Genomic DNA, 144,179 nt, shown 5'->3' with positions numbered 1-144,179 from the left:
CTATGAACTTTAAATGAGATTAAAGCAGAGAATCTTTTCTGTTCACTTAATAAGGGCCTATTGTTAACCAAGCATTTTCAAGACCCAGGGGGAGAAAAAAGGGAAAAGGTAAGCAAAATTCTTGATACCAAAAATTTATACCATCACTAGAAAATGAATAATGCTTATGCTTTTGGGGGGCTGAACTGAAGTTTACTTTTCCCTTTTCTTACATGTCATATTTGTACTCAGCAAAACTCTAGGAAGAGTATTATTTATAAGCCTTGATTCTCTGGTGTCTCTTGCCAAGAGTGTGGCTTACTGGCCTTTGACTGATTCACTAAGTAATCACCAAATACCGATTTATACGGTTCCTGCTTCTCAAATGATCTAATCTGGATGGAATTACCCTGAACTATAAGATTGCTGATCCATGAGACATTTCCAAAAAATGTTTTTACTAAAAGCTGGAATCAGACACCTGCCCCAAAATATATTAATATACTAAGAAAGGCACTCAAGCAAAACCTTGAATTTCATAAAGCATATGCATAGCCTTCAGGAGATTTATACATATAAGTAATATATAAAATACTAAGTAAAGCACTATGTGAAATTTAACTATTTTATTAAATGGCCATTGCCAATGTAAATAAGAATAATAATGATGAACCATATCTCCAAACAGCTATTGTCATGAAGCTTCAAAAGGAAAAATAATATATTCAAGAAAAAAATAATAAATTCAAGAAATAAAATCCTTACCATTCAGTTACATATTATGAGGAAGAAATATTATCAGTTATTCAGAGAACCCAACTGGAGTCTATACAGAGCATTCAAAAGAGCTCTGATTTTGAAAGCAAGTACAGAAAAGAGGGATGCTAAAGAAAAATCGCACTGCACAAGATGAGCAGACAGAAATTTATTTTATTCCAATACGATTACCATAGGGGAGAGACTAGAGACCAAATCTCGCTGCCCAGCTCCTTTGAGCAAAAGGGCTGGAGAGTTTCAAGAGCTGGGGTGGAAAAAGCAGGCCATCTGTGTTTGCTAACCGGCCAAACCCAAAGGAAAAGTAAAATTTCTTGTACCTTCACGGCAGGAGGTAGTTTTACAATTGGAGCAAGGGGCCAGCTGAAGTTAGTCTCCTACTAGCCTCCAGCAGAGACTGGGAGATAGGGACCCTGTCTTCCTTGATAATTACATTTCAGAGATGATTCTCAAGTCCTTGACAAAGACAGCATTCTTGGGTTGTAAAATTAGCAATTGGCTTTTTAAAAGATTTACATCTCAAAAGAGTAGCGAAAGGATTTGGGATTACAGATTTTCTAAAGTAAATACTCCAAGAAAAGGGAGGTCTGGGGGCCTGGGCTCTGAAAGAAACCAAGTTTAGTCAAGCTGTGGATAGGCTCTCAGTCAGGAGCACTTCTTTTGCACCTTTGCAACCTCATGTCAGGAAACTGTGAGAATAGTGTCAAAAAGGCTAAATCCTAAACAGAAACAATACACATCCATTACAGAAAGGCAGCTAACATACTGGAAAACCTTTTTACAAGTTGCAACAGGAACAGGGGCAAGTTTTGCACTTAGATTTAAAACACGAACGCACATTTTCAAGAGTATAGACATTTTACCTAGCATCACTTCAGGTAAATAAACTTGGCTTCCTAAAATAAGCCCTCACTAAGTAAAAAGAGGTATAAAGTGAAACCTACTCTGAACTGCTATTGAATTATGTGGAGACACCTGAAGTGGCATCAGACCTTAGGTTTGCTCAAGTTCCTCAAATGGAATTGAAGCAGGAGGGAAGGGGCAAGGCACAACCTTTAAAAGAATGACACAGCCGTTGAGGATACAACATAATTTGTTAGAACTTATTAGGCCCAAGATGGTGGAAGATTTGACTTCCAGTAGACATTGAGCCTCAGTATATGCTCATTGTAATACATTAGCATGCTAAATGACACATCCACAGGTGCCAGGACAGTTCCGAGGTCGACTATAAAAGGCCAAAAAGTGGGCAATGGCCCAATTCCTGGAAATCCCCACCTCTTCCCCCTGAAATAGTTGGAATAATCCTCCTACTCATTAATCTATGAAATTACCCAGCCCATAAAAACTAGCCACCCCATATTTCAGGACCTCTCACCTTCTGAGATGGCCCACACTGTGTGTGTGGAGTGTGTTTCTCCCATGGCTGCTCTTGCCTTTTGAAACTGACTGCATTGTGTCTATGGAATGTGTATATCTATAAATAAATCAATTTGTTACTTATCACTTTGCCTCTTCCTGAATTCCTTCTGCGCCAAGACATAAAGAACCTCATTAAGTCCTGAGACCAGGTGTGAGATCTCAATTAAAAGACAGTGGGTTTGAGTCCCAATCTGGGTTTTGACTGGGTTCGAGTCCCATCTGAGTTGTGTGGTTTCAGAATGAGCAAAAACACAGAAAGTAAAGACTGTGTTTGGGGTCTCAAAAAAAACCTTTTAAATAATTGGTGCTTACATCTAACGACTCAATTTCTCCCATCTTCTGACTTTTAACATTCATTCAATAAATGATTGCCAAGTGCCTAGTATGTCCAGACACCCTTCTTGGGTATCTTCCTTTTATTTCCTCATGGTGCTTACATTTATTGGGGGATACAGACAATAAAACAAGTATATAAATATATATCAGATGGTTATAAGTGCTGAAAAAGAACATAATATTGTTTAAGGGAGAAGAGAAGGGCAGAGGTAGAAGTGATATGGAGGGGGTAGAACCCCACGAGGCCCCTTCCCCACAGAAGCGCTCCCAAGTTGGACTTCCCATGCTGCCTTCATCACCATGAACTTGTCCCATATCCATTTGTAGTCTCTGACAAATTTTTGCCATGATAATAGAAGGTGCACTAAGCATAACAGATCATTGATAACATAATTTAAATGATCCATAGTCTGCCGTTTAGCACTAAAATAGATGAAGGTTTAGCACATTTCAAAACAGGAACAGAGACTTTCACTCCTGCAATTCTGATTCCTATCAATTTATAACATAGAGTTTTAAATTTGAGTTAAATGCTGCCTGTTTTCTTTGGAAGTCAGCTCTTCTAAAAACTGAATTTCCTTGAATGAAAGTAAAAGCTCTACTTAGCACTTAAATTTATCTGGGTGTTTTTTTTTTTTGAATAACAGAAAACAATAATACTTATATTGCTTTTGTATATTAGTATATTTTACTTATATGAATAGATAGTACTTCACATTTTAAAACTACTTTTCTAACTATTCATTTATTTAATCCTCACAAAATCCTATAAAGAATTATTATCCCAATTTTACAAAGGAGATTAGTGAAGGTCACTGGTGGTAGTGCCTGAAGTCCTACACCTGGCAAATGTCAGCACTACCAAGAGAAAAACAGAAACAATCATTTATGGCTTTGCTTGGAAAGGCCTCAATCTCAACAGTGCTTTCTTTCCCAATTTAGAAATGAGGAGTTTAGACAAGGTGTGGTTTAGCTCCCTTTTAGCTCTAAGTTTGTGGTTTTGCTTTGGTGTTTTTTGTAATTACAACTTCAATTCCTAGTGTATATGGTACTTCATGTCTATTTGAATTATTAAAAGGCCTTCTGAAGGCACAGTTGTCTATCAAAGGAAAAACTCAACTCTTGAGTTCCCCTAGTGTTAATAGGCTAGATGAGAATATATCTAAGATATTTCCCAGTTCTATTATTCTACAAAGTGTTTTGTAGAACTGTAGTTTTGTAGAATTTTATGTTATACATTGTACAAAGTGTTTTTTGGTTTTCTCTTCTCTTTCTACTGTAAATATGCTTACCAATATTTGTGCATTTTTTCTGTAAATTCACAAGAAAATCTCTTTGCATTCCCTAAGCAAACATGCACAAATAACTTCAGAGTCGTGGAAGCAGCCAATCTGAGCCCACCAACCAGCAACAAACTGGAGATTTGCCTTTACTGGACTGAATAATTTAATATAGCTGATTCAAGAATATTAAAGTGTTCCTTTCCCAACCTCAATTGACATTTTATTCATCTCATTGAAAATTTATTTTCTAACCAAGGACTCAGATGAAACCACCAGAGCAGTTATGCTCTACGAAAAAGGTTATACCTATACTGAATGTATTCTGAACAACTTGGTAAAATTTCCAGGCCCTTCTGCACCAAAAATGCGATTGGTGGTGGCATTATAAAAGCACAGTGATTGCTCAAGATCCATACCCTTCCCTTATTTAAATGATGTGGCTACTCACTTCCAAATATAAAAATATAATTTATAGTATACAGCTAAAGGAACAAGCCAAAAAAGGAACCTCTGCAACTCAGCTGAATTTACATTCTCTTGATTAGCACCTGTGTGTATGAGGTCTGAAACAGAGGAGGAGAATGCCAAGTTTCACACACTCCCTTCATGACATGGGGTAAATCATGTCTGCTCTCTGAGGCCTCAGTTTCTCATCTGTAAAATGAGGGGATGGGCTAGCTTAGTGGTTCCTAAACCCAGCAGGGTGTCGGAGTGGGGAGGAGGGAGACTGACACCCACACACATGCACACACACACACATTCCCACACCTTATCACAGATCACTGGACCAGCCACAGGTGAAGGGGGTAAGCAGAAAGCTGTATTTTTAACCACTGTGAAAGAAGCATTTATGATCTGTAAAGGCTTCCTGCCTCCTGCAGTCCTAGCCCAATCCCAGCTGCCCGTTGCCCTCTAGTGTCTGCCTGACTGCCAATAAACAGCGTTTCCTCAACTTAACTTGTCTACAACCCTCCCACCTCAGACTCCCACCCCCTACATATTCAAGTAAGCATGCTGGTCTACCTTTCACTTTAGAGACGTCTTTTCCTTCCATAACTGCTCCATAATTATCTCCTTTTTCCTAATCCTAGGAACACTCCCATTCTGCTACTTAGGTAAGAATTTCTTGGCTGTAATGAATAGAGTATTTGATTCAACTAGCATAATGGTTAAAAGCCAGGTTTTGGAATCAGACAAACTACACTGCCACTTACTGTCTGACATTAAGTAAATCACTTGACCTCCCTAAGCCTACTTCTTTCATCTGTAAAATAAGGATACTATTACCTTTTCACTAGGTTTTTATGAGTACATAGTTTCTACCCAATGCATATAGCCATTGTTTTTGTTGTTATGACTTTAAAGAGAGAAAATCCTTTCAGAAGAACATAATTTGGAGGGGAAAACCCATTTTAAATTGGATGAACTCATGAGGTAATATATAAATTTTACATATATATATATTTATGGTGTAATATATATTTTTTACATGTAAAAAATATATGGTGCAATATATATATTTTACCCTGGATTGGGAATTGGAAGATCTGGGACCTGGTCCCATCTCCTCACTGTGTAAACTTAGGTAAGTACCTTAGCCTCCAAGATAGTAAAATAAGCTATCATATAGCTTTATGCTTTTTCCAGTTATCAATCTATTTCTTTTCAGGGCCAAATTCATGATTCATTTCCTGCTATGAAAATGGAGCTGGACCCTTTAACAGTTTTTCTTTGTCACAACGCACAGTGTTAAGCTTTGTCAGTAGAGGGCGCTGGAGAGACACTGCAGAAGGAAGAGGTTTTCCCTCCTGCTTATGCAGGGCTTTCTCAGCAGGGTTCTGCTGCACCCAGCTCCTGTAGTGAGTGTGGCTTCCCCAAAGGCTGTCTCCTGCAGTGAACAGTGGGCAACAGCTTCCCCAAGAATCCCCACACCCAGGCAGTTCTGCAATTCAAATAAGTCGACTTTTTGTAAATAACTTTCCCCACCCCCTAGAAGGTGGATTTCCTACAAGTTCAGAGGGCCCATCCCAGCAAGTTCCACTAGTGAGACACCACAACAATCTCTCTACCACCCAGTGAACCAGAGAAGAGCCTCCTCTAACAAGATCTGGATCTCAGCCCTGGGGCTGAGAGGTGGATCTCCCATTGGGTGCTCTATTTCAGCCCCAGAGGTGCTAACTCATTATATCTGCTATTCCTGTACTCTTTAGAACTCTCTTTACTTCTTCCTCACAAAGCCTCATTACTCCAATCCTGTTACAGTTGATAATTCTTTAAATTAAACTTTCCCTATTCAATATGGTGTAGTGTTTGTCTTCTGATTGAGCATTGACTGATAAACAACGCTAAGATTTTGAGACCCAGAAATGCTGATTTCAGAGATGATTTTTTAGGAAAGGGGTCTTCTGATTTCACTGCTAAGCCTCCCGGTGGGGCACTGTTTCTGATATGAGAGGTGAGTAGAAGGGAAAAAGGTTTTTGGAAAAGAACTGTATTTGAAGGACAGGTAAACCTTAATTTAGGATGTGAAAGAGATATGCCTTTTAGATTCCAAAATCATGTGGATAATCAAGAGGAGGTATTCAAAAGCTTTGATGTGGTTCTGTTTGGCCAGGACTTAGCCAGATTTTGAGATTAAGGGCACAACTTTTCAGACTGCCAAGGCTGCCCAAGATTTCTGACACCAACTACAAGTTTGATGGCTCCACCATTGGTTTTGATAAATCACTAGAGAGACTCACAGAACTCACTATGATACTTAAGGTTCACATTTATTACAGAGAAAAGAGGCAAATTAGAAAAAGCCAAAGGAAGGAATGCATAGGGCAAGGTCTAGGAGGAGTCCAGTCATGGAATTCCAGTCATCCTCTCCCTGTGGAGTCATAGACAGATAGTATTACCTCCTCCTGGTCATGAACTATGGCAATATGCACAACTATTTCTAACTAGGGCAGCTTACCTGAGCTTTGATGTCCAGAGCTTTCATTGGGGTTCATTAATTGGTTGAATGATTGGTTGAATCATTGCACATGTGGTTGAACTCAATCTCCAGTGCTCACTCCTTACCTGGTGGGACCATAGGCACCCACCATGAGCACCTTTGTAGCAGGTAGCAGAAATTATCAGGTGAGGTCCAAGGGGTCCACCTTGAATAACAAAGATATTCCTATCACTCAAGAAAACCCAAGGGCTTTTAGGTTACTTCCCAGGAATCTGGAACAAAGGCAGACCTCTCTTTGGGAAGGTCAAATTTCTTACCACACATGCACCTAACATATTGGAGAGCTGAAGTAACATGAGCTATACTAGTTATTACACTGAAGTTTGATTTTATTGGAAACAAAAGTATTTGCTTACATAAGTCAGTCTCATTGCAAGGATAATAGATAGCATGCAGAAAGAAGAGGCAGCAGCAGAATATTATCGGATTTGCTATCTCACCATTTTTTACCTGCTCTTTCAGGTTTGGGACCCAAGGTTTCATACAATGGCATGAAATGTTGATTTAGAAGTGAAGTTAGTCACATTAAATCCCCATTTCCTTCCTTTTATATAACAACATTTTCACCTATATACACTAGTGTGCTTCATCTCACTGTAGATTTGCTTCCGTAAGCATTCTGAAAGCACAAAGAAGTCATTCTATGCCTCCTTCATCTCTCCTCAACCTCAGGAAGGGCTAGTATGTTGAAGCGTCACTGCCCCATTAGATTCTGTGGTCATGTGATCTCTTCTGTCCTCTTTCCTCTTGTTTTAAGTGGTTTTATCTGCTAAATCACTGTTTTACATTTCTACGTATTCAATTACATCAGGAGTAGCTCCAGGGAATTTCAAAATGTTATTATATATAGTGAATGGGCAGAACACCATGCAGACTGTTTGAAATAGACATAAAATTTTATTTCCATCGTTGCCTTCTTATTACATTTGTTCCAGCTAAACTGTATGTGGTAAAAGGCAAAACAAAATAAAGGTGAGTTAGTCAAGGAAAACAGATGGGATACCCATAAATTCATGGTTACCAACCTTGATACATGCTCAACAATGCCAGAACATACTCTACATTTGTCTGGTCAACTCATTGTTCTTCCTTTACTCTGACTTTATACTCTAACCTCAAATCTTAACTCACCCTTCTCCTCAAAATTTAGCAGATGATGTCACCATTTAACAGAAAGTACAAGAATTATGTATATATATATACACACACACACAAATGCTCCCTTCACTTGCCATGAAATATTCTAATTTGCCATATATATGGAACTAAGCTAACAGTGTTTCTCTTTGGTTGAAATAGAAGTACAGCACCTTTGCCTATATGAGGTTAGTACCTCTGTCTATGCTTTCAATCTCATCTTCACTCTTCTCTGGAAAATGGCATTATTGATTATTCCCTTGATTCCTTTTCTTTCTTATATATTGCAACATCTCTCTAGATTGTTCTATTGGTGTTTAAACATCCTCAAGTCTCTCCGATTTAAAAATAGAAATCCTGGGAATTCCCTGGTGGTCCAGTGGTTAGGACTCTGTGCTTTCACTGCGGAGGGCAAAGGTTTGATCCCTGGTCCAGGAACTAAGCGCCCACAAGCCCCTTGGCACAGCCAAAAAATAAAAATAGAAATCTTTCTCTCCTTGCTACGTCCTATACCAGTTAGCAGCCTATCCCTCTTCTCACCTTTAAAGCCAAAATTCTATAAAGAAGTGTTTCAACTTAACTCCTACTCAGTCCTCTAAATACAGTAGTCTGGAGTTTTGCCTCTATCATTCTGCTAAAACAGGTCTCATGAAGTGCACTCAAGGCCTCCTGTTGCTAAATCCAATACTTCTCAGTATTGTTTGATTCTTCTGCGCACTCCTTGAAATACTTTCTTCCTCAGGATCCCAGGACACAATATTCTCTTGATTTGGTCATAGCTACAGTTGTTAACTTTGAACTCTTTTGCATCCTTTACTTAGATATATAATGTTGAAGCTCCCAAAAGTTCTATCAGAGACCCTATTATATTGTCATTCTGCATGTTTTCTCTTGGAACCATCATCTATGCTCATGTGTCCATTCCTCCCTAAACATAGATGACTCCCAAATCTTATCTCCAGCTCAGATCGGTTCTTTGTATTTCAAGTATGAATTTCCAATAGACATCTTGGCAAATTGTCTCAAAAGCTCTTCAAACACAGTACATCGAAACTACAATCATGACTCCCCTTCCTTCTCCAAAAGTCTTATCTTTCTTGTGATGGTACGTGTCTCATCCATTCAATTGAATATGACAGAAATCTGGGGTTATCCTTGATACTTTCCTCTCCCATCCATCACCATGTTGAGTCAATTTTTTGCCTTATATCTATTTTTTCTATCTCCATGCACACATTCCAGTCCCAGGCACCATAATAATACCTTCATCATGTTATAGCTAGAGTGATCAAATGGTGTCACTTCTGCTTAAAACACTTTAATAGCTGTCTATTTCTCTCTTAGGATGCAGATCAAAATCCTTGAGTAGTTTACAAGGCTCTGTTTGTCCTGGCACCTACTCATCCCATTCCTCCCCTGCCCCTTGCTTTCTTTGTTTTAGCCACAATGGCCATCTTCAATTAATTGAAGTGCCACACTCCTTCTTGCCCTGTGTTCTGCATGAAATACTCCTACTTCTTTGCTTTACCCAGGCCACTCCTAACATGTCTTTAGCTCTCACTTTATTCATCTCCCTTAAATAGGCTTCCTGATATTACTCTCTAGATTGAATCTCCCTATCATATGCTCTCATGGTAACACTGACCTCTCCTTCATTAATATGTCACCTTCATAATGTTATATCATTTATATTATCATTTCTTTAATCTTTATCTCCCCTATAGGACTATACACTTACAAGAACAGAGATCAACTTATTCTACCCCCAGAATGTACTGTAATGTCTGGTTATCATTTAAGTATTTGTTAAGCACATAAATAAATGGACTTGAGGACATGGGGAGGGGGAAGGGTAAGCTGGGACGAAGTGAGAGAGTGGCATGGACATATATACACTACCAAACATAAAATAGATAGCTAGTGGGAAGCAGCCACATAGCACAGGGAGATCAGTTCAGTGCTTTGTGTCCACCTAGAGGGGTGGGATAGGGAGGGTGGGAGGGAGACGCAAGAGGGAGGAGATATGGGGATATAAATTTATGTATAGCTGATTCACTTTGTTATACAGCAGAAACTAGCACACCATTGTAAAGCAATTATACTCCAATAAAGATGTTTTTTTAAAAAAGAAATATTACTGAAATACAAAAGAAACATTGTTTCTGAAATACAAAATCGGTTATAGAGAGCAGACTTACTGCATTTCAGGGTAACATTTACACAGGTATGGAAAGGAGGCATTTTGTGAATTTCCCTTCTGCTGCCCTTATTGGTCAAAGTGTGTCCCTCAAGCACTTAGGAAGCCTCAGAAGTGATCTAGAGATCAACTGGGAGGTAAACTAGTGGGAAGGTTAAATGGGGGGGGGAACCAAACACCTTCCATGCTCTCTGTTCCACTTGAACTGGGTTAACTTTGATTTTCTCTGCATTTTACATTAGACTTCCATGGAATATTTTGTTTTATAAGTGCCTACTCTTCCTCTTCCTCCTCAAAAATTTTGAAAATTACTGAACTAGGTAAATTTCAGTGTACAGAGAAGAAAACTGAAGCCCACATTAAATAAATGAAATAACCCAAAGCTGCAGAGGTGGTGAGTGTAGAATCTCTATATTAGATGGAAAAATGAAAAATCATGAAGAGGAAGTGAATCCCCTGGAAAGAATATGGTAGTCCTTTGACAGCAAAGAGACATTGCTCTTTTTTTTTTTTAAAGAACTTGAATATTTTATTATTAAACTGTTTCTTATTTTCCTGCAAGGCTGTTGCTTCACTGTATAAAAATAGCACCAGCAAACACAGTATATTGCAAAATTAAGATAGTAATGTTCTTCACTGGACACTATACAACTAACAAACTTTTCTCCACTGTCATTTATTTCCAGTGGCAAGTTCATTGAGTATTTTGACCCAAATCCAGGGATGGCTGTAAGCAAGTTACAATATTATATAAGGTTAAGATAACAATGTTATCCTTGAATTACATAATTTTTGTAACTAGTTTTACCACAGATAATTTCAGGAATTCTGAGTATTATAACTGGAGACTAGCCTAAAAATCACAGGGTGTTGTGAAAAAGATGCATAGTGTTTATGTGAAATCATTAGGAAGTTAAGGGGTAAAAATTTTCTTCAGGCAACATTGTTGCAAGTAGTTTCTTTTGCTAAAAGTTGCTTTTTAAAAATCTATCCACCACTAATTTAAGACAACTATACTAGATTAAGTTGTTTCAAACTTGTTTATTTAGGGGTTCCATTTTCACTCCTCAATAGATTTTATGTATTTCTCATATGCTTCTTCACTCATTAGTTCATCTAGTTCTGAAGGGTTACTGAGTGTCATCTTGATCAGCCAACCATCTTCATAACAAGATTTGTTGACAAGTCCTTCATTTTCTGCTAGAGCTTCATTAATTTCAGTTACTTCTCCTGATAGAGAATAGAGTTCACTAGCAGCTTTCACACTTTCCAAAGCACCAAATTCCTCGTTTGTTCAATTTTGTCCCAACTTCAGGCAGACTACAGTAAACAACAACTCCCAAAGCTTCCTGTGCAAAATTGCTGATTCCCACTGTTCCAACACCGTTTTCTGTTGTTACCCATTCATGTTTGTCTGTAAATTTACGACCCGACAGCAGAACGGGGCCGGTGCACAGCGCCCGGACGGCGCCCGCCCGCAGTCCCCAGGGCCGCGGCGGGCAGGACGCGTTGGGCGCAGAGATGGAGCGCAGGCTGCAGACCGCGGCCCGCACGCTCCGCGCCACTCGCAGCGCCATGTTCGCAGGGGTGCAGAGGGTCTCCGCGCAGCATCTAGAGCACCCTCGGCCGGAGGGGGCGGGGCGGGGAAGGGGCGGCCCCGGGCCGGAGCGAGCCGGAGCGAGCCGGAGCGAGCTGGCTGGACCGGCGCGCAGGGGCGGGGCCCCGGGAGGCGACATTGCTCTTTTTCCTCTCCTCCTTTCTTCCCCCTGGTAGTTCCCTTTCCCTCCTGCTGCTTTTATTCTTACAATATTTGCTACATTATCAAGTCAGTGGACTTCACAGACGGAATGTGAATATTTTGTTTTCTGACTTTGTAAAGGAGAGTCACTCTGATAACTAAGTTTCCCAGGCAATTTCATTCTGTCATTTGCCAGATGGAAATCCCAGATAATTTTTAATGCCAGAACTCTCCCCAAATAACTAGTTGTCTGTCACTCATTTTTGTTTCTGAAGTAAATGTGAAAATATTCAAGCATTAGCTCAATCTGTATCGATACAATTCATGCATACCAAGGAATCCTAATAAGCAGGAAACAAATTAGAGGTAAAATATATTGCCATCCCTTCTTTGCAAACACCAGAGGGCACTAAATGCTGAAAAAGAGGTCAAAAATTTTACAAATGGTACATAAGTAGATTTTCTCACTAAAGGGAGCAAGAAAAAGTTACATTAAAATAATATACTATATGCCCTCTTAAAAAAAAGTCTCTATAGAACACACACGTTGCTTTAAGAAAACGGGAACAGGTAATTATGTTAATCTAGAGAAACATATTACTATCAGAAGAATTATAATAAAAATCAACCAGAAAAAATGATCTCTTCCTCAGGAATCTTAAAATAATGAAAAATCTATATCTATACCATATATTTCATTGTTATCGTCCCTCTCTGTGTCTCTCTCCTTTCCTTCCTTCTTCCCTCCCTCTATACTTACGCCTCTATTTCTATTTTTTTTCCAGCTATAGGTCCAGCTTTATACCTTTAGCTATAGTATATTGGTATGTATCTCTCTGTCTTTCTAACTCTCTCTCTTTCTCTCTCTCTCTCTATATATATATATACACACACACATACATATATATATATATGTCACATAAATCAATGAAAAACTCTAACATCTCAACAAAAATGTGAGCAAAGCATGAAAACAATTCACAGAAGTAGCATGGCAAAAAAATTATAAGAAAAAAGTTTATCTATAATAGTAAAAAAGCAATATAATCTAAACAAAACCAAAATTAAAGCGTTAAATGCTAGTAAATATTATATACAGCAAAATAGATACTCTCATACACCGTTGGCAGGGGTATTAAACTGGTCAAACAAACAAAAACCAAAAACAAATTCCAGAAAACAATGTGAAGATGCATGTGTTTAGACAGATAGATTTTTTAACCTGAAAATTTACTTCTTTAAATCTACCTTAAGAAAATGAGAGATATGTAAAATATGAATGTACAGACATTTGCCAGAGCAATATAATAGTAACAAAGTGGAAATAAACTTAATACCTTACAGTAAAGAAAATGCTATAATGAACTTCTGTTATAGTCATAGACAGAATATGTTGTCATTAAAATTTAGGTATTCAAAAACTATTAAATGATATTTGATAACATTATGATATAATGTTAAATTTTTTTAATGGGAAATAAAATTATATACACAGTATGTTCCCAATATATTTTTTAATGTTCTTTTATTAATGGTGGTTAGATTTATTCAGTAGGGTTACAGATACATTTTATTTTCTTTAAAAATTTTTCATACTTTCTGAATTTTCTAAAATGGGCACATACCAATCTTATATTTAGAGAAAAGAAACATTTGTAAATTGTATTTTGAAAAAAATATCAAAGTTTCCCCAAAGATGCAAGAATAGTAAAAATAGCTCTTATTAGGATACATTTAAAAACTGAAAATGTTCAGGTTAAAAGATATATCACTATCTGTCTATTTACCTATCTATCTATCCATTCATCCACCCATCCAATCATACACCAAGACACATACTTATGAGTAGTATATCAGAGTACTTATTTTGTTATGTACTTAGCAACATTGAATAATATAATCTTTTTTTATATAGTATTGCTTAATTACTATTGAAGCTGAATATATGTTGTCTTATGATTTTTTGGCCACTAGTAATTCTATTACTGTGTTAAATTTTCTGCTATTATATAATGTACATTCCATATTCAAAATTTCACCTATATACCAGAAATTTCCATTTTAGAATTTTTTTCTTCCATCAAGAAACTAACTCAGGGTTACACAATACATTTGCTTTCAGTATTTCCTTAGTGTCTGGGACAGTTTTTTAGGCTTTCTTTGTCTCTGGCAACATTGACTTTTTCAAAGACTACAAGCTAGTTATTATGTGTAATGTCTCACAAGAATTTGTGGGGGTTTTTTCTTATAATTCAATTCAGAGCATACTTTTTTTTCTGGGATATTAATGAGGTAATGCATCACATCAGATGTCCCATTTTTGGTGACTAGTAAGTAATTTCTGGGAAGATATTTTGAGATAATGTATATATCCTATTTCTCATCAAAGTTTACATTATAGCTTTATCATCCTTTGATGATTCATGCCTGAATCAATTATTGCTATGATAATCACAAGATGGCGACTTTCTAATACCATCATTCCTTCTACTTTTAGTAGTTGGCATTCTTCTACTGTAAAATTTTTCCTTTCTCCCCAATTAACTTATCAGCAGTATAGGCACATGGATTCTTCTTTTAATCAATGGATTATAATTCATTACCATAATTCTTTATTTTGATATTCCAATTGTGCCAGATTTGGCCACTGGAAGCCTCTTCAGGCTAGGCCTTCATCATTTTGACATGTCTCCATCTTTTTTTTTTTTTTTTTTTGAGCACTTTCTTACTTTGTGGCACAAAATGTTCCAAGCTCATCTTGTACTTTTCCTGTTTCAATCATGGAAAATTCTAATCTAATACTATGGGGTTCCTTCTAGCTTTTCACTACTCTATGTTTGTATCTCCCTTCTCTAAGAGTAACAACCCTGGCTCCAAACATCATCAATGTCTTTCCTCATTAGCTCAATACTGCAATATGCAAAAAGTAGTTTCCGAATTGCTAGACTCATGCTACTGTGAAATACAAACCTACTGAGTAGAGTTCAAAACTAGTTTATATATTTTTTGTCTTTAGAATAAGGGTATAGTTCAAAAATTATTTGGTTTAAAAATATTTTTTAAATTAATTTGGTTAGTTCTTTTATTTCCTTTAGTTATGTTACTTGAAAAAATTATTTTTTACAAAGCTAATTATATTTGGTTAAATTTAGCTTATATGAAAAAGTTAATATGAAGGTTCTTCTGGACTTATTAATACATTTCAATTTGATGCCAAATTAGAAATATTTACTTCGTTTTTTACAATATTACTCAAAGTATAAAATAATTATCAATGAGTCCATACTGATACAAGTAAATAACTGAGTAAATAAATGGAGGACCAGAGACAAATCTCCTATGCAGAAAAATTCCAAATAATTTATGCCTTGATTTTGTCCCCAAGGAGATGGAGCATAACTCCTTACTCCTTAAGTGTGGGCTTCCTGTCAAAGCGGACAGTATGAAAAAGAGGTAAAAAGAGTAACAGCAATAAAGAAATCTACCAAACACTACCTCATCCAGGTAATCAAGGTTAACGTCAATAATGATAAGTCATTTTGATAGTACTTACCCTTGATATAATGGGATGAAAATGGCACTTTACCTCTGTGGTCTTCCCAAAATACTTTACCTCAATCTAATCATGAGACAAAGTTCAGACAAATCCCAACTGACTGATATTCTAGAAAATACCTGACCAATACTCCTCAGAACTGTTCAGGTCATCAAAAACAAGGAAAGAATGAGAAAATATCATAGCCAAAAGGATTCTATGGAGGTGTGACCTACTAGATGTAATGCGGCATTCTGAGTGGGATCTTGGAAGAGAAATGACATTAGGTAAAAAGTAGGGAAATTTGAACAGATATGAACTTTACTTAATGATAATATATCAATTTTGGTTCATAAATGTAACAAATGTACTACACTAATGTAAGATATTAATAATAAGTGAACCTGATTGAGGGGTATATGGGAACTCTCCCTACTATCTTTGCAATTTTTCTGAAAATCTAAAGCTATTCTAAAATGAAAAGTTTATTCTAAAAATCAGTGTAAAATATTTGGAAAAGACAAAATGTATGAAGAGGAATACCTAAATCATCTTTTCCACCATTCCTACATAAATACCTTTAATATTCTTAGCATATTTCTCTCATTCTTTGTCTCTTTCTCCCCTTTCCTTCCTCCCTTTTTTCTACCTCCCTATTTATCCTTGTCCCTCTATTTCTATCTGTATCTCTTTCAATACTTTTCATACTTCCCTTTCTCTCTCTCACAGTCACTGACTCTCTTTGGGTAAGTAAGTGTATGTGTGAATTGACCGGATCCCAAAATAAAAGAGATGAGATATTTTAACTGATTCTTGAAAGTAGCAACCAAATTAAGAATATGGAAGGATTGGAGAGTAGGCAGAAGAATTGGTGAAGAGATTTCCTTGGAGAAAGCTGTTTCTATACTGTGAGTCCTCCATCCACCCGACCCCAGACCTTGGCTAAACCTTTACTTGAAGCTTATCAGGCAGACAAGTACTCACAGGATCACTCACAAGACTTAAAATTTGTTACTGTAATTAAGAAAATGACAACCAGTAAATGATTTGTACCAATTCAGTCTATGGCAGCAAGGCAGAGAGAGTTACACTGGGATAGGCCTGAACTCTCAGGCTTTGTTGAAGCAAGGGGAATGAGAGAGTTTTCCCATTAACCAGTTGTAAACCATGCAGGAGCAAGAGGCAGTATTGGATTATCCTAGTTTCTTGACCAATGAAGCTGCCTAGAAGGGTAGAGGAGCCCTAGCTGCAAGAAGCTGGATATGGCCGACAGAATCTTGGGGGCTAAGGAAATGTGCTATAAGCAACCACGTGGAATAAGGAAGTGGCCACCCAGGTCAAGGGAATTGCTGTAGAGAGGTGCTCAACAATGGTAGTCATTAAGGATCCAATAACATTTGTCAGCAACTGAGATCATGAAGCCATCCAGCCTAGTCAGGATGCCTCTGTGCCTATTATGGGCTGAATATTTGTGTCCCCCAAAATTCATATGTTGAAGGGCTAACCCACAGTGTGACTATTTTGAGGCAAGGCCTTTAGGAGTTAATTAGATTTAGATTAGGTCATGATGGGATTAGTGCCCTGGTAAGAAGAGGATCTCTCTCTCCACCTACATACATTGAAGAAAGGCCATACAAGGACACATTGAGAAGGTGGTTTTCTACAAGCCAGGAAGAAAGCCCTCACCAAGAACTGAATTGATCTTGGACTTCCTTGTCTCCAGAACTGTGAGAAATAGATATCTGTTGTTTAAGACATCCAGTCTATGGTATTTGTTATAGCAGCACAAGCTGACTAAGACAATGTCTTTCCTCACTTCTACTTCCTTTCTTCTCAGCTTTGCCTCTAGAAACAAAAAACATCAGCTAGCAAGTGGATTAGGAGAAGGGCAGAGAGATGAAGGAGTCAATTATACAACCTCTTTCCTGAAGGCAGGCAGCTGCCATTTACAGATCTTAGCATAGAGGGAGGTAAGAAATCTTATTTTTCAATAACAATTGAATCACTTAATTGATATCTGGAAATGGGCACATTCTAATTACTGAATTGAAATAATATTTTGTAAAGTTAAGTGATATTTTAACTCTTTAAAAGCAGAAAAGTATTGGATTCTTTCTAAATACCATCCAGTGTTAGGAAATGTTTACTTCTACCAAACAAATATTTAGGGGACAGTGGAAGACTAACATGAATTAGTGTTTCAATTGTGCAAAAAATCGTGTTTGTTCATTATCCTGAATATGTATCTGTTATGGGTTGAATTGTGTTTGCCCCAAATTTCATATGTTGGAGGCTTAAGCCCCAATACTTCAGGACTTGACTGTATTCGGAGATAAGGCCTCTAAAGAATTAAAAAGTTAAAATGAGGTTGATAAGGTGGATCCTAATCCAATATGACTGGTATCCTTATAAGAAGAGGAAATCTGGATACACAAAGAGACACCAGGGGCAAGTGTGCACAGAGGGACAATGATGTAGGAACACAGAGAAACAATGGCCATCCGCAAGCCAAGGAGAAAGAGAAACTGAACCAAACTGAACTTGCTAACACCTTATCTTAGACTCCTACCCTCCAGAACTGTAAAAAAATAAATTTCTGTTAAGCCATCCAGTGGCAGCCCTAGCAAACTAATACAACATCACCTATATATATTTGACATATCACACTTATTTCCCCAACACCTTCCAGTTCTCTGTTTCTAACCCTGAATGCATTCCTCAAACTAATTCACTTTCCTTTTCCTCTGTTATTGTCCTTGGCTTCCTTCCTAGGCTGAAACTGGAATCCTTTCTCTTCCATTAGGCCTTCTTTTAGCCTCTATAGGTACAAAATGAGCAGATCTAAATGGATGCTGGCACTTTTCCTGAAGCCTCTTTTACAGGGCTAATGCAACCACCAGATGCTATTCTTTCCCTTCTCAACTCAAATCCTGTGGTTGAACTGAGCCAAAGTCTGCCAGCTATACCTTATAAATATCTCATCAACTAATATCCCACCAAGACTTGGAGAAGTGAACTTCCCCTAGGCATTGGAAATATATAGCAAGTCATACAAAAGCTGAACTACAAGTTCAAAATCTTTGATGGCTCCTCAGCATAAGAGGATCAGCCTCAGGAGAGGAGGTGTAATCACTGACAGCTGCAGATTTGCTTTATACCAATAATCGTCTCCTTTCCTTCTACTTTTTCCTTATGCAATGTGCATGTCACCTGGAGTGGAGGTATGTGTGTTTATGTGACTCTCCTCTCTCTTGCCAAAAGTCTCTTTGTCTGGAAGAACAAAGGGGTTTTTTTTGTTTGTTTGCTTTTTGTTTTTTGGGAAGAAGGAGGTGCTAAGACAATGGAAGAGATGGAAAGGGTAGAGGCAATGGGATCATGTTTGCTGCCCATCATACCTCTTGGGTCATATAAGAGGTCCTGGGTAAGAGAGGAATTAGAATCAGGGTACGATGGAGCCCCTGTCATGAGGGACTTAGCAAGAGCCAAGGAACTGGCACTGTCCCTGTGGGACTCGGTGGTTAGATAATTGAGCAGAGGATCATTCATTCCCCTCCCTTCCTTAAAATATCCTGCTTTGACCTCCAGGGACCACGGCAGCTTTAGTTTAACTACATGCATGTATTATCACAGGTCCCCTGAAGTCCCCTCAAGCAATTGTGAAATGCTGGATTTTGACAAGGGAGAGCTGAGTGAGATGTAGCAGGTGCTATATGCTGCTTGTGGCTGAGTGGAAAGACTGAGTTTTGAGAATGTTTGACAGGTGCTCTTTGAGGATCCCTGGAAATGGTAAGGGAAGATACTTTGCTGGGAGAGGGGGTATGCGGGTGCATTGGAAGTACTGACTGGGGATAAAATTAAGGTGGAAGTCTACTTCCTTTCTGCTTCATATTTCCGTGCAAAATGACCTCTAAATGCACAATGATCTCATCTCAAGATACTCAATTTAGTTATATCTACAAAGATTCTATTTCCAAATAAGGTCACATTCACAAGTACCAGGGGTTAGGACTTAAACATGTCTTTTGGTGGGGAACTATTCATCCCACTACACTGCTCTATGGAACTGTTCCTTCAGGTGAGAATCACTAGATTTTCTGTCCATCTCAACTAGGCAAGACAATTTCTGTAGTTTGTATTATCAAAATGTTAGTGTTTTTCATTTTCTAGAAAAAAATATATTTACTTGAATTTTATTTTTCAAAATACGTTGTCTTTACCCACCTCCCATGGGTAGGAAGCCTCACAGTGTCTGCCAGTTACACTGTGCTCCACTGATACCTACCAAGAAAGGCAACCTCAGGCAATTCACTACACAGACCATGGTTGATTGAACTATTTCCCTTTATTCCTGGGCACCGTGCAGACTGCATTTCCCACTCTCTTTTGCAGTTTGGTGTGGTCATATAGCTGAATTCTGCCCAACGGGATGCGAGCAGAAATGCCGTGCATCACTTCCAGCTGGCCCATAAAACCCTCTCATGAGGTCACCCGTTCACTTCTTTCCCCAAACTCCCTAATCCACCCCCAGTTTGGATATCTACATTCAGGGCAAAGTTGAAAGCCATGGGTTGATGATAGTGAATCTTCTATCAGTCTGAGTCCCTGAATGATTAAGTAAAATAGAGCTCCCCTACACCGATCAGGAACACCATTTTGGAATTTCATGGAGTAAGAAATATACTTCTGTTTCACTCAGTATTAGGTCACTGAGATTTCGAGGGTTATCTGTCAGAGGAGGAAACATTCTCTTAATTAATACAAGCCACAAAGGTGATCTGTTCAATTAGACCCTTCCTAATTAGGAAGGTGGAAATCCAAAGACACAGAATGCAGAGGATAATCCATGAAAAATGGAAGAGTAAAATTCATACATTTCAAAGTGACCACCTAGAGCCTAATAAAAGAACCGTTACTTGGCCCTCCTACCTCCTCTCCTATCATTCACACTGGTCTCCTTCCTGGACTTGAACCTACCACATGACCTTTGTGCATGCTACTTTCTCTACCTGGAATACTATTCCTTCTATTCTATGCAGTTAGTTTCTTCTCATCATTCAAGCCTCAGCTTAAAACAACATCTCTCCAAAGAAGCCTTCCTAGCTGTTCCTACATAAACTATATGCCCCCAACCCAATAATTCTCTAACATATCACTCTGTTGTTGTTCTTATAACCCTTTAAACATGATCATTTTAATTTTTTACCTGTTTATTTCTCTCTCCCCAGACACCAGAAGTTTCATTAGAATAGGGACCTTATTTGTATTGGCCACTGTTGTGTCCCCAGAGCCTTGCACAATGCTGATCAATGCCAAAGATGCTCAGTGATATTAGCTGAATGAATGAATGAGAGAAAAGGGGAAAAGAGAGAGAAAAATGGTATAACACCCAAGAAGATCACTTGTGATATAATAAACTTTCATTAGTTAAGTCTTGAAGATATCTCATCCTTGTTCTATGAAAGGACCTAATATATACTACACTATACTGAACTATGCTGTACTATATTATGCTATGTATACTCTTATAGAATAACATTATTTCAAATTACTTACCTATATTTTTCAACGTACCTACCTCATATAGTAATGGGCACATTTCAAAAAAGAAGAGAATATTTAATTCAGATCATAGGTACCAGAAAATGCTTGAGAGATTTCATAGTCTGAGGATAGAGAATGGACAATTAGCTGTTTTGGTTGCAGCAATAGAAGGGGCCTTAATGAAAGACTATTAGGGCTCAGAGATTCAACATTTCACAGGAGGACCAGGCTTAGGAAAGAGAATCAAAGGAATCAAAGGAATCAAAGCAGTTTTAAAGGGCCCAGGAACAGGAGGGATAATAACCATCCTATGGCAGGAATGGTCTAGCCAACATACCTGCCATCCTAGATATTGCTGCTGTCATCATGACATTTCTAAACATGGTCTCTCATGGTAGATTCCATTTACCACCATGATGGATGAATTCAGGTCTTTGTGTGTATATGTGTGTGTGCCATTTTCTTAGGTTACAAATAACTAAATGGGAGCATTTAATTGGCAAAGTCTATATCATGAGACTGGTCTTTAGCTGCTACTCCATCAGTTTCTATGTTAGGAGTTAGGAGGGAGAGGAGTGCCCTCAAATGAGAAACACATTCCAGAAAACAGTACTTACCAAGGCATGGGTCTGCATGGTAAGTAGTTGGATGTTCTCAGATGAGGTTAAAGTGAGGAGAAGGCAAGAGCTTTGAGGGCAGTGAGGAAGGTGGTGGTCCACTTGGGAAGAGCCTTGGTGCCAGGCTCAGAAACTTGGGCTTTATCTGGGAAAACATGTGCATATTATTTCTCTATCCAGATCATAAATTCATTGGTTTAGAGAAAAAAATATTTATCTCTCTGCAGACACACACAGCAGTAAGCATAGTACTTTGCACAACATGGTCAATCAATAAAGTCCTTTCAAGCAAAGCAGAATATAGGGGATAACAAGTTGACATGAATTCATGACAAAAGAATAGAAATAAAAAGTTGAAGAATAGGCCAAACTTAGAAACTTAGAAAGAGGTTTATTTTTCTCCAAACTCTTCTATTTCCCCCTTTGAGTCCCTAGATCACCTCTTCCCCTTTTTCTCCTCTTCCCTAGAAGGTACACAGGGTAATGGAGGAAATAGCAGTTGAATATGGGGTTAGTTAGACACAATTTCCAATCCATGCTGTGCTCCTTACCAGCTTTGTGACCATGGGCAAGTCCTTAAGCTCTCTGATGTTCAGTTTCCTTGTTCACAAACAGCAACTCAATTGACAATTTACCTAATAGGGAAGTTCCTTTCTGTCCACTCTTCCTTTCTCTTACTGAGGCACCAAATCCTGTCATGACCTCCAAGCAGTTTTCCAATGCTCCAGGATTCATTTCTCTCCTTCCTTGCCCCTGCCCAGCCTTTATACATCTTAAAGGGGGTAACTTGTGATGTAAATAAATGAAACTTTAATGGTGCAATTATAGGCAGTTAGAGAGTTATCTTTGTCAGGGCATCCCTCACAGTCATTTACATAATATTAATTGGTAATCAGTTTTGCTTAACACATCTGCTAGGCAGTAAGAGTTTTCAGCTGTAATGTGTAAAGTTTATAAACCATTAGGAGGCAGAATAGTGCAAAGAGGAAGAGCATGATCTCCTGAGCTTATCTACCTCCATGGAAATCCCGGCTTCACCTACCTGCTGTGACTGTGGGTGGGCAAGTTACTGAAAACCCTTTGCACCTCAGTTTCTTCATGAGAAGAAGTGGGAGAATAGTATATATTGTATGAGGTTGTTAGAAAGATTAAATGAGTTCATATATATAAAGACCTTAGAACAGTGCCAGAGTCAGAATTAAAACCTGTTGAATAAAATGATTGAAAGATCCCTAAATACAAAGAAAATGATATACGTTCTTGTACTATGAACCTTCTTTTATTCAAAACAGCTAACCCTATAGTGTGAGCAGACATGCAAACTGACTCAGAGATAAACACCTCATGTTCCTACTAAATGAAGGTTAGGCATGCAAAGATTTATGAAGTGTGACACATATTAGTCACTCATTCACGCACTGAGAAGAAAAATTAGGTGAACCAAGCCCAGACACAGAAAACTTTAGCCTCTCTCTCTCTCTCTCTCACACACACACAGATATACACACACATCCTTTTTTCTATGTCCTATACAAGCTCCGTATCTTATTGTATGCAGGACTGTTAATTTTTAAACAAGTTGAATTTAAAGCCATTAGGAGCTAATTTAAAATTATAGTGTAGTACTTATGAGTATGAACTCTGATTCATATTTAATTTCTTTATCCGTTTTGCCTGTTTTACAGATAAGCAGATTGAGGCGAGGAGATGTTACAATATTTGTGCAAGATGATTGGGGAGTGGAGCTAATTTTATTGGTCTGTAATGGGTTAGAGCTTTAAATTCTCCACTCACCTAATCTCTCCACAACATCCCTCCAAAAAAAGACACATGCTCATTTCACAACTGAGGAAACTGAGATCGAACAAGAATTGGAAGCTTGTGCAAGATCATGGAACTATTAAGTAGTGGAACTGTAATTTAGACTTCAGTTTGCCCACCCAAATGCTATGGGTTTTTTTCTGGATTTCTCAACCTTTGTCACTTTCCAGCAGCTAGGTTTCCTTTGTTTCTTTTGCTGGTAAGGAGCACAGCATGGATTGGAAATTGTGTCTAACTAACTCCATATTCAACTGCTATTTCCTCCATTACCCTGGGTACCTTCTAGGGAAGAGGAGAAAAAGGGGAAGAGGTGATCTAGGGACTCGAAGGGGGAAATAGAAGAGTTTGGAGAAAAATAAACCTCTTTCTAAGTTTCTAAGTTTGGCCTATTTCTCAACCTTTGTCACTTTCCAGCACCTTTACTTTCTCAAATTCACAGCTTAACATCCCATAGGGATTGACACTGATTTGAATGGAACATCATTGCAAAGGATCTTGGTAGAATATAAGATACGGACTTTGCTCTCACATGACTACAGTCTAGTTGGGAAGAAAAGACACTCACAAAAGAAACTATCAAAGAGCAAAACAATGAAGGAGAGATTCATTTGGATATCAATTCATCTGAATATTCATATGTCAAGCCCTGTGCTTGCCGATGGTGGGTGCAGCGATGAGTAAGAGACATGGTTTGAGTCCTCATGGAGTAATGGAGGAGAGATTAGTGAACAAATAGTTGAATAATCACAGATGTAAAATATGCTCAGAGTGCTTATCTGTTCTTTTTCCTTCTGGCTGAACACCCTACCTGGACAAGTCCTGGTCCTTCAGACCCTGCCCTGGGGTCCATCTGCAGGACCTTCTCTGACCTCCGTAGAGTGGATGTTGATCAGTAAACTTTTGAAGCAGCCTGTTTTTCTTTTACAGACTCCCATTTCTTCGTCTTTGAGGATGACTTTTCTGGCAATTCTGGGATAGAGCCAACCCCTTAATGTAAAGCAAGTATGTAATCAAGCAGGGTGGGCTCATTTTCTCTGTGAGTGACTCCTTGCAACTACAAATAAGTATCTAGCTTGGGGGAACTAAATAAAGAATGTGATTAAGAACTTTCTTCTTAAAACATGAAATTACAAACCACAGCAGGCTCAGTTACAAGTATGCTCATGATTTGTGAAGAGTCAAATATATTCTTGATGTTTCTTATGCTACTGGTTAAAACCATGTAGCCTTTGGGTGGAGTACTAGAAAGAGGATTTAATTAGGTAGATAAAATGCCAGATGTAACCACTGAGGCAGTGACACCCTTTAATTGCATTTTCTTTGTACTTATGGTTGAAATTGTAACCAAATTAGGTACTTTGAAAATAGACTAAATTTGCACAAACATATTTTATAAAAGGCTTGACAAATTTTAGTGTATGCTTTCACTAACTTGAAGCTCCTGTATTTCAGTAAAGTTTGGTTTTCTATTTAACCCAAGTTTTAAGGACTCCTTTAAAATTTCAATAGTGGGTATATTTTAGGGAACATGAATTGGATGACAGCATATTTAAATCCAAGCATTAAATCATCTTTTAATGGGAAATTACTGTTTCTCAGAGGCTTTTATTTCATTGCCACAGCACAAAAGATCATCTGAACGCTACATAATGGAGCACTTTAATCAATATGTGACTCTGCTGGGTCTTAAGAGTTCCTTCCATTACTTCAAGCAATATTTGTATCGATATGTTTATGCATGATGCAGTTGATTTCAAAATCCAAAAATATTTTGTTTGCTTCATAGATTACAAAAAGTTTTAGATGAATAAAAATAAATTCCTTCATAGAAATTAAAGGCATGGATATATATTTAACAATAAAAGGCTCCATCCTCTCAAAAACTTTACCACTTAAAGTCAACTCAACAACAATAACAAATAAAATAAAGTGAAAATGGCAACCCATGGTTTAATATTTGAACAAGTGAAAACATATGAGTTATTATATTCATTGCACCAAGCAACCCTGTGAGTTAGGAATTATTTTCTCCATATTATAAATAAAGAAACTGAGGCTCAGAGAGATTAAGAGTCTCACCAAATATCACATGGTTAAGAACTGAGAGAGCTAAGATTTAAGATCAGTTTCATCAAACCCCAAAGCCGACACACTTATCCATAAACAGTATTGCACGATGGGAAGGAAGAAAATCGACTATCAGGCTATCATAGTAATCAAAGACGGGGGCCATAAAGTGAAAGCAGTAGGAGATTACCCAGTGTGATTTCCAGCTGGATGAAATAATTTTCAATAACTGAAGAGTTATTGAAACACATTTCAAAAGAATAACAGAAAATTGGTAATTTAGATATACATTTTAAAAATATTGCACAAAATCAAAGCTGATTTTAGTTTCCACCTTGAAAAGCTACGTAGTGATGAAGAACACGAATTGTGGAATCAGGATATGATGGGTCCAAGCTCTCGCTCTTTTAATAGCTATGCAACTGTGGGCAGTTAACCTTTTTAAGCCTTAGTTTACTAAATCATTTTTTAAAATAGGGATAAAAATAATAATTTCGTCTTAGCCTGGATTTCCCCTAATAGCAGAGCCCGAGGTAAGACTTATATACAGGAAGATTATTTGGGGAAGTGATCTTAAGGAAGGTTTGGGGGTGGTTTGGGGGTGGGAAGAGTCAAACATGAACAAACATGAAAGGAAGACAAGCCAATCCAAGGGCTAAAGGGGGTAGATCCCTCTGATGAACGCGTGAAGAGCTGTGTTAAATGCATCTCAGAATTGCCCCTCCAAGAAATAAAAAATCCCTCATTCCCAGTTGGTCAGAGTAGCTTTATGTTGTGTTAACGTTCTCCTACTTAAAGGTGTGCATGTGTGACAGAACAGTGTGGAGTGGACAAGCACAGGAAACCCACTTCATGGTGATGGAAAAACCCTCGGTCAGAAAGTATGAGATACTCAGTAGGGTCAAAGCAAGATTCTTTCAAATTGCACATGTGCATAACTAATTGCAATAGGAAAAACTGGCATATAAAGGTGAGCCAAAAAGTTAGTGATAGAAAGAATATCAGCAATTGCCAGAGGCTAGTAGGTTGGATAAAGGGATTGACTACAAATGTGTGGAATAGTTTTGGGAAATGTTCTATATTGTGAATGTGGTGATTGTTACATAACTATGTACAAGTCACAAATATATCTAACTATACACTTACAATTAGTGATTTTAATTATTAATATAATTATAATTACTAATGTACATTATACCTCAATGAAGTTAATTTTAAAAGAGGGTGAGCCAAGATGTGTAGTACATACAGAGGTGTCTGATCATAAGTACCTACTTCACATCATCATGAGGAACAAATGTAGTAATATATGCAAAGCACATTAATACATATTTGAATAATAGTAGCTATTATAATTACTAATCACCAACTTGAGATAATCCTGGTGACTTTGAAATAAGTGGCACAGTTGAACTAGTTTGGAGGAAACTGATTTAGCCTTGTATCTGTTCAAATTAGAGTAATATTAAAACATATAAGTGACTTAAGACTTTAGAAATTTTCAATAAGCAGTTAGTGTGGAGCTGGATATTTGACTGGGTGCCTCAAAAAAGAGAGAGTTAATGAAAAAAAAAGAGTAAATGAGAATAACAAGGGAGATTTTGCTGAAAGAAGATGAAAGAGGCAAGGAAATCATTGAATGTACAAAAAAAAGATGAAAACTAGCATTTTTTTTTTTTTTTTTTTTTTTGCGGTATGCGGGCCTCTCTCTTCTGTGGCCTCTCCCGCTGTGGAGCACAGGCTCTGGACGCAGAGGCTCAGCAGCCATGGCTCACGGGCCCAGCCGCTCCGCAGCATGTGGGATCTTCCCGGACCAGGGCACGAACCCGTGTCCCCTGCATCGGCAGGCGGACTCTCAACCACTGCGCCACCAGGGAAGCCAGAAAACTAGCATTCTTTTAATGTATACTATGTGCCAAGGACTTAGCATTATTATTTAATTTTCATAACCACACTGTTTGGTGGATATGACTGTCTCCATTATACAGATTAGGAAATTAAGGTTTAGAGAGGTTAGCCCACTAGCTAAAGTTTATTCAGCCAGTTCGAACTTGGACAGGTCTGCTTGATCCAGAACCTCTGACTTTAACATGCATGCTCTTTCTTCCATATCATACTTCCCAAAGAGTGGGAGAGTCAGAATTATGGATGTAGACTCAGAATGGCACAGGCTCATTGTGAAGATCTGGAAAGAGGCACTGGATATAATGGCTGATACAAGGCAGTGAAGGATAACCTTTAAGGGAACAGCTGCTTTCAGTTGCATGACAAGGTTCAAAAAAGATACGATGGTAAAGAAAATCTAGACCCAGTGGGTGTAGTTTCCCTGATGGAAAACTTTATCTGTGAAAGATGAAAGGGAAATATAGTAATATAGGTATCTGCACTCAAGGCCCAAGATCCAGATTCTTATTTGATGCAGCCAGTGTAGACCATATGGGTTCATTCGTTTTTTTATCTCCTGTTTATATGTATGCCAAAGAAAAGTAACAATCCTAAGCATCTGGCATTTAAACAAGAGGATGTGATTGCTTTATACCAAAGGACACTTGTTATTACAAGAATATAGTAGCACTAAAGCAGAGATGGGTCTTTCTTACCTCTTCTTGTCATCTGCTGCCACTGCTTGCCAAAGGTCTAGAATATGTCTTCAAAGAGAAGCCAAGAGATTGGTGCTCAGATGGTGAGGCAAAGTCCTGATTTACTGTCTCTATCTCTGCTGATTCTAGTTGTTTCTTTAGGTAAATATTATTTTTTTTTCAGAATTAGAAAATTATTTCTCAGAATGGCACTGAGCCACAAGCTGCTGCAAGTATGTAATCCAATTATTCTCCCAGATTCAGGAAAGCAAGGGAGGAGTCAGCCACTGACTCAGGGAATAGGAAATGTGATGATAGACCTTTGACGTATCATTCATTCATCAAATATTTATGAGAACCTTTCTATGCCAGGCACCATTCTAAGTACCACAGGTACAACAGAGAAGAAAACTGAGAAAACCTCAGGCTCCATGGATCTTATACAGAAATAAATATGCATCAGCAATTAAATATGCAAAGTCAGAAAGAGATAGCAGCTATGAAGAAAAATGCCGGCTAAGAGGATAGTGATGTGAGGTTATTGTCTTAGGGTGGTCAGCAAAGTTCTTCCCAAGGAAGTGACATTTGCATAGAAAACTAAATGATGGAAGACAGTGAACCACAAGCATCCGTGTGAAGATCTTTATGGGGAGAACAGTCAGTGCAAAGTGCTCAGGAAATGATGGGAAAGTGCTCATTCGGTTTGAGGAACGGCAACAAGACAGCATGGCTAGAACGTTATGGGAGAGGTGGGAAGTGGACTTAGGTCACGTAAATATAGTGTGGCACTCCTACTGACAAGAAAGGTGTTTAGATTTTCCCTTATATGTGACAGAAAGTCATTGGCAGACTGCAGGAAGAAGGGCGTCATTTGTAATCTCAGTGGCTGTTGCAAACAGGCATGGGAGAGATGAAAACATTCTTGTTCCTGGCCTTCTGCTGAGACAGTCCCCCATCTCTCCAGTCTGGGAACCAACTGCATTTTTCTAGTTACAAGACATAGTAGACATGCCACCAAGTGCTCAGAATTGTACTGGCTTTTCTGATGACCACAATAGTTCCAGAGGCCAGCCTGTAAAGTGAGCATTTTTTTAGGAAAGGGAAGAATGTCAGATGGTAGGAGCGATGAAGTTCCTAGTAAACAGGACTAGGGCTTATTGTAAAAGTCCAGGGCCTAAATAAGTCAGTATTCAAAGAAATAAATATTGCAAATAAGGAGACTTGGCCCCCTCCTCTGAAACCAGTACGTAGTGAGTGAGGAATCTGTGTGGAGTGAGAAAATGCCTGCAAATCCCAGAGAAATGGTTGAAGCAGCATTTTGTGGCAGGGGAAACAATATCCCACAACTAGTATCCTTACCGACTGGTAAATCTATAACTGCTTCTGCTAGTCAATAAAACTGTCTCATGTTTGTTACATTTTTATTGTTTCCCAAGTCCTTTCATGCATATGATTTGTTTGACTTTCCCAACAACTTTGGGAGATGGGTGGAACAAGTTAAGAGCCTTAATATTCACAGATGAGGAAGGAGGGATGCAAAGTCATCTGCTCAATGTCATTGTGCCTTTTAGCTCATTAAGGGACAGAAACAAAGATAAAATGCAGGTCTTTTGACTCCTGATTCAAAGGTCCATACCCTAGAGCATGTTATTTTATATGGATTGTAATGATGTTGAAAATACATGAAATAAATGAAACTTTTACAGGTTAAAAAGTAAATGATTGCAAAGTAGCCCAAAAGGAGACACTTACTGTAGGAGATAAAGCCTTGGCATGTAGAGAAATCGAGAAAGCCGACTGATCCAAACGACAGACTGGAGCTGCCATACCAGCAGGGAGAAGGATTCATAAGATGACTTTCCAAAGTCTTTTCTGGCCTCCAGAGTGTAGCTCATGAACTTGTCCTCTTCAGAGTTAAATCCATCTATTTAATCAGGCTGCTAGAATAAAAAATGTTCACATGCAGGTGTTGCTCAATTTTATACACTTAACTTTCATGCAGTTCAGGCTTTCATGCATTATATACTGACACCCCTGAAGTGCTTTCCTACAGAGAATTCATACTTTTACTTACCAGTTGGCAAACAAGTATTTTAAGCAATCATTTGACAGTTTAGTTACCAAAGTATCACCATTTTTATATCTACAGCTGTGTTTCTATTGTCATTTAAACACTTTTGCATATCACCCTTAGTGTAGGACACAAGAGGCAAATTTTTTTTTAAAAAGGCACTACCAGATGACGCAATAACATTGAAACAAAGGCTGAATAATCTGGAAACAAAGGCTGAAATTATTTGGAGGGCTAAAAAAGATAACTTTTTGGTCTCAATACAAAACTGTGCGTTCAATTACATTAAAAGAACATGTATTCATTATTCATAACATAATTCTGGAAATGTATGGCTAAAGATTGTGTCTAAAGAGGCAGGGTGTAGCAATGGAGGAAATTGACAGATCCTAAAATGATGAATGGATAAGCAAAATAAAGTATTTCAGTGATAAGAATTCAGAGAAAATTTCTCAAGATCTCAAGAGTTATGGATGATACATACCTTTATCAAAAGAACACAAAGAGGAGCCAACTTTTTGTTAACAAAGTTTAGAAAAGTTGATAAAATATTAGCAAATTTGGCATCAAAATATTCCATTTAATTTTGCACAAAATCATCATTAAATGTCTTTTCATATATCACTTCAAATATGGTACAGAATCAAGAATAGAAAACATAATTATATAAAATTATAGAACAATAATTTTATTGTTTTTATTTTTATTTAATCTACATAAAGCAAAGATCGTACCATCTGTTAAATCACAGTATCTACAGCACCTGGCAGAGTACCTGGTATATGGGAAGAACATGAAACAAATCACATCGTAAACCTTTTATTAGACTCAAACAATAATTAATCAAGAAGTAAAAACCAAACACTTGTATCATAACTAGCAATTTATTATAATTACATGTAAGTCTATTGCTTGACTTATGTATATTCACATTTCAAACACAATTCCAGAATGCATCAAGTAAGGAATTGCCTATAGTCTGAAATCACTTGACCAGAACTGATATATTCCTAGAGGTTTAAATAGAGAACAGATAGCAATGTATAGGGGGAAAAAGGTGATTTCCAAACCAAAACACTTGTCTCAAGGCCTATTTTCTCGTCTGTAAAAGGTAATTCTTGGTTCTAAAACGTCAATAGAAGGGGGGAAAAATAGAGTAACATGAAAATTAAGAAAGGTCAAGTCTTCCTTGGTTATGTCCTTCTTATGCTTAAATCATCCCATGCCTGCCCCAAACTCAAAGTCATGCCCTCCTCAGCACTCTCAAGGCTCTCAGCTCAGACCTCTACCTCACCCTTAGTTCATCATCACTTATCTGTTTTTCCCTTGTTAGAGGGTAATTCTTCTTATGTCCCAATTATTGGGGAGGTGGCATTTGATAAGGTCTCAAAAACCTAGAACCAATTCAGAGGAGCCTGTGAAGAGCCTGTGACCATTGGCTCTGCCTGAGGTTGAAGTTCTCAAGGCACTAAGACACACTCTGAGGTGGAGCAGGGCTCAATGGAAAATGGGTTAGTCTTGATAGCAGCTAAATTTTTAACACATTATGCCTGCACTGTATAATGTGACCCTCAAAAGTCCCTTAGGTGGCTACTGTTAGGCTTACAGAAACTTGACCAATGCCATCTAACTTTTAAGGGGCAGAGACTGAATACGAATTCACGACAAACATGTTTGACTTTCCACCAACTGTGTTAGAAATCGCGTTTGAGTCCTGGAAGCGGACCCTGACAGCTGCGAAGTTAATACGCACGCGCAGGACTCGGGAGGAAGGGGGCTGCTAGAACCTTGGAGACCTGGCCACGCGCGGGCCACCCTTAAGGGGGGGGGGTCGCCTTAAGGAAGGAGGGCTTTTTCTCACCTGACAAAAAATAACTTCTCAACTGGGAAGGGGTTCTCTTCGAGTGCCGCCCATGCTAGGTGGAGTGCTGGGCAGATGGAAGAGGACCAGGCCAACTGGCTGAGGACGCAGCTGGCCCGTCGGCTGGCATCGGAGGATAGTTGAGAGAGAGGGGAGGCGGCAGCCCGGGAGAACCGGGAGAACCAGGAGCCCGGGACGAGGGCCAATCCGGTGGGATGGGACCAGCAAGGCCTGTTGAGAAGGGAGCTGGCCGGCCGAGGGGCCCGGGAGACAGCGGGCCCCAAAGCGGGACAGGAGGCGGCGGAGACGGGGCCGAGTGAGTCAGAGGGCGGGAGCGAAGAGGGGCGGGGTGGCCTGGGGCCCGGCAGGCCGGGGGGCGGGGAGATAGACGCCCCCGTGGAGGACTTGGGGAGGAGTAGGGAGAGGCGGGGAGAGAGCGCCCAGGCGGACTCAAAAGAAGAGCCGCCAGGGAGCCAGAGGAGACAGAGCTCGTGGAAGCCGGGAGACCAAGAGGCCGGCACGTTCCGGGAAACATACTGGGAGGTCCCAGGAGCGCTACAGGGAGAGCGCGGTGAAGCCGAGGGTCAAGGGCCAGGTCGAGTGGAAGTACCGGCTGGAGAAGAAGCCCAGCTGGCTGAAGCCCCCGACGCTGGTGGAACCCGAGGAGAATGAGGTTTATAAAGAGGATCTCTTGATCCCGGCGCAAGTGCGGCCGCCCACGATCAGATTCAGTCTCCAGGCCAGATCTCGCCTCCAGTCGCAGTGGTTGGCAGTCGGCTGTCCCTCGAGCAGTGTCATCAACGAGCTGGCGAAGATGGGCGACCCGGATGTCATGGAAATGGTGCAGGAGGAAGGTAGGAGCCGGCGGGGTGGCGAGAGGGAGAGGGTCGGGCTCCGTGAGTGGACCGCGCCACTCTAGGCGCGGGGACCCCGGGGGACGTTGGCGGCCGTGCGGCCCGGATCCCGGGGATGTTCGCGTAGCGGCGTGCCCTGCGCGAGACGGGGATTGCAGGCGAACGCTCCCTGCCCGGACCGGGGATTTTTTCGGGCTGCTCCCGAGAGGCCAGCACCTGTTCAGAGCCACCCGTGCGGTTCCGAGACCGCCCTCCTTGCTCCTCTGGACGCCGCGGAGCGGTCGCACAGTGCAGGGAGGCGAGGCGAGCACGCCGGGCGAGTGAACGAGGTGCTCAGGCCTCTGAACCCAGGCGGAGGAAAGGAGTCTCTCACCGTGAGAGTCTAAGCTTAGGGCGCATGACAGCAGTTCCCTGTGTGGGGAGCTGGCCCTCGAGTCTTGTTGCCCCTTTCTATTCGCCGATTATTGCTCAAGCTTTGAGATTATCGTTAATTATGGAAGGGCAGACCGAACCCTAAGGTCCATCAGTTTGAGATTCTTAGGTACTTGGGGAGGATGCTGTTTTTCGAGCTTTCATTGAATCTTTAGTTCCGTTGAAAAATGTTTGCCCATTGTTTGCTTCGGGGTTTCCCGTCTCCCAGTACCCATGATACTTGGACTTTCTTCCTGAGCCATGCCTGAGGCCCCAGGAACCGGCCAGAAGCTAAACAGGTGTGGGTCCAGGGAAATACCAAGCCCTCTGGGACAGGACGGAACAGAGAGAAGGCCAACCCCTGGAAACTCCCGTGTGGCCACCCCGGACCTGTATTCTGTGGGTCTATTTTAGTACACGCATTTTCCTGAAAATGCATGCATTTTTCTGGGTCTATCTCCAGGACCCTCAATGATACTCAGTTCTCTCAATGACACTCTACTTTCATTTCTTGTTTAGTGTTAGGTCTAAACATGGAAACAGTTTTTTTTAAGTAATGAATGATCTAAGAAGTCATACTACTTAGTCTTCAAAGACACCAAGAAATAAAGTGCATTATTGCATCCTCCTCCCCTTACTTAACAGCTTGAGATATACTTTATTTACATACAATTAAAGTCACCCATTTAACACGTACAATTCAAATGTTGGTATATTTACAATTTTGTGATCACCGTAATCTAATTTTAGAACATTCTCATCACCCCAAATAGAAACCTCTTAGTAGTCATTCCTCCTACCCCACCCCCACTTCCCCTACCCTCAGCTCTAGGCAGCCTCTAGTCTATTTATTGTCTCTCTAGACTTGCCTATTCTGGACACTTCATGTAAACAGACTCACACAATATGTGGTCTTTGTAACTGGCTTCTTTCTCTTAGCATAGCGTTTTTGAAGTTAATCCATGTTGTAACTTGTATCAGTGCATTATTCCTTTTTATTGCCAAATAATTTTCCATTGTATAGATATATCCACACTTTATCCATTCATCAATTGGTGCACATTTGGATTATTTCCGCTTTCTTGGCTACTGTGAATCATGCTGCTATGAAGATTTATTGCAAGATTTTGTATGAAAATATGTTTCTATCTTTCTTGGGTATATGCCTAGGAGTGGAATTGCTGAATCATATGGTAGCTCTATATAAAACATTTTGAGAAACTGCCAAACTGTTTTCCAAGCGTCTGCATCATTTTTCATATTTTCACCAGTAATATATAACAGTTTCAATTTCTCCACATCTTCACTAACATTTGTTATCGTCTGTCTTTTTTATTTATAGCAACCCTAGTGGTTGTGAAATGCTATCTCAACGTGGTTTTGACTTACTTTGTTTCAGTGACTAAATGTGTTAAGTACCTTTTTCAATGCGTATTGACCATTCATATATCTTCATTGGAGAAATGTCTTCAGATCCTTTGCCCATTTAAAAAATTGAGTTATTTGCCTTTTAATTATTGTGTTGTAAGTGTTCTTTATATATTCAGTGTATCTGATTTGCAAATACTTTCTTCCATTTGGTGGGTTCTCTTTCCATGTTCTTGATGGTGTCACTTGAAGCAGCTCCCCTTTTTTTAAACAAAAAATAATTTAAAGATAGAGGGGAAATGCAACTATTGAAAACTTTAAACTTTGACTAACGGCTGCTAAATAATGCAGTAAACTTGTTAGGGAAAATGATTGATGTTCAGTGTGCAAAAGAAGTCAAATGTCTTTTAGACAAATAAAATTAGAAGTCCTAGTCTGTACTTATTCAGTGGTTTCCTCCTTTGCAGAGAATTATTTCCTATTGTAATTTCAGTAATCTGAAGCTCTTAATAGATTTTTTTTTCATTTGAAGCATTCAGTATTTACTTATAATCAGTCCTTCTGAAGTAAAGCTATGAGAAATATATTCTTCATTGAAGGAAGAGTGGAGGGAAAAATGTGGAATATGTAACTTTATACATATAATGAAGGAAACAATATATCAATATGGCATTACAGAGATTGACCATTACTCTCTCTCAGATGTTAGAAGATCTAATTTAGCCTCAGGATAATTTTGCTTACTAGAATGTACACGTAAATCAGTGTTACTTGAGCTTGAGGTCATACTGAAGCTTCAGTCCATCCCAGAAAGGTTTTAGAACTTTTCCTGAAGTAATTTCAGTTCCCCTTTTCTTGGCAAAGACTTTTGTAATTGATTTATATTTCCTCTTGTTGTGATCAAAGCTTTGCCTCTGATTTGGGTGAAGGTAGGAGAAAAGGATATTAATGTGGAATACATGTATTTGATGGTTGGGTCTTATGAATGCATCCTGCCCAAATTCCTATAACCTGTTTTGTTCATAGATCCAGAATCCAAATAGCAAAGACAGTGGCATTGGTAAGAGCAGAGCCTAAGGAGCAGGGTGGTCCAGCCCACTCAGATGACTTATTTTTCTAAATGTCTTTCAATATGTTGATTAATTTGCTGAGTTGGTTTTCTTGCCCATTATTAGTATTTCTGTTTCTTCTAGGGTTATATGAAAAGTGCATTGCAATGAGGATGTATTTTTTAACATTGACAGTCACGTGGATTTTTGGAAACCCAGTTCTAAATATATGTTTCTTTCTGGAGTTTAATGACACAGTTATGAAAACAAAAGTGTTGTTTGCAGAAGGCTGAACAATACTGGGTTCCACAGCATGAATTTTTGAGCTACTTTTATTCCTATGTTTTAAAATATAAATGGATTTCTTAGAGTAAGCTCCCCAATATAGGTAAGCCTGGATCTGTGTATTATGTAGTTCCTAAATCACCTTTGAAGAGTAAATATGAGAAAGTTAAACAATTGATTAACATGTGATAAAATTTCTTCCCGGAGAGAGAATGTTAACATTGTGTCTTTCAGGCATAATAGATGTTTCTAGGATTTGTTATATTTTCTCAGTTTATTTTCTTAACAGTTGAACATTTAAGCAATCAGTGATCTCCAATTAGCTGTTTTCCCACAATCTAATAATTTTTAAAATGAAATTATAAGGGCAATGTGTAATAGACCATTTAAATAGTTATATAAAGAAACACTGCTAGTAAAATATCAATGTTGCTGAAATTGAACTATTGACTGGTTGACATTGTAAGGAAGTTCTGATTTGAAATATTCTTCCTTTGGCTGATTTATGACACATTCAGCATTGGAAAAGAAAGTTTAAGAGTTTAACATTGGAAAAGGCAGTTTTAAAATTGAATATAAAGTTGCTTGTGTCTTTACAACTACATCAAGCATTGTATTTAACCAAACCACCTATCCTTTAGTAATATGAATATTTGATTGCATATGATTGCATATATATTATTTTATGCTGCTGGAAGAAGTGTAAACTGAGAAGACCATTTGGTAAATGCAAGGGCTATTTTTGGGTTCTGGATTTGCTGCAGTGTGTATTCTTAGTAATGTGCTTTCAGTGAAAACTCCAAGCTGTCTTTGGGCTGGCTTAAATTTTAGCTCATATTTTATGATTCTCCATAGTGATTGATATTAAACCCTTCGTAGTTCTGGTTTCTAGCCCACAGGAAAAGTACAGTCAATTCTATTGACTTTAGAGGAAGGAGGAAGCAGGAATAATGAGAAGCCGATCTAGAGTTGTTGGCTTCAAATCTTGCCTCTTCAGAGAGGCCTCTGTTTTGACAGAGGTTTGAAGATTATGCACAGTTTCTTCATCTTTATACTCTGAGTGTGAAAGTGTATCTGAGTCTATGGCATGTGTGAACATATGTGTGTGAGAGAGACAGAGTGAGAGTGAGTTAGTGAGCACTATGTGTCAGAGGGAGCATGGTGTGTGAGGAAATACATATTCTTTAATCTTTCTGCTTTTCAGAAAGGGTTACGGTTTACAAAGTGTGCTCTACCTGGCTCTCAGGGAGCTTGCAGTCTTGTGGAGGGAGGTGTAATTGGGCTAGGTACCCACAAAGGGCTTAAGTTCAGGATGGTATGGGGGCAGGGAAGAGGCTAACTGTGGGGCAGATGAGGAGGTTTCAGGCAAGGCTTGAAAGGAGGATGTCAAAACCGATATAAAGTGAAAAATAAGCAAGAATTAGACAAAAAAGATACTGTTGGGGCTTCCCTGGTGGCGCAGTGGTTGAGAGTCCGCCTGCCGATGCAGGGGACGCGGGTTCGTGCCCTGGTCCGGGAGGATCCCCTATGCCGCAGAGTGGCTGGGCCCGTGAGCCATGGCCGCTGAGCCTGCGTGTCCGGAGCCTGTGCTCCAGCCACAACAGTGAGAGGCCCGCGAACCGAAAAAAAAAAAAAAAAAAAGGTACTGTTGTTAGATCCAGGGCGAGGAAGCAGCAAGTTGAAAGGTGAAAGCGTAAGAGAGAACTAGTACGGACAGGAGATAATCTGGAGGAACTGTATTGACCCCTTTCCACATTCTCAAATAAATGCATTGCATCAAGTTCTGATAGCAGTTTGAAAATATTTTTTAACTAGGTGTTTTATGTTAAATGCAGCAAAAATAATTAGAGGAAGGAGGGGTTAATGCTTCCAGTTTTTCTACTTTCTTTTCTAAAATACAGAATTATAAAATACTCTATAACTCTAGCTTAAGGTGTGCATTTGTTTGCTCTTTGCTTGGAACTATATTTAGTTCTATGCACAGTAGTGACTGTTTTTGCCCTCAAGAAAATAACAGCCTCCTTATGTCAGTGTGCAAGTACAATACGTTGAGAGACAAAGCATGTATTTCTTAGAATCCTGTTCCTTATCAACTCATTATAAGAGTTTGCTAGATTGGTTTCCTTTTTATTGGAAAGTCCAATGAGAGGTGGTCAAGACATTTTGGGATTTTGAGCTGTACATCTAGACAGTATTCATGGGTAAAACCCTTTGAAGATGGTACTGTATAATATTTTATATTTTTCAAATAATTTTTACTTATATTTTTAATCTTTTAGATGAGAAAACTTGTACTCAGAAAAGTTGTGATATGGCTGTAGCTACAGTTTTTTAGTTTTCAAGCTTTGCTTATGCTAGCTATTAACTTTTTAATAGATCTTGCAACAAAAAGACCTGAATACAAAAGATATTCTTTCATCTTTATTCTGACACTCTAAAACTCATCCCAAAGAATTTTAAACAGTTCTGAAAATTAATAAAAGAATAGAATATATCCTAATAATATAGTAATATCAACAAGAATAACTAATATCCATCGATCACTTCTGTGCCAATGACTGCATGAAGCAATTTACATGCATATTTTTCATTTAATGCTTGCACATATCTTAGGAGATAGACATTAATGCCATTTATGTGATATTTGGTAACTCTGAATTTATGTCACATTCTTAAGTTGCAAGGAGGCAAGGAAATGTGTTTTTTTGTTTTTTGTTCTTTTTTTGCTAGAGCTCTTTGCTGTACCATATAATTAGTATCTTGTTAGTAAAGAACAGGAAGAGAAAGGATATTTGTGGGGAGCCAGCAGCATCTGCTGTGTTAATTGCCCACCATTAATAATCTTCCCCATTTCATTAAATGAAATCTCGAATTGCTCAAACCTAGGAGTCTTTAATCTTCTTTGTCTCTCCACCTGCACATCTGAAATTTGATAGCAGTTTGTTTCCAATTTTTGCTCAAATATCTAAAATCCATTTATGTGCCTTCATTTGCACTGTTCCAACTCCAGGCCAGACTGCCATCATCTCTTGTGATTCATTGCAGCAACCTCATAATTTGTTTCCTTTCTCCATTCTTACTTTCTTTTAACCAATTCTCCAGTCAGCAACTAGTGCTTTTCATAAAATTTAAATGTAAATTCTATTTAAAAGCTTTTTTGTGGCTTACTGTTTCTCTTAGGAAAAAATACAGGAAAAAATACAAGGTCCTCCACAAACTGTCTCCCACTCCATGCCTGTCCAACATCTTCTCAGGCCTCTCTGCCATTTACCTACTCATCTCTAGCTTGACCTTCGTTTCTTTCAACACCTAAAACTGTTCCTGTCTTACAGCCTTTATGTGTTCTTATGTGACTTGTATCCTCTCAACTTTCACATCTCAGTATAAACATTACTCCCTCAGAGAGATTTTTTGAGTTTCTCATGTCTAACTTGCACCCCTCCCTGTTTCTCTCTCCCTCTCTCTTTGCTCTTTTTGTCTCTTTTATAGCATTTATCACAATTTTTGGTCTGTCTCTTCTACTGTACTGTAAATTTCTTAACAACAGAAAATCAATACATGTTAGCCATTATCACCGTCATTATCAGTATTATACTGATGATTAATGTCAAGAGCTGTGAAAAGTCTGAGGTTTTACTGCACATGGAAGTTAACCAAGTAGCCTGTTACAATTTCATGTTTACTGGTAGAAGATATGAGACACCTGGATCAGAGACAAAGGACAGTTTACTATTCACAGCATTAACGATAGGGTGAGTAGCAGCATGTTGCAGTTTCCTGAGCCCAACTTGCCACAGATCAATGCAGAGAGGACCTGCACATTCGATGGGTGGTTTGCAGTACAGGAGAGCAATCTGAGCTTAGGGAACTTGAGTCTTTTTTATTGGTCAGTAATTTGCCTTCCCTTTGCTCTGGAGGGAGACACTGATCCAGTCTTCCAAGACTGTAAGCAAATGTGTCCTTTGCTCCTGAAGGAGTCTCTATCTCTATCTCAACAAAGATCCTTGAAAAGATAATCCAGAAGGAAGGGAAGTCCGTGTCTCGTTTGCAAGATGTGCAGAAACTTGAAAGACCCAAGGAGAATTGTATCCCAACAACAACTACCCTTAACTGTTCATCCCTAAGTAACATACTTTGGTTTTGCATAGCTAACTTTATATAACTGAAATATTACTAAATATTTCTGCCTTTTTTGCTGAACTATTTTTGGGAGATTTATCTATGTTTTTGCATGTAATTAAAATTAATTCACTTTTGTTGCTAACTATAAAATGTGGTATGATTATACCACATTGTATTGATCCATTTTTCTATTTCTGGATATTTGAGGTGATGTTGATTTTCTAGTTAACCCCAATAATACTGTTATGAACATTCTTGTACGTTCCCATAGTGCATGTATTTCTACTGAGTTTATACCTAAGATAGCATTTTTAAACTTCTTGATATCAGAACCGCTTTATACTCTTAAGAATCATTAGGAACTTCAAAGAGCTTTTGTGTATATGAGTTAAGTTTACTGGTATTTACCAAGGATATACACTTTTCCACTTCTGTTCAACATAGTACTGGAAGTTCTACCCAGAAGAGCTAGGCAAGAAAAAGTAATAAAAGACATCCAAATTGGAAAGGAAGAATTAAAATTGCCTCTGTTCACAGATGATATGATCTTTTATTTAGCAAACCCTAAAGATTTCATAAAAAACCTGTTAGAACTATAAATGCAGTCAACATTGATAAAGTATCATAATATGAAGTCAACACACAAAAATCAATTGCATTTTTATATATAAACAATGAACAATCTCAAAAGGAAATTAAGAAAAATTTTTTACATTAGTATCAAAAAGAATTAGATACTTAAGAATAAATTAACCAAGAATGTGATGACTTGTACAAATAAGACTACAAAACTTTGCTGAGAGAAATTTTAAAAGTCATAAATACATGCAAACACATCTCTTGTTCATGGATTAGAAGACTTAATATTATTGAGATGTCAATACCACCAAAGTGATTTATAGATTCAGTGCTATCTCTATCAAAGTTTTAATTATGTTTTTTGTAGAAATAGGAAAATCCATCCTAAAATTCATATGGACTCTCAAGGGACCCCAAATAGCCAATCAATCTTGAAAAAGAAGAACAAAGCTGGATGACTCACTGATTTCAAAATTAACTACAAAGCTACAGTTATCAAAATAGTATGGTACTGGTGTAAAGACAGATATATAGACCAATGGACTAGACTAGAGAGCCCAGAAATAAACTCTTGTGTGTATATGGTCAAATTATTTTTTACAATGGGGAAAGGTAAGTCTTTTCAATAAATGGTGCTGGGAAATTTGGATATCCATGTGCAAAAAAGTGAAGTTGGGTCCTTACCTAACACCATATACAGAAATTAACTTAGAATGGATCAAAGACCTAAATGTGAGACATAAAACTATAAAACTCTTAGAAGAAAACATAGGACAAAAGTTTCATGACATTGGATTTGACAGTGGTTTCTTGGATATGACACCAAAGGCACAGGCAAGAAAAGAAAAATAGACAAATTGACCTCACAAATATGAAAAAAAATTGTGCCTCAAAACACACTGCAAGTAAAGTAAAAAGTCAAACCACAGAATGGGTTAAAATATGAGCAAATCATATATCTAATCCAGTTAGAGAACTCCTAAAACTCAACGATAAAAAACCAAACAACCTGATTTAAAAATGGACAAAGGACTTGAATAGGCATTTCTATAAAGAAGATAGAAAAATGGCCAAGAAGAACATGAAAAGATACTCAACATCGTAATCATTAGGGGAATGCAAATCAAAACTACAAAGAGGTACCACCTCAAATCCATTAGGGTGCCTACTATCAAAAAAAAATACAGAAGTTGGAGAGGATGTGGAGTAATTGGAAACCTGGTGCACTCTTGGTGGAAATGTAAAATGGTACAGTATGGTGGTTCCTTAAAAAATTTAAAAAAAGAATTACCATATGATCTAGCAATTCCACCTAGTGTATATACCCAAAAGAATTGAAAGCAGGATCTTGGAGATATTTGTACACCCATGTAGATAGCAGCATTATTCACAGCAGCTAAATGTGGAAGCAACAGAAGTGTCCATCAGTGGATGAATGAGTAAGCAAAATGTGGCATACATATACAATGGGATATTATTCAACCTTAAAAAGCAGGAAATTCTGACATATGCTACAGCATTGATGAAACTTGGGGACATGCTATGTGAAATAAACCACTCACACAATGAAAAATACTACATGATTCCACTTATATGTGGTACTTAGAGTAGTCAAAATCATAGAGACAGAAAGTAGAATGGTGGTTGCCTGGGGCTGGGAAAGGGGAGAATGAGGAGTTGGTAATGGGTATAGTGTTTCAGTTTTACAAGATGAAAAGAGTTCTGAGATGGATGTTGGTGATGGTTGCTCAATATTATGAATGAATTTAATACTGTTGAACTGTATGCTTGTTAATGGTTAACATGGTAAAATTTTATATTATGTGTATTGTATCACAATAAACAAAATTGGGAAAGAAAAGAAAATATACAAATGGTAGGTTTATATTTTCTGTATTTTCAGAATATATACTAACATTTCCTAAAATTAGAGTTACTGTGGATGGCTCTTAAGTGGTAGCAATATTTTATTCCATTCTCATTGTGATTTTCTCCTCCAAGTTTTTGACTTGTGAAATATTTCTCAGTGTTTTGCAAATTGGAGTCCATAGAGAATAAGAATCAGAATTCTATATTTAACAGTTTTTAGCATCAGAAACTTATTTGAAGATGTATTTCAGTCCAAATGACTCAGCACATAACTATCATGAAGATATCTGTGTCAGGAAAGTAATTTGGCCTATTTAAAACTGGTAGTCCTCTATTAGTCCTTTACTTGTAACCAGTGTGGTTCAGTTCCAGGAAAACACACTGATAGAATAATAAATCTCACATGGTGAGAACTAACAGATAGGGATGGACATCCCTACTGAATGTTTTCCTCTCAGCAGTTGTGTGGCTATGGAATTACAACTGTATTAATCACAGTTAAGTTTATTTCTTAGTGGGTGAGATTATAACCTACACATTAGTATTTGATGATTTTCCTCTATATTAAAGACAGTTTTTGGTGCTGAATTCTTTTGAGTTTGTTTTGAACAACTTAGCTCCAGGAAGATCTCGGATGTTTTCTTCCAACATTATTTTCTTTGGACTTCTTTTGTTTAAATTTTGAATTCTTATTTTCTCCTTATGCAGACTTTTAACATACTGTGATTGGTTGGCCGTTTTAACATGATTTTGTTGTTGTTGTTGTTTAATTTAGAGAGAAGAGCCAGTGGAGAAAAACGTTTTTTTGAAGTAAGTGAGGTAAGTTAAATATATGTGTTAGCCTCCTATAAGTCAGAACAAAAAATTGAACCAAGGTTAGAAATGCATTTCATATGAATACTTAGGTCTTTGTACTCCAGTTATTTACTCATACTACATTCTTAATGTTTTGTCCTCCAACATATTCATTTTTAAGTAAGTAAAGCAAGTTCCATGTTTCATGCAGATTTAATACTGAACCTTTCTGGATGTTATAAGGGAGCAACCATAAGTTAGGATTTGTTTTGAGGCTTTCTGTGAAATAAACTCAGAAATGCTGAGACTTGATGTGCAAGATAATAGTATTTGGCTTAATACTTTGCTTGCCTATAATGCAGGTATAATATTTGATAGCTTTTTTGTTAAAGTTATTAGTAGTATGTGATTAGTACATTTTTACTGAGGTATAATTGACATATATTAATTTCAAGTATACAACATAATGATTCATATCTGTATACACTGTGAAATATCACCACAGTAAGTCTAATTACCATCCATCATCATATAAAGTCACAGATTTTTTTTTCTTGTGATGACAGCTTTTTTTTTAAACAGCTTCAGTGAAGGCTCCTATATTTTTATAAAGTCTTTATTGAATTTGTTACAATATTGCTTCTGTTTTATGTTTTGGTTTTTTGGCCTCGAGGCATGTGGGATCTTAGCTTCCCCCCAGGGATCGAACCCGCAACCCCTGCATTGGAAGGTGAAGTCTTAGCCACTGGACCCCCAGGGAAGTCCCTTGTGATGATAGCTTTTAAGATTTATTCTCTTAGCAACTTTCAAATATGCAATACAATACTATTGACTATAGTCACTTTGCTATAAATTACATCCCCACGACTTATTTGTAACTGAAAGTTTGTGCCTCTTGACACCTTTCACCCATTTTGCCTACCTCCAGCCACCTCTCCTCTGGCAACCACCAGTCTGTTCTCTGTATCTGTAAGTTTTGTTCTATTTGTTCATTTGTTTTGTTTTTTAGACTCCACATATAAGTGAAATCATACAGTCTTTTGTCTTTCTCTGTCTGACTTATTTCACTTAGTGTAATACCCTCAAGGTCCATTGATGTAGCAATTGGCAAGATTTTATTCTTTTTTTTATGACTAAGAAGTATTCCATTGCACATATATACACATAAAAATATATATATAATATATATATATATATATACATCTTATTTATTAATCATCCATTCATGTATACTTAAGGTTGTTTCCATATTTTAGCTATTGTAAATAATGCTGAAGTGAACGTATGGGTGCATGTATCTTTTCAAATTAGTGTTTTCATATTCTTTGGATAAATAACCAGAAGTGGAATTGTCACATCCTGTGGTAGTTCTGTTTTTAATTTTTTGAAGAATCTCCATACTCTTTCCCATAGTATCTGTACCAATTTATATTCCCACCAGCAGTGGACAGGGGTTCCCTTTTCTTTACATCCTTGCAAACACTTGTTATTTCTTGTCTTTCTGATGATAGTGATTCTGACAAGTGTGAGGTCATATCTCATTGTGGTTTTGATTTGCATTTCTCTGATGATTAATGATGCCAAATGTCTTTTCATGTGCCTGTTGGCTATCTGTATTTCTTTGGAAAAATGTTTACTCAGATCCTCTGCTCATATTTTTTAAATTGTATTATTTATTTTTTTGCTGTTGAGTTGTATGAGTTCCTTATATATCTTGGATATTAACCTCTTATTACTTATATGATTTGCAAATATTTTCTCACATTCAGTAGGCTGCATTTTCATTTTGTTAATGATTTCCTTTGATATGCAGAAACTTTTTAGTTTGTTGTAATCCTGCTTGTTTATTTTTGCTTTTCTTGCATTTGCTTTTGGAGTCAGATCCAAAAATTATCTCTAAGACTGATGTCAAGGAGCTTACCACCTATATATTTTTTTCTAGGGTTTTATGCTTTAAGGTTTTACATTTAATTCTTTAATCCATTTTGCATTAATTTTTGTGTATGGTGTAAGATAGTGATCTAGTTACATTATTTTGCATGTGACTGTCCAGTGTCCCCAACAGCCCTTATTGAAGGAGACATTATCCTTTCCACATTGTATTTTCTTGGCTCCTTTGTCATAAATTAATTAACCATATACGTGGGTTTATTTTTGGGCTCTCTATTCTGTTCTATTCATCTATGTTTCTGTGTTTATATCAATACCATTATGTTTTGATTACTATATTTTTATAATATAGTTTGAAATCAGGAAGCATGATGCCTCCAGATTTGGTCTTCTTTCTCAAGATTAGTTTGTTATTCAGGGTCTTTTGTGGGTCCAGACAAATTTTAGGATTGTTTGTTCAGTTCTGTGAAAAATGCCATTGGAATTATGATGGATTGAATTAATCTGCAGATTGCTTTGGGTAATATGGACATTTTAACAATATTAATCTTCCAATCCATGAACATGGATATCTTTCTATTGTTTTGTGTTCTCTTCAGTTGCTTTCATCAGTGTGTTACAGGTCTTTCACCTCCTTGGTTAAATTTATTCCTAAGTATTTTATTTTTTTTGATGCAATTATAAATGGGATTACTTTCTTAATTTCTCTTTATGAGAACTCATTGTTAGTGTATAGAAATGCAACTAATATTTATGTATTGATTTTTTTAACATCTTTATTGAAGTATAATGGCTTTACAATGGTGTGTTAGTTTCTGCTTTATAACAAAGTGAATCAGCTATATATATACATATATCCCCATATCACTTCCCTCTTGCATCTCCCTCCCTCTGTCCCACCCTCCCTATCCCACCCCTCTAGGTGGTGACAAAGCACTGAGCTGATCTCCCTGTGTTATGTGGCTGCTTCCCACTAGCTATTGATTTTACATTTGGTAGTGTATATAAGTCCATGCCACTCTCTCATTTTGTCCCAGCTTACCCTCCCCCCTCCCCATGTCCTCAAGTCCATTCTCTAGTAGGTCTGCAGCTTTATTCCCGTCCTGACCCTAGGTTCTTCATAACCATTTTTTTTATGTTCCATGTATATGTGTTAGCATATGGTATTTGTTTTTCTCTTTCTGACTTACTTCACTCTGTATGACAGACTCTAGGTCCATCCACCTCACTAAAAATAACTCAATTTCGTTTCTTTTTATGGCTGAGTAATATTCCATTGTATATATGTGCCACATCTTCTTTATCCATTCATCCGATGATGGACACTTAGGTTGCTTCCATCTCCTGGCTATTGTAAATAGAGCTGCAGTGAACATTGTGGTACGTGAGTCATGTGTATTCATTTTATACCCTGCAATTTTACAAAATTTAATAATTAGTTCTAACAGTTCTTTGGTGGAGTCTTCAGGGTTTTGGTTATATAAACTCATGTCATCTGTGAATAGTGACAGTTTTACTTTTCCTTTCCAATTTGTAGGCCTTTTATTTATTTTTCTTGCCTAATTGATCTGGCTAGGACTTCCAATACTATGTTGGCTGAAAGTGGCAAGAGTGAACATCCTTTTCTTGTTCCTGATCTTACAGGAAAAGCTGAAAGCTGTTTAGTATGATGTTAGCTGAGGGCTTGTCATATATAGCCTTTATTATGGTGATATATGTTCCCTCTATACCCACTTTGTTGAGAGTTTTTAATCATAAATGGATGTTGAATTTTGTCAAATGGTTTTTCTATATCTTATTATTTTTATCTTTGATATGACCATATGACTTTTATCTTTCGTTTTGTCAATGTGCTGTATTATGTTGATTGATTTGCTGATGTTGAACCATCCTTGCATCCCTGGAATCAATTTCCACTTGATCATGGTATATGATCCTTTTAATGTATTTTTGAATTTTGCTTGCTAATATTTTGTTGAGGATATTTTCATCTGTGTTCAAGAGGTGTATTAGCCTGTAATTTTCTTTTTTTTCTTTGTGGTGTCCTTGTCTGGTTTTGTTATCAGGCTAATGCTGGCCTCATGAAATGAGTTTGGAAATGTTTCCTCTTCTTCAATTTTTTGGAAGAGTTTGAGAATGATAGATATTAAATTTTCTTTGAATGTTTGGTAGAATTCTCCAGTGAAGCCATCTGGTCCTGGAATTTTGTTTGTGGAGAAGTTTTTGATCACTTATTCAATTTCCTTATTAGTAATCAGTCTGTTCAGACTTTCTATTTCTTTCTGATTCAGTCTTGAAAGATTGTATGTTTCTAGGAATTTGTCCAACTCTTCTATGTTGTCCAATTTGTTGACATATAATTGTTCATAATAATCACTGAGTCTGCTTACATTTACATTAATTGTACTTATTGCCATTTTGTTCACTGTTTTCTGGTTGTTTTCCTCTCTGTTCCTTTCTTCATCTCTTGCTCTCTCCCCTTGTGGTTTGATGAGTTTCTGTAGTGGTATGGTTGGATTCCTTTCTCATTATCTTTTTTGTGTCTACTATAGATTTTTGCTTTGTGGTTACCATGAAACTCACATATATTAACCTGTGTGTGTGTGTGTGTACACACATACAGTTCATATTAAATTGATAGCTAGTTGTTTGAATGCATTTTAAGATTCCACATTTTTACTCCCTCACATGTTTTATGTTTTTGAGGTCACATTTTACATCTTTTTATTTTGTGTATCCCTTAACTAAATATTGTAGTTTTAGTTATTTTTACTAATTTTGTCTTTTATCCTTCATACTAGCTTTATAATCATCCACTACTTTTACTATATATTTATCTTCACCAGTGAGATTTTTGCTTACATATGTTTTCTTGTTATTAATTAGTGCTCATATTTTTTCAGCTTAAAGAAGTCCCTTTATGTGGGAAACGGTCAGCCTTGAGAGCAAGCTGCGGACATACCAGGCATGCTGCCGCTGTTCGAAGGGACTGTGCCTACTTGTTCCCCTCCTTGTTTCATTCCATGGGAGATAAGTCACCAGGGCCCAGAGATCAGAAAGAATTGTAAAATGAGACAAGCAAAGCTGTCTCCCCCCTGCACGTGCAGGTTATTTTGGATGATTCTGGGCTTATGGGTTTCCTCCCAGGGAAGTTAACCTTGAAGATGAGACAGTCTGTAGATGATGTAAACCACCATCTGGCAACCATCCTCCCTTTTTTCTATTCTATATAATCTGCAACTGTAGCATAATAAAATTTGCCTTGCAACCATCAGTTGACTTTGTCCTTCTGACCCCATTCATTGGTGCTACTTCAGTTCCTTACCCCTTCCCTTCTGACCCTGGGTGATGAAATCCTTTCTCCAGCTGGTCCATGGCACCTTTAATATTTTGTGTAAGTCCGGTTTAGTGGTAAGTCTTTAGAGGCAGCAGGAGAGCACAGGGCTGGGGCACACCCACTGCTTTTAGTGATGGAGCAGGAGAGTGCAGGGACGAGGCACTCACACTGGCTTTAGCTGGACAGTGGGAGAGTGTTATCACTGTGTGCACCCACTGGTGCTAGCAAGGTAGAGGGAGAGGGCAGAAATGGCCCCCACCAACACCTCTATCCCTAGAGAGAGTCCTAACAGGCCCTGCCCCTCTGCTAGATGCTTTAAGATTGGCAAATGAATCTTTTTTCACATATAGTTTACGTGCTTTTCAAACTGCTTCTTTTGTGGTGGGTGCCAGGGTGAGTGAGTCTATAGATGAGCCCTTTAAGAGTAGAATCTTAGTTCCCTATAGCCCTTTGGGTCTCCTGAACATAAGCCCTGTTGGTTTTCAAACCATTCATTTTGGGGGCTTGTCCCTCCAGTGCAGGTCCTAAGGGTTGAGGTGCCTGATGTGGGGCACAAACCCCTCATTTCTCAGGAAGAAGCTCCATATTTGTGAGATCCTTCCTGATTATGGGTGAGCCGCACCCAAGAGTGGGATTTTTGGTGGGATTGCATCTCTGTTTTTCCCACCCTCATCATTGTGGCTCTTTTATCCTTTGTTTTGGAGGTGCTAGTCAGATAGTTTTCATTTTTTAGAGGGAATTGTTCCATTTGTAGCTGGAGATCTGGTGTGTCCGTGGGAGGAGGTGAGTTCAGGATCTCCTTATACTGCCATTTTGAACCTGATAAGTGCTTATTGATGACTATGCCAGGGTTTAAGTTACTCAACATGAATTAAGTAAATATATTAAATAAAATTATAAATAATAAAGTTAAATACAATTTTCAAAAATATAGGACTCTCTTAAGCAAAGTCCTTATTTTATTTGTATAAACTTGCAAATAGATACTAACAACTTAATTTTTTTTCTTAATTTTTTTTTTTTTGTATACAGAGTGTAAGCATTCTAAAAGTATTTCAGATAAAATAATCTTTCTGTTAGGCTCTAGTTGACCCAGAGCCATACTCATACAGTTGGATGTCCTTGAATTGGGTTAGGGATGAACAGCCAAATAGAAAAAGTCTCTTTAAAAATAGCTTTTTAGGGGCTTCCCTGGTGGCGCAGTGGTTGAGAGTCCACCTGCCAATGCAGGGGACACGGGTTCGTGCCCCGGTCCGGGAAGATCCCACATGCCGTGGAGCAGCTGGGCCCGTGAGCCATGGCCGCTGAGCCTGTGCATCCGGAACCTGTGCTCTGCAACGGGAGAGGCCACGACAGTGAGAAGCCCGTGTACAGCAAAAAAAAAAAAAAAAAAAAAAAAAGCTTTTTAGGAGTGACTGAAATTCCCACCCTGGGAAACACAACTTACCAGAATAGGTTGGCTGTGTGCTGCTTAGTTGGAAAAACTGGCTCATTTAGCTGGTTGACTTAAGATTTCTAGAAGTTCTGGGATCCTTTAGAAGCTCACTGACCAAAATGCTGAGAAAAATAGAATATGAGAATTGAATAAACTATGAAAAGCATTTGGTCCAGTTATTTTTACAGTGTAATTTGTAGACCACCTGAATAAGGATTATATAAAGAATTTCTTAAAAATGCAGACTCCTGGGACCAACCTCAGACTACTAATCAATATTGTTGGGGATAAGGTTAGGGAGTCATGATTTAAAAAGAGCACCCCAGTTTATTCATATTGCCATTAAAGTTTGGAAACCACTGTCATAAAGCATAGACTCCACAACTAAAGTGATGTAATGTGGCACAGAGAACATATTTATTTATTTATTTATTTATTTAGTGATACACGGGCCTCTCACTGTTGTGGCCTCTCCCATTGTGGAGCACAGGCTCCAGATGCACAGGCTCAGCAGCCATGGTTCACGGGCCCAGCTGTTCCGCAGCATGTGGGATCTTCTCGGACCGGGGTACAAACCCGTGTCCCCTGCATCGGCAGGCGGACTCTCAACCACTGCGCCACCAGGGAAGCCCAAAGTTTTTTTTTGTTTTGTTTTGGTTTTGCGGTACGCGGGCTTCTCACTGTTATGGCCTCTCCCGTTGCGGAGCACAGGGTCAGGACGTGCAGGCTCAGCGGCCATGGCTCATGGGCCCAGCCGCTTCACGGCATGTGTGATCTTCCTGCACCGGGGCACGAACCTGTGTCCCCTGCATTGGCAAGCAGACTCTCAACCACTGCACCACCAGGGAAGCCCAGAACATATTTATTGAGTAAGTTAGTGAATTAAGACAATTATCTAGAAAATAAAGAACAACAAAAATTAAAGCTTACATGTCTTTGGAGAAGACTGAGGAAAGATTTATCTTATGAGATTGACTGATGCAACTTGAATGATAATAATAATATTGTCATTTTTATTTTGTTCATATTGACGTAGCAATAATATACTTCTTACAGATCTTTATATGTATTCCTCAAGTTAACTTCAAGTAGTTATGAATTACTTCATATTCTTTGCTTGTTTGTGTATCTTTCATATTTATATGTATATTCCAAACTTAAACTTCTGTAATAAAAAACATTCTCAAGTCATATTTATACTTTTCCTTACCTCTGCACATTTCAAGAGCAACCATAGTATTTTAGAAATAGCATATGTCATAATTTTTAGTTGTTTTTAGTGTTACTTTTATACGATGGCAGTAAGTGACAGGGGAATGTTCAACCCTATGAGAATAGCACTATCATACCAAACTCCCTTTAGACTCAACCTATAGTTAGGTCTAGCATATATATATATTTTTAATATAAAGTATGTTGGAATAAAAACAGCACTTCTCCAAAACAAAGATGAAGAATGGCTGATAAGGTTTAGAGTTATTAAATGGGTATATTATTGAATTAGCTCCAAACTGACTGTTGCTCTTACTTCCAGAAAGATGGAGTAGACAAAAATTTCTCTATTTCTTTTGCTAGGTATAGCTAAAAACTCTGCACATTTTATGTAAAACAAACATAATAAGACTGTGAATGTTAGAGAAGAAGACAAACTGGCTAGGAACTTTGGGACCCAAGGAACAACAGTGAAGTTAGTTCCCTGGATTTTCTCTTTGCTTCCTATGTTGCAGACTGGGTGCTTGAGAAGCCAGTAATACAGAAATGGTAACTGGCACAGACAAATAAAGCATCAAGAAAAACCTGTACCCCCTAGCCAATGGTCCAGGAACAGGGTGATGTAGGAGGACAGACAATTTTTGGTCAATAACTGCTCGTTGTAGCCAACCACCACGGGAAAAAAAATTGTTGTCCTGCCACCATCCCCTCCAAAAGAGCTCACGTGGGGAGACTAGACTTTCACCCCTGCCTGGTGTAACAAGGTGTCCCAACTTCCTATAGAGTTGGTGTCAGAGAAGGCTGAGTGGGGAGCCAAGACTTTCATCCCCCACTGGGTGATAACATGTCCCTCTCACACACTCCCCTGCATGGTGTCAGTGGAGACAAGGTGAATGGCCTGGACTTCCACTCTTATCAGTGGTAACAAGGTATCAACCCTTTTTTGCTGTGTTGGTGTCAGCGGTGGCCTGGTGGAGAGCCAGGAGTTTTACCACTGTTTAGCAGTAGAAAATCCACTTCCATACCACTCCCTGCCATGGTGACAATGAGGCCATGTGGGGAGCAGCAGGTGGCACCCTTGCCCTTTCCAGGTAGGTTGGGATCAGGAAAGACCTAATGATAAACTTGAACTCCCACCCCACACAGCAGTAATGGGAAACTGTCCGACCACCTCACCACCCGCTGGTGCCCACACAGGCTGAGGGGGGAACCTGGACTTCTACCCCCACCAGGTAGTGAGGCATCGTCCCACTGACCTGACCAGAGTGGGTCAGAGGAGACCTGGTAAAACAGAAGATTTATATAGAATCTAGAGTCTTATAATAGCCCCAAAGCCCAGATTTCTGTAGAAAATCACATACAATGCCAAGAACCAGAAGGATATCAACTCAAATGAGAAAAGACAATCTCGAGATACCAATGTTGAGGTGACACAAATGTTAGAATGAGCTGATTAGGGTTTTAAAGCAGCTGTCATAAAAATGCTTCAATGAGCAATTATAAACATTGTTGAAACAAATAAAAACTAAACATACTCAGCAAAAAAAAAAAAAGATGTTTTAAAGAAGAACATAGTGGAAATTTTAGAACTGAAGAATAGGATAACACAAAAAAACTCAACAGCAGAGGGGAACAGATAGAGGAATGAATCACTGAATTTGGAGATAGAATAGAAATTACCCAACCTAAACAGCAGAGAGAAAGAAACTGAAGAAAAATAATGAACCAAGCCTCCGGGACCTGTGGAACTATATCAAAGGTCAAACATTTGTGTTATTGGTAGTCCTAGGAGAAGAGAGTGGGCTGAAAAAAAATTTCGAAGAAATAGCAGCTGGAAATATCTCAGTTTGTTAAAAGACATAAACCTTACAGACTCAAGAAGCTGAGGGAACCACAAATAGGATAAACCCAAAGAAATTCATACCAATCAAACTGAAACTTGTTCAGAAAACTAAAGACAAAAAAAAATCTTGAAAGCAGTGAGAGAGAAACAACACCTTAAATCTAAGGGGAAAGTCATTAAAATGACAGCAGATTTCACATTAGAAACCATGGAGGCTAAAAGAAGCAATACAGATTTTTTCAAGAGCTCAGTGCCAAATCAGAATTCTATAGCCAGTGAAAATACCCTTCAGGAATGAACAGAGAAATCAAGACATTCACAAAAGAAGGAAGGCTAAAAAAATTTTTCACCAGCACATCTATTCTAAAAGATTGGCCAAAGAAGTTCTCTAACAGAAAAAAAAATGATAGAATAAGGAATTTTGTAGCATGGAGATGAAGGGAAAAATCAACAGAAAGAGTAAAAGCATGAGTAAATGCAATAGACTTTCTGTCTTGAGTTTTCAAAATTATGTTTTGACAGTTGAAGTAAAAACTGTAGAACGTCTGATGTGGTTCTCAATATATGCAGAGAAATAGTTAAGACAATTATAAACAAAGAAGGTTTGGGATTGTAAAGGGAAGTGAGGGTTTTATACTTCATTTGACAAGTAAAACATGTATACTGTAAACTGTGATAAATAATGTATATATAATGTAATTAATATCAAAGCAACCACTTAAAAAACTATACAAAGATATGCTCAAAAACTGTTTAGATAAATCAAAATGGAATTATAAAAATATTTCCAATAACCCATGGGAAGTCATGAAAAATAAAACAAACATAATACAGAAGAAACAAACAGAAAACACAAAAATAAAATGGCAGAACTTTTAATTCCTAATACACCAGTAATTACATGAAGTGTAAATAGTCTAAACACACAAATTGAAAAGAAAAAAGAGTTTGGCAAAGTGGATTAAAAAATGCAAGTAAAAGGATTAAAAATATACATTATGGATGAAAATAAATGCAAACACTAACAAAAAGAAAGCATGGGTGTTATATTAATATCACATCATTAATTACACATTGGAGTAAAGAAAATTAGCATGGACAGAGCAGGACATGACATAATGATAAAAGGAGTCCATCCAACAATGAAACATAGCAATGCTAAATTTGCATGCACAAAATAATAGCATCATAATATGTGAAGCAAAAACTAATAAGTGGGGCTTCCCTGGTGACACAGTGGTTGAGAGTCTGCCTGCTGATGCAGGGGACACGGGTTCGTGCCCCGGTCCGGGAAGATCCCATGTCCCGCGGAGCGGCTGGGCCTGTGAGCCATGGCCGCTGAGCCTGCGCGTCCAGAGCCTGTGCTCTGCAACGGGAGAGGCCACAACAGTGAGAGGCCCACGTACCCTGCCAAAAAAAAAAAAAAAAAAAAACCTAATAAATAGGAAGGAGTAATACACAAATCTACAATTACAACTGGAGACTTCACTCTTTTGTCAATAATAGATGGAAAAACTGAATTGAAAATCAGTAAGATATAGATGAACTCACATCAACTAACAGGATGTAGCCAACATTTATATAGTATTCCACCTGACAGCAGCAAAATACACAAACGTTTCAACTGCTGATGGAACACATGCCAAGATAGACTATATTCTGGGCAATAAAACAAACCTCAACAAATTTAAAATAATTGAAATAATGGAATGTGTTCTTGAACCACAATGTAATCAAACTAGAAATCAGTAACCATTGTTAACAGGAACATCTCCAACTATTGGAAACTAAACAGCATACTTCTAAACAATCCAAGGGTCAAAGAAAGCCTAAAGGAAAAAACAAAATGAAAACAAACAGACAAAAAAAAAGTGACCTGAATAAAAGTGAAAATGCAACATATTAACATTTGACAGATCTAGCGAGAGTAATGCTGAAACAGAAATTTGTAGCAAATTTGTAGCCCTAAACATTTATGTTAGTAGAGAGGAAAAGTCTTAAATCAATAATAAGCTTCCCTTTCAAGAAATAAGAGCAAAATAAACCCAGACAAAACAGAAGGAAGGCAATAATAAAGATAAGAGCAGTAATCAGTAAGTTGAAAACAGAAAAATATTAGAGAAAAGCATTAAAACAAAAAGCTCTTTGATAGATAATAAAATTGGCAAACCTCTAGCTAGACTGATAAAGAGAGGAAAGAGAGAGAGGGAGGGAGAGAAAGTGAACTATTTGAGTGATCTCGGGGGTATGTGCTGTGGTGTGCAGGCTATCATGGAGCGTGAAGATTTAAATCCACCGTACACCAAGGGAGGCATCACTATTACTTTAACTACAAGTGATTTTTGTGTATTTATATCTATGTATGGCTTTTCTCTTGGGTTATAAGTATAAATCCTTAAGAATTCTGGTGATGCATTTTCTAGGGTATTCACTTTAATAATTTCAAACAAATGGTGTAAGACCTAAAATAGCCAATTAATTCTGTCCTTCCTTTTGGTCCCGTTCAAGATTCAGCATCATTAAAAAATTGGAGCTGCTTGTTATTTCTCTGCAATGTAGTACTTCTTAATCATTTCTTGTATCTCAAATTTTTTTTTCTGATTTGTTAAAGCTACCTGAAAATTTCTCATTATTTCTCAAGTGCCCTCTCTCTCTCTCTCCGCATAAACATACACACACATTATACACCCACACATGCACATGTATACACATAGATACACGCAGTTTTGCATCCAATTTCAGGTGCTTCATAGCTCCCCTGAGTTGTAGGTTTAGTACTTCTGCACAGAGAACTTAGAGTTTTTATTGTTAAAAGTTATATACTCCCCACTTGCATTATTATTATTAACAGCATTCTATCTTCTCCATGGTGCTATTAGCAGGACCTGAGCAGCAGAGATTCCAGTTTTCTCATCAGTGAAGAACCAAGGGTAAGCAGCCATCTGTACTGTACTTTCTTGCATGGACCTGACAGGGTGTTTTTTTTGTAGTCAGCAATCATGACTATTTCTCAGTTCACAGTTGTTTTTCAGGTTCTTATACATGATATTAGAGAATTTATTACTTTGGAAAAAAATCAGTTTCTTATGGGAAAAAAAATGTCATCAGACACATTAATGAGAATGACACATAAAGCACAGCACTTTGCTAGCATTTTACTTTCTCAGTTTTACAGATGAGAAAATGAAGGATCTGAGAAGTTTAATGACTTGACCAAAATTATCCATATGTTTAGGGGGGCAGATCCTGGACTAGATTAGAACTCAGGTTTCTGAGGCCTAATTTAGTATTCTCTCTCCATACATCTTTCTTCTTACCTGTAAGTACATGCCTAAGAATAATCATGAAGAAGTACAGTTTATTTAAAAATCAAATTTGAATATCAATTAAGAGGTTAATAAAGGGATTCAGAATTTTTTGTTAGTTGCGTAGTAAATAAAAGATGCTGTTTGGGAAGATGGGGAAATAGAGTGATACTTTTATACTGACAGTTTTGGTACAGATGTTTCCCTTTTCACTAGAGTACTGATCTTTATGTTCCAGAATGAAGGTTGTAGGATTGATCAGATTATAATACTTGAAATTTTATTGTTTTTATTTTTCTTTTTAATTTATGTTTATTTTTTGACCATGTAAATCATTCACGATTCCAAAGTGGAAAACTGTAAATCAAATAAAGTTTAGTGGAGCCTAAAGCTTATGCCATTTTGGTGTCACTTTTCTTTTCTATTCTTTTTTTTTTTTTTTTTTTTTTTTGTGGTACGCGGGCCTCTCACTGCTGCGGCTTCTCCTGTTGTGGAGCACAAGCTCCGGACACCCAGGCCCAGCGGCCATGGCTCACAGGCCCAGCCGCTCCGCGGCATGTGGAATCTTCCCAGACCAGGGCACAAACCCGTGTCCCCCACATCGGCAGGTGGACTCTCAACCACTGCGCCTCCAGGGAAGCCCTTGATGTCACTTTTCAAGAAGAATAATGGGACAATAATTTACTTTAAAATTTTTACAAAAACGTTTGACTGTGAGAACACATTGCTAGAATCCTTCCTAAATCCTTGAAGGGACTGGTGCAAGTAAGAGGCCCTGAAGCTTAGACTTTATTAGCTTGAAGGTAAATCTATCTCAGTTTGAAACTATGAAACAAAGTGTTTCAGAGAAAAATTTCTTCCTTGTTTTTCCTCTTAAACCTTCTGTAGTAACCATTTTTATTTAGTTTATCTTTCCAATGTATCCTTTACTTTTCTGTGTGTGTGTGTGTGTGTGTGTGTGTGTAGTGTGTCTACATACATATGTATATTTATATTCTTCCTGCTTCTTTAAAGGCAGCATACTGTATATACTGAACTGTTTTTTGGTTTTCACTTAAAAACATATCCTGGAGTTCACTCTATACTGTGTATCAATTTCACTCTAATTTGTTAGTATGTGGCATAGTATTCTATTGTGCAGGTTTAGGATAGTGTATTCATACAGTCCCTTTACTGATGGATGTTTGGGTTGTTTTTAATCTTGGAGATCTTTTCTCTTTTTAGTCTTTAACCCTTGGCAATCAGTTTTATAATATTTTCGCCAAATGTATCTTTCTAAGTAGGATTTAAGTATCAAAAAATAAAGGCATATGTAATTTTACCATATATTGCCAAATTCCCCTCCGTTTTGCATTTATAAGAAATATATGAGAGTCCTATTTCTCCATAGCTTCATTAACAGTGTATTAATAAGTTTAGATGTTTGCCTGTCTGTTAGAGAGATAGATAGTGGACCTTTTTTAGTTGAGAGCTTTTTCAGTTAGCTCTGTATCCTAGGATAGTTTAAACTTTCATTTCTCTCAATATGAGTGAGACATTTTATCTTTTTCTACATTGATGGTCATTTTAATTTATTTTGCTGGATCATTCTATCTATATTTCTTTGTCTGTTTTCCTGTCAAGCTGTTAGGTTTTCTTTTTTTTTCTCTTGATTTTTTTTGGAGCTGGTCACATATTTATTATTATCCCCTTGCCCGTGATATGTTGCAAATAATTTCCCCAATTAAGTCATATACTAACAATTGAAGTTTTAAGTTCCAAATGATTTTAAAGTGGTTTATGGTATTTCATTCTTTATGATGACGTTGTCTTTGGTCAAACAGTAAGTTATTAAAATTAAACAGTAGGTTTTCCTTTTTTAATCGACTTTGTATTTTAGTATAGTTTTAGATTTACAGATTTATTATGAACATTGTACATAAAGTTCCTTATACATCATGTACATTTTTCCCTATTTGCATCTTGCATTAATATGGTATATTTGTTGCAAATAATGAACCAATATTAGTACATCATTATTAACTAAAGTCCATACTTTGTTCACATTCCCTTAGTTTTTCCCTGGTGTTCTTTTTCTGTTCCAGGATCCCATCCAGGACACCACACTGTATTTAGTTGTCATGTCTCTTCAGGCTCCTTTTGGCTGTGACAGTGTCTCAGACTTTTCTCGTTTTCAGTGACCTTCACAGTTTTGAGGCATACTCGTCAAGTATTTTGTAGAATGTCCCTCAATTATGGCTTTCCTGATGTTTTTCTCATAATTAGACTGGGGTAGTGCATTTTGGGGAGGAAGACAATAGGAGTAAAATGCTTTTTTCATCACATTATATGAAGGGTACATTGCCTACCCACATGACTTATCATTCTTGATGTTAACCTTGATTGCCTGGCTTGAAGTCATATTTGTCAGCTTGCTCTACTGTGAACTTTTTCTTTCTATTCTCCCTTTTTATACTGTAGAAGAAAGTCACTATGTGCAGCCCACTCAAGAATTGGGGGATTATGCTCCACTTCCTTAAGGGTAAATGAATTATTTGGAATTCTTCTGTATGAGAAATCGGTCTCATTTATTTATTCATCAATTTATTTATACATTACTTGTATATTAATTTATATCAGTTTGGGCTCAGAGATATTTATTTTATATTTTGCATTATAGACTCAGTACTACTTCATTTACTTTGTTGCTCAAATTGGCTTTGCTTTGATTATTAAGAGCTTTTTGATTGATCCCTGTATCCCTTTGATATAACCCTATTGATTTTGCTTTGTTTTTAGCTTTTCTTACTTTCTGGCATTACAAGATGCTCTAAGCTCATCTCATCTTGTACTTTTCCTGTGTCAGTCCCAGAATCAACCATTTTTCCAGGGAATTTTTCTTTTAATGTTATAGAAATATCACAAAAGAAAAATCTGTATCAATCAGGGTTCTATTAGGCATACTCAAAATAGGATAATTTGAGGAGGGCTTAATAAAAAACTTTTACAAATATGGGGTGCCAGAAAAGCCCAGTGTGTATAGATCTAGTAACTGTGAATCTATTATCATCCATAGAACTGAAGGGAATTGGGAGAGAACAATTATTAGATCCCAGGAGAGAGTCATGTACTTGAGACATTCTTGAGAGGCTTAATGACCTTCAGTGGAAGGATACAGCCTTCCTGTATCCAGCCTCAGAAAGGAAAACATTTACACTCTTTTCCCTCCTTCCAATCATTTGTGGGAAGCCAGAAGTCAAAGGAGCTGTTTGATACCTATCAGTATAACCAGTCACCCTCCCAAGAAAAAAAGCAGGGTAGAGATGGATAGAGAAGGGTTCTGCTGAGACAAGCCAAAGATATCCAGCAGGATATCATTGGATATATTTTCCTTTTGGAAAAAAATGTAATCCTATCATTATTATGATAGAACTTCACTACTAATGATTCTATAAATACAGAGGAATTCACATAATTTAACCTTTTATTTTAAATAAAGTAGTCAACAGTGGATTTGATTGAGTACCTAAATGGCTAGCTAAATTGCTAGAAGGATGCTAAAACCATTAAATGAAACACAGAAAAATGGAGAAAATTATACCTAAAAGAACCTGTCTCAGAGTGAGTGCCATTTGTGTTAGAAGGAATAATTTGAAAAGTACTTAGTATTTAAAGATGGAGAATTGGGGGCCTCCCTGGTGGCGCAAGTGGTTGAGAGTCCGCCTGCCGATGCAGGGGATACGGGTTCGTGCCCCGGTCTGGGAGGATCCCATATGCCGCGGAGCGGCTGGGCCCGTGAGCCATGGCCGCTGAGCCTGCGCGTCCGGAGCCTGTGCTCCGCAACGGGGGAGGCCACAACAGTGAGAGGCCCGCATACCGCAAAAAAAAAAAAAAAAAAAAAAAAAAAAAAAAAAAAAAAAGATGGAGAATTGGGAATTGGAAAGGCACACTAGAGGCATGCCTTAATAACAATCAACATGCTGTTAACATTTTTGAAGGAGTGTAGATCTTGTTCACCTCAGGGATGATATTCCAAATATTTAATGACATGCTTGGCATAGGCACAAACCATCCAGAATGTACCTTTGAATAAATGAACCGGAAGCAATAAGTATGACTATAGATTAGTATTTATAATTGATCTACGTATGTATTTAGATATGATTGCTCTGGGACTCAGACATTTGTCTCCTAGAGATCTTATTCAGTGTCATGGCGTTAAATACCAATGATATGTTGTAACACTTAAATTTAAGTTTCTAGTATAGACATCAGACTTAAATATTAAGACCTTCAGACTTAAATATCCAAGCCATTTCCCCATCATATGCATTTAAATATCTAAAGACATCTCAAGATTTACATGTCTAAAATGTAATTTTTTCCCAGACAAAAAACTGCTCTTTTGAAGTCTTTCATATCTTAGCTACATACAATCTATTCTTCTAGTTGTTCAAGTTAAAAATTATCAACTTTATTGTTTATACATTACATACAATGAAATGCACCCATTTTAAGTGTACGGTTTGACAAATTTTAACAAATCACAGCAATCAAGATATAGGTTTCCATTACCTCAAAAAAGCTTCCTTTTGCTGTTTCACCTCTGCCCTAGACAACCGCTGATTTGTTTTTTTTAATTTTTTTTCTAAAGTAGTATGTTAATGGAATCATACTATATGATGTATGTAATAATATATACTATTTTGTGTCTGGCTACTGGCTTTTTTTGTTCAGAGACTCATCCAAAACTTCAAATGATACTGATAAATTGAATCTTGTTGAATATATCTGTAGTTTTTTGGTTTCTTTTATTTTGTTTTATTGCTAAGTAGTATTCCATTGTATGGATATACCAACATTTGTTTATCCATTCACCTGTTGATGGATACTTGGATTGTTTTCAGTTTGGGGACTATTATAAATAAAGCTGTTAGGAACATTCGTGTAAGAAGTGTTTGTATAGACATATATTTTCATTTCTTTTCATTAATTTCCTAGGTGTCAAATTTCTGTATCATATGAAAAATGTATGTGTAACTTTATATGAAACTGCTAAACTATTTTAAAACGTGGTTGTATGTTTTCCATTCCTACCAGAAATGCATGAGAATTTTACTTGCTCTACATCCTCAGCAGCACTTGATATTGTCAACTTTTTAACTTTGGTTATTGAATGGAGGTTATCTCATGGTTTCAGTTCTCATTTTCCTGATGAATGATAATGTTACACATCTTTTCATGGGCTTATTGGCCATTCATACATCTTTTTCTGTTAACTATATGTTCAAATCTTTTCTGTATTTTTAGAAATTAGATTACCTTTTTATTGACTTGTAAGAAGCTTTTATGTATTCTGAATGCAAAACCTTTGTCAGTTGTATTTATTGCAAACATTTTCTCCCAATCTGTGACTTTCCTTTTCTTTTACTGTTTTTAAAAATACAAATTTTCAAAGTTTCAAAGTTCAATTTCTCATCCTTTTTCTTTTATGATCCATGTTTCCTGTGCTCTATCTAAGAAATATTTGCACCAAAGTAGGGGAGATTTTCTCAGATTTTCTTCAGTTTTATAGTTTTAACTTTTACTTTCGGTCTAGGATTCATTTTAAGTTAACTTTTGTAGATGACTTGTGGTGAGAATTAAATTTATTTACTTTTTAAATATGCATATTTAGCGCTACCTGTTGAAATGACTGTCTTTTCCTCATAAACTACTTTAGAACCTTTGTGGAAACTGACCGTGTATGTGTGAGCTTATTTCTAAACTCTCTATTCTGTCCCATCATATGTCTATTCTTATGCCAATATTACACTGTCTTGATTATTCTCACTTTATAGGAAATATTGAAATCAGGTAGAGTAATTATTTCTAATTTGTTCTTCTTTGTCAAAATTGGCTACTCTAGATTCTTTACATTTCCAAATAAATTTTAGAATCAGCTTGCCAATTTCTAAAAAAAAATCTTATTGGTATTTTGATTGGTATTGCATAGAATCTATAGATCAATTGAGGAGAATTTACATCTTAACAATATTGATCTTTCAATACATGACCATAAAATATATCTCTATTTTGATCTTCTTTAGTATATCTCAACAATATTTTCATTTTCAATATACAAGTATTGCACATATATGTTAAATCTGTCCATAAATACTTCATATTTTTGATACTCATGTAAGTATTGGGTTTTTAAACTTTCCAATTGGACATTGCCATACATATATATAATTTTTATCTTGGGTTTAAAAAATATGCAGATTTAAAACACATGGCAGAATAATAATTCAAAATTTAGGAGTAAAGGTGTTCAAATTAGTATAATGAGAGAAAAATGCTATTGACAACTTCTATGTAGCACCAATAATATAGGTTTTCAATTATATTCCTAGAGAAGAGACTCTAAAGAATCTTTTTACAAATAAATTAGATTAAATTTAATGAATTGAAAAGATATAGACAAATTATGTTTATGGCAAGTTTATAATATATGAGAATTTATTTTAATATTATGGTAATATTAAAAAGGCAAGAAAAATGTGTATATTAAATATAACCACTTATTATATTAAAAAATTCAGTGCTTAGACAAGACCAAAAGTAAATACACCAATTAGTTACTGAAGTAACAAAGAAATAGGAATGATTTTTAAAATACCTTTTAATAAAAATACCTTTTAATAAAACACTAATAAGTTTTAGTGTTATCCATTTGTAATAAAACATGCACATATTCAGCACATGTTGAAAATATATAATAAAGTTATTAATTCTAAAATTTTAGTCTCTGGAATGTTAATTTTATCATTTTGTAGTCAAGTGCTTTGGTGATCTTTATTTAATATATTTAAAATCAAGTTTAAAAAATATTAACTCTTAAGTCAGTACTTTTTCAGGACCAATTGTTGATATTGAGCCCGTTGTTTTTTGTACCATGAGGGTATCCGATATTGAAAAAGCTTCAAAGTAACTTGCCATTAGATGTGTTGATCACAAAGGGCTTTTTACCAGTCATTTAGGTAACTTTTTATACCCTGCATTCTCAGTACTCTTAATGTGGTGGCACTAGTTAACCCGTGACTCCAGGGCCAACTTATTCTTTAGGCACAGTAGGCACAGTATACTTTTTGGAGCCCATGGAAATGCTTTAATTTTAATTTCTTTTAAAATCAGAATTAAAAAAAACAAAAAAATATAATCATATATATTATTTTTTTAATTAAAAAAATTTTAATAGAGGTAGGGGCCCATGAAAGTCATAATATGGTCCTATTTGGCCTCTTAGTGTGTGAGCGTTTCATTTCCCTTAACAATTCTGTGATGACTTCAGGCAAAACATCTGAGAAAAACAGTAACTTGTGAATCTCATGAAGGATCCCAAGAAAATCAAAGTCCTAAGGTGAAATGTTTCAGCCCAACAAAAAATAACAGTTTAAAATATGCTTTATACAATGACCAACATCCATCTTGTATCTGTTGTTTTTAAATAACAGCAATATTAACTCATCTATACATAGTAGGCTCATCAGTTTACAGAGCAGGGACTTTCCCGCCTTAGTCACCAGTTGCTTAGGTCTCTTTAGCCTATTCCAGGAAAACAACAGTTTAAACAAAACTTTGCATGACAAGAACTGAAGCTGTTTGTTGATAATTTTATTAGATAATTTATCATTTCATTATACTATAAAATACAATACTTGCCTTTTTTGTGCCATAGATTTTCTTTCAAATATTGATTATCCCAGATGTTTTTAATTAATTGCTTTGGTATTTTAAAAATAATGGTCATGGTAACTGAAGACTGAAGACAACTCAGCATTTAAATAATCTAATGACTTTTCCTTTTTTTCTTCAGTATTTTGGTAGTGAGATATTTTAATGGTAATGAAAGATTCTTAATCTTTTTTGGATCTGATTAAAGCTTTGGAAGCTCTTCCTAAAAAAAAGTAATTACACACACATGTACATGATAATGGTGACTTCAGTGTTTTTTCAGTAATGAAGTATTTTACACTATTGGGTAAACTTTTCATAACATACATGGTCCCAGAATAACTGTAGTAATTTTGCTTTCTTTGTCAGATGTGTATAGGCATACTTAACAGAATACCTATTATACCTATTTTACTTTACATTTCCATTCTCATGTTTTCCTTCATTATTCTTTTTTCTCTTCTTAATCCAGGTCCACAAATGTGTATTATTTAAAGTTATTGTAAAGGGATTTAGGGAAATTTACTTTGAAGTCTCCTTTTTTTTTCTTTCATTTATTTTTTATTGTTTCCTTCCTATTTTTTTTGTTCTTTTCTTCTGTCTTCTTCCACCTTCCAATTTAATTATTACACATACACATGCATATTCACATGAGTGATCATACTGAGGGTCTTGTTTGTTTGCGTGTCTGTTTTTGCAGGGGATCTTTTCTTTAATCCTGTGCAGGATTTGCTAACTCTCTGTTGATTGCTTCACAGTCTGCAAAGCGATTCAATTTGTTCCTGAGGCGGCGTCTTATGGTAACCAGTGCTGAATGATGCTGCTTATGCTTTGGATGCATTGCTAGTGCTGCAGTGCTAGCCCGAGTCATTTTTGTTGCAATGAATACTATTGATATGGGGGACTTTGTCACTGATTCCTATTCCCCAGGCAACTGGGGTTTTAGAATGGTGATTCTGAATCTTTTTTGGGTCTGATTCAAGCTTTAGAAACTTTTCCTAAAAAAATGTAATTACATACACACATAAATACACACACATGCACATACACATATACACACATGCAGTTTACATACAGTTTCAGAAGTTTACGAATCCCCATCAAGAATCCAAGTTTATAAACCTCAGATAAACGACCTCATTCAATAGCCACCCAGATATTTGCCTCACTATAAACAGGCATTTCCAAGAACAAATCAAACACAAATAAAAATATAAATACAAACCTTATACACACTGCAAAAAATGATCTTAATGTCATGTCCTGAGCAAAACAGAAGAATGATGTGTTTTAATAGTGTTCAATTATATGTAACAAAATTATCAGGTTTTTCTGCCCCAGTTGACTTCAACCAGTTTTTGTTAATAGTCCTAAGATATGTACCTCATGGTGATTTACAAGGCTACCAGTAATTTCTCTGTATTTAAAAAAATTTTTACAGTTTATAGTTAGGGTATGACATAATTATAGAAATTTGGGTTTTTCTAGGTAGCCAAAGGCTACCTTGGCTACCTTTCAGGAGAAGGGAATTACACACACCCATTTTGACTGAACATTCAGGAAATAATTAGATTCACTATTCTAGTTACTTTGCTTGTTCCCTAATAGACAAGAACTCTTGAGTGTGATTTTTGTTTATTTCTATGTGCACATCTTCTATCACCAGAACTTCTCTCTGTGGACCTAAATTTAGCTTGTTCAAACAATATGACCGCTTATAAATATATGGTGTTTAAAAAAACCCTCTACCATACAGAATATGACTGTCCCAGATTTAGAGCAAAAAGATTATTGTTTTTTCCCTCTAACTTTTTGCTTTGATTATCACCTTTTTTTAGTAACTTATAATCAAGATATAACATGAGAACAGTTTGAAATTTTTCAGGGTTTTCTTTTTGTTTTACTTTCTTTTAGGAAAATAGAGATGATTATGTATCCTTTGACTGGGGTGTAGAGAACTCAGACATAACATTTGAATTACTGTATTTTGATATGTAATCTCTAGACTCCCTGAATATTTTTTGTTTCTTCATTCTTTTTTCCACTCATTTCCTCCTGTGCATTGGGAGCTAGCTCTTTCTAAGACACATCAGTTATGCATTCATATAGATAAAGTACAGTTATTCTGTTCATAGACCACAGATCAAACATGAGATTTTTGTCTTATTCTTACTTGACTGATCTACAACCAATCCTTTTTTTTTTTTTTTTTTTTTTTTTTGCGGTATGCGGGCCTCTCACTGTTGTGGCCTCCCCCGTTGCGGAGCACAGGCTCCGGACGCGCAGGCTCAGCGGCCATGGCTCACGGGCCCAGCCGCTCCGCGGCATATGGGATCCTCCCAGACCGGGGCACGAACCCGTATCCCCTGCATCGGCAGGCGGACTCTCAACCACTTGCGCCACCAGGGAGGCCCCAACCAATCCTTTTTATGGGTGATCTGCCTGGCCTGACTTGAATGAAAAACAGCATAGAGTACCATAAAGGAAACTCAGAAACTAATATAAATACCAGTTATGAAAATTAAAAACCCAGTTCCCCAATCACAGGTTACCTAAAGCAGTTGGAAAGCAGTTGGAAAGTTGCCTATGTTATAAATTTGCATCACAGGGTTAGAGAGATCACTGACATGCACTGCATCATCTATTTACATCATTCTAGGTATTATATGTGGCCTATTCCAAATATTAACTATTATTTATTATATATAAACTATAAAGAAGACCAAATCAGTCAAACATGAAATCTCTTCTTTCTGAAGCTCTCTAGTATTTTTGCAGTTTTGAAAGGGGAGGAATTAATGAACTACACATGTGAAAGCTGAATTTGTAAGTTTGACGATTATACTGAGAGAATAACACAAATTTAAACAGCGGATTGCTTTTATCTCATTTAGGAAGTTGATATTGAAAGGAGATTTGCATGAGAGTTTACTTGTAGTGAAGCCAGCTGGCAAGCTAACTTGCTTTCTAATTTTTAACTGCATGTTGATTTCATTTTAACCCTTCAAAAGTTGAATTAGAAATTAGCAATTTTATGAAAACATACATATAAGCATTAATCATAAGTTTATGTTCTTGCAGTGAGTTTCATTAATTAGTCTATAATTAATTATACCCCCAAAGTAGTGTGTGACCATGAATTATTTGTTGGACTTATTGGTACGTTGTTTAATGAAGATAACAAATCTCTCTGACTATGCATTTTGGGATCAATGTATACATGTATTCATTTTGTGTTTTGGTATGATTGTAGCATTTTTATTGTGTGTGCATGTAGTAAATATGCTTAGCTTCATCTTGAGTCTTTATTTAATATGTAACTTCTTTATGGCATTTCACTTTCTTAAATAAGCATGATCTTCTGTTGATGAAAACTCTGTTTGTTTTCATCTGTCATTTCAGGACTGAAAAAAATTAGATGGTGACCAAATTTTAGCTAATCCCTTTCAAGTTTTTGCCATCTGAAAGTAAAACTATAATTTAAAGTTGTGTCATTCATGTCTCCTGCAGTTTAAAAAAGATGAACAAAGCAAAGATTCTATCTTCTTCCGAGATGGGATTAGGCAAATTGATTTTGTGCTTTCCTATGTTGATGACATAAAGAAAGAAGCTGAACTGAAGGCAGTAAGTACTTATGTAAGAGAGATGGGAATAATAAAAAGAAGCACATTCTATACTTTGACAGAGATGTTTCCTCTGAATTATGTTGTAAAAGTTAGCAGCCCCAGAGTGTTACTGAAAGCTGAAACTGAGTGAAAAGACTACAAAATAAGCAGCCTAAGAATGGATGTGTTAAGTCAATTTTATTTTTTGGATATTTTGGACAGTGACTTCTTTTTCTTCTCCCAAGTGACTGATATATTTTTTATATAGCTCACCTTTGATATTAAATGTGACCTCCAGAATTTGAGGTGTATGTCTGAATGTAATATTTATCTTTTGTGTTTAATTTTCATTTCAACTCTCATTAATCCATTTTATCTGAATAGCCTTGATATTATGTTCTTTCTGACCATATCACTTTCTGAACTTACATTATTTATTCATTTTTTTACTTGTTTACTGTCTCTAACACCATAAATTAAGTTCACAAAACCAAGGACTTTGTCTTGTTCATTACTGTATACTCAAATGCTTAGAACAGCAGTTAGAGCATAATGGATGCTTAATAAATATTAGATATTTGAAATAATGAATTAATATATTAATTCATATGGGTAAGCTACATTTGCTAACATACTTACATAGGAAATAAATGTCACATAAAGTAAAAAACTGTAGCTATCATCCCCATAAGGCCCTGCACATAGCCATTTCTGTCCATTTCTTCCACCCTTTGCCTGGAAACTCTTCCACCAGGCCTCTAAAATTCATTCACTATCACCATATTCAGCTCTTCTCTGAATGTCCCCTTCAAGCGTAGCTCCTCGTGTGGGTTTGGTGCCTTCCACAGCAGTCCTCTCAAGCGGTGGTGGTTTTCCCTTACACTTTTTCTGGAAATGGATGAATGCCTGCTCTCCTTTTATCTTATTGTTAATTACAGTCTATCCTCCCTCGCTCAGCCTTGAAGGTCCTGATTTTTAAATCTCATTGGAGTTATCGCTACCCTGCATTGTTGCTGTCATTAATCTGTCCCTGGTCTTCTGTTCTATTTCTCAACAATTTTAGCTTCTGGCTCACTATCACTGTCTCCACAAATACTCCCTTTTTAAGTATTGATTATCTCAATGGTTATCTAGATGATTATTTTGGCATCCTAGCCTCTCTGTTCCTTGAACTCCCTTTTGCAAGTATCTTAGTCTCTAACTCAGCCATTCACTCCCCTAGAACTTGTCATTACTAATAACTACAACTCTTTATAATCTCATTCAAAGTATCCAACTGTCTGACCAATTCCTCGAATATGTCTGAACAATACTCTTCTTCCTTCAACTGCACCAGGACCAGATAAGATACAATTATCTTAACTACCTTTTTACTGCTACTCCTTATGTTTATGCTCTTTTTTAGGCTTATTCAGTTTAAATCTCATGTCATATTATACTCTATTGCATGTGCCATCAAATCCCTTGCCCATCTCTCAATTGTACTTAACTTTGAAAAACAATTTTAGTTAAACCCAACTCTCCACCTACTAATGCTAGAACCATGCAGAAAGACAGACATACAATTCACTTACTGGTTTTATCTCATATTTGTGCTGATAGATCTCAACTTGGTCCTTAATGCTATCTGCCAGTCATACTTTACTTTCTTAATTTATTCAGTTTCCCACTCTCCTGGGTGACTGTTTTACAATTTTTTCTCTCTCACACCTTCTATGTATCCTCCCCATTTTCAAGCTTAGCTGACCACTTTTCTAAGTCACTGAGAAAACTGAAGCAAATAGAAAAGAAATTCTTAATTTTCATTACCACATTTGTCCATCTACCAGCATCTTCCACCTGTATAATCTACCTTTCTTCCTTTTACCATAAATGAACTATTTATCCTTCTATCTAAAGCCAACACATTTGCTTGTGTTCTGGAACCCTTTCTTCTTGCCTACCGTTTAGGAGTCAACAAGACTCCCCCCAGGTTTGCTGACTCACTAAAAGGACTCACAGGACACAGCATGTAGCCATACTCAATGGCTATGTTTTATTGCAATGAAATAATAAAAGCAAAATCAGCAAAAGGAAAAGATGCATGGGGCAAAGTCCAGAGAAAACCAGGAGCAAGCTTATAAGAATTCTCTCCCAGTGGAGTCACACAGGATGCAGTTAATTCCTCCAGTAACAATGTATTACATCACATTGGAAGTACTGTTTACTAAAGAAGCTCATTAAAGACTCAGAGCTGTAGGATTTTATTGGGGGCTGGTCCTTGTAACCTTCTGCCTATCTCATACCAACATTCCATAGTCCTGGAAAAAAGCAGATGTTCAGTATGAACTACATAGTTTGTACAAACAATTGAGGTAAAGTGAGCCACTCTTAGTAGTTCTGGGAATGGTGGGAACCCTCCCAAAAACCAAGTTCCCAGACACCAGAACCAACCTTGCAGGCAGGCCTTTCTAAGGATAGCAGTTTCAAGCCTGTTATATTAACTCTTTTCTGTATACCTACTTAGGGATATTGCTTTTATGATTCTTTCCTCTCTCTTAAAACTGCATTTTGTGTTGTTCTTTACAGGATCATTTCTTTCAATAAATAAATGTGCTGTTAAATCTTCCGTATTAAAAACAAATTAAAAAGCAAGCACAAAAACCTCCTCTTAATCTCAATTTCCCTGCCAGCTAATGTCGATTTGTCAATTTCCTTTTTGCCTAGTTTTCTCTTAAACCCATTCCTATCAGGCCTTAATGTCACCCACTCTGCTTATCTTCAGATAAATGAATCCAATGATCAAGTCTCAACCCTCATCTTGCTTGACCTGTTAGCAGCATTTGCCACTGCTTACCATTTCCTTCTCTACAGTTTATGTTCTTCACTCAGCTTCCAGGTCTCCACATTCTCTTAGTTTTCTTCTTATTTCACTAGCTGCTCCTTCTCAATCTTTTCTTCTCCCTGATTTCTTGTTATTGTAGTGCCTCAGGTTCAGTCCTTAATCCTCTTTTTTTCTCAGCCTACATTGACTTCTTTGATGATGCTTCCTGTCTCACAGTTTTAAAATTTAAAACCATGTTTGTGCTAATTCCAACGTTTACCTTTCCAGTTTGTACTTCTTTCCCATGTGACTATTCTACATCTCTACTTGGAAGTCTTACAGAATCTCAGACTCAGCAGGTCTAAAATGAACTCCTGGACTCCGCTGAAAGCCTGATTCATCTACAAGTCTTCCCCAACTACCATTATTTATCGTACATTTCAGTAGTTGCAAAGGATATAATATACAATGTTTTGTAAATGGTCCAGTTTTTAGCATATATCTCTAGAAGGTAAATACCATGGAAATTTGACACTCACCATCATTTATTTTAAAAAATGAATCATATGAAGAAACTCTTTTTTAACACTTCGAATTTTACATCATTTATTTTTCTCCACCTAAAATTTTCCTTCCACTCTGTCCACATAATTTTTTCCTTATTTAAGTGCTTTATCTTTGGGAGTCTTTTATTGTTTGTTCAGTCTTAAGTTTGCTACAACAAATGTGTATATACCTTGAAATGTTTTTATTTCCTTTCACCAGAACAGTCTAAGCCTTAACCTTCTTCTTTTGTTTTGAGGGTTTTTTTTACAACTGTACAAGTGTATAATTGATAAAACATCATGAATATACTACAATATTTGACAAGTAGTTATCAAACATCAAAAGTAACATCATCCTAAATGCGTCAATTAATGAAATGAACACAGGGGCTTTAAACAATATTTTCCACATCTTACTCCTCCGCCATCTAGTGGGAAGCAGACACAGCACAGGGAGATCAGCTCGGTGCTTTGTGACCACCTAGAGGGGTGGGATAGGGAGGGTGGGAGGGAGACGCAAGAGGGAGGAGATATGGGGATAGATATATATGTATACCTGAATCACTTTGTTATAAAGCAGAAACTAACACACCACTGTAAAGCAATTATAGTCCAATAAAGATGTAAAAAAAAACCCCAAAAACAATATTTTCCTTATTTGTAGATGAATGAGAATTATTCCTAGAATGAGATGGTTCAGCTTCAAGTATATTCTATTTTTATATATGTTTGTATAAATTAAGCTTGTTGAGATGAGTAGATTGGAGTAGAAAAGGTACTGTTTTAGCAGTTTGAATCTTTTTTGAGCTCCTGAATTATAGCCCCAAATTACAAAGTGATTTATCATAAAAGTAATGTTTAATGGTCTGTCACCTAATAATCCTCTTAGCTCCGCCTTCAGTTTTACTGAACTCAGAGAATTGGTGTCCACATGACTTGCAAAAGCATTTGTTACTAAAGTGAGAAGATTCACTTTTTTAAATACTGATAACAATATTTTGAATGTCCCCCTCTGCCCCCTGTTGTTTTGTTTTGTTTTTGCTTTCCTGGATGTTCACAGCCTGCCTTTTCTTTGGTAACCTAGGAGAAGGGCAATTGTGAAAGGGTATCAGAGAGAGGAGAATTACTCATAGACATATTCTCACATGTAGTAAACTTTGGAAATGGAGAAAAAGAACCCATTAAAATTATATTTTATTCCTTGTAAAGTTTGAAGATCTCTCAAGGTGGACATATCCATTTGAAGATGTGTCCTGTAATATCCTAGTGAAACCTTTTAAAATTTCAGTTACTATTTTTCACACTTAAGTCATAATTTTTTACATTTAAGTCACATTTATATTTTTCACACTTACATAAGAGTTAAATCATACTTGAATTATACTTAAATCACTGTTACAATTTTTTCACACTTAAATCATAAAGCCAAAAGATTTTTCAACAATTAATCAGTTTTAAAGCCCACAATAATGATTATTTGCATTTAATTGAATTAAATTTAATTTTACTTTTTCTAAGTGAAATTATTCTTCATGATTAAAAAGTCATGATAATATTTTGGCTCAAAATTGCATTAAATATGTCCTTTATTTGAAGAATACTGATATCTTTGTAGTACTGAATCTTCCCAACTAGGAGTATAATATGTCTCTCTGTTTATCAAATTTTTTATGTTAATTAGTAAAGTTTTCTGCATTTTCTTCAGATAGAGGTCCTGCATATTTCCTGGAGATTATTCCTAGATATATTGGATTTTTTTGTGTGTGTGTGGTACGCGAGTCTCTCACCGCCGTGGCCTCTCCCATTGTGGAGCACAGGCTCCGGACGCGCAGGCTCAGCGGCCATGGCTCACGGGCCCAGCCGCTCCACGGCATGTGGGATCTTCCCGGACCGGGGCACGAACCCGTGTCCCCTGCATCAGCAGGCGGACTCTCAAACACTGCGCCACCAGGGAAGCCCGATATATTGGATTTTTATAGTTATACTGTGATTTATAATATAGGTGAAAAGCAGGCCATGGCACTCAGGTGGGGGTAATACATAGAGTACTTTTATATACAACCAAGGGACCATCTGGAGGCACAGTCATTGTGTAACAAGTCTGTTTATCGCTGGGCAAATAAAAGGGTTTTACATAATTCTACTAATTTGTTTTTCCATAGGAAAGAAGAAAAGAGTTTGAAGAAAATCTCAGAAAAATAGGTCTTGAGCTGGAAATTGAAGATAAAATGGTAAATGTAATTGTTAATCTATATCAGAGTCTTGATTTTTTAAGTTTTGTTTTCTTCTCCTCTGATCTTTGACTGGCTAGACTTTGTGTTTGGGAGTAAAACAATAGCTTTCTTGGCTACTGACATGTAACTGGGAATGGTAGGGCCTGTGGTCTTCCAGGTAAATAAGTAGGTCAGTGCTTTGAATTTGAGATGATAAGGGATGAGTGGAACACTTTAAAAATAGGCATAAATAGTTCTAGTCAGGATCCAGAGAAAGTAAAGACATGGTTTTTGTTTCATATCTGTGTCATTTTGAAGGCAGCCTATAATCTAGCACCCTAACTAGTTAACCTGGCTATCTTGCAACACAACCTTCTAGTTAAGTCAAGACACTTTTTGTGCTCATGAATATGCCAAATTTTTTTTAACCTCCTACCATTTACTGGTTTTCTAGAATTTCCTTCAAAATTACTTTTAAAGACCTATTTCAGATCCCACCCTGTCCGTGAAACTCTAATACTCTCTACTTCTAAATTAATAGTCTCTACTTCTTATTTATCCCTGTAATTTACTGAACTAGTAAATATGAATTATACCACATATTCTATGTGCAACTTAATTATTCTCCTGTGTAATGAACCCTTATTACCTAAAGTTCCTCCTTTAGGTGTAGGTGATACATCAAAACTGGGTAAGAAGAGGGAGTATATCTTATACTTTGTATGTATTTTTCATATACCCTAAACACAGTTCTAAGCTTATAGCTAGTTGCTAAAAACTTAAGAGATTTCCCAGAACCACATGTGTTTCTATGGACTTCAGACTAGTGTACATTGACCCTGAAATATATTTTTAAAAATATTCTTTGTCTCTGTCTGTCTCTATGTCTCTCTCTCACACACACACACACATATAGTATACACATATATACATATATATGTAAGTATAATATGTATAATTGTTTTGAGCATTTGCAAAGTTTTGCTGAAATTTTTCAATAAATTGAAAATACTTGATGTCTTTAATTTGTTTGAGATTTTGTAAAATTTTCTTTCTTTAATCAACTCAGTAATCTTTCTGTTATTTTGCCTCCATTTTATACAGAACTCCGAAGATGGGAAAACTTATTTTGTCAAGATCCATGCCCCTTGGGAGGTATTAGTTACTTACGCTGAAGTGTTGGGAATCAAAATGCCTATTAAGGAGAGTGATATTCCTCGAGCTGACAAAATTCCTTTTAGCTGTATGCTTGGGCCTCTGAAGCTCCCAAGGAATGTGAAGCATCCTCATGCTGAATATTTCACTGCCCAATTCACCAGACATCGGCAGGAGCTCTTCCTCATTGAAGATGAGTCCAGCTTCTTTCCATCCTCATCAAGAAACAGAATTGTAGGTAGAGAAGACCTTTGGGCACATCCCTTGGCATAAGGGATGTGTGCCTGTGTGTGCTTTTATATGTGTGCGTGTGCGATACTATGTCTACAAGGTGTTTCTGTGTAAATTTTGATAAGTGTTTGGTGGTGTTGGGCAGGTTTGAAAGGCTGCTTGGACCACTTAACCCTGTTAACCCCCCTACTTCTCCAGCTGTCGTTTAAATGTGAGTGGTTGACAGCATGGACACAGCAAAGAGAGGCCTCTTGCAATATTGGGGAAATCACTTAATTGAGAGCCAGAGGACTTTGGTTTTGTAAGATTTTTGTAAAATGGTTTTATAAACTTATAGTTTGGTTTTATAAATTCGGTGCATAGCAGAAAGAATATTGGTCATTCCAACTGGAAATGGAATGTTTTAATTTCTTTGTTATGGTGTTGACTGAAAAAATGCACAACCTAAAAGTTGAGAATTATGTTTTATTCAAGGACATTCCTGCGAACTCTGAGGAACTGTTATAACAGGTAAGGGAGGAGCCAGGGTACATAGGACTTGTTGCTGGAAAAAAATACATGTAGTGGTACATTAAAAGATTGCTGCTAATCACAAAAACCAGATATCTCAAGTTAGTGATTTTAGTGCTTTACTATGCATGGGAAGATGCAAGAGTCTGGGCTCATTGAAATTATTCCTTTGATATGACTCTTAACTATGTAGGACGTGTATCCTGTTTTTCTCCATCCTGAATTCCCTGTTGTGGGGAGGCTACAGTGGCTGACAGCTTGGTGGCAGGCAACATTCCTTGTTTACTGACATGGCAGGTGCCATGTTACTTTGTTCACAATAGATAGCATTTGAGAAACATCAGAACTTTTTCCTTTCATTTAAAACTGTTTTCAGTCTTTCTTTTTTTTAATTTTTGTTTTCATTCTTTTGAATAATAATATTTCCTCTCCATTTGTAGTCCTAGGATCTTGAAATTTCCCATTGAAAACCTCTCTCTTAATCACAGTTTCTGTGCCATTGTCTCTTCCTGTTAAGATAGGAGTAATAGCCACCTCATAGGTTACCCTGAGAATTCAATGAGTTAAGGTATGAATGACTTTGACTAGTTTCTGGAACATACTAAGGGTTCAATAAGTATGAGATATTATTATTGATCTGACTTTATAGGCAAAAAAATTCAGATTCTTTGTTGCTCTTACCCCATGTATCTGTAACCTATTAATGAAGTTACCAGGGTCCTAACAATCACAAGACCCTTCCCCTTGAGACTACTTACTCTCTTTCCCTGAAGAATGAGAGACTTCCTTCCCTTTAGGTTCAGCACTCTTAAGTGTCTAAGAAGGATTTTGAAATAATCATTTTTCTAGTCCCTAGTTATATATATATATATTTAAAATTCACTGACAGGAATATTAAACAAATGTAGTGCATAGAATTTACATAAAAATTGCAAATCCACAAACTAAAAATTTTCTTCCTTTTCCTACCTGGATTAAAAAGTAGCAGCAGCAACAAAAAATATAAGAGGCAGCCTTTAAGGGAACGTTGAGCACACGGCATGGAATCAGAAGGCCTGGTTTCAGTTAATAGCTCTACTGTCTAAACAAGATAACCTCTTAAAACAGAGAGAATGATAGACTGGCATTTTTCGGAAGATCAAATAAAAGAATATACATGAAGCATGCTGCAAACCGTAAATCCTTCAGATATACTTGTTGCATTAAAAAGTTGTTAACAAAAGGCCAGTGAAACTGTAGGAACAACTTAGCAACTTGCTCAGATATAGAAATGTCAGTACTCATTTATCTTTACTTGTTCTTTGTAAAGAGTGCCAATGTCTTAGGTTAATTCAGCATTAAAACTCAACAGTTGGGATGAATTGGGAGATTGGGATTGACATACATATACACTAATATTTATAAGATAGATAACTAATAAGAACCTGCTGTATAAAAAATAAATAAAATAAAATTCAAAAATTCAAAAAAAAAAAACCTCAACAATTTCCTCTCCTTCATAGTGGAGCAATACTGTTCTTGCTCTGTTCAGGAAATTATTTGGAAGGTTGATGTAGAAAATACCCTTCCTTCCTATCTTCTTCCAGAATACTGTAGTTCACAAATGTACAGTATTACAAGAGTATCTTACATTGGTACAGAATTTCATACTTTTCAAAGCATCTTCACAATCATCATGACATCTGAGGCTCACGATATGTATTTCTAATATCTAATTTATAGATGTAACATAATTTTATAAAACATTTTCACTTCTGACAGTTTTTGAGTTTGTTTCCAATTTTTCTGATGTTGCAAACATTCTGCTGTTTACAACCTGGTTTTTACATATTTCGGCATATATGTAAATTTTTCTGCAAAATGGGTACCACATAGATAATTTCTGGATCTAACAGCATGCACATTTAAAAATGTATATGTGTTACACTATCACCCTTTACAAAATTATGTACTAATATAGAGTCCTATTAACAGCATAGGAGAATGCTGTTTTCCACATATCTTTCTCAACCCTAAAAAGTACCAATCTTTCTTTTTAAACTGTAGCATAACATAAATAGAGATAGGCCCACAAGTGTGCACTGCTCTTTGAATTCAATCACAAAATGAACACAGCTATGTAACCACCACCCAGATCAAAAGAGAAAACTTTCCTAGCCCTCCAGAAGCCCTAGTGCCTCCTTCTAGTCACTATTCCTGCCCCTCACAGCAGAGGTAGACTTTCACTTTTAACAGCAGAGATTAGCATAGTCTGTTTTTAAACTTTATAAAAAATGGAGTCATATGGTATGTATTCTTTTGAGTCTGGCTTCTTTGGCTCAACATTTATTTGGTTGATTAAATTAGCTATGGTTGGTTAATTGTATGAGCTTTTATTCATTAATTTTCATTACTTTCTATGGAAACTTATTTGTGTATGTATCATTATGGTTTAATTTGCAGTCTCAGATGAGATTGATCTCCTTGTTTATGTTTATTGGGCATTTAGACGTGCACTTTTGTTAAGTCCCTGCTAATGTCTCTTGATTTTGTTTTTCAGTTAGGTCTTCCCTTGTTGATTTGTAGGAACAGTTTATATATTCTTTATTTGAACCCTTTATTCATTATATATTTTACTGATATTTTCTTACTTTGCGCTTCCTTTTTCATTTCTTTTCATAAACAGATATTCTTAATTTTAATGCACACTTGACTCTTGAACAACATGGGTTTGAAATGCAAGGGTCCACTTACACATGGATTTTTTTCAATAGTAAATAGTACACTACTACATGATCCATGGTTGGTTGAATTCTTAGATGTGGAACCACAGATATGGAGGGACCTTGTGTACAGAAGGCAAACTATATATTATACTCACATTTTTGGCTGCCCAAAGGTGTCAGTGCCCCTTCCCCAACGTTGTTCAAGGGTCAACTGTAGTCTACTTTCTCGAGCCTTTACTTTATGAATAAAGCTGTTAACCTTTAACTACCACCAAGATCATGAAGTTATTTCCTGTATTCTAGAAGTTGTATTATTTTACTTTTCACATTGAGAACTACTGTCCACTTGGAATTAATTTTTCTTCGTGGTGCACAATAGTGGCCTTTTCTCCCCCATATATATAGTCATTTGACTTACACCAATTATTGAAAACATTCAACTTTTCATACTGTTTTACAGTTCCCTCTTTGTCGTAACTCATGTGTCTAGATATTCGTGTATCTACTTCTGGGTTTGATTCTGCTGCTTTGATCTGTGTCTGTTTTTGTATCCATACTGACAATGTTGAACTATGCCTGAGTTCTGTTCCTGGAAAATTGGGACAATTTAAAGAAATCTCCCACTCTTCTTGTTCTGTAAAACCACTTATTGCAAAGAACCACCCTTCCTTATATGACTTAAAGAATATTCATAGATAACCCCCCGTTTGACTTGACAGCACTGTTTGCCACATAATTTATTCTAAATTCATCTGCTAATTGAAGTGTTCATCAGTATTAGTTGTCTCTATCCCAAATAATAATAATAATGATAATAATAATAAAAACTTCTCATTTATCTATGTGGAGCAGGTAGTTAGAGCTTGGAACCAGGTACCTAGACTACACTCCCATAGAGCCAAGGAAACAGGGATGTTATCTTTCTTGATGTTTACATTTAAAAGAGATGGTTCCTGGAAAACTTAAGAAAAACACTCCTGAGTTATGAAACTGGCAAGAGGCTTATTTAGCTTTTAAAAATATTTACATACATCTCAAAGAGAAGAGAAAAAGAATTTATAATTACAAGTTCTCTAAAGGAAATGCTCTAAGATTTGGCACCAGGGAAATTTCAGTTCTTTCCTTCCTTCCTCTGTCCCTCCATCTTTCTTTACTCTCTTTCTTCTTTCTCTTTCTCCCTTCCTTCCCTCCTTCCTTCCTCCCTCTCTCCCTCCCTCCCTCCCTCTCTCTCTCTCTCTTTCCTTCTTTCTTTCTTTCTCTCTTTCTTATTGATATATTTTAACATATACCAAACTCATGTATCCAAATTTGTATTCTTCTTAAAGTAATCATATTTGCAAGTATATACTTAATCCAGTGACCCTGCAAATGTGCAAAATAATTTTGAGGTTCCTTAGAATATTCTTACTGTTAATAATAGCAAACACTTAAATAGCACTTACTATGTACTAGGCATTTTTTTTTGTACAACATAGTGATTCAATAATTTTGCAGATTATACTCCATTTAAAGTTATAAAATACTGGCTATATTCCCTGTGCTGTACACTATATCCATGTATCCTATTTATTTTATGCACAGTAGTTTGTACCTCTTATTCCCTATCCCTGTCTCACCCCTCCCTCCATCCCTCTTTGCACTGGTAACCACTAGTTTGTTCTCTATCTTTCTGAATCTGTTTCTGTTTTGTTATGTTCATTCTTTTTTTTATTTTTTATTTTCTACATATCGCATTCTACCGTAAGTGATAACTTACAGTATTTGTCTTTCTCTGACTTATTTCACTAAGAATAATACACCCCAGGTCCATCCATGTTGTTGTGAATGACAAAATTGACTTTTTTTTTTTGTGGCTTAGTAGCATTTTAGATCTATACTTACCCTTACAATTTCTTCCTTTTGTTATTACTTTGTGGTAAAAAAGGTTAGACACATTCCCACTCTTTGTTTCATAAATGGTTAGCTGAACTATGCATCCTCATTGATCACTTGAAACAAAGGACTGTTAGGTAAATTAACCAAAATTCAGTTGAACTTACTCCCCCAAAAGACCCTAAACTTTGCTGCACCCTCAACCTTAACCAGTGTTGGCATGTAGACTAGCCCTTCCTTAACACAAAGAAAGACACTTCCTGAACTTGGCTTACTTTTCCCTATAAAAGAAGTCATTTTATGCTTGGCTTTTCAGATGTTCCCAGATCTCTCTATTGCAACAGTACCCCTCATCCTCTTGCAGTAATCGTTAAAATCTTTCCTAAGTTTGGATTTGTTCTTGTTTGACAACATCATGCTGTATTTATTACCATAGCTTTATAATAAGTCTTAATATCTGGAAGAGTAAAATTTTCCACTTTGTTAGCTCCCCAGTACAGAGTTCTTTTTGGAGAATTTTTTGGTGAACGTTTCCTAGGGAAATAATGCAAAGTATGTAAAATAGTTAATATTTATCACATTATTTATAAAATTAAAACAACTTTGCATAAATTTTCATTTATTTACCAAGACATAATATTGAACTGCCCTTAAAATGAATAACCAGATTAAATAATGATGATCATCTAATGTTTGTCAAGGGTGACAAACATTGCAATCAGCAATTCCTTAAACAATAAAATATTTAAAAGGGGAGGTGAAGAGAAGTATATCTAAAACAGTGCTAAGAAGAAGGACCTGCAAGATGGTGGAGGAGTAAGATGTGGAGATCACCTTCCTCCCCACAAATACATCAAACACATCCACATGTGGAACAGCTCCTACAGAACACCTACTGAACACTGGCAGAAGACCTCAGACTTCCCAAAAGGCATGAAACTCCCCATGTACCTGGCCGTGTGGCTGACAGGGTCTTGGTACTCTGGCCGGGTGTCAGGCCTGAGACTCTGAGGTGGGAGAGCTGAGTGCAGGACATTGGACCACCAGAGACCTCATAATATCAATCGGTGAGAGATGTCCCAGAGATCTCCATTTCAATGCTAAAACCTAGCTCCACTCAATGACCAGCAAGCCCCAGTGCTGGACACCCCACACCAAACAATGAGCAAGACAGGAACACAACTCCACCCATAAGCAGAGAGGCTTCCTAAAATCATAACAAGTTCACAGACACCCCAAAACACCACTGGACACAGTCCTGCCCACCAGAAAGACAAGATCCAGCCTCATCCACCAGAACACATGCAACAGTCCCCTCCAGGAAGACACCAAAAATAACGGGAACTACAAACCTGCAGCCTGCAAAAAAGAGACCCCAAACACAGTAAGTTAAGCAAAATCAAAAGACAGAGAAACACACAGCAGATGAAGGAGCAAGATAAGAACCTATCAGACCAAACAAATGAAGAGGAAATAGGCAGTCTACCTGAAAAAGAATTCAGAGTAATGATAGTAAAGATGATCCAAAATCTTGGAAATAGAATGGAGAAAATACAAGAAATGTTTGACAAGGACCTAGAATAACTAGAGAGCAAACAAACAATGGTGAACAACACAATAAATGAAATAAAAAATTCTCTAGAAGGGGGGCTTCCCTGGTGGTGCATTGGTTAGGAATCCGCCTGCCAATGCAGGGGACACGGGTTCAAGCCCTGGTCTGGGAAGATCCCACATGCTGTGGAGCAACTAAGCCAGTGTGCCACAACTACTGAGCCTGTGCTCTAGAGCCCATGTGCTGCAACTACTGAAGCCTGTGCACCTGGAGCTCATGCTCTGCAACAAGAGAAGCCACCGTAATGAGAAACCTATGCACCACAATGAAGAGTAGTCCCCACTTGCTGAAACTAGAGAAAACGTGTGCACAACAACAAAGACACAAAGCAGCCAAAAAAAAAAAATTCTCTAGAAGGAATCAATACCAGAAAAACTGAGGCAGAAGACTGGATAAGTGACCTGGAAGATAAAATAGTGGAAATAGCTACTGCAGAGCAGAATAAACAAAAAGAATTAAAAGAATTGAAGAGAGTCTCAGAACCCTCTGGGACAACATTAAAAACAACAACATTCGAATTATAGGGGTCCCAGAAGAAGAAGACAGAAAGGGACTGAGAAAATATTTGAAGACATTATAGTTGAAAACTTCCCTAATATGGGAAAGGAAATACTCAGTCAAGTCCAGGAAGCGCAGAGAGTCCCATACAGGATAAAGCCAAGGAGAAACACTCCAAGACACATATTAATCAAACTATCAAAATTTACATACAGAGGAAAAATATTAAAAGGAGCAAAGGAAAAGCAACAAATAACATACAAGGGAATCCCCATAAGGTTAACAGCTGATCTTTCAGGAGAAACTCTGCAAGCCAGAAGGGAGTGGCAGGACATATTTAAAGTGATGAAAGGGAAAAACCTACAACCAAGATTACCCTAACCAGCAAGGATCTCATTCAGATTCAAAGGAGAAATTAAAACCTTTACAGACAAGCAAAAGATAAGAGAATTCAACACCACCAATCCAGCTTCACAACAAATGCTAAAGGAAATTCTCTAGACAGGAAACACAGGACAAGGAAAAGACCTACAATAACAAACCCAAAACAATTAAGAAAATGGTAATAAGAACATGCATATTGATAATTATCTTAAATGTAAATGTATTCAATGCTCCAGCATTTAGACTGGCTGAATGGATATAAAAACAAGACCCGTATATATGCTGTCTACAAGAGACTCACTTCAGACCTAAGGACACATACAGACTGAAAGTGAGGGGATGGAAAAAGGTATTCCATGCAAATGGAAATCATAAGAAAGCTGCAGTAGCAATTCTCATATCAGACAAAATTGACTTTAAAATAAAGACTATTACAAGAGACAAAGAAGGACACTACATAATGATCAAAGGATCAATCCAAGAACAAGATATAACAATTGTAAATATTTATGCAGCCAAATAGGAGCACAACAATACATAAGGCAAGTGCTAACAGACATAAAAGGGGAAATCAACAGTAACACAATCATAGTAGGGAACTTTAACACCCCACTTTCACCAATGGACAGATCATCAAAAATGAAAATAAGAAACACAAACTTTAAATGACACATTAAACAAGATGGACTTAATTGATATTTATAGGACATTCCATCAAAAAACAACAGAATACACTTACTTCTCAAGTGCTCATGGAACATTCTCCAGAATAGATCATATCTTAGGTCACAAATCAAGCCTTGGTAAATTTAAGAAAATTGAAATTGTATCAAGTATCTGTTCTGACCACAATGCTATGAGACTAGGTATAAATTACAGGGAAAAAACTGTAAAAAAATACAAACACATAGAGGCTAAAGAATACGCTACTAAATAACCAAGAGATCACTGAAGAAATCAAAGAGGAAATCAAAATACCTAGAAACAAATGACAATGAAAACATGACACAACAACCCAAAACCCATGGGATGCAGCAAAAGCAGTTCTAAGAGGGAAGTTTATAGCATACAATGCTACCTCAAGAGACAAGAAGCATCTCAAATAAACAACCTAACCTTACACCTAAAGCAATTAGAGAAAGAAGAACAAAAAAAAAACCTTCAAAGTCAGCCGATGGAAAGAAATCATAAAGATCAGATCAGAAATAAATGAAGGGCCTCCCTGGTGGCGCAGTGGTTGAGAGTCCGCCTGCCGATGCAGGGGACGCGGGTTCGTGCCCCGATCCCGGAGGATCCCACATGCCGCGGAGCGGCTGGGCTCGCGAGCCATGGCCGCGGAGCCTGTGTGTCCGGAGCCTGTGCTCTGCAACGGGAGAGGCCACAGCAGTGAGAGGCCCGCGTACAGCAAAAAAAAAAAAAAAAAAAAAAAAAGAAATAAAAAAGAAATAAAGAAAACAATAGCAAAGATCAATAAAACTAAAAGCTGGTTCTTTGAGAAGATAAACAAAATTGATAAACCATTAACCAGACTCATCAAGAAAAAAGGGAGAAGACTCGGGCTTCCCTGGTGGTGCAGTGGTTGGGAGTCCGCCTGCCGATGCAGGGGACGTGGGTTCATGCCCTGGTCCGGGAAGATCCCACATGCCGCGGAGTGGCTGGTCCCGTGAGCCATGGCCGCTGGGCCTGCGCGTCCGGAGCCTGTGCTCCGCAGCGGGAGAGGCCACAACAGTGAGAGGCCCGCGTACCTCAAAAAAAAAAAAAGGGAGAAGACTCAAATCAATAGAATTAGAAATGGAAAAGGAGATGTAACAACTGACACTGAAGAAATACAAAGGATCATGAGAGATTACTACAAGCAACTCTATGACAATAAAATGGACAACCTGGAAGAAATGGACAAATTCTTAGAAATGCACAACCTGCCAAGACTGAATCAGGAAGAAATAGAAAGTATGAACAGACCAATCACAAGCACTGAAATTGAAACTGTGATTTAAAATCTTCCAACAAACAAAAGCCCAAGACCAGATGGCTTCACAGGTGAATTCTATCAAATATTTAGAGAAGAGCTACACCTATCCTCAAACTCTTCCAAAATATAGCAGAGGGAGGAACACTCCCAAATTCATTCTGTGAGGCCACCATCACCCTGATACCAAAACCAGACAAAGATGTCACAAAAAAAGAAGACTACAGGCCAATAACCCTGATGAACATAAAAGCAAAAATCCTCAACAAAATACTAGCAAACAGAATGCAACAGCACATTAAAAGGATCATACACCATGATCAAGTGGAGTTTATCCCAGTAATGCAAGGATTCTTCAATATACACAAATCAATCAAAGTGATACACCATATTAACCAACTGAAGGATAAAAGCCATATGATAATCTTAATAGATGCAGAAAAGTTTTCAACAAGATTCAACACCCATTTATGATAAAATCTCTCCAGAAAGTAGGCATAGAAGGAACTTACCTCAACATAATAAAGGCCATATATGACAAACCCACAGCCAACATTGTTCTCAATGGTGAAAAATTGAAACCATTTCCACTAAGAGCAGGAACAAGACAAGGTTGCCCACTCTCACCACTATTATTCCACATAGTTTTGGAAGCTTTAGCCACAACAGTCAGAGAAAAAAAAAGAAGTAAAAGGAATCCAAGTTGGAAAAGAAGTAGTTAAAATGTCACTGTTTGCAGATGACATGATACTATATATACCGAATCCTAAAGATGCTACCAGAAAACCACTAGAGCTAATCAATGAATTTTGTAAAGTAGTAGGATACAAAATTAATGCAAAGAAATCTCTGGCATTCCTATATACTAATGATGAAAAATCTGAAAGAGAAATTAAGGAAATGCTGCCATTTACCATTGCAACAAAAAGAATAAAATACCTAGGAATAAACCTACCTAAGGAGACAAAAGATCTGTATGCAGAAAACTATAAGACACTGATGAAAGAAATTAAAGATGATACAAACAGGTGGAGAGATATACCATGTTCTTTGATTGGAAGAATCAACATTGTGAAAAAGACTCTACTACCCAAACCAATCTGCAGATTCAGTGCAATTCCTATCAAACTACCAATTTCAGATTTCACAGAATTATAACAAAAAATTTCACAATTTGTATAGAAACACAAAAGACCCCGAATAGCTAAAGCAATGTTGAGAAAGAAAAATGGAGCTGGATGAATCAGGCTCCTAGACTTCAAACTATACTACACAGGTACAGTAATCCAGACGGTATGGTACTGGCACAAAAACAGAAATATAGATCAATGGAACAGGATAGAAATCCCGGAGATGAACTTACACACATATGGTCACCCTATCTTTGATAAAGGAGGCAAGAATATATAATGGAGAAAAGACAGCCTGTTCAATAAGTGGTGCTGGGAAAACTGGACAGCTACATGTAAAAGAATGAAATTATAACACTCCTTAACACTGTACACAAAAATAAACTCAAAATGGAGTAAACACCTAAATGTAAGGCGAGGCACTATAAAACTCTCACAGGAAAACATAGGCAGAACACTCTATTGACATAAATCACAGCAAGATCCTTTTGGACACCTTCTGAAGAAATGGAAATAAAAACAAAAATAAACAAATGGGACTTAATGAAACTTAAAAGCTTTTACACAGCAAAGCAAACCATAAAAAAGATGACAAGACAACCCTCAGAATGGGATAAAATAATTGCTAACGAAGCAACTGACAAAGGATTAATCTCCAAAATATACAAACAGCTCATGCAGCTCAATATCAATAAAACAAATAACGCAATTCAAAAATGGGCAGAAGACCTAAATAGACATTTCTCCAAAGAAGATATACAGATTGCCAACAAACACATGAAAGGATGCTCAATATCACTAATCATTTGAGGAGTGCAAATTAAAACCACAATGAGGTATCACCTCACATGGGTCATAATAGCCATCGTCAGAAAATCTAGAATCAACAAATGCTGGAGAGGCTGTGGAGAGAAGGGAACCCTCTTGCACTGTTGGTGAGAATGTAAATTGATACAGCCACTATGGAGAACAGTATGGAGGTTCCTTAAAAAACTAAAAGTAGAACTACCATATGACCCAGCATTCCCACTACTGGGCATATACCCTGAGCAAACCATAATTCAAAAAGAGACATGTACCACAATATTCATTGCAGCACTATTTACAGTAGCCAGGAGATGGAAGCAACCTAAGTGTCCATCGACAGATGAATGGATAAAGAAATGTGGCACATATATACGATGGAATATTACTCAGCCATAAAGAGAAACAAAATTGAGTTATTTATAGTGAGGTGGATGGACCTAGAGTCTGTCCTACAGAGTGAAATAAGTCAGAAAGAAAAACAAATACCATATGCTAACACATATATATGGAATATAAAAGAAAAAAAATGGTTCTGAGGAATCTAGGGGCAGGACAGGAATAAAGGCACAGACATAGAGAGTGGACTTGAGGACACGGGGTGGGGGAAGGGTAAGCTGTGAAGAAGTGAGAGAGTGGCATTTACATATATACAAATGTAGACTAGATAGCTAGTGGGAAGCAGCCATATGACACAGGGAGATCAGCTCAGTGCTTTGTGACCACCCAGAGGGGTGGGATGGAGAGGGTGAGAGGGAGATGCAAGAGGGAAGGGATATGGGGATATATGTGTATGTATGGCTGACTCACTTTGTTATACAGAAGAAACTAACAACATTGTGGGGCAATTATACTCCAATAAAGATATTTTTAAAAAAAGAAAAAGTTTATGGAACCAAAAAAGTAAAAAAAAAAAAGTTATGGTCAGCTTGGGAAGATTCTTTTAACCTCTATTCTCTCCTGCCTTAGAAATAAACTTTTTTTTGAGATTAAAAAAAAATAGAACAGTGTTAAAATGGCCAAAATCAGCAGTCAGAAAAGCAGAAATACTGGAAAGTTCCTCAAGACAAAAAACAGATGAGATTGAATTGAGAAACATACAAAAGCAGAGGACACAAAGCCCAAATTATATAGAGGAAAAAACTGATAAAAATATGTAAATGATTGCAAAGTAGTTGCAGAGGTGTGATAATCTTGAGTGAATAAATTCTGATATCAAGAAAAGGCCCTATTCAAAACATCAGAGTAATTAATGAAAAGTATTCAAGACAGCTTGGCCAAGTGTCCATTCTACTCCATATTATCCTACCTGAGCTATTAGTAGCAGTGGTATTAGACTCTAACTTGAAACCCTGATTATAGTATGAATTCTGGTACAAAGGACTCCCAGAGGAGCTTGGGACAGGAGAAGAAAAATAACCTATATGACCCATTCCCCCTCTCCCCAAGGGAGTAAGGAGCTCTCATACCCAGGAGGTGAAATACCTGTGCCTCCATACAACCCCAACCTCTACATCTTCCCCCAAACAAAAAGGGGAAGGTTCCTTCCATAAACAGATCCTGTACTGAGGCAAAGTAGACTGTTAAATTGTGACTTGAAAAAAATATAGAAAGCATAAAGTTCTGAAATGTGTGTTTCTTTATGCTTACCTTGTAGGTTTATTATATTCTCTCACGGTGTCCTTTTGGCATAGAGGATGGGAAGAAAAGGTTTGGGATTGAAAGACTGCTAAATTCTCACACTTATTCATCTGCATTTCCACTCCATGATGTAAGTATGTGCTTGGTCTTGAAATACGGAGCCCGTTTTCCCTTTCCCACATTCAGAGGCTGCCTTGTGGGGAGAAGGAATCTTCCATTTGCTTCCTGTTTTATGACACGTTGCTTAATCTCGCTCATGTTGGGAAAATCCCCACAGACTCCCTAGGTCCAAGCTGAGAACTATGCTGAAACACATAGTTAATGCCTCTCTACATTGAGATTTCAGTGGAAATTCATTTAAAAATTATTACATTTGCACATGAATTTTCTTTAGAACCCATATTGAAAATAGCAGTTATAGTAAAAGAACATTTTAGAACATAACTTTTGGAAATTTCTATCCATCAAATCTTATTTATAAAGTTTTTAAGTTGTAAAGGACTTATATTGCATGCATTCATGTATTCATTCATCAAATGTATAATTGGTTTTAATTATATGTAAAGCATTCTGTTAGGAATTACTGGAACACAACCATGAATCCAAGCTCACAGACTAGGAATTTCTGGGAAATAAAGCATAAGTACAACTGCAAAAAAAGCTAAAGACTTCAGTCCATAAGAAAGATTCAGACAAACAACCGAGATTCTGGAGTAGGATTGAGGCTGGCAGATCATGTACAAAAATATTGAGTTCAACAAAGAAGTGACATTTTATAAGGTGCACCCATTCAACCAAACCTAAAACTTGGCTTGTCAACCGAGATAGCCTAGTTTCTGGGGGTTTCTGAGAGAAACCTTTCCTTTTGGATATTCAGCGTTTAAATTTCATCACCTGTTGTCAGTAGATATTATTTGACTGAACACATTTAACTCGTTTGGGTCATCTCCTGGAACCTTGGTTTCCTTTTTTCCTGTTTAACTCTGCTATACTTATAAAGACTTTTTGATGATGACCTCTTTTTGAGAAACACATTCCTTTGGAATATAAAAGAACTAGGTATTCCTATTTAAACAAGTGGCATCTAAATCATTGCCCTTTTTTTAAATTTTATTTTTTAATTTTTATTTTATTATTTACTTATTGGCTGCATTGGGTCTTCGTTGATGCACGTGGGCTTTCTTTATTTACAGCAAGCAGGGACTACTCTTCTTTGCAGTGTGTAGGTTTCTCATTGCGATGGCTTCTTCTTGTGGAGCATGGGTTTCTAGGCGTGCAGGCTTCAGTAGTTGCAGTACACAGGCTCAGTAGTTGTGGCTCCTGGACTCTAGAGTGAAGGCTCAGTAGTTCTGGCACACAGGCTTAGTTGCTCCTTGGCATGTGGGATCTTCCCAGACCACGGATCGAACCCATTTCCCCTGCATTGGCAGGTGGATTCTTAACCACTGCTCCAGCAGGGAAGTCCTGCCCATGTTTTTGAAAATGATGTTGCTGTCATGGTTTCCAAAAGCCCAAAGCCAATCTCTCTCTTTTCCAGCTTTCCTCTGTCAATATTTATTCAACAGTATGTTAACTGTTGACTCTAGGTCTGTTCAACATTGGTTAGTTGATTATCTTTGGTATGTTAGAGGAATTTTTCAAAATGAGAGGCAATTCTCAACACTAGTATCAATTCAGGTGAATTTAACTTGTGTTAGAGAAACTACCCCACCCCGCATACACACATACACACACTTTTCCCTGGGGCAAAAGAACTTCTAGGGGATTATGGATTCTAAATAATGCCACAGCATTTGATCAGGTAGAGAGATCTATAGCGGGTTAATAAACACTTTGCAACACATTCTTTGTTAATCATTCTTCGCAAAAGGGTTCATTCTTTTTTTTGAAGATTTTGAGGATTTTTTGTTTGTTTGTTTGTTTTTAGGGCATTGATTCTTTTCTTACTCTCACCAGGTCATAAAGCCAAACTGTCCTCAGTCACTAGCAATTTTACTCCATATATCTAGCCTTCCAGCAGAGTCCTCCACGGTCACTAGAAAATCAGTGTTACTGAGCTCTTGCTACAGAGAGCTATCATTTACTATTAATTTTACCTTTTTTCCTTTCTTCTCTCCTGAATACAGATTTAGGTACTGGATTTTTCTCTTATGTGCTTTAAAGAACCCCCCCCCCCCTTTTTTTTAAAGATACGCAAATAGGCAGCTTTTTTCTTTTTTTCTATTTCATTTCTCAAGATTCAGTAGGACAAGCTACAGAAGAAGACAAAATTTGGAATCTGGATGATATAAAATCTTATACCTTGTCATACAGAGATTTTCATATGTGCTTAATTTTAGATTGGGTGTTTGCTCAGTGTTGTCTTCAGTAGTTTACTTGTCTAGGCAAACAGTTAAAGAGAAAATATTGAACAGCTATGTGTAGACAGTGCTCTGCTAGGCCCTAATTAACTTTATATTAATAAAGCCTACTCAGTACCTAAAAATGGGGAAGGAACTTACACATGAAACAATATTGAGGCTTTTAAGTGCTAAAGTCTGTTGTATATTTTAAGTTCTTTGGGAAACAGATATCAGTGATGGCCAGTGAGGACGAGACAGGTTGCCTAGAGGAGATTCCAGTCATAGCTGTGTGACTTTGGATCATTCACTTATCTTTGCTTGGGGTTCAGTTTTTCCATCTATAAAATAAAAATGTCAGCCTATTTCCAAAGTCCCAGCCAGTTATACAGTTGTGGGAATCCCTGAGCTGTGACTGTTGGAATTTGAGTAGAGATGAAAGGAAGACTCCAGATCAAAGGAGCAGCTTGAGTAAAGCCAAAGTCTCAGACTTCAACTTGTGTTTTAGCTGGGTGTGAAAATTTAATAAATAAAGCACTATTATTTTCATTTATTGTAGAGTGTAGCAAATGTACTACACTCTACAATACACTAAGTGATTTAGTAATTTACATCAATAGAATATGAAAATCTAAATCGAAAAGTGAAAGAGAACATTTGCCTCATTCACTAGACTTTTTATAAAAACAATGTTCCTTTATTCACCCTTGTCTTTTGCTTTGTCATTCAGTAATTTCTTCTTGCGTGTCTGTAGGGTCAATATTGGAAGCCATCAGAACCTCCTAATCCTGTCAATGAAAGGTACACACTTTGCCAGAACTGGGCTCGGTTTTCCTATTTTTACAAGGAGCAGCCTTTTAATTTGATTAGGTAAGTTTCTTAAACAGAATCAAACTGATTAAAACTTGATTATGTGGTTTTTATTCACAATGGCATCGTATTCCATTCTTTTTACTACTCTTCTCACCCACTACATTTCCCATCTTCCCAGTTTTGTATCTACGCTACCATTTAGTCATTCATTTGTGAGCAAAATGCTGTTGCCAGAATGGTCTTAACCACAGTTCAGAGATAGCTTGATGGTTCAGAAGTTGGGCCTTAACATTTAGGTAGATGGGGTTCAAATCCAAGCTCTTTCTCTTAGAAGCATATAAATATGGTCAGGTTATTTAAACTCTATGAGACATATCTGTAAAATAGGAATAGCAATAGTACTTTCCTTATGGGGTTATTTGATAATTAAATGATATATGTATATTTTCTTAGCATGGGGTTAGCACTTAGTGTTTAACACAATAATTTTTTGTTTGTTTGTTTTCCTCTGAGTCTAGGAATTTAGAAGATAGCAGAAAGGTCATGTATGGATGTTTGTGTGTGTGTTGATCTCAGAAAGCTGTGAAGGCAATTGTTCTATTATCTCAATTCTTTAGACAGTTTCATTAGCTATGCAAGAAGACTATGGTTGCAGGTTCTTGCTTTGAACCATGACAATATTACATGCATACAGGATGTTAGGAGACTCCTGCTATGATTTCAATAAAGAAACAATCAGATTACAGACCCCTGGTTGCTAGTAGCAGTATTTTTACTCAGTGAGGTATGCTTTTACTGCTCTGCTTGCGCAGCATCACAGCCTCCTTTTTATGAGACTGATTTTGATGTCTACATCCAAACCAAGTGAAATGTTAGTCCAACAGTTTCATTTAAGGCAAATAAGAGGGGAAATTTTTAAGAATAAATAGAAGGCAACTCGCATATAAACTGTGGTTTCCATAAATCTTTATATGAACTCTTGATTGGAGGGATATTTTAATTGTTCTGATTAATGGCCATTTATTTTTTTTAATTATAAAAGTAGGACATGTATCTAAAAATTTCCAAGCAATAAAGAGATGTGCAAAGTTTTAAGTGAAATTACACCTCCAGTGAATTCCACAGAAGTAAATATGGCTATTTGGTAGTAGCCATTCAGTCTTATTTTTATGTGCATGCGTAGTAAAATACATACACTTTTTTTTTTTTTTTCCTGGAGCAATGGAATCTTTATTTACTTTTTTGCTAAGATTTTCTTTTATCACTAAATAGTATATTATTGGCATACTTCCCTTTGAGTACAGACAGATCTATCTTGTGCTTTTAAACACAGCACAGGGTACCATATTATAAATTTTGCATAACTTATTTGTCTATTCTTCTATTGAAAAAGATTAGGCTGTTTCAGATTTTTCACTATTACAATTAGTGCCCTTGGAGAATATTTTCATGGTATGTTTTCAAAAAAGCAAAATTGTCAGAATGAGGTTTACATATTTTACATTGTTCAAAATATATTGAGAGTATTTAGCTGTCTACAGATGTTTCTGCTATAAATATTCCCCAAAGGTTTGTACTTATAACCCTTGATATAGACAAATGCATTACACCTCAGGTCAGTACCTTGTTAGCACTTGCTGATTTTCTTGTACAACAAAGTGGAAGCTCAGATTTTTTCATCAGATGGCAATATCTACCTTAAATTTAACAACATTTTAAAGCTTTTCATCCTATTATTATAACTTTTCATTTATAGCAAATTATACCATTTCAGTAATGAAATAATTTTTAAAATAAACTTAAATTTTTAACACAATTTAATGTAAAGAATTGATAGCTAGGTGTAAAGTTTTTAACTAGGTAATCGAAAAGACAAGAAAGAAAACACTATATTATCACAGAGGGAGGAACTGCAGAAAACAGCTCATATTCCTAAGGTTTCTTCTCAGTGGTTATGTAGGATAATATCCTTATTCTTAGTAATAGACAATAAAGTATTTAAGGGTAAAGGACCATGATGTACATATTCAACCAACTTACTTGCAAGTGGTTCAGAAAAAGGCATATATATATGGGGAAATATAATATATGAAGTTAGATAAAATGCAAATAGACCAATATTTTTACAATAAAATAATTGAAGGATATATGGGTATTATTTGAATTATTCTTGTAACTTTTTTATATATTTGAAATTATTCCAAAGAAAAATCTTTAATAAAAGGAGAGTCCAGAAATACATCCACATTTATATAGTCAACTGATTTTCAACAAAGGTGCCTGGTCATTCATTGGGGAAAGGCTAGTCCTTTCAACATATGATGCTAGAACAAGTGGCTATCTACATGAAAAATGTGAATCTTGCTTCTTTTCTGTACAAAAATTTAAACTAACTTGAAATGGATGAGAGAACTAATTGTAAGCATTACAACTATAAAACTTCTAGGAGAACATATAGGAGAAAATTGTATGTGGTTTGGAGTTAGGCATGGACTTTTCAGATCAAACACAAAAAGCACAATTTAAAAAAATGTATAAATTTAACTTCATTAAAATTAAAAATGTATGCTCTTTAAAAGACAGTTACAAAAATAAAAAGGCAAAACACAGACAGGAGAAAATACTTGCAACACATATCAATAAAAGACTTTTATCCAGAATATTTAAGGAACTTTTGCAACTCAATAATAAGACAAAATTTAAAATGGACAAAAGATAAAAGATTCATCACCAAAGGAATATATTTCTGGATTGCCAATAAGTACATCAAAAGATGTGCAACATCTTTATTCACTAAGGGGATAAAAATTAAAATGTCATTAAGATACCACCACACACACACTAGAATAGCTAAAATCTAAAAGATTGGCAACAATAAGTGCTATCAGGGATGTGGAACAACTTGAAATCTCAAACGTTGGTGGTGGGAATGCGAAATGGTATAGCAACTTAAAAAAAACAACTTTTACAGTTTCTTATAAAGTTAAATATGCACTTTCTATTCTACTTATCCCAAAACTATTATAAAAATGTTTATCATTGCCTCAGTGATTTGAGGTACTACCTTTATCATATATTAGATTTCTATATGCAGTTGAGCTGCTTTCTGGATGTTCTGTCTATTCTGTTGATCTAGCTAACTATCCATGCAGGCTGTTTATTTAATTTAATTTTTATTTTATATTAGAGTATAGTTGATTTGCAATGTTGTGTTAGTTTCAGGTGTGCAGCAAAGTGATTCAGAAGGCTCTTTTAATTGTAGTGGCTTACCTCTAGTATGTTTTATTATCTAGTTGGGCTAATACCTTATCATAGCTCTTACTCTCAGTGTTTTCTTATACATTCTACATGTTTATTCTTCCATATAAACTTTAGTATCAACTTGTCTAGCTTGTTACTAAAAAAGATGGTTGGTATTTTTATGGGGATCAAATTAAGTTTATAAATTAACTTAGGTAGGCTGGTATTTTGATGATGAGGCATTCTAATCAAGAAAAAGTTGTCAAGGGAAAGGTATGTCTTAGTTTAAGCCTTGGGTTTTTCAGGAGTGTTATAGAATTATAAAACTTTCTTAAGTTTAAGCCTAAGTATTTTATATTTTTGTTGCTATTATAAATTATGTATTTACTTACATGTTATATGTTATTGTCTTCTGAGTGTTAGTTTTATATTCTAATGCCTGATGAATTCTTTATTGAATTAGTTTTATTGATTCATTAAGGCTATCCAGGTATATTATCATGTAATCTTTAAATAGAAATATTTTACTTTTCTTTACCAATTCTTATGTCTATAATTATTTTCTTTTATTCAATTAATTGGCTGATAGTTACAGAACAATGTTGAATAATATTTGGTGTCTTTGCCTTGTTCCTGATCTTAGTGGAAATGCCTCTGGTGTGTCCTCATTTAGTAGGAAACTCTTTTGCCTTTATACATTACTTTATCATCTTTCCTGGGGCCTTGGAGGGTTTTGTTTGCTTGTTTGTTTGTTTGTTTGTTTTAATTTTTATTTCTTTATTTATTTTTGGCTGTGTTGGGTCTTTGTTTCTGTGAGAGGGCTTTCTCCAGTTGTGGCGAGCAGGGGCCACTATTCATCACAGTGCATGGGCCTCTCACTGTTGCGGCCTCTCTTGTTGCAGAGCACAAAGCTCCAGATGCGCAGGCTCAGTAGCTGTGGCTCACGGGCCTAGTTGCTCCACGGCGTGTGGGATCTTCCCAGACCAGGGCTCGAACCCGTGTCCCCTGAATTGGCAGGTGGATTCTCAACCACTGTGCCACCAGGGAGCCCTTGTTTGTTTGTTTTAAAGTCTGCTTGTTTTAACACATTATGTCTTGGAATTAGTTGTTCTACGTCAGTTTTCCCTGTTCCTGGTGGATCCTTTAAATATGTATCTTTTATTTTGTTTGTTTTGTTTGTTTGTTTGTTTTTCTGGAAAGTGTCTTGGGTTATAGTTTTAAAATATAATTATTTTCCAGTGCTTTGTTTATTTTCTTTGGACTCCAGTTATCTGTATGTTTGGTCTTTTTTGCCTGTCTTCATATCAAACAATTTACCTGAGACCCTTTTTACTTCTCTATGTCATTTTCATTCTTTTGATAGGTATCCTGTTTATCTTATCATCTTTTATTAGATTTTCACTTGGTGTCCATTTATTCTCTTGAATACCTCATAATTTCATCATCAGTTCTGACATGATCTTATAGGGTTCTTCTCTTTCCTCTGTTTCTTGGTTTCTTTCATCTCTTGTTTTATTTATTCCTGTTTTTTCCCACTTCTCTTCTTATTTTTATATTTCTGATATTTTCTTACATTTGCAGTTATTTATTTGAGAACATTTAATTCAGTTTATACTGCTTTTTTACAGTATTCCTCATGTTCTTTTGGGAGAATTTTCATTAGCTGAAGCTCTTTGTTTCACATTTTCAGGTGTTTTTTAACATAATTTTGTATAGTATGCTCTGCTTTTTTCTGTTTGTGTTTAATTCATGGAGTTTCTAGCATTAGAGTACACTCTTCTGTTAGTTTTTTTTTTTTTTCCTATTCCATGCAGTTTCTTTCATGGATGATATCCTGTGCTTTTCATGCACTTTTTCTTTCATTTCTATAGAATCCTAACTTTCTCTCTTTTCTGCCACTTTTAAGAAGTACCACCCTTTATATCTGATTCTTCCCCAGAAACATTGCTTTTCTGAGGCTGCCACTTCCAGGCTTACTCATTTTCAGATCCCTTTCTTTTAGCTAGTACTATGAATTACCAAGTCCCAACATGTGTTCAATATTATGGCATTTAGTTAGACTTTTTCCCAGGGATTATTTTGTCTGTGTTTGTCTGATGTCCCCACCCTACTATACATGTTTTCCCTAGAATTTCTTTAGCATCTTCTTCACTGCTATCTGTACCTCAGGTATGGTAGCTGGTAATAGGTACTCAGTTGGAACTGGGTTTATTTCTTTACTTACAGGTAATTTGAAGATCATGGTGTTCTCTGTCATGATGCTTGAAGGCCTATATCAGTTGTGGTTTTATTTCCTCTCCTTTTTGATTTTATAGTTTTATGAAAGTTTTTTATGGGTAGAATTGATAAAAATAAAAATATCCTTAAAAGTAGAAAGGAATTGTCTATAGATGCATAATTAAATGCCCACATTCCTTTAATGAACATTTAGCATCACTAGATATCAGCAAGAGGCTAGGGCTATAAACGTAATCAGAACGTGGTTTCCTAACACAAAGATATTTGCAGGAAGACACACAAATGCATAATAATTACAGCAGAGTGATACTCATGAAAGAACAGAGCACACAGGAAAGAGCACCTACCTTTATGACAACCTCAGGGAAAGTTTCACAGTGCTTATTCCTGAGTGTGCCTTGAGAGAAGTAGCAGGTTGCTAGGTAAGCAAGTTAGGTAAGAATATCCCAGGTAGAACAAGTACAGAGCACTGGGCTAAAGAAGAGCATTGTGCATTTAGTTCTTCATTTAGGAGGCGTGGCTGGTAAGATTTGAATGTTTATCAGTAAAAAATCATGAAGAACACTGCTAAGATGAAAAGACAAAAACTTTGAAGGAGGAAACGGTCATTGTTTAATCTTGTGCTTTAGAAACTTTACTCTCTTGGAAGCAGGACAGATAGTAGAAGGATGCAAGACTGAAGTCGGGGAAGTAAGGAGGCTGTTAAAATTTTCCAGTAATAGATATTGAAGGTCATATCCAAGGCACTGGTAACAGGAAAGAGGAGACTATGGATTAGAAAAAAGGCTTTTATGGGACTTCCCTGGTGGTCCCAATGGTTAAGACTCTGAGCTTTCAATGCAGGGGGTGCAGGTTCAATCCCTGGTCGAGGAACTAAGATCCCACATGCCTCGTGACACAGCCAAAAAAAAAGAGAAAGAAAGAAAAAAAGAAAAAGACTTTTATGACAGAATTTATTGGACCTAGTGGATTGGATATAGAGGGTTAAAAAAAAAAAGGATGACTAGGGGTGCCTAGAAAGAGATTTAGAATATAGGATTTGAATTCCTAGATTTCACATATTTCATGTTATCTCTACACCAAACTTAAGTTCCATGTCCAAATATTTGTAAATATTTTTACTGCCTTTTGGGTATTGATCATTTTGTCATATTAGATTATATTTTTTCAGGGAGAACTGGGAATACAAAGGTTACCATCATTGGTTTATCAGTCTTTAATTTTATATGCCTTCTGATCCCATTTTTTCTTTCCAATTTAAGAGCTCCAAACAATTTTTCTTTTGATATCATCTATTGGGGTGGCTTAATGCTTATAAATAAAATTGATATACTGCTATATAGCAAATAGGTTAGAACAAATATGTTTACAGTGACTATAATGGTGCTATTAAAAGCCAAGATAGTGTAATCGCTAAGCTAAGTTTCTCAGATGTCCATGAATTCATGATAAAAATGAATCTCTTTGGACCAGATGTTTGCGTTTTGTTCATTCATTCCACAAGCCTGTATTTATTTCAATTCCATCATCATTGTTTTGATTATTTGCTATGTCTCAGACTAAGTACTAAGTCCTGGGAATACAAAATTAGACCAGTGCCTTCTCACAAGATCTCACAACGAAGACTATTCAATGTCTTCTACCTATAAGATGCCCTGTTAAATGTTATGGGGCCACAGATGAGTGCAAAATCTAGCAAGTAAAATGGACAGGTTAAGAAATACCATAAGTGTAAATAAAAGGCTAATTTTTCTAAAAAATTAATACTCAAAAGAAGTATTTATTCTCCTTATGTTTGATACTTTACAGAGTATCTCATTATTGGCTTTTTCTAATTTTCTTTGTTTTGAATAATAAGAATTTAACATCTTAAATGTTATTTCAATAATATGTAAATAATATATACATATTTACCATAATACAAATCTAAGACATGTCTCTTGCTTTTTGCATTCTTAAGAGATGGTTTAGTTGTTAATCTATTATTAAGCTCCCCAAAGCCAAAGTTTAGTAAAATTATTTCTATAATTCAATATATAATAAATGTTCATTTGAGAATTTCTCTTTTTGAGAATCTTTTAAATACTAATTAAAGGTCTGGAGTTCTTGAGGACTTTTTTTTAATTCTCAAGGAATAAGATTCTTGAAATTTGAAAGGAAGAAAAATGTAGTTCTTTGAAATATCCAGTTTCTTTATGAATTCCCAAATAATTTTTTGTTTAAACATATAGCAGTAATATTGATGTTTTACCTTAAAAATGATTGATTCTGTAATTTTTAAAACATCAAATGGAAATAGACATGGTGAATAGTAAATTTTCCCAAATCAAATATTTTTATACTTTTTTTTTAGATTTTGATGTTATGCAGTATTATAATAATTGCTATGTTTTTCAGCAAAAACAAAAAAAGAGAAAAAGCAAGTTTACTCATCCTGAGTGAGTGAACCTAAGGAAGTTGTAAATGGTAAATTAACAAGGGAATACAATGGAATTATAATTTAATTTCAAGTTTATAGTAATTTGAAAAGCAGAACAAGGGAAAACAACAATGTAAAAATGTTTATTATCACTGAAAATAATGAAAGAAAGAAAGAATAAAAGATAGTACAAGCAGAAAGATGCCTGTTTCATTAGAAAAGATTAGAAATTTTGAAAACTGAAGAATGGGATATTCAATAAAATTAATATTGAGTGAAAAAAATTAAAAACCTTCTCATTGGGAAATTAAGTTTATGTTATGTAAAATTTAAACCCTTTATGTTTAGATTTGCCTGTTTTTGAGAATGTGTGGAAATTACAATTTAATAAAAAGTGCTGTAATAGATTTATATATATCATGCTATTAGAGCCCAAAAGGGATTACATCTCTCTGTCTAGGAAACTGTGGAAAGACTGCACGGATTTGGTGAGCTGAGCTCTACATGAATAAGGGAGAAGATTAACCTATTTTGTGTTGTTTTTTTTTAAAAACTGGTTTTATGAGACAGAGAAAGCCTTGTTCTCTGGTTCTTTGAGAGATTCCTTAAGGAGAGAGTCAGTTTAGAAAACAACAGAAAAAAAAAAAAACTTGGTTATAAGACTTGAACATTTATGCCAACTAATGCTGTCACTTTTTAACTCTTTGTAAAGCAAGTGCTGAACTGTATATTTTATGGAACTTTATTAAACACTCATTTTTGATTCCTTGGTTTGCTCCCTGTCTTACAATTCTATAAGCATCCATAAAAAGTCCAAATTTAGAGGAAGATGGAAGTTCATACATACAACCACTCTCATCTGTTGTGGTCTGAGTACATTCTTCAGTTTTAGAGAGAGATAAAGCAAAAGTCTGTGCACAGATTGTGAATGTGATTTTGATTTGTTAATTGCTAGAAGAATGTTCTGCACTTTATTTCAAAACATTTAAACTCTCTTTAAACTTTAAAAGCTTTTCAAATTACCTGATTATTTCAAAAGTAAATCTTAACTTCCACTCAGTTGGCTTCTTACTTACATGTGTTGTCTCTTTTAATCCTTACACCAATTCTATGGCTAAGCATTATCCTGCGTTTTATGATGTGGAAGCTAAAGTTTAGAAAGATTAGTAACTTTATCAAAATTACACAGCTGGAAAGCAATGGAGCCAAAATTAGAATTCAAGATTGTCTGAATAAAAACCAAGACTCTCAGGATTGTATCATTCTTACAACCTCTGATTCTCTTTTTACCCTCTTTCATAGGGATTATTATGGAGAAAAAATTGGCATCTATTTTGTCTTTCTCGGATTTTACACAGAAATGCTGCTTTTTGCAGCTATAGTTGGCTTAGCTTGTTTTATTTACGGCTTATTATCGATGCATGATAACTCAAGCAGGTAAGTGCAACTGAGTTGCCCAAATAGAGAATCTTATGCTAACTGAAACTGTTGCTATTATTTTTCTGGAATTTGTGTCAGAATGTTTCCTATGGCAGCGGATAATTGATATTTCTGAAAAAGACCCAAACACAGCAGCTACCCCTCACCAGGTGCTTTATGGAAAATTTGTTTTTAATGATGGGCTCTAAAGATTCTGTTCCTCAAAGCATGATTTGATCTACAAAAATTGCTAGTTCATTTTCCCTTGTGCCATATGTAAGAAGCTGTATAAAGTTGTTCCAATAAGAACAGCTTTGGACTTTCACCCAAACACATCACTTTTAAAATAACTTTGCTCTTGGGAATTCTCTGGCAGTCCAGTGGTTAGGACTTCACACTTCCACTTCTGGCAGCATGGGTTCCATCCCTGGTTGGGGAACAAAGATCCCGCATGCCATGCTGCGTGGACAAAACAAAACAAAACAAAAACTTTCCTCTTCCCTCTGCAGCACTGAGATCTGTGACCCTGAGGTTGGGGGTCAGATTATCATGTGCCCACTCTGTGATGTAATGTGTGACTATTGGAGACTAAATTCTACCTGTTGGGCTTCAAAGGTATGTATGTATTGTGGTGTGTTGAAAAGACTTGCAATTTCCCTCCCTCATTTGATACTAAGTAGTCTTTGTGATATTATTGTCTTACAGTTCTCCCATTTATTTGACAATGAGTCAACCGTGTTCTTTGCAATATTCATGGGAATTTGGGGTGAGTAAATAGTTACATAAAAACAGCTTTCTCCATGTTATCTGTTTTATGGCCATTCATATAACATATACAGTTGGCATACCTTATAAACCAAAGGTGATTTTACATCTTTATGTCTTGCTAACATCAGTACACTGATGGAGTCCACATCAATGGTCATTCGTCTTGATCCTTGGTCCAGAAAGGTCTCTATTAATCATCTGCTCATTTCTCTGAAAAACACTATAATTTTTGAAACTTCATATGTATTCAGATTACCCTGTCTCAGCACTGTGGTAAAAACAGGTTCAATAAGTGCTTAATTCAGGAGAAATAAACATAAGTATTTGGTGGCTGGAAGATATTGAGTCATGGATACAAACTGGAATGAGACTCAAAAATTATTGAGGGTTAATACATCAACAATGAATTTAAATTTCCTGTGTCAAATTCTAGTTCCAGCTTCCAGTTCCATTTGGTAAAAATCTCCCATGTAAGGTGGAATTTCCCTTAATTTTGGAAATGTTCCAGTATCTCTTCTCTTTTGTATCACGTGGGAAGTAAAAGTGTTATGAAGTTATTCCCACCATCAGTGAGGAAATTATTTTCTGTAAGAGTAACTTGGCAAGAGGAGGCCTAAAGACTTCTAAAACATGTCTAAAAATTTGGGGGACTCTGGGAAATGATAGACTTTTTTCTCTCCAATTTAACAAAAAAAGCCTTTAACAAGCGCAAGTGTGTGCATTTAAAAACTGACCAAGGAGGTACTTCCCTAGTGGTGCAGTGGTTAAGAATCCAGCTGCCAATGCAGGGGTCACAAGTTTGAGCCCTGGTCCAGCAAGATCCCATATGCCGTGGAGCAACTAAGCCTGTGTGCCACAGCTACTGAGCCTGCACTCTAGAGCCCATGAGCCTGTGCGCCACAACTATTGAAGCCTGTGTGCCTAGAGCCCATGCTCCGCAGCAAGAGAAGCCACCACAATGAGAAGCCCGCGCACCACAACAAAGAGTATCCCCCACTCGCCGCAACTAGAGAAAGCCTGTGCGCAGCGACAAAGACCCAACACAACCAAAAATTAATTAATTAATTAATTTAAAAAAGAAAAAAACTGGCCAAGGGAGCAAGGTAGCTTGATTCAGGCAATAGGACACCAACATTTGTGGGGGTGTGTACATGAAGCAGAGGTTCTTATGGGTTTCTGTTACTTCTGCTTGACTGCTATGGTCTGAAGAGAAAAGGCCAGATTCAAAGAGAGAATGGAGGACAGAGAAGTCTTACCCACAATTCTTCAGCAACCTCCTCTGGTTAAGTTAGTATATGGACATCTCTTCATCATGTGGCTACCAAATCCTGCCTCTGTCATTTTTTGGAATCAGAAATGGATGATAGGTACACAAATTACAAAAAATGTAGTAGTTTTCAGTTCTTTCCATTGACAGAGATTGTACACCAACACTAATCTTATATGTCATAACAAATAAAGGAGCAATTATGCATGGAACACTCAGCAGCTGCCGTGAACATGGGGGTAAAGATATCACTTCAAGATAATGATTTTGTTTCCTTTGGATATATACCTAAAAGTGGAATTGCTTCATCCTATTATATTTATATTTTTAATTCCTCAAGGAACCTTCATATTGTTTTCCATAACAGCTACACCAATTTACATTCCCACTGACAGTGCACGAGGGTTCCCTTTTTTTTCAGTTTTGTTCTTTTGCAAACGAATATCCAATTTTCCCAAAACCATTTATAGAAGAAACTATTCTTTCCCCATTGAGTATTCTTGGCTCCTTTGTCAAATATTAATTGACCATAATACGTGGTATTATTTTCTGAGCTCTTGATTGTGTTCCATATGTCTGTGTGTTTCTCTTTATGCCATGCCAAAAGTACCATGCTATTTTGATTACTATAATTTTGTAATATAGTTTGAGATCAGGAATATGATGCCTACTGCTTTGTTCTTTCTCAAGATTGCTTTGGCTATTTGGAGTCTTTTGTGGCCCCATACAAATTTTCGGATTGTTTTCTCTATTTCTGTGAAAAATAGCATTGGAATTTTGATAGAGATTGCATTAAATCTGGAGATTGCTTGGGTACTATGGACATTTTTATATTAATTCCTCCAATCCAGGAGCATGGGCTATCTTTCCATTTATTTGTGTTTTCTTCAATTTCTTTCATCAGTGTCTAGTAGCATACAGTGTACATATCTTTCATTTCCTTGGTTAAATTTATTCCTGGGTATTTTGTTCTTTTTGACGTTATTGTAAATGGGATTATTTTCTTAATTTCTCTTTCTGTTAGTACGTAGGTAGTATATAGAAACACAACTGGGTTTTTTTGTTTGTTTGTTTGTTTTGTGGTACGTGGGCCTCTCACTGTTGTGGCCTTTCCTGTTGTGGAGCACAGGCTCCGGACTCGCAGGCTCAGCAGCCATGGCTCATGGGCCCAGCCACTCCGTGGCATGTGGGATCTTCCCAGACCGGGGCACGAACCCGTGTCCCCTGCATCGGCAGGCAGACTCTCAACCACTGCGCCACCAGGGAAGCCCTCACAACTGGTTTTTATATATTTATTTTTATCCTGGAACTTGACTAAATTTATTTATTCTAACAGTTTTTTGGTGGAGTCTTCAGGATGTTTTTTATAATTTAGTGTTATTTGCAAACAGAAACAGTTTTACTTCTTTCCTTCTTTCTTTCTAATTTATATGTATTTTATTTATTTATTTATTTTTGACTAATTGCTCTGGCAACGGGAGAGGCCACAACAGTGAGAGGCCTGTGTACCGCAAAAAAAAAAAAAAAAAAAAAAAAAAAAAAAGAGTAGACATTCTTGTCTTGTCCCTGATCATAGAGGAAAAGCTTTCAGCTTTTCACCATTGACTATGATGGTAGCTATGGGCTTGTCATGTATAGCCCTTATTATATTGAGGTACATTCCATTTATACCTATATTTTTGAGAGTTTTTATCATGATGGATGTTCAATTCTGTTAAATGCTTTTTCTGCATCTGTTGAGATGATTTTTTAAAATTTATTTTGTTTATGTGGTATACCGTGTTGATTGATTTGTGGATGTTGAACTATCCTTGTATCCCTGGAGTAAATCCCACTTGATCATCCTGTATAATTCTCTTAATATATTGCTGAATTTGATTTGCTACTCTTTTGTTCAGGTTCTTTGCATCTATGTTCATCAAGTATAATTTCTTTACTTGTAGTGTCTTTGTCTGACTTTGGTGTCAGGATAATGACGGCCTCATAAAATGAGTTTGGAAGTTGTCTTTCCTCTTCTAGTCTTTGGAAGAGTTTGAGAAGGATTAATTATTCTTTACATGTATGATAGAATTCACCAGTAAAGCTATCTGGTCTGGACTTTTGTTGGTGGGGACGTTTTTGATTACTGATTCAATATCCTTACTGGTAATTGGTCTGTTAAGATTTTCTATTTCTTCATGATTCAGTTTCAGTAGGTTGTATGTTTCTAGGACTTTATCCATTTCTTCTAGGTTATCCACTGTGTTGGCACATAATTGTTCATAGTAGTCTCATGATCCTTTGTATTTCTGTGGTATTAGTTGTCATGTCTCTTATTTAGTATCTACTTTTATTTATTTGAGCCTTATCATTTTTTTCTTGGTAATTATGGCTAAAGGTTTTCTATTCAAAATAAAAGGTTATCTTTTCAAAATAAAACAGTTTCATTGATCTTTTCTATTGTCTTTTTGTCTCTTTTATTTATTTACCCTCTGATCTTTGTTATTTCCTTCCTTCTACTACCTTTGGCTTACTTTGCTCTTCTTTTTCTGGTTCCTTAATGTCTAGAGTTAGGTAGTCTATTTTAGCTTTTTCTTGGTTCTTAATGTGGGCATTTATCCCTATGTACTTCCTTCCTAGAAGTGTTTCTGCTGCATCCTGTACGTTTTGGTATATTGTATTTCCAGTTTCATTTGTCTCAAGATATTGTTTAATTTCTCTGTTGATTTTTCTAAGTTTGTTCAGTAGCATGTCCTTTATTCTCCACATATTTGTGAATTTTCCAGTTTTAACTTTTCCTGTAATTCTAGTTTCATACCATTGTGGTCAGAAAAGATGCTTGATATGATTTCAACCTTTTGAAATTTATTGACTTCTTTTGTGGTGCTAATATATGGCCTTTCCTGGAGAACATTCCGTGTGCACTTAGAAGAATGTGTATTCTACTGCTGTTAGATGGAAAGTGCTGTCAATGCCTGTTAAGTCCCTCTGGTCTAACATGTAGTTTAAGTCCAATGATTCCTTATTAATTTTCTGTCAGGATGATCTATCCATTGTTGAAAATGGGGTGTTGAAGCTCCCTACTATTATTATATTGCTGACAATTTCTGTCTTCAGGTCTGTTAACATTTGCTGTATATATTTTAGGTGCTCCTCTATTGGGTGCATAAGTATTTATAAGTGTTATATCTTCTTGTTTGATGGATCTCTCTATCATTATACAAAGATCTTCTTTTCCCTTTATTGTGATTTTTGTCTTAAAGTCTATTTTGCCTTATATAAGTATAGTTAATCTTGCTTTCTTTTGGTTTCAGTTTGTATGGAATATCTTTTTCCATCCTTTCACTTTTAGTATATATGTGTCCTTACAGCTGAAGTGAGTTTCTTGTAGGCAACACATAGTTGAGTCTTGTTTTTTTTATCCATTCAACCACTCTGTGACTTTTGATTGGAGAATTTAGTTAATTACATTAAAGTAATTATTGACAGATATGGACTTACTATTGCCATTTTGTTAATTGTTTTGTAATTCATTTGTTCCTTTCTTCCTCTCTTGCCTTCTTCTTTTGGGGTATGATAATTTTATGTAATGGTATGCTTAGATTCCTTTTTCTTTATCTTTTGCATGTCTTTTATAGGTTTTTGCTCTGTGATTACAGTGAGGCTTTTATAAAACATCTTATAGTTATAACATTCTATTGCAAGCAAAGCAAATTAATTCCAAATGCATACTAATGTTCTATATTTTTACTTTCCTTCCCATGTTTTATGTTTTTGATGTCACAGTTTATATCTTCTTAGCTTGTGTATCCTTTAACCAATTATTATAGTTATACAATTCTATTGTAGTTACAGTTATTTTTGCTACTTTTGTCTTTTAACCTTCATAATAGATTTACAAGTGAGTTATCTACCATCATTATAACATTAGTATTTTAAATTTAACTATGCATTTACCTATACTAATGAGATTTGTACTTTCATATGTTTTCATTTCAGTTTAAAGAGGTACCTTTAACATTTCTTGAAAAGCCATTCTAGTTGTGATAAATTCTTTCCACTTTTACTTGTCTGGAAAACTTTCCAAGTAGAGTATTCTTGGTCCTCAAATTTGTTCAGTACTTTGACTATATGCTACTCCCTTCTGGCCTGCAGTTTCTGCTGAAAAATCTGCTGATAGTCTTATGAGGGTTCCCTTATACATAAGTTGTTTTTCTCTTCTTGCTTATAAGATTCTCTCTTTGTCTTTAACTCTTGACTTTTTAAATATAATGTGTCTCAGTGTGGTTCTCTTTGTTTTCATCATTTTTGGAACTCAGTGGGTTTCATAGATATATTTGTTTTTTTTCCCCATGTTAGAGAAGTTTTTACCCATTATTTGAATGTGCTGTCTCTCTCTCTCTCTCTATTCTCCTTCTGAGACCCCCTATAATGCAAATGTTGGTCTGCTTGATATTGTCCCATAACTCCCTTAAGCTGACTTCATTTTTTTTCACTCATTTTTCATTTCATTCATTTTTTCTCCTCTGACTGAATGAATTCCACTTGCCTTTCTTGGGGTTTACTGATCCTTTCTTCATTTGATGTAGTATGCTGCTGAACCCTTCTATTGAATTTTACAATAAAATTATTGTATTCTTCAGCTCTATGATCTCAGTTTATTACTTTCTTATAGTTTCTGTCTCTTTGTTCAGATTCTCACTTTATTCATGCATTGTTCTCCAGACCTCAGTAAGCATCTTTATGACCATTATTTCGAACTCTTTATCGGGTAAATTGCTTGTTTTCATTTCATTAAGGTCTTTTTCTGCAGTTTATCTTGTTCTTTTATTTGGAACATATTTTCTTTTGTTTCTTCATTTACCTTGGCTCTCTTTGTTGATTTCTGTGCATTAGGTAAAAGAGCTACCTCTCCCAGTGTTGAAAGTGTGGCCTGTGATTGTTCAAGCTGCCTTCTTTGTTCTTAGTGGCTCCCAGTATTTGGGGGGTGTGCCAAAACCCATCAGTGTCCCAAATGGGAAGATCTCAGTCAGCACCTTGATGCAGGCTGTTTGGAAGCTGGACCCACAGGCAGCAGCTTTTAAAGTCTGCAAATAGATCTCTTTCAAAGAAAGATTGGAAGATGGGCATTTGTGTCTACTGCCTCTGCTTTTAACCTTGGGGAGAAAACCAGTTAGGAACTGTTTGTTTGCTACAGCAATCAAAGCAGTATGGTACTGGCATAAAGATAGACATGCAGACCAATGAAACAGAATGGAGCCTAGAAATAAATCCACATGTATATTGTAAATTAATCTTCAACAGGATTTCCAAGAAAACAAAATGGGGAAAGGATAGTCTCTTCAACAAATGGTGCTGGGGAAATCTGGATGGCGACATGCAAAAGAATGAAATTGGATCCTTATCTTTGTCAACTGAAAAAAAATCCACAACCTGAAAGTTGAGAATTATGTTTTATTTGGCAGACTTTCTGAGGACTTCAAGCCCAGGAGGCAGCCTCTCAGACAGCTCTGAGGAACTGCTCTGAAGAGGTAAGGGAGGAGCCAGGATACATAGGAGTTTTGCAACAGACCAGGTAGTCAGAACATCAAAAGATTACTATTAATTAAAGAAAACCAGATACCTTAAGTTAATGAATTAGCGCTTTTCTTTGTATGGGAAGATGCAAGAATTTGGGCTAATTGAAATCATTCCTTTGATATGCACCTTAGCTATGTAGGGCCAATATCCTGTTCTTTCCCATCTTGAGTTCCCTCAGGGCTCACCATCTGGGCTGTAGTGGCTTGATGGCTACAACATCCTTTGTTGACCGATATAGCAGGCAACATTTTTCATTCACATCTTACACCATCACAAAAATCAATTCAAAATGGATTAAAGACTTAAACATAAGACCTGAAACTGTAAAAATCGTAGAAGAGAGTATAAGGAAAATCTATATGACATTGGTCTTGGCAGTGATTTCATGCAGATGACACCAAAGCCCAGGCAACAAAAACAAACAAAATAAGCTAGACTACCTCAAACTAAAATGCTCTGCACAGCAGAGACAACAATGAACAGAATGCAAAGGCAACCCATTGAAAGGCAGAAAATATTTGCAAACCATCTATCTGATAAAGGGTTAATCTCCAAAATATATATAAGGAACACCTGTAGCTCAATAGTTTAAAAACAAAACAAAACAAAACCTAACCTGATTAAAAATGGACAAAGGACTTGAAAAGACATTTCCCCGAAGAAGTTATACAATTGGCCAAAAGATATATGAAAAAATACTTAATGTCATTAGTTATCAGAGAAATGTAAATCAGACCACAATGAGATGTTATCTCACACCTGTCAGGATGCCTATTACGAAAATGATGAGGATGTGGAGAATTATAATGAATTCTTGCATACTACTGGTGGGAATGCTAAATGGTACAACCAGAAAACAGCGTGGAAGTGCCTCAAAAAATTAAAATAGAACTGTCATATAATCTAGCAATCCCTCTTCTGGGTATTTACCCAAAATAATTGAAATCAGGATCTCGAAAATATGTTAGCACTCCTATGTTCATTGAAACTCTCTCCACATTAACCAAGATGTGGAAACAATCTAAATGTCCATTGACAGATGAATGGGTAAAGAAACTAGTGTGTGTGTGTGTGTGTGTGTGTATGTCTATATATATATATATATATATATATATATATATGTAAACTAGTTACGTCTATGCCTTAGAAGGGTTTTAAGGGAAGGTTTTTCTGTGGGTGTTGGTAATGTTTTATATACTTTTCTGTAAATATGTTATTCTTTAAGTAAATGTTTGTTTAAAAATTATATATATTGTATATTATACTATATAATGTTATAATACATATATATATATATAGAGAGAGAGACAGAGACAGGGAGAGAGACAAAGAGAGAGAGAGAGAGACATACTGTGTTATGAAATGGTTCCTATGTTTTCCTTAAATTTCCCTAAGCCCTAGAATATGGTACGATTGCTTGAATGATTTCAGTAAAAGACATGCAAACAAAATCTAGGTGTTAGTAAAAAGCCAAGTTTAAATATTATTTCAAATTATCTGAATGAAGAGAGAGAGAATAGCGTGCCTGAAAAAAATTTTTCTTGCAGGGACTGCTGTCTAAGAAGCTAATTTGTATTTCTATATATGAGTTATTTCAATACTATGATATAGTATTCTGTCAAAATTAATAATTTTATAATTTTATCATCAAACAGCAACAGAAGAACCATCATACATACAACCAAAATGATTTTTAAAGTAAAGAAAAATCTAGTTATTATCTCCTTATTCACTTATTCCTCCATCTCTTTATTATATTTGTTTTTATACATTTCTTTGCTCATAGTCACATTGTTTTTGGAGTTTTGGAAACAACGACAAGCCAGACTGGAATATGAGTGGGACCTGGTGGACTTTGAGGAGGAGCAGCAGCAGCTCCAGCTGAGACCTGAATTTGAAGCTATGTGTACACATAGGAAAATTAATGCAGTGACTAAGGTATATTAGGAAACTGAAATAAGCAGTGTATTTCAATGGACACACTGCTGTGGGTGGCCTCTCAAATAGTGATGTGTATTTTAATTTGCCTTTAAAATATTCTACAACATATAAATCACATAAACTTATTTACTCGCTTCTAATATACATTTTGAACGCATGCAAAAGTAGGTAGAAAAGTATAATGAGCCCCAGGATGGAATCATCACCCAGCTTCAATTATTACTATTTCATGGGCAATCTTTTTTCATTTATACACCTACCCCTCCCTGCTACTAGATTATTTTGAAGCAAATCCAAGTCATCATATCATGCAATACATAGTTTTAATACTAAGTGAAATAAAATGAACTGGAAAATAGTGTGCATGCTGTGGGCTTTGTATATAAATATATAGACATGGAAATGATACTAAGTTAATTCATGAAAATTAAAATAGTATTGTATTAAGGTAGTGGGCTTACGAGTGATTGCTTTATTCGACCAAAGTTAATTAATTTAGTTATTCACCAAAGTTAATTCACCAAAGTTAATAACCAAAGTTATTCACAAAAGTTAATTCACCTAGTCCATTCTAATTAATTATAATGGGAAGATCATTGCACTGGTGTCTGGAAAGGAAAGTCTAGATTTTGGGATAACTGGCAAACTGGCTTTATGTTGTTGACTGAGTTATTTGACTTATTGGTACCTCATTTTTGTTTCACTTGAAAATGGAAGATACTTTGCAGACTCTTGGCTGCATATTCTTAGAGTCCCCACCTTTCCATAATCTATAATCACCATGTTACCTGATGCTATTAAAGAGAGAATAGAATATGCCTCTAAAAATCTCTTCAGTAGAATTCCCTACTCTGTTCAGGACACTGTTCTTGTGTATAATACTCAACATTCTTCTCACAGTGCAGGCATCCACTAAACATTTATGAAATTGCCTTGAAACATTACAAAAAATTCAGTAAATGAATGAAGAGAAAAATCACCTCAGAAAATACATTAACAATTTGGGTGGCTATTTGAAATTAATAAAAAATATATTAAAAGAGATTGTCATAATAATGATATGATGTGTACTTGTTCATACTTAATGGGATAAAAAAGAAAATAAAAGCAGGCCTATTGGCTTTGCCAAACACTGTTGACCAAAAACAAGATGTACTGAATGTTTACATTTGAAACCAGTTGAAAAACAATATGTATTGATTCACTGTGAATCATCTACTTCACTTAGCTTTAATGGCTTTGGAAATGAGAGTTTTTTCTTTTTTCTTTTTTTTTTTTTTACTTCATTGCAATGATTCTTCAGTGGTTAAGCACAACCAGAATTCTTACATTTGAGTCTGTTGGGAACACATACATGCAGGAATGGACACACACGTGCACACATAAATATGCACATACACACGAACACACAGACACATTGGATACATACATGCGTACACATGTACATAATCAGATGTATCCACACATATCCTGGGGTTCAATAGAGCTCTTGGGCAGCCTACCCTGACTGCTATGTTGTTTGCATTCAGTCCTTTCTGAAAAACCCTTGAGACTATAGAGATGTAAAATCTTATATGTTAAATAGAGTTACATGATTTAGATTTCTGCTGACAACTATTTTTTACTGTATGACAGTATTTTGGCCATAAGATCTAACTGCCTCTCGATATAGCTAAAAATATCAGCTGGTATAATTATTATCTTCCATTAATGACTTAAAAAAACATAATTGTAGAAAAGTCTGGGCCCCTGAACTGTGTGGAAGAAGACAATCCTATAAATATAAAGAAGGCACCCTACTTAATATCATACAGAGCAAGTACAGAGCAGTGCATTCAACTCAATTCAATTTAACTCAATTAGAAAATTTTAACATCATTAAGGCATGTCCACTTAAGCAGCAGCCCTCAGGTTTTGACTTTGTTTTCCTGTCTCCCTCTCCCTAAATACAACTCTAATTCAACACTCAGGAAATAATGTGTATCCTTTATATCTCATATCATTTGTAAAATATTTCATCTGAGAGCCCTAAAGGTTTCTACCTAAACGTAAGGAACCACTACTAGAATGTAGCATTCCATGAGCTGTGGTGAACCCATTGGGGAGGTTTCTGCTTTAACATGGCTTTGTGATTTTGACTACTGCTTGGATTCCCAACTTTGAGGGTAGATTTTGAATTTTGGTACGATTTCTTCAAAATTACAGGAGATGGAACCTTACTTGCCTCTGTGTAGTCGTATTCCATGGTACTTTTTATCAGGAGCCACAGTGACTTTATGGGTGAGCATTGTTTAAAAACTATTATCATCTATTGATGTAAGATCATACTGGGATTACCTCAATAGCTTTGTCTGCAATGGCTCGAGTCCCTCTCTTCCCTCCCACTCCACAGTATTTTTTTTTATCTTGAATGGAGCTCTTATATAAAATAGACTGCAATTTACATGGATGTGCCATGATTAAACCTTGGATAAAGAGTTGGGGGTAGAGAGAGGTGCTATATCTTAAAGCCCATCCCTACCCCCCACCTCCAGCTCTTTGTTAATTTGGTGATAACTTGAAACCAGAACATTATAATAATAATTTGATTACAGACTATTTGTTTAGTTTTTTTAAAATTATTAATTTATCTTTTATCCATTTAACATACTTATACAAAATGAAAAACTTTATACCATTAAGGTTCATTCTCTTGCCAAGATAAATGGAAGAAAATGTTACATCTTCTCCATGAAGAATTTAATTAGCATATCCCATTGTTAGGGAGTCAGATTTTTTCCATGCCTTTTACCTGATAGATTTCTCCATCATCATAATCTATTTCCTGCCCTCCCCTTTCAAAATTTATGTCCTCTTACAGTTGACCTTTAGTTTTAATAAAACTAAAACCTCTGAGAAGCTAGCCTGTTGAAGTATAAATAATTAGCAGTTGTAGACTGTATTTTAACCTCACCATTCCATATTGTCCTATAATATTTTATCTTTAACCTTTTTTGATAAAGGTATTGGTTTTTCTATTTTAAATGTGTGTTTTCCTAGATGATATAACAATCATTTTAGGAGAGATGATAGAATAAAAGGGGGTGATAATCAATTTGGGACACTCCTTGAAAAATATTCTGGAGTGTGGTTCCAGAAAGATCACTGTCATTTATTTCTAGTACTCATTCAATTTGATTCAGTTCCTCAACTTTCACAATAAAATTCTCCAATCATTGATATAAAGATCTTTGTGATTTTGTAATATGTAAAGGTATAAAATTTATACAAATATCTAAATTACCAGGCATATCAGACTACTAATGGCAGTATTCTGAGGGGAAATGAAATCGAATCTTTAAACGTATTTTTCTTGAGAAAGTAAGTGATCTTCACACTACACATTTAACTACAACCTAGAGCAGAGGTTACCAAACATTTGCTGTAAAGGATATATTATAGGCTTTGTGGGCCACAAATCGTCTCTGACACATAATTGTCTTTATTTTTCTTTACAACCTTTAAAAATGCAAACAAACAAACAAAAAATATTCTTACCTTAAGGGCCACGCAAGAACAGTAAGGCCACAAGCAGACTCTCGCTTTCTGGTAGTTTTCCAACTCGTTCTAAAGAATAGGCCTAGAGGATGGTCAATGAATACTTTTCTATTTTCGATTTAATCAGCTGCTACCATACGCTTTATCGCTAACCCTTTTACGTTCTTAGTTTTCATCTCTTTCCATCTATGGTGAGAGGGATTGACTTGGCTTGCTTTCCATGTCAGATCTGCTAAACTTAATATATGAGTTGAAGAGAAGAGTGTGTTTCAGATATATATGCATCACAGGGATTCAGAGGCCAGAATGACCAGTTTTTGTTTCCCTTCCCCAGATGTCTCTGGTTGTCGCGTGTATGGTAGCTGTGATTGTATACCGCCTGTCAGTCTTTGCTACATTTGCTAGCTTCATGGAAAGTGAAGCATCCTTAAAGCATGTCAGAAGTTTCCTCACTCCCCAGATAACCACATCTCTCACTGGATCGTGCTTGAACTTTATTGTCATCTTGATCTTGAATTTCTTTTATGAAAGGATATCTGCCTGGATTACAAAAATGGGTAAGCCGGCCAAATCATTAGTATGACTCTGAAAAAGGGTTCCTACCAGTACTATACCTCCATTCTGGATAATCCCCAAGGGAGTTGTTTTGTTTGTTTGTTTCCAACTAGTTTATTTAGGGGTTCCATTTTCACTCCTCAATAGATTTTATGTATTTCTCATATGCTTCTTCACTCATTAGTTCATCTAGTTCTGAAGGGTTACTGAGTGTCATCTTGATCAGCCAACCATCTTCATAACAAGATTTGTTGACAAGTCCTGCATTTTCTGCTAGAGCTTCATTAATTTCAGTTACTTCTCCTGATAGAGGAGAATAGCGTTCACTAGCAGCTTTCACACTTTCCAAAGCACCAAATTCCTCTTGTTTGTTCAATTTTGTCCCAACTTCAGGCAGACTACAGTAAACAACATCTCCCAAAGCTTCCTGTGCAAAATTGCTGATTCCCACTGTTCCAACACGGTTTTCTGTTGTTACCCATTCATGTTTGTCTGTGAATTTACCACCCGACAGCAGAGCGGGGCCGGTGCACAGCACCCGGACAGTGCCTGCCCGCAGTCCCCAGTGCCATGGCGGGCAGGGCGCCTTGGGCGCAGAGATGGCGCGCAGGCTGCAGACCACGGCCCACAAGCTCCGCGCCACTCGCAGCGCCATGTTCGAAGGGGTGCAGAGGGTCTCTGCGCGCCGGGAGTTCATTTTTTAAAGGCACATTTTAAGGTAGTTTTGCTCTACAGGTAGACCCATAGCCTGCTACTTCAGAATCCCCTAACAGCTACATTCAGGCCTATTAGAGTGGAAGCAGGGAAAATAACTAAAAAGAATTAGGACTCTGTAGATCTTTTTGAGTATTCTTACCTTAATCCTTCCTTGATGGGGTTAGTTGAAGCCTAAATAAAATCCTCACACGTTCCTGAAGACACAGATAATTTTTATTTTGTGTGTATGCTGTTTAGAAGGTATTGGATTTTGAAAATCATTGTGAGGAAAACAGATCAGGTCCTCCTGAATAAATCTAAAAGTTAGTGCTTCTCTTTTCAGTTGCCATATGTTAGAACCTGGATTATATTCTTTTAAGAATTTCTCCTAAAGCCATGAGGGAAGGTGAAGGCATCACAGGTGGAGTGGTAGGTTCAGTCAGGAAGACTAGCACAGAGCACAGTTGCTCCTGGCCTTGCCCCCAGCAAGTTGGAGATGAGATCAGAGACTCAACTCCAGGCCTCAGCTTCTTCTGGGACTGCTCTCTCCAGGAGCTCATGCCCCCCTCCTCTAAATCTGTACACTGACAGTGTGCCCAGTGGTAACCAAAAAGGCAGCACAGTATTTACTCTGCACTAGAGTAAGCACTGGGAAGCAACTGTCATTAAAAACTATTTTCAAATTTGGAGTTATTCTCTCTCAGTTTTACTTATTTTTTCTGCTAGCAACAGCCAAAAAATAAAAAATTATAGCAATTAGCACCTACAAACAAAGCACCTAAAAAATATCTCAGCTTTCATCAACGAGAAAAATCTCTTGTATTAACATTAGAGATTTTGTAGGAATGCAGCTAAATTTCAGTAAAATGGAAGCGTTATCTGTGTCTTTAGAATATGTGTTACTATTTCAGTGTTGCTGAAAATGTCATGGATTTGGCTGGATCAGCTTGTACTCTTGGGAGGTCATCAGTTCAGAAAACCACGGCCCCTTACTCTTTCATGCCTCATGTTTTTTTTACTGTGGTGTGAAGAGACTCTAACTTTTTCTTATCTATGGAATTCATAAAATGATAGATCATGATCATGCATTTTAAGTGAAGGAGAGGGAAAATATGTACTATTACTGCATGACATTGTTTTCAAAACTGATAAAGCCGTTTAATTCATGAGAGGAAAGCACAATTCAGTTTGAAACCATCCTCTGCCCTTCATAAGATTTACTTTGTTTACACCTGATTGAAACCAGAGGAGCGAGATCTGATGTGTTTACAGGGTATCATATAATGTTACGGGGATGAGCATAAGGCTCTTCAGTCTAATAGGCACTTGAATTCCATATTTTGACTGTGTGACCCCAGGCAAGTACTTCACCCCTCTAAATGTACTAATGACGGTTTCCCAGCCTTCTGTGGTGATTAGATTAACACAATCTCTAGTAGAAAGCCTAGTGCACATCCATAGCTACTTCATATTGGTCAGCTATGACCAGAGTGGGGAAGATTTCAACAGACTCTCAGAATAATATGACTAGATATACACTTATCTCAGGGAGTAAAATAAATAAGGAGAAGCAGGAAGGTGCATTATTAAACCTTGGTGTTTTTATTTACCAGAAATTCCTCGGACTCACCAGGAATATGAGAGCAGTCTTACCTTGAAAATGTTCCTGTTTCAGTTTGTAAATTTTTACTCGTCCTGCTTCTATGTAGCTTTCTTTAAAGGGAAGTTCGTGGGCTATCCTGGAAAATACACATATTTGTTTAATGTGTGGAGAAGTGAAGAGGTAAGAATTCTCCAGAGAGGTGAGGTTTGTGGCTTCAGTAACTCATTGTTAACTAAATACCTTTAGGTGTGCCCGCACTAACTCAGATTTTATCAAGCTGCAGGAAAAGTTTAAGACACTGACTCTGTCCACAGAGCATATTGGTCTTAGAATCCTGCTATCTGATAGACTTTCCAGTTCGTTTTGAGCAAGAAGTTATATTGTACCTATTGTTTGGTATAAAATATGAACTATGAACTGGAATAAGTAAGTTCTGTATTCCTGAAGACTTCCATCAAAAGATGAATAACTTTCTAGAGGTACAGCAAAAAGGGCTCTACCATGGGTACAGAGTTAGAACAGTTCGGTGGTTTCCAAACCTGGCTGTGCATCCAGATCACATGGAGAAAATAACAACTTCCAGCCCTAATCCAGTTATAAAGATTCAGAATTTTCTAAGGCCCAGAAATCTGTTTTTAACATATTTCACAGCTGAATCTAATGTAGCTAGACTGGTGATCATGCTTGGAACTTGGAACTAAATATCCATTTATATTTCTTTAATATCTGTTCCAATGCAAATCTTCAGATTCTCACCCTCTGGTTTGGGATTTCTTTCGTTGCAGAAGTCCATCTTTCATCCTTTACTTTATTTTTCTCCTTTTTCTTCTTACTAGTGTGATACTGGAGGCTGTCTAGTAGAATTGACAACCCAGTTGACCATTATAATGACTGGGAAACAGGTCTTCGGAAACATTAAAGAAGCCATTTATCCGTATGTATAACTTACAAGTTTTTACTTTTTTTTAAAGTAAGCATGAGAGGTTTCCTCTGGAAAAAGATGGAATTCTTTGATTATCATTGTGCCTTTGTTAGCTAATGTTTAAGTCAATAGCAACAAAAAAACTTCACTTTTAATCAACAGTCAAGAATATATTGGGACTTCCCTGGTGGCACAGTGGTTAAGAATCTGCTTGCCAAAGCAGGGGACACAGTTTCGATCCCTGGTCCGGGAAGATCCCACATGCCATGGAGCAACTAAGCCCGTGCACCAAAACTACTGAGCTTGTGCTCTAGAGCCCATGAGTGACAACTACTGAGCCCATGTGCTGCAACTACTAAAACCTGTGTGCCTAGAAGCCCGTGCTCCGCAACGAGAAGCCACCGCAATGAGAAGCCCGCGCACCGCAACGAAGAGCAGCCCCCACTCGCTGCAACTAGAGAAGGCCCATGTGCAGCAACAAAGATCCAATGCAGCTAAAAATAAAAAATAATAATAAATTAATTAGTTAATTTAAAAAGAATATATTAAGGTAATACAGACTTTTAAATATACATCTATTGCTTGAGAAAGTTTAGGGAAAGGTAGTTATCTCTGTCTCCTGTGAAGTTTCCACTGGGAAATCTAAATGTTATATGCTCCATAGGTTATTCTACATGTTGCATTTTATTTCTCAAAATTACTAAAAGTTGAATTCTTTAAAAGTATCTGTGTGTCACGAACACATCTGTTACTGAACCAAACTCGGGTCCACTTACCTGCCTGCAGTAAGGCCAATCTACTGACACCGGGTTACGGTGAAGGAAATTGCAGTGTTTATTGTAACTCACCATACAAGTAGTCTGGGACAGCTAGTGCCTGATGGGTTTCAGGAAAGCATTTTCAAAGTCCAGGTGAGGGAGGGGGGTTTACAGGGTATGTGACCAGCTCATGCACAATTATCTGATTGGTTGATGATGAGGTAACAGGGCTGTGTCACAGGGGTTAACATTAGGCTCTAGTAGGTCTGGGGGCTATGTGCTCATGGTCATCAAGTAGTTAACATCTTCCATTTGGTGGGGGTTTTCACATCTGTAAGACAACTCAGGAAATGTGCATCAGATACTATTCTCTATTACTTCCGACAGGAACTAAAGCAGAAGATATGAGGAGGAGTCTGTCCCAGGAAGACCCCATAGGGTCCTTCTCAGTTACACATCTAGGCACAGAAACTGTTTATGAATGAAATTCTGGCACGTGAAGAAATCACTCTCTGCCCCCAAAACATAGCAATAATGAATACATTATAAAAAAAACAAAACAAAATGACAGTTGATCTCAAATATAAGGTGAAAATTCCCATGGATAAAAAGAGGAAGAATTAGGGGCTTCCCTGGTGGCGCAGTGGTTGAGAGTCCGCCTGCCGATGCAGGGGACACAGGTTCGTGCCCCAGGAGGATCCCACATGCTGCGGAGCGGCTGGGCCCGTGAGCCATGGCTGCTGAGCCTGCGCATCTGGAGCCTGTGCTCCGCAACGGGAGGGGCCACAACAGTGAGAGGCCCACGTACTGCAAAAAAAAAAAATAATAAAGAGGAAGAATTATAAGCCTGTAATCTTGTGGGGCTCTGAGTTAAGAAGTTATAGTGTCGGGCCTCCCTGGTGGCGCAGTGGTTAAGAGTCCGCCTGCCGATGCAGGGGATACGGGTTCGTGCCCCGGTCTGGGAGGATCCCATATGCCGCGGAGCGGCTGGGCCCGTGAGCCATGGCCGCTGGGCCTGTGCATCCGGAGCCTGTGCTCCGCAACGGGAGAGGCCACAACAGTGAGAGGCCCACATACCGCAAAAAGAAAAAAAAAAAGAAGTTATAGTGTCAGGGTGTAACACCTATAGGATGAAGTGGACCAGAAGTGCACCATTTAAGACAGGGGACTAGCCAGTTTAACTGTACTTAAAGCTAGGGACTGGGTGTATTCTTACTCATGAAAGATAGTTGAAAGTACCCTCCCCCTCTCTCACCCACTGCCACAGTTTCATAGTACTCCTGGGGTGATATTTCATGTGTTGACAAAGGAAGAACATAGATGTATACTTTCAAATGGTATTTGATACACCACATCCCTAATATTGCCACAGAGAAATAATACCAAACTGTTATTTTCAATCCTAGCTCTAGATCGAGAACCTGGAGGCAGAATGGAGGTAAACTCTAAACAAAACACAAGAGGGAAAATAAATAAATATGCCCAGAGAGGAAAAGAGACAGGACAGCAAAAGAAAAAAGAAACAAGTAAATTTAAGCCTACAGACCAAAATTCAAAAACTTACAAGATTTAATGCTACAAAGGCCACTAACAAAATCAATTCTTAGAAAGTGAACTTACTCCAGGTAGGAGATTCTGGCAAAGCCTAAAAACATAAAAGGAGGTGATACTGTCAATAAAAAGGATAAGGAAATAACTTAAATTAAAACAGATATAAATGAAACAAGAATAAATGGATATGGGCTTCCCTGGTGGCACAGTTGTTAAGAATCCGCCTGCCAATGCAGGGGACGTGGGTTCAAACCCTGGTACGGGAAGATCCCACATGCTGTGGAGCAACTTAGCCCATGCACCACAACTACTGAGCCTGTGCTCTAGAGCCCATGAGCCATGACTACTGAGCCCACATGCCACAACTACTGAAGTCAGCGTGCCTAGAGCCCATGCTCTGCAACAAGAGAAGCCACCGCAATGGGAAGCCCGCGCACTACAATGAAGAGTAACCCCTGCTCACTGCAACCAGAGAAAAAGCCCACATGCAGCAACAAAGACCCAACATGGCAAAAAAAAAATAAATAGAATAAAATAATAAAGTAAATAAATTTTAAAAAGAGAACAAATGAATTTGAAAAAGAATTAATTATTAAATGTAAAATCATACTTTAAATAGAGAAAAATAGATGGTATCAATTACAGATCAGACACAATTGAAAAATGAATTAGTTAATTGGAAAATAGTACTGAGAAATTCCCACATTGTACGGTGCAACAGAGAGACAATGAGGTTAAAAATATTCAAGTGACAGGAGGCTATATAGTGGCTTCTACATTAATCTGCTAGTAGTTTCAGAAAAAGAAAATTCAGTAAATAGTGGAAGAAAAAATCCTTTGAATAGGTAATTGCTGAACATTTTCCAGAAATGAAGAAAAACATGAGTTCCAGAAATGAAAATGAATCCTGAGTATGAAGCAAAATAAATAAAATTAAATTCACACTCAGATATGTTATGGTCAATCTACAGAACATCAGAGATAAATAATCTTAAAATCTTTCAGAAGAAAAAGGAATGCCATCTACATTCAATAGATTTCTCACTAATAACATTAGATGCAAAAGTATTTTCAAGATTCCTAGTGAAATAAAATGTTCACCTTAGATTTCTAGAAGCATTTTAACTATTACATAAAGAACAGGTGAAATAAAGGCATTTTTAGACATGAAAAAACTAAGAGTTTACATTCATAGACCCTCATTAGAAGAACTACTGAAAAAAGAAATGAAAGTGTGTAATGCAAGAAACATTGGTTAGTACAGTAATTGGTAGCTCAAAAAAATGTAGTACTTTGGTATAAATCTTTAAAATATATGAGATTTGTATGCTGAAAACTACAAGTCCTGTTGAAAAAAAATTACATCTATGCGAGTGGAGAGAAACGTGTTGATGGATTGGTAGACTCAACTTAGTAAAAATGCCAATTATCCCCCAAATTGATAAATAGATTTGTTATTCCAATCAAAATATCAGTAGGATTTTAGTAGATATAGACAAGTAGATGCTAAAATTTATATTGAAGGCAAGTGAATTAGAATAGTCAAAACAAATTTGATAAAGAAGAATAAATTTGGAGGACTACACTATTCAATTTTACGACTTACTATAAAACCATTTAAATCAACATGGGATTGTTGAAGGGATAGACATATAGGTCAAATGGAACAGAGATTGAAGAAATAAATCCACACAAATATGACCATTTTATTTTTGACAGAGGTGCAGAAATAATTCATTGAAGAAACAACAGTCTTTTCAATAGCTGGTGCTGGAACAACGGGACATCCATATGCAAAATAACAAAACTCCACGAGTTAATTCAAAAATTAACTCAAAATGGATCATAGATGATAAAACCATTTTTTTGAGAAAGCAAGGAAGTGATTACAAAATTCAAGATAAGGGTTACTATGTGGGGATCAAGGGGTTTGTAATTGGAATGGAACACATAGAAGCGCTTCTGCGATTCCTAGCAAAGTTCTCTTTCTTGAACTGGGTGGTCTCTTTTACTTTGTGATTCCACTTACATGAATGCCCATCTTTCTGATATTGTCTCAAAAATCTCAGGTGTTCTTTTCCCTTTTTAGCATTCCTTTTTTCTTTGTATTTTGGTTTTGATATAAGCAGAATATGTGTTCCTTTTAATTCACACTTTTGCTGCAGTATTTCATATTGTCTTATTTGTTAATTTTTGCCAATTTGGAGGGTGTAAATGATTTCTCATTTTGGTCTTATTTTTCATTTCCCTGATTAAGAACATGAATGAGTCTCTTTTGACCATATGTGTTTTCCCTTCAATGAAGTGCTTATTTGTGTTCTTTTTTTTTTTTTTTTTTTTTTTTTTTTTGCTGTACGCGGGCCTCTCACTGCTGTGGCCTCTCCCGTTGCGGAGCACAGGCTCCGGACACACAGGCTCCGCGGCCATGGCTCGCGGGCCCAGCCGCCCCGCGGCATGTGGGACCTTCCAGGATCGGGGCACGAACCCGTGTCCCCCGCATCGGCAGGCGGACTCTCAACCACTGCGCCACCAGGGAAGCCCTTATTTGTGTTCTTTAATCATTCTTCTACTTGTATGTTTATCTTTTTCTAATTGATTTGTAGAAATACTGTATAACTCTGGTTACTGTGTTTTTGTTTGTTTGCTTTTATGTGTTGCAAATATTTTATCCCAGCACAAGTTTTGTTTTTTTATTTCTTAATAGTACCTTTTTTTTTTTTTTTTTTTTTTTCGGTATGCGGGCCTCTCACTGCTGTGGCCTCTCCCGTTGCGGAGCACACTCCGGACGCGCAGGCTCAGCGGCCATGGCCTACGGGCCCAGCCGCTCTGTGGCATGTGGGATCCTCCCGGACCAGGGCACGAACCCGTGTCCCCTGCATTGGCAGGCGGACTCTCAACCACTGCGCCACCAGGGAAGCCCCTTAATAGTATCTTTAATCACAGTTTCTCATCTTCAATACTATTGACATTTTGGACCAGAAAATTGTTTGGTGTGAGGTGCTGTCCTTTGCGTTGTAAGATGTTTTGCAGCATCCTTGAACTCTACCCCCTATATGCCCGTAGCCCACCTTCTCCCCAGTTGTGACAGCCAAAAATGCCTCCAGATACTGCAAAGGTCCCCTTGTGGGCTAAATCACTTCCAGTTGGGAACCACTGCTGTAGGTGGACAAAAGTAGATACTTTTAATATAGCAAAAATTTTATCAATCTTTTCTTTTATGGTTTAGCATTTTTAAAGTCTCATTTAATACACCCTTTCCTACCTTAAGATCAAAAACCTATTCTCATATAATTACATCTAAATATTTTTAGCATTTTAACATTATTGTTGCCTTTCTCTTTTAAACTCTTAATATACATGGAAAAGATTTTTGTGTTTGATATGAAGGTCAAATTTAATTTCTTACACACACACACACACACATATATACATATATTATATATATATATAATATATATCATGTTACCATTTATTGAGAAGTCCCTCTTCCCCACTCTCCATGATCTGCAATACCATTTATACCAAATGGAAAGTACAAGGCTATTACTAGGCCTCCATTCTGTTCCAGGATTTGTCTATCCCTACACCAATACTACACTCTCTTAATACAGCTTTATAATAACTCTTCATATCTTGTGGGACAGGTTTTACCAAATTATTCCTCATCTATAGAATATCTTGGCTATCCTTTGTCTTTTGTCTTTCTGTGTAAATTTTAGAAACATCTTGTCAGATTTCACATGGGAAAGTATTTTGGTTTTTTGACTGAAATTACATTCCAGTTGTTTCAGTAAAACAACTGACATTTTATTATGCCAGGTCTTTTTATTCATGAACATTTAGTTTGGACTTTAATGATTTCAAATGAATATTTAAATGTCGGCATACAGGTCTTATAAATCTTTGGTCAAATCCATTTCTAAGTACTTTTCATTTTAATTGTTATTGTAAATGGTATCTTTCTAAAAATTATATTTTCTACCCTGTTTTGTGGGTATATAGGAATGCAATATATTGATAAACTCTATTATTATTTCTAATAATTTTTGTCTAACTTCATTTGGGTTTTCTATGCAGATAATCCATTCACATTACTGTTAGTAATCATAGATGTCTCCTCTATTTCCAATTCTTTTGCCTTTTTCTTTTTCATTTTATCATGCTGGCTAAGATCTCCAGTAAAGTCTTGAATGTGATCATACACACCCTTATTTTGTTCTTGATTGTAAAGGGAATGCTTCTAACTTTTTCCTATTAAGAGTGATGTTAACCCCAGGATTTGGGTAGATGCTTTTGGTCAGATTGAGGTAATTTTCTTCTTTTCCTACTTTTCAGTCATAAATAGGTTTTAGTAGGTGATTGAAATATATCAAATGCATTTTTCTTCATCAATCAACATGATTTTATATTTTTCTCCTTAAATTTGTTAATATGATCTCTTACATTGATTGTGTTTCTGATAAAAATAATCTTTTTGTTCCTTAAGTAATCCAATATTATCGTGATATATTTTATATAGTATAGAATTTAGTTAGGTAATATTTTATTTAGGATTATTGCATTTATTTTCATGTGTTAGATAACCTCTTCGTTCCCTAGTCATACATTTTCTATTGTAACCCACTTCTCATTTCCACAAGTGGCCTTCTGAGTATCATGACAACATAAAGTTTAGTGAATTAAATAGATAAAAACCATCCTGTAGTGATCCTCTCCTCCACGTGCTCTTTAATAGAACTGTCTCTGAGTAAATACATTTCCCTGCAGAGAGTCAGGGTTGTCTTACTTTCTCAATCACCCAAGTAAAGATCTTTTGCCTCATCAAGTACTGTGAACAGAATACAAGGTTCTGACTTGGACTTTAGCTGTAGTCTTACCTCTACATGTTCTGTGATCTAAACTTACTTACCCTCCCTTACCGTCATTTTTTTGATCTAAGACTGATTCTCTGACCCCTTTCTTTTAAACCCTATTTCATGTATTTACTTTTATCACTTCCAACAGCTTGGCTCTGAATTGGTGGAGACGCCGAAAAGCTCGAACAAACTCTGAAAAGCTATACAGTCGATGGGAGCAGGACCATGACCTTGAAACTTTTGGTTCTCTTGGGCTATTCTATGAGTACTTGGAAACAGGTAATTTTCAACCACTGCCTTGAAACATGGAATAGGCTGAGTAAAATAAGTATTTTTCAGCTCTTAATATTTCTTCCTACCTTGCACGTAGTAGGTGTTCAGTAAATCATTGGCTAGTGGATGAAAAGATAGATGGATGGGTATGGAAAAGATTGGTTCAATATTTCTATTTCCCGCCGAATAGAATGCAGAATGAAATTAATTTCAAAACACCAATCTCAGAGATATTTTGCCTATCGATTTAATGTTAATACTGTTGAACCAAATAAAATAAGGATCACTATTTTTTGTAGAAACAATCAAAATATTTATTGACAGATGAATGGATAAAAAATGTGGTATACATATACGTATAATGGATTTTTATTTTATTCAGCCTTAAAAAAACCAAATCCTGCTCTACGTGACAACATGGATGAACCTTGAGGACACTATGCTAAATCAAATAAGCCAGTCAACTGTGTGATTCCACTCCTACTCACATGAAGTACTTAAAATAGTCAAACACATAGAAGCAGAGATAGAATGGAGGTTGCCAGGGGCTGGTGGGGAGGGGGAAATGGAAACCCTCCCCCACTTCAAATAACACTTAACAAGGGCAGATTTGTTTTAACCTAAAACAGGGGAAATGAGTGCCAGTTACAAACATTCATACAAATCTCCAATATCAATTCTTGAGAAAGATCTTAATTTAATACCATGTCCAACTAGATTATTTGGCTTAGGTTTTTGTTTTGTTTTGTTTTGTGGCAGAGTCCTAACCACTGGACCACCAGGGAATTCCCCTTGGCTTAGTTTTATAAGGCAGAACACTGTCCCTCCTTCCATGTCCACAGGAGAAAGGGAATGTTGCCATATATTTTCTGAGTCTCTTTTTGTTAACTATGAAGACTTGCATTTTGTAAGGCTAATCTCTGGAATTCTGTTATAAGTAAGGATCAGTTTTTAATAGCTGTCTCAAATTCATTTAAGTAGCTTTCTCCTTTCATTTGCCTCAGTGACTGCTCATAGAAAGAATATGTTGAAGAACATTTACAGAGTCTGACATACATTTAGTGTATGTCCCTTGTTTCAAGCTGAAAAGAAGAAGGCAAAAAGCAGTTATGCAAGGGAAACCCAAATTGAACGCAAGAAATGCATAAAATATTCTAAGGATTGAAAAGAGAAGAGACCTTGAGATGAAATTTTAGGAGAGATAATAATGGGGACTGCTTGTGGAGTCTATCCAGGGTGTTTCCTCTCAAATGTCCTTCTCTGCTTCTTTGGTGGAATTAAAGAGGACTGTTTTCCCAACTTATTCTCATGGCCCATAAAAGTCATGGTAGAATAATGGAGATGACCTGAATTTGTTACCGATTCTCCACTGTAACACATACATATGATACCTGGATTAAAATAAGTACATCAGGACAAATAGGAAGAAGTCTCCAGTTATAAAATTAGGTAGTCCTTGCTTTATGGAGTGATAAGGCTGTAATTTGTAATTAATTGCTTATGTTTCAAGTGAATTTGTACATAAATGTTTCAGAGATTATAACTGAAATTAAAAGATGAAATCAGGGTTTCATAACAAGATTAACTACCATTTACTGAGACACCACTAAGAGTGAATTTATTCTGGATATTTTACATACATTATCTCTAATCTTGAAACATTCTACAGAAATAGTCATTTTATCTTAGAGGGTACTGAAACTTGGATAGATTAAATAATTTGCCATGGGCCACAGAGATTATAGGTAAAGATCTGGGATTTGAACCTAGAAATTCAAGCTGTTTCTACATAATACTTTGTCTTAACTTTCTATTTCTTGGTTCAGTAGATAAGTCAGGAAGTAGGCAGTTTGTTCCCTTGGTTTAGTAGATGACAAGACTGATTCTAATGAGAAATCTTATGAGAGGACTAGTGGAAGATCCTTTTTTTTTTTTCTTTTTTCCTTCAATGGAAAGCCATTTTTTGTATCTCTTATTATTTTTTCTTCACTCTTGTGGGAGGCCCAGTTTGCCAGCTGCATGGATTCTTTCACCCCACTGATGGAAACAAAAGAAGAAAAAGAGAGAGAGAAGCCAGCTTACACAGGTGTTAAGCCTCAGTGAGGAAAGAGAATAAAACTTATTTAGAAAGATGTCAAGTTAGTACAGAAGATCAGGACCTTAACAAATACCTCATTCCAGGATATTTATATTTCCTTTGCCCACATATATTTCTGATGCTTTATATGATTCATTTCCAAATTTGATGTCAGATATCTTGTTTGTTCTACCTTTTCCTCTGTTAACATCTTCAAATCTTAAATAATGCATTCGTTCATAAGGCTTATAGTTGAGTGTTTTTATATACCCCAAACATACAAATGAGTCAGTCATTATCCCTGATCTTAAAAAGTACATAGATTAGGGGCTTCCCTGGTGGCACAGTGGTTGAGAGTTCGCCTGCCGATGCAGGGGACATGGGTTCATGCCCCGGTCCAGGAGGATCCCACATGCTGCGGAGCGGCTGGGCCCGTGAGCCATGACCGCTGAGCCTGCACGTCCGGAGCCTATGCTCCACAACAGGAGAGGCCACAACAGTGAGAGGCCCGCATACCGCAAAAAAAAAAAAAAAAAAAAAAAAAGTACATAGATTAGCAAAATAGAAAACTTGATTACCCCACTGATGTGCCAATACTCATGTAAATGCTGGGGTAGCATAGACCTAAACATAGACCATAGTAAAAGACTGTGTTTTATGAATAATAATAATATCTTATCTAACAAGAATAAATGCTTTCTTCAGACAAGCAGGTCTCAAAAGAAACAGCAGGGTTGGAGCTGAGCTGTGCATGACCAGCTCAACAAATAAGTCACTGTGCTTCCTATAGGGAAGAGGACGTGGACAGCTGGAAAGAGGCCTGGAGTGTTTTGCTGATGTAGATCCCTCCAAAATGAGGGAAGTAGCAGGAGTTAGAGTGTTCCCCGTTTTCCCCTCCACAATAATGAGTTTGTGAATTTTTCTTTTATCCCTGCAGTTATCCAGTTTGGATTTGTTACATTATTTGTGGCCTCTTTTCCTTTGGCTCCTCTTCTTGCTCTCTTGAATAATATAATAGAGATTCGAGTGGATGCCTGGAAGCTTACTACTCAGTACAGGAGACCTGTAGCTGCTAAGGCTCATAGCATAGGTGTTTGGCAAGATATTCTTTATGGAATGGCTGTCCTTTCTGTTGCAACTAACGTAAGTAGAGCTATTTCAGTGGAATAACTGTACTTTTTTTCTTTTCTTGTGGATGGGGAGATGTGAATGATGTTTAACTCAATCTTTATTTACATTGATTTCATCATGGTCCATAAAGGTAAAACATCCCTAAACTTTTATGTGCTAAACAACATAGTCAACTCTATGACATGCAAACTCTTAGATGTACAAGGAAAATTGTAAAAACATGCTTATTAAAATACCATGATATAGTTTCATAGCATGTGACAAAGTAGACAGAAAATAAGTAATGGTATAAAGGACTTAATAACAGAATTAAAGCTTGATTATACATAAAGTTGTGTACTACAAACAGAATACACAACATTTACCTGTCATTTTTATGGAGCACTTATTAAAAATGATAATAAAACTGAATTCCCGAAAGCAGAAATTTTACAATGAATATTCACCTACAATAATGGTATAAAAAAATGAAGTTGATAATAAGATAGCCAAAAAAACAAATTTAACCACTTAACATTCACGCTTCCAAGGAAGCTTATTGTACAAAGATGAAATAAAATTGAAGTTATAAGGAAAGCTTAATTAAAATGAAAACCTATCAAAATTTTCCTAGCTGATTTTAGGAATCAGCCAGAACCATATTTATAAAAATGATATACCAATAAATGCTTTTATTATTGAAAAAGAAGAAGGAAACCATGAGCTGAACATGTAACTTATGAAACTAAGAAAAAATGTAAAACTAATCAATAGAAAGTAGTAAGAAAGAATTAATGAAGATATAAACAGAAATAAATTAGAAAACAAACAAAAAGCAATATAATTGCTAAATAAGTCGAGTTGGTTTATTGAAGAGATAAACAAAACTGAAAATCTCAAACAAAAAAAGAATTACAGGGTACAAGTGAGAAAATTATAAGAATGTTATGTATGCGTTTATTCTAATAATTTTTTTTTTTTTTTTTTTTTTTTTTTTTTTTGCGGTATGCGGGCCTCTCACTGTTGTGGCCTCCCCCGTTGCGGAGCACAGGCTCCGGACGTGCAGGCTCCGGACGCGCAGGCTCAGCGGCCATGGCTCACGGGCCCAGCCGCTCCGCGGCATATGGGATCCTCCCAGACCGGGGCACGAACCCGTATCCCCTGCATCGGCAGGCGGACTCTCAACCACTTGCGCCACCAGGGAGGCCCTATTCTAATAATTTTTAAAATCTATTTGAAATTGTCACTTTTTTAGAAATAAAACTGCCAAAATATATTCAGTAAGTGATAATAAAACATGAAATGGACCAGTAACTATAGAAGCAATATTAAAAGATTTTAAAAATCTACCACTAAAAATGTAGATGGCAGAGCCAAATGGTTTTAAATTGACTTATCTTACCTAAAGGAAACATGACATTTATAGTATTCCAGAGCTTAGGAAAGGATGGGAAAATACCATTCCTGTGGCATCAAATACTGAAAGTAATTGCACTGAACTGTGGGAAATATATCCGTACGGTCTTCTATTTCTTCATTCTCCATTCCCTACACACACACACACACACACACACACACACACACACACGTCCAGGCCAGTAAATTTGGTTAAGAAATGTAAGAAATAGGGCTTCCCTGGTGGCGCAGTGGTTGAGAGTCCGCCTGCCGATGCAGGGGACACGGGTTCGTGCCCCGGTCTGGGAAGATCTCCCATGCCGTAGAGTGGCTAGGCCTGTGAGCCATGGCCGCTGAGCCTGCGCGTCCGGAGCCTGTGCTCCGCAACGGGAGAGGCCACAACAGTGAGAGGCCCGCGTACCGCAAAAAAAAAAAAAAAAAGAAATGTAAGAAATAGCAAGCCATGATGGAAGGAAATAGACACAGGCATGGTGTTTTTGGAGACAGATACATTTAGGTTAAATTTTCAATGTAGCAATTCCTAGCTATGAAATCTTGGAATACTGATTATACACTGTAAATGAGCTATTTTATGTTCTAGGTCAAAGACTCATATATTAACTTGATTAATAATAGCATTTTAATCATTTTGCCTCCATAAGGCATATGGACCTGAAAGATATACAAATCAGACATTTGTAAAACTGCATTGTTAGCTCACGATCTCCCTCTTGTTTTGTCCTTTAGGCTTTTATTGTTGCATTTACATCGGACATGATTCCCCGTTTAGTTTACTACTATGCCTACTCAAAAAATGCCATTCAGCCTATGAGAGGGTATGTCAATAACAGCCTGTCAATATTCCTGATAGCCGATTTTCCAAACCACACTGTACCTTCGGAAAAACGAGACTTCACCACTTGCAGGTTTTCTCTTGTTTTCATTTTGCTTTTTAAATGTATTTCTTAAGTTCTCCATTTCCTTCATGGCTTACAAAAAAAAATTTACTTGGGGCAGTAAAAATCCTGGATAAAGTGCATGAATTCTAGAATTCACACATTGTATGGTTCTGACTTGAAAAAGTAGCGTGCCCAAAAGTAAGATAATATTATGGGTAAAGATAATGTCAATTTTGAATTGTTTCTTATTTTCTAAGTTTATTGGAAAAATTTTCTTCAACAAATACCTCCTTGGTCCCAAGTTATAATATCTATAATCATACAGCATGGTCATATTTTACATGCATTTAACCTATTTGAATTTAACTTTGTGTCCTCAAAAAGAGGCAGAGTAAGGAAGAGAGAAATAACAATATGATTAGTTCACCAGCCATCCCATTTGAAAGGTTTCTTCATGTAGGGAGTGTGAACTTGGATTTGTAAACCTGCTGCTTTCACACTCAGTGTCTCACATACTGTGAGGATATTTTTACTCTAGGATTTAAAGATTATATATATTTATTTATGTATGTGTGTGTGTGTGTGTGTGTATATATATATATATATATATATATATATATATATATAGTACATCAAGACTTTTAAACTTAAACCTTAAACCAACTGCTTCATCTGGGATTCCAACAACAACAACAACAAAACAGCAAAATGTTGTAACACAGGTAGACAAAAGCATTGTTATATTCTATATTTATATAGAGAGGAATCATAACATGGGCAACTGTCAGATTTCTTGATGTCATCACTTCCTACCTGAACTAAATCTTTGAACATTAATATCTAGACACTTGCAGAAAAAAATGAACTCGCAAATTGAACACCAAGAAAACCCCAGAAGGATAATAAGGAAAACAAAAACAATGCAGTGTCATTTAAGCCGAGAAAATAGACTTTCAAGAAAATAGGAATGGTCAACAATGTCAAGTTCTGTTCTTCACAGGTCAAATAAGATCTGGATTAAAATGTTCCTTCAGTTTAATGATAGGAGACAGTTGGTGTCAGTGGAGTGATGATAGAACTAAGTGTGTTAAGGAGTAGGAAGAGAGGGAATGGAATGGAAAGAGCAAATTTTGCTATAACTCTCTAGAGAAATTTGTCTCTGAAGGACAGGAGAGCAGTTTCACTTGTGTCTCCTGCTACATATATACTATACAAAAGTAACATGGCTATTCTTTTTATCTGTATAGGAAAGATAAGTGTTTCATAATAGCAATTATTTTCCTTTGACTTGACTTTTGTTGTCAACTGAAAGGGTCTCTTACAAGAAATAATACGAATTTATACTAGGTCTCTTTGTTTGAAGTTATAGCTTATATTTTGCATTTACTTCCATTTTTTTCAGGTACAGAGATTACAGAAATCCTCCTGACCACGAGGAGAAATATTTTCATAGTATGCAGTACTGGCACGTCCTTGCTGCTAAGATGACCTTCATCATAATTATGGAGGTGAGCCTTTATTAACTTTCATGCCAGTTAGTGTCTTTTCTCCCTTTAGGCATATATTTCTAAGCATATTTGTTCCGCAGAAAATTAGCATTATCTCAATAGACTATTTTGAAGGAAGTACTTGTTGTCATAAAAAGTAAGTTAGGAATATTTTAAGTACAGTGGATTGCCTATTACACACTTACTCTTGTTGCAGATACCAAGGTAACAGAAAAGAAAAAATAAGACCTCTTTCTTTGAGGTCAGTCAGAGGGCAGAGGACCCACTTATTTTACTGAATACCTATTATTAATAAATAGTGGTTCCAGAGGCTATAATAATAACTTTGTAAGTTCGGCTTTATTATTCACCCTTGACAAATGAATCCAACAGTCAGCAAAATTAGTTAGTTGGTTTAAAGATAATTGGCTAATATTAAAGCTGGGTTTCAATGCCAGATGTCTCACTGCCAAGCCTCTGCTCTGTCCACTATATTATGTTTCCTACCTTGTGTAATCTCTAGGGTAATTATGAATATAAGACATGCAATACAAAAGAACCAATACAGAGGGGGTATTTGACTAAGTTACAAATTGCTACAAATCATAAAACATGAAGGCCAATAAGGGGTAGATAAATAAATGTTAGGCATTTTTTCACTCGACAGTAAAGGCCAATAATAGACTAGATAAGTCTAATGCAAGAAAACACAAATTCCTATCAGTTTTTAGTTTGTTTTATTTTTATCAAGGTTATACATGTAAGTAATTTAAATCCTCACCCCTCTCAGTTCCTTATGAATTTATCACTTTCATTCCCACATTTTCCATCAGCGGTTTAGATCACCTTTCAGCCTGGTAAATTACAAAAGGAATTCTTTGGAATTTTTGTTTCTGTTTATTTTTTTTAATCATCCCAGGCTCCGACTCACCATCATTCTGGGACTTCTCTTATACTGAATGCTATATTTTCTTCAATCTATTTTTCTCCCATTCTTGAATTACTAACTTATGTTGATAAAGCACATCTTTCATTAATTTTCTGAGGAAAATAATGGACAATTTTTGAGAACTTGAATATTAAAATTTCTTCTTTTTCTGCATAGATAATTAATTGGTGTAGAATTTGATTAAAAGTCATTTTACCTGAAAAATTTTGAACCAACTTTTTTTAGGTATTCCTGAAATTTTCCAAGACATTGCTCTATTTTCTGTCAGCTTCTAGTGTTGCTATGAAGTACAATACCATTCTAATTTCCCATTCTTTATGACTTTTTTATGAATCAATAAGCTTTGAGGATTCTCTCACTAGTCCTTCTTTTATGAAACTTCACAAGACAGTCATGTGATGTTGGACTATAAATATTAATTGTTCTGGACATTCACTAAGCCCCTTTGACCTGCAAATGTAATTACCCTTTAAGTTGAGAAAATTTGCTTGTACTATTTCTTTGATAATTTCCTTCTTTTCTCTGTTCTATCTTTCTGGGACTTCTGTTATTCAGATGTTACAACTGTTTTGAAATTCTATTATATTTATCATTTATTTTCTCTCCTATAAATAGTCAGATTAATATTTTTGTCTTTTTATTCTACTATTCTCTTGCTCTCATCATTATCTAGGTATCCTCTTAGTTCCTATTTGTGTGCTTCAGCCTTACCCTTTCATGTTAGAGACTTTCTTACGTATTTGGTTGTTCTTGGCAATCTGCTCATATTTAAGAGTGAAACAATGAAAGCCGATTATAAGCTTTGTGTGCATACAGGAAGAACGTCGCTTAGGTGGGCTTCACTGTAGAGTGATAAAGGGGCCTTTTCATTTGAGACCTACAACATTTTGATATCTATAACTCTAACTTCTCTGATTAGTTATTTTTCCCAGAGAAAAAATCCTCCAACCTCCTGTTTGTTGAGCTATTTCATGACTGTGTTGAGAGCCAAGAAAGGCAGGAGGGACTAGAGATCTCATGGTTCAGAATGCTGAATTGCATTGAGTTGCCCTGTTTTCAGTATGGTGCCACACCTCCATCTTTCACCATCTCTGCTGCCTGTGAGTTCACAGCTCTCTGTCTTAATTTCTGAAGAAAATATAATTTCTGCAGAAAATAAGGTACTCAGTTGCTGCCAGGGAGGGGTTGGAGAGAAGTAGTTCCTGAACATGGTTGAGAGAGAGGCTCTGAAAATTCATCTGTCCCTTATACAAATTTTTAAATAAGCCTCTTATTTTTAACTCCATCCACACTCCACCTTCAAAGCCCTTAGTATCTTCTTTTCTGAACTTTTCTGACCTTTTCTGAAACAAAATTGGCTTTTGTCTTGATTTCTACCATCACTGTATCAACAACTGCAAATTTAAGTGCCAGCTTTCTTCACTCTCTCGAGTCTGTTATCACTGTTTCCTCCCTTTTTTGTGTGTCTTTGTGAACAATATAATTTTTAAATTTATTTACAAATATTTTATTAGGTTTTCAGGAGGAAGCATAGGTGAAGAGTATATTCAATAACCACGTTCAACTGGAATCTCTGTAATCACATATTTTAGTATATATTTGTTTGCTTAATGTTGGTCTTTGTAGGAAAGTTCCAGGACAGGGACTATACCTCTTTGCTTTTCCTTCTAGCTACTGTATCGAGCAGTTTGTTGAACGAATGAAACAATTTGTACGAACATCTGAACATTTGACAACTCTAGCAGTGTGTCTGATTTTCTTTTGTTTCCTCTAGCATGTTGTGTTTCTAATCAAATTTTTGTTGGCGTGGATGATCCCTGATGTTCCAAAAGATGTTGTGGAAAGAATCAAGCGAGAAAAGTTAATGACTGTCAAGATTCTCCATGACTTTGAGCTTAACAAACTAAAAGAGAACTTGAGAATGAATTCTAGTGATTTTGCCAAGCATCTCATTATTCAGGAAAACAAAGTACATCTGGCTAAATCAGCAACCTAATCAACATAACAAGTAAGCGGCTGGTTACCTGTCTGACTTCACAGTTTTCCCTGGGTTTGGGGCCAGAAGCCAGAAGCTGTGTGTCAATTTTACCCTTTCTTCTTTTTTGCTTAACTCAAAGTTTTTGTACACTCATATAGAGGCCAACTTAGTGGAGGCTGGAAGAATACCACTTGTCTGCTTCATTGGTTGGGCCCTCCCCAGATATTGTTTTCTGGGGTTCTATAAATGATTGTTAAATGGATGTGTGAAAACAGAATATTGGAAGATCATGGGATGTTGCAGTTTAGAATTAAACACTGCACTTGAGTTGTTCCATCACCTTCCAGTGCAGCTGCACATTTTCATGGTCTTCATTCTATTGGGTTGTGTTATATCTCTGTCCCATCAAGAAAAGTATTGGGACAAAAAGGAAAGAAGTGAAGAGGTCTACTGAGCCATATATATACCCTGCCATTTTAGACTATGCAGATGAAAAACCAATACCAGATGAGATAAGAAAACTTACATATTAAAAATATTGGGTAAATATCATGGCAGGGGTTTGTTCCCAAAATCATCCTGAATAAGGTAAACTTCCATCAGAATTCCAGATAGTCCTTCCAGGTAAATACAAAATTGATTTTTCAAGAGACTGAACATTTGGGTTTCAGCAAAAGACTAACAACTAATTTCTTTAAATATAACATTTCAGAAACAGTAGAGATTGGATTGTCTTATCTGGGAAACAGCATTAAGAAGGTATTAGATTGTTTCAGGTCTTTAAGTAAAGGAAAGATATAGAGAAGTGAGTATGTCTTCTTAGTAGTTAATAAATGCAAGATAGTGTATATCAATTAATTTATTGACTTCAATCTAAAAAATCATTGAATTATTTTTAAAAATAATTTTTCTTCCACAACACCTATTTTGCATCATGAAGCCTGTTTGAGCATTAACTATTTGTATAAGTTAGGTGCAAGTTGTTTATGAAATTCTATCATGTTTAAAGCAGTCTCAAGTCTTCTAATGAGTTTACAGTTTTCTCTAATGATGCACTGCTGTACAATGCTCAGTGCCTTGCTCCTATGCCTTTGCCCCACAAGATGTGGTTGTACTGTTGATTTGATGTGATGTAACATCTCAGGTGTGAGCTTCTTTTAGAGAAATTGTTAGTTTAACATCAATCACAGAGTTTAACACCAAATGTGGATCAACCAAGTAAGAATGAGATGATGGATTTGATAGCTAAGTTAAAAAAATATATTCGTTGAATTATTTCTCTCATACTTAAGCCTATGGCACATGTACCCCAATTCTTTTTCTTCTTTCCCTTAAAAAATACTTAATATATATTTTAAACACTATAGAGAGATGTAGTTTAATTTTATAACATTTGAATCTCTAGTTTCAAATTACACTTCATTTTCAAAAGAATAGTGTTTTTTAATTGCACAAAAAAGAAGAAACTTTATTACAAGATTTTTTAAAAAGTACTGTTTCATTATTTGATCCTAATACGATTTTATAGAATTGCCAGTATTAAGTATATGGCAGGTAGTATTAATTAATGATCAATATTAAGCATTTAGAACTGAGGATTATGAATTTATAAAACCATGAGACAGTTACCCCAGTATTGGCAGTAATTTATCATCCACTGGGTAGAATTTTTTTTTTTTTTTTTTTTTTTTTTTTTTGCGGTACACGGGCCTCTCACTGCTGCAGCCTCTCCCATTGCAGAGCACAGGCTCCGGACACGCAGGCCCAGCAACCATGGCTCACGGGCCCAGCTGCTCCGCGGCATGTGGGATCCTCCCAGACCGGGCCACGAACCTACGTCCCCTGCATCGGCAGGCGAACTCTTAACCACTGCGCCACCAGGGAAGCCCCACTGGGTAGAGTTTATGAACACTTTTGCATAATTTGAAATGATCTCATTATTGAAGAATGATTTCACATGTGGAGGAGATTATTTTCTTGAGAGAACCAGTTAGTGTTACTATGAAATTAGCCACAGATGCAGTATTTTTGCTTGTCAAAGCAAACTCTGTTACTATGATGTTGTACAGCTCATACTGCTTCCTTCCTGGGAGCTAATAAAAATAAGGAAGAGCATGGAAATCGGGTTCTCAGATATAAGGTTTAATTTTTATGGCTTAACAGTGTTTATAGAGCTAGACTGTAAGATAAATAAAGACAAATTTAATTCACATGGTTATCTGTACACTGCAATCTTAAAACAAAACAACTCAAGTGTCGGGTTTCTAGGATGTATGGAGAAACTAGAAAGGGAAGAAATAGTTTTTAAGATAAGTAAATAGTTCCTATGATAGGTAGATATTTTCCTTTTAAAATGTTGACAAATACTTTATATTCACATTTCAATTTTCTGCCAAGAAGTTTCTCACATTTTAAAAAGAAATACAAGTATCTCTCACTTTCCTAAAAGCTTGATGAACAAAATCCGAAAGCCAAATCGCTTCAGATAGATTTTGTCTTGTCTAGTTAAACCCATTAGTTATTGTAAGAGGGCTGAGTTGAGCACCTGACTACCAGATGTAAGTTGATATTTATCAGCATGGCAGATGTTTTTATAATTCAATCAAATCCATAGTTATTTTTTTCAGAAATGTTCCAGAAATCATTTGAGACTTTATTTGAAATGATATGAAGTACAAAATCCAAAAAAAAAAATTCCTTTCAAATGTCATCTCAAATTTTCACCTTCATCAGTTTTTCTTTGCACAAAAGAAGCAGAATCTACTTCAAAACATCTCTTTTAGAGGATCCCATCAAGAAGAGGGGGGTGTCTTAATTAAATGGAATGCTATCTTATTTTTGCTGCCTCTCGTGACTCCTCTTGACTTTAACAGTCTTCTTTTAACTAAGCCATCAAGCAAATTATCAAGGAAAAGGAAAAGGAAAGAAGAAGATAAAGAAGAGGAGGGACAGAGGAAGGAGATAAGAGTTCCCTCCTTATGAACCTGTGTGTACTCCTATGGGGAGAGAGGTGTTGTGAGGTGCATTGTGCAGCTGTGGATGCTAAGAAGAATGTCTCTTTCCTAAACCATCTAATGAGGGTGAGAGAAAAGCCAAAGAAATTTCAAGTTGAACACTATTATATGTCAAAAGTAAAACTTTGATTTCAAAGTGACTTTGTAGTGTCAGCTGCCATGTGTAGCCCTGGGTCTCTGTTGATTACAACAGTTGAGGCTGAGGAATTTGTGCTGCTGATTCAAAAGGTGAATATATTGTTGTGAAAGAACAATATATTCTCTTTTGTTTTTAATCAGTACCAGTTATTATGTTATCAAAGAATGTTATTAAGGAAAATAGCATTTCAAGAAGTACCATTGGCCAGGCTTAGGTGTCTGCTCACATGAATCCCTATTACTGTTATGTTATTTTTTTTTCTAGACGGTATTTTACTCCACTACTTTATGTGTAATAATTTAAGTATGTCAGTTATTCCAGGATTATGTAAAAACTCAGGAGAATATTAAAGCGTGGTTCAATGTGTGTTAAATACCTGCTTCCCTCTCCTAAAACTGTTCGACTAGCTGTGTCTTTCCTATGAAAGATTATGTGCCATGGTGTTAACCAAGAAAACAAGTGCTTTCTTTTCTTCTCTTTCTTTCTTTCTTCCATTTTTTTTTTTTTTTTTTGCAAGGAGGGTGGTATGCAGGTACACAGGAAAAGTATCTCTTAAGTTACATATACATAAATTTTATAAATCTCAAGAGATTCAAATATGCACAATGAATAAATTAATACTTAATTTTAAACTACATTTTGACATGAGCTCAACTTATTCTTACAGTAAAATATTGATATGCTTTTTCTGAATTTGAGTGCTCTAAGAGGTTTTGAGGTCACTTTTTGTTGTCTAGAAATATTAAAATGCATTACATATAACATGCTTAATTCACAAAATTACATGTTTGTCACATTTAGAGATGCACATTCCTTGAAGAAGGAGTCTAGATGGTCCAGAAAAAATGGAGAAGGTGGTAATTTTTTGTTGTTTTGCCTTTTTATCTTTTCTACTTTGAAAGGTGATTAAAATGAACAGAAAGGCCCAAGGAGAAAAATAATGTGTTGAGATATTTTCCAAATTTTTTCTAGGTCCACCTTTCCCCAAAAGAAATCCACAACCAGCTTCCTTGGAATTGTCTGGGCCGCTTGTGAGATATGCATATCCCTTGGTCCTATCCCATATCCCTAGGAACAGAGTCTCTGGGAGAGGAGCTTTTAAAAATCTTCAGGGCTACTTTGGGGGGTGGGATATAAGACTGATGAGAATTTCATAAAAATGCCAAATTCCCTAGCCAGAAGTATTTTTTGTAATAACTCTCAAACATTTATTTCTCATTCCAACCTATCAGAGAAATATGTAGACTCAGGATTTCCAAATTTGTCAAACTGTTCTAATCCTGCAGTGTGTAGAAGTAATTGAAATCTTACACCCTCAGAGCCCTAAGCCTGTGTAGTTAAGAAAATAATTACATAAAATAACTATAGAAGATACTTTTTAAAAGAGGGGAGATAAGATTAAATATATTTTATTTTAAATATATTTACCAATATATTTTTATTTTAAATATATTTTACCAATATATTCAGGAAAATAAAACTGCATACTGGTGAGAAATTAAATGCATCACATTGTAAGTTTTAAAAATGCAAATAGATTCTCAGACAGGATATAATCAGGACAGCAAAAGTACTGTGAATATTGTAGAATAGAGGATTTGTTATAGAGATAGGCCCTTTGAAATTGTGGAAGGAACTGGGAAGTAATGGTCTGGGAGGGAGATTTTGGAGGGCCAGAAGAAAGGTACCATTTAGCTCTCCTGAAACAGCACCCTGTGTGGACACATTGGAGTGTGCACAAACATCCAGGTGCTGAAGTGAGACTAGGGAGGAAAGCTCAGGAAGGAGTCTGTGGAAAGCTGTGGCTCCTGTGTAGCTACTGCTCTGAGCTTTCAGCCAAGCTTCACTCGGGGGCTCAGGGCCACTCCTGGCCAGAAAGATCTGGATGTGGAGTGGAAGAGAGTATGGACAAGTAGAGCCCACTGGACCCCCTTCTGTGTGTCCCTCCCCATAACTGGCTTCAAAGACACTCAGAAAGAAATAGCTGTGTCTTCCCTTCTGTCAGCCTCTTTTGTAACTCTAACATGACACCATATAAGGAAAAGACTTGTGGTAAATGCAGCTTCACCAAGTTGACAGAGTACAAACTACCATGTGGACAAAAAAATTAAAATAAAAATAAATAAGTTAAAATAAACTATTGGTCATTTGAACAATGTGATTAAAAAATAACCTTAATTTACCTTCATGAAATGTTGTACTCAATAACTGAAGAATAGGAATTTCTTTTCATGCAAATTCTAAACATTTACAAAACCTGACCAAATACCAGGCCATTAAAAACAAACAAACCAAAAACCCCAGCAATTTCAGTGGAAAAAATTGATCAGATAATTTTCTCTGTTCACAATAAAAATGAAACTAGAAAACAATAATAAAAAGATAACTAGGAAAATTGTATTACAAATTTTGAAATAACTCATAGATCATAAAATGGAATTTAGAAAATAATTTCAGTTACACGGTATGTAGCTGAAATTTTATGGGTGCACTAAATACTTCTTGTGGGTGGTTTTCAGGGAAAATGTATAGCTTTTAATTAGGCTACTTAAAAAGAACAAAGAGAAAAACAGTAAGCATCAAAAGAGAATAGCGATATAAATTTTTTAAGAAAAGGAAAAGGAAGAAAAATCAATTTAAGAGGAAAAATTAATGAAAAGCATACAGAAAACATTATTCTTAATGGGAACATGTTAGACTCATCCTGTTTTTAATCAGCAACAAGAAATTACACTTCCATAATAAAATTATGGGTTTTATTCAGACCCCTGAACCCTGAGAACAGCTAGAAAAGCTGGGTAAAATGTTTAAAAAATTAATTGAAAACTTCAGAAAACTTCAGAAAATTTCAAGGCAAAGGGGAACTTGCCTTACAGAACCAGTATCTAGAAAAGAAAAAACAGCCTGAGGGAGTTAAAGCATTTATGGTGATTATTTCCTCTTGAGGAAATTGGAGATTCCAAAAGCAAAAATAATAGCTGAAAAGAAGAGAAGTTAACCTGAACATTCAACAGACTTAGGGCTTAGGAAAAATGTTAGTTAAGGTTCTGCCAAGAATAAGTAGCCCTGGTAAAGTCCCAGAGCTTTCTTTTGAAACATTCCACATAAGGACACAGAAAGGTTGAAAGTAACAGAGTGGACAAAAGATATGCCAGGGAAACACTAAAGTAAATGAAATGAAATAAAACAGATTTATACATATATCAGAAAAAGAAGATTGTGAGGCAAGATATAATATTAGAGATTGATATATTTTACAATGAGAAAATGGTAATTTAATCCAAAAATGGGTGGAAGACCTAAATAGACATTTCTCCAAAGAAAATATACAGATTGCCAGCAAACACATGACAGGATGCTCAACATCACTAATCATTAGAGAAATGTAAATCAAAACCACAATGAGGTATCACCTCACACCCATCGGAATGGCCATCATCAGAAAATCTACAAACAACAAATGCTGGAGAGGGTGTGTAGAAAAAGGAACCCTCTTGCACTGTTGGTGGGAATGTAAATTGATACAGCCACTATGGAGAACAGTATGGAGGTTCCTTAAAAAACTAAAAATAGAACTACCATATATGACCCAGCAATCCCACTACTGGGCATATATCCTGAGAAAATGATAATTCAAAAAGAGTCATGCCCCCCAACGTTCATTGCAGCACTATTTACAATAGCCAGGACATGGAAGCAACCTAAATGTCCATCGACAGATGAATGGATAAAGAAGATGTGGCACCTATATACAATGGAATATTACTCAGCCATAAAAAGAAACAAAATTGAATTATTTGTAGAGAGATGGATGGACCTAGAGTCATAGAGTGGAGTGGAGTCAGAGTGGAGTCATACAGAGTGCAGTAAGTCAGAAAGAGAAAAACAAATACCATATGCTAACACATATATATGGAATTTAAAAAATGGTTCTTATGAACATAGGGGCAGGAGAGGACTAAAGATGCAGATGTAGGGAATTGACTTGAGGACACGGGGTGGGGGGGGCGGGGAGGGGAAGCTGGGACGAAGTGAGAGAGTGACATTGACATATATACACTACCAAATGTAAAATAGCTAGTGGGAAGCAGCTGCATAGCACAGGGAGATCAGCTCGGTGCTTTGTGACCAACTAGAGGGGTGGGATAGGGAGGGTGGAAGGGAGGCAAAAGCGGTAGGGGATATGGGGATATATGTATATAGCCGATTCACTTTGTTATACAGCAGAAACTAAACATTGTCAAGCAATTATACTCCAATAAAGATGTAAAAAAATGGTAATTCAAAAAGCATACATAACTTCTAAATATGTGTTATCTAATAACACTTAGGAAAATATATTTTAAAATGTTGATAGAACTAAAAAGGATAGTAAATCCACAATTTTATTTGGAAATGTTTACATGTTCTTAATAACTGATAGACTAAAGCAAAAAAAATGCAATAAGGATATAGAAGATTGAAACAATGCAATCAGTGTGACAACTGACAGATAAAATTACATCCAACAATGGCAAAACACACACTTTTCAGGTGCACATGAACCAAAATGGAACATCCCCTGAGCCATAAAGTGTACACAATTAATTTCAAAGGGCTGAAATCATTTAGTGTATGTTCTCTGACCATAGTGAATTAAACTAGACTTCAGCAAAGATATTACAAAAGCCTCCAAATGTTCAAAAATGAAGCAGCACAGTTGTCAATGCCATATGGATCAGAGAAGAAATCTCAGTGGATATTAGATTATATTTTTAAATGAAAATGAATGTTGATATTTCAAAATGTGTGGGAAGCAGCTAAATCACTGTTTTAGGAGTAATATATAGAGATCTCAATGCTATATTTTTTTAGAATAAATTATGAAAATCAGTTAAGCTTCTGTCTCAAATATATCAGGAGAAAATTAGCAAAATAAGCCCCAAGAACAGAGAAAAGAACAAATAATAAAAATATTATTAGAAATCAATGAAATAGAAAGCAAGCATACAATAGAGAAAATTAACAAAGACAAAAGTTGATTCTTTGAAAAAAACAACAAAATTGATAAACACCTAGCGAGAAATGATTAAGAGAAATCACAAAATCAGGAGAATGTCTTCATGACTTGGGATAGGCAAAACAATAACCACTAAAGAAATAACAGATAAATTTAACTTCTTTAAAATTAAGAAATTATATTCAACAAAAGTACATTGAGTGTGAAAATATATGTCACAGATAAGATATTTCCAAAATAAAGAGCTTCAGAATTTACAAAGAAGTTCTGTATAAGTAAAATAAAAAAGACTGACAGCCCAATTTTACAGGTGGGCAAAAGACTAACCAGACATTTCACAGAAGAGGTTATCCAAGTTGCCAATAAAATATGGAAAGGTAAACAGCATCATTAGTTATAACACAAATGCCGATTAGACCAGTACACCCCCCACTAGAAGGATAAATATGAAAGGACTGATAATACCGAGTGTTAGAAAGGACAGGAGCAGCTGGAATTCTCATACATTGCTAATGAGACTGAAATTTTTTACTATGACTGAAAATTGTTTGGTATGAGCTACTAAATCTAAATATTAGTTCACCCTATGATGGAGCAATTCTTAAATACTTATTTCCACCAAAAGACATGTAAAGAATGTTCATAGCAGCTTTATTTATAATACTCCAAACTAGACACAATCTAAAAATCCAACTACAATATAATAATTTTGTCATAGTAATTAAAAAGAATAATAATAGTAATGAAAATGGACTACTCATGGATAAATTTCACAGAAAATAAAAGAAGGTCAATGAAAAAGTATTTTTACATGTCTACATGTTTTTGATATTTATAGACTTTAAAAAGAGGAAAAAAACTAACCTATGATGTAAAAATCAGAATTATGGTTACTTTTGGGGGGAATTATCATTTGGGAGAACACATGAAGGAGATCCTTGAGGTGCTGAGAATGTTTTATATTTTCATTTGAGTTGTGGTTACACAGATGTATACATAAGTGTAACTTCATCAAGCTGTACACTTACTTATTCACTGTACTCTATGTAACTTATACATTAATAAAAAAGGCATTGAACTTATAACCATGTAATAGAAGATACTTACAATATATATTTTTGACAAAGCCATAATCACAATATTTTTGAAAGCTGCTACAAATTTATGAGAAAGACAGCATGTTGTAAAAATGGTCAAGAGGCTTGAGCACACACTTCAAAAAAGATCTCCAAGTAGCCAATGAACACATGAAACATGAAAAAGTTCTCTACTTCATTAGCATGCTGGGGAATTAGTATTCAGGCAATATCCCTCATGTACATAGATGCAGAAATCCTCAAGAAAATATTAGCAAATCAAATCCAACAATGTGTAAAAACAATTACACACCACGACCAGGTGAGATTTACTTCAGGTATGCTAGGCTGGTTCAACCTTCACAAATCAATGTAATGCATCATATCAACAAGCTAAAGAAGAGAAAATATCACACAATCATATCAGTAGATGCAGAAAAAGCATTTTACAAAATCCAACCCTTGTTTATGATAAAAATTTTCAGTAAACTAGGAACAGAGGAAAGTTTTCCCAGTTTGATAAAGAATATCTACAAAAATTCTACAGCTAAAATCATACTTAATGATGAGAAACTTGAAACTTTTACACTAAGAGCAGGAACAAGGTGAAGATTTCC

The 144,179-nt window shown here is 36.4% G+C and overlaps 2 protein-coding genes and 1 pseudogene across 2 annotated transcripts; 1 reads left to right on the top strand and 2 right to left on the bottom strand.

The window, feature by feature from the left end:
• Positions 1-11,155: 11,155 nt before the first annotated feature.
• On the bottom strand, positions 11,156-11,706 carry LOC132494036 (glycine cleavage system H protein, mitochondrial-like; annotated as a pseudogene).
• A 20,328-nt stretch (positions 11,707-32,034) lies between these two features.
• Positions 32,035-135,697, top strand: ANO5 (anoctamin 5). The gene is given in 23 exon segments (XM_060103573.1): positions 32,035-32,495; positions 32,497-32,813; positions 43,272-43,315; positions 55,888-55,938; positions 64,767-64,808; positions 67,519-67,632; positions 73,124-73,192; positions 74,279-74,563; positions 87,702-87,815; positions 90,779-90,894; positions 100,037-100,171; positions 100,663-100,768; positions 100,859-100,919; positions 109,534-109,685; positions 111,894-111,968; positions 113,560-113,782; positions 116,090-116,259; positions 116,916-117,013; positions 124,315-124,445; positions 127,454-127,659; positions 129,769-129,947; positions 131,323-131,428; positions 134,131-135,697. Coding segments are annotated over 23 exon segments (3,477 nt in total). The 3' UTR covers positions 134,353-135,697.
• LOC132494017 (glycine cleavage system H protein, mitochondrial-like) lies at positions 113,876-114,435 on the bottom strand. Its single transcript, XM_060105013.1, has one exon. The coding sequence runs from the start codon at positions 114,433-114,435 to the stop codon at positions 113,914-113,916; it is 522 nt and encodes a 173-aa protein (XP_059960996.1). The 3' UTR covers positions 113,876-113,913.
• Positions 135,698-144,179: the final 8,482 nt, after the last annotated feature.

Source organism: Mesoplodon densirostris, chromosome 7 (genome assembly GCF_025265405.1).
Source record: "Mesoplodon densirostris isolate mMesDen1 chromosome 7, mMesDen1 primary haplotype, whole genome shotgun sequence".
In the NCBI taxonomy this organism is placed as follows: Eukaryota; Metazoa; Chordata; class Mammalia; order Artiodactyla; family Ziphiidae; genus Mesoplodon; species Mesoplodon densirostris.
This window is presented reverse-complemented; position numbering and strand designations above follow the sequence as displayed.

What these genes read in the sequence shown, in the direction of transcription:
- LOC132494017 (XM_060105013.1), bottom strand. Translation starts at nt 114,435, where the DNA reads ATGGCGCTGCGAGTGGCGCGGAGCTTGTGGGCCGTGGTCTGCAGCCTG.